Source organism: Hermetia illucens, chromosome 6, assembly GCF_905115235.1.
Source record: "Hermetia illucens chromosome 6, iHerIll2.2.curated.20191125, whole genome shotgun sequence".
Taxonomy (NCBI): domain Eukaryota; kingdom Metazoa; phylum Arthropoda; class Insecta; order Diptera; family Stratiomyidae; genus Hermetia; species Hermetia illucens.
The window spans coordinates 14,128,712-14,258,687 of NC_051854.1; the positions used below are offsets into that span (position 1 = coordinate 14,128,712).

Genomic DNA, 129,976 nt, shown 5'->3' on the forward strand with positions numbered 1-129,976 from the left:
TTAGACTTCGGCGGACTGCTCAGCGCAAGATACCAAGACGAGGCTACGCTTAGATCCACAAAGTGTAAAAGTGAGAAAAAGGAACTCCATCATTAAATCAGCATGCACGGCACGCTGCTAGCAGGAGCTAATCAACGACGTAAACAGAGAGCCATGAGGCCTTGGGTATAAGCTGGTTACGAAAAAACTCGGTGCCCATCCATCACCCTGTCCTATGTAGCGAAGATGGCAGAAATCGTGTAGACACTTTTTTTATTCCACCCGATCCGAACTAGCACTGTCGATGAAGGAGGGAGCGCTGAGAAATGCCCACTCTTCACTGCAAAGGAATTACAGCAGGCGGTCCTGCCCAGGTATTCCCAGCGAAGTGTTGAAACTCTTATGTAAATACAAACCGAACTTGCCACCCGTCATTCAACGTATCTTTGACAGCTGGCGTTTTTTCTCTATCACAGAAAGATTGTGAGACTTCTGCTGATAAGCAAGGGCAAAGGCTATCCCGAAGTGCCGTCAATGTATCGTCCGCTAAGTACATTGGACACAATGGGGAAGGTGCTTGAGATGCTGATCAAGCCACGGCTGACTGACACATTCCGTGCTGCGGGAGACTGGAAAATCGTTTCCACACTCCAGGTTACCTATTTCTGATGTTGAGAGACTATTTAAAGGACCGTGTCCTGCTCTACAAGACCCGGGAAGCGTCGAATGAGGGTGACATCGGGTTCGGCTTAGGGATCTATCCTTGGTCCGAACCTTTGAAACGCCTTACATAATATCTTTTACTACTCGAGATGCCTGATAAATCGCATCTGGTCGCACAATGGAAATCGTGATGCGGCGAATAAGCAGATGGATAGCTTAGCATGGATTCTCCCTAGCTCTGGAGAAAACCAAAGTTGTTGTCTTGACCAAAGAGAGAGTTCCCACAGTCCTCTCTATACAGGTGGATCGAAGCCGGTGGCGAAATACGTTTGCATCATGATAGACACGCAGATTATCTTCTTCGAGCAGATTCGCAACACAGACCAGGCTGCGGCTAGAATGTTTGCGATCTGCCGACTGATGTCCAATATCGGAAGTCCCTTATCCTGAAGGCGTCGCTTGCTGATAAGTGCGGTTCTGTCCGTCCTCTTTTATGGTTCCGGTTGCTGTCTTGGAGCCAGATGTAATGGCAATAGGGGGAGTTATTCCAAACGCTCTCCATGCTGCCGAGCGGAGGTTTATATACCTCAGGAAAGGCAAGGGAAATAAGAAAGCTGCCGTCTGTGAGGGGAAAGCCCGTACTTTCTATGCATGGCAGCAATCTTGGGAAACAGAATCAAGAGGTAGATGAACCGCGCACCTCATAAAAGACGTGCGGCCGTGCTTCAATCGAAAGCACGGTGAGGTTGGCTATTACCTAATCCAGCTGCTCAGAGGATGCACACATTCGGAAAATCACAGTCGTCCGACTGCAATTATTGAAAAGACTTGGTGGATGATGACTGCGCCATTGCCATTACTTTTAGGTGGATGAGTGCCTTGCGTCTCCGAACACCATAATTGAGGGCACGCTGAAGAGCGAGGACGCGTAAAACTGAGCAGCACGTTACACTGAAGGCATTTTTAAGGCGAAAAAGAGGGAAATGGATAGGAGAGATACCAAGTAGCTGAGGCTCCCTGAATCCACGGGGTTTTGCTCTTATACCTTATAGGCCTGGCCTGAGGTAATGTGTCAAACGGTTCCGGTTCAGAGTACAAGCCGCTTGGGGGTGAAGGGAGGGGCTGGGATATTTTAGCCGGTAGTCCGGCGTTTTCTACGTAAATGCATTTCACCTTCCTACCAAAAAAATACCACTTGACCCAGTTTCTAACCGGGCATGGCATCGCCGGTATTTAAATCGTTTTGGTGAATGAAAACTCGGAAGACGTTCTGCTCGTATGGCTGAGATTTGTAAATGGGAGGGAACAGGTGGAACTTCACTTGAGAAGTGTGCTTGCAAGTGGGGAACCCCAACAAGTATCGAATGCAGTTAATGGCAGCATAAGCTGTATTCAGGACGAGCTTCAAAGGTTTGAGCGCTTACAAAGAAGCGGCAGGGAGAGAACAATTCTTACAATAGGAGTAAGCCAGTAGGACTTCAACACCCGCCCCACGATGTAACGTCTACAGATTCTTCTATGAGGCATAGCAGGTAGGGAGAAGTGGTTTTAGTGGATTGGTTAGGTGGCACTGTGACTTTTGATGCTTTCCTCCTCTATAAACAGATAGACAGACAGGCAGCCAGGCAGAGATTAAACCGATTTTAGTAAGGTTTTGTTTTACACAGAACCTTAGAAGTCAAGGTGAGGAGGAGGAGTATAGTAGTGTGTTTTATCCTAGTCATTACTGAGGGTGAAAAGGATACTTAAGGACGTTCTTGCTCTCACAAGTCTTCTATCGTAAAAATGGTAAACTTAACTGAGTGGGGACCGAAACTTTCATAGATTGTGCTGTGTCTCTTTTAGGTATCTAAAATGCATTATTATTTTCCAAGGATCTGAAAGTAGCACTCCTAGAAACATGTCAAAATGGGTAAAAAGTATCTTTCAAGATTAATTCGAATTTATAGTCCATGGACCCAATTAAAGTGGATGAAGATGGGAGGATCCCAGACCAAGGAAACTTAAAGGGGCGCAACATATTTTCGACCCCATTCTCGTCTCAGATTCCTTCTCACGGAAAGCAACACTTGAAGTTACCACTGAAGGTTTGTATACATGAATCAGTTTCAAACTGTTTTCGAAAAATTTAAATAATTTTTTTATGTTTTAGTCGCTAAAATACCGACATCGAAAAACATCGTTAAATTTAACGTTGTTTACATCATTTTCGACGAATTTTACGATTGGCATTTTATTCCGTCCACCACCCGCAGTAATCTACTCGGGGCATAAAAAAACTTTGTGATAAACACGTCATACAGACAATTCTGGGGGATGTAAATATTGCATCTGATATCTTTTATCTATTTTGCTCCAAAGCTCGTATCACGCTCCACGGCAACCCCACTTCGACTCTTACAATTACGATACAGACTACGATACCAGGCGTGAGAAACATTCGGAAGCATGAGGTGTCCGGGGGGTTGTCCGGGCTGGAGAATGGGAAGCTTGGGAATCATGGGATCGTTGGTTGATGGAACAGCAGAACCATTTTATGTATAAATTGCGCGCACCTACAGAAGACCCACTCGACTTTATGTTATCGATAAAGAGAATTATTTACGAGATAGTGGTAGCTTTTGTATACGGATTCTGCGTTGAGTGCGTGCATGGCAGGACCAAGAAAACTTTCGCTCGTTCGTTAGCCCTAGGTGAATGATAAACGAGGCATCCTGTAGATTTACGGACGTCGACGAGCGCTTCGGTAAGGACACGGATGCACGGCGCTACGTGGTTCACTCCAGTCCCAGTTCGTTCAGTTGGACCAACTCAGTGATAGTGTGAATCTCTCGTGCAATAGACGCTGTCCGGACAATTGGGCTTTTCGCTTGCTCGCGTTGTGTTCGATTCGTTTTAGTTTAGTGCAAGTGCTGGGTACTGTTCCCGTGTTTTCAGTTCCCCCTTCACGTGATAGTTTCCGATAGCCTTCCGACCATGGCCAGCGATAGTGAGTCCAAGGAAATTATCGAGCTCAATGTCGGCGGCGTGCACTACACGACCACCTTCGCCACGCTCCTCACTGATAAGAACTCGCTCCTCTACGAAATATTTTCCGATGCAAAATCGAACGGAATTAAGGATAGCAAAGGAAGGTACTTCCTCGACCGGGACGGGGTGCTTTTTCGATACATATTGGACTTCCTGCGAGATAAACAAATTCACCTTCCGGAAGGATTTCGGGAGCGCGCACGTTTGAGGAAGGAAGCAGAACATTTCCGTCTGGACTCGATGGTCGAGTGCATGCAACAAGAGCGTGATGCTAGGCCGAGTGGATCAATTACGATCGGATATCGGGGGAGCTTCCAGTTCGGCAAGGACGGTCTGGCGGACGTGAAATTCCGAAAACTCTCCAGACTCCTGGTCTGCGGAAGAGTGGCTCTGTGCCGTGATGTGTTCGGCGACACCTTGAATGAATCCCGAGATCCTGACCACGGCGGTCCGGATCGCTACACGTCCCGCTTCTTCCTCAAGCACTGCTTCATCGAGCAGGCATTCGACATGCTGCACGAGCAAGGATTTCGTATGGCCGGAAGCTGTGGCTCAGGAACAGCTGGGTCAGTGGCCGAACCCAAGCCTGGTGTCGATGCTGAGGAGAATCGCTGGAATCATTACAATGAATTCGTTTTCGTCCGCGACTAAAGTTGAGAAAGTATTCGTTGTTATGGGCAGAATTCGCGTAGAGCAAACCCTGTGGGTAAATAAATTTTTGAATTTCTCCTTTTTATTTTCTGTTTTGCCACCATCGAACCACCGCCACAGCTGGTTGTGTATTCCGTGGGACAACTTTCCAGATAGCGTGAACAACTGCTACAGCAACAAAATACTATGAATTTCTAGTCATAATTGGATAAATCAATGAGCATGAATGGAGGGTATTGAAGTTTTTCAAGTTGTGTTTGCTGAGTGGAAAAGTGGAACTGGTCTAATTAGTTTGTTGATGGGGCGGCCGGGAGCAGACTCGAAAAGTTTGTCGTTGAATAGTGGTGAGTATTGTTCGGAACTTGCTGGGGCTGCTCCGAATTGTTTACCTTATGCACTATTTAATTGCCCCCACAAATTCAACGCAACAGTTTAAGGGTAGTCAGATGAAGGAGGAAGAGCGTCAAATTTCCGGGTTATATGGACAAACGCAAATCTCCTTGAATTTTGGATTGGACCAGGCGAAATTATTGCTTCAAATTATTTGACTAAATTCCAATATGTATCCAAAACAAATATAAGCATGTTGTGCTCTGACTTCCGAGAACGTTGCAAACTTTTAAACATATTAACTGGCAAAAATAGAACGAACATCGGACTCTCGACTCCCACAATGGAGACTGAAAACAAGACTAAACTTTGCCGGAGGCTCTGTTTGTTTTTTGTTGAACGGAAACTCAGAAAAATGAAAGGAATATAATGGCGAAGCAAAAAGTTGAATAGAAATCTTGAGGATCTATTGATATAAATCATGCAAATAAGAGAGAAATGTTTATTTTGATTTATCGCTAACTGGAAACAATGGGGCTCTCATAGGAACCAATTTGGAATATGTTTGCATTTTGTATAGATTGGCCCCAATATATTGCTTTGAGGCGTGTGTTCCTTTCCGTTTTTTTTTTGTTTCTTTAACTACGCCCGCTGACCAATTTGGCTATTCGAGATTCCCGACAAGAGGGGTCGAAATAAAAATTGAAATCGAACACAGCAAATAGGACCATATGGGGTGATTCCATTTAGAATTCAAATAATATATTTTTCTGTCAGTTACCCCGCGGGTCTCTTGAGGATCCTTCCATACCAATTTTCGCTTGCTCCATAAAATTTTTTATAGAAGTTGAATGGTATGTTGTCCTTAAATTCACCGAAAACCCCAAGGATCTTCTGAACTTTCTATTGGGCATAACCCTGGAGAATTTGGTCCATCTATATTAACACATGGGCCAATTGGTAGGATAATTGGGTTAAATTACTGAGTCCTTCAATTCTTTGATTTCTATGCTTCAATACTATGAGTATGTTACCCGCTCTATGGTTATTCATGCTTTCTTGTTCCTACCAAATACCATCAGTAAAGTCTGATTTTTTAAACAGTTCAAGATAGAACAATAGCGCTCGGCGTTTATAGAAATAATCCCTCCGCCGTATGTCTGAATAACTATTAGCCCCAGATGAATATATCAGAACCAATTTAGGGCCCTATCTGCTTCGACAGTGATAACTTTGTTGATTTTTTTGACCTGATTACATCACACACAAAACTATTGACGATTGGCTCTCTTCCAGCACAGTGAGTTCAACCCCTTCATTGCTACCGAACCTTGGTCCTCCTAAAGTTACCTACATCGGTATAGACAGTTTTATTTGAATTAGAACACTGTTGATGCGGTGTATTACTCTAAAGGATCTTTCTGACTGGGAAGCACCCTCTTCTATTTCCTTTTGTCGAACAATTGTTTCAGTTGGAGTTCACCCAACAGTGACCGTGCAGCAACTCGACCAAAAAAATGCCTTTCCCTTAGAAATCGCATTTGGATCCTTCTAAGTACAGCCTGATTTGTTAATGGCCGCTAGTTACTCGACTGTTTCAATTCAGTCTGTATTGACTAAAGTGTAGTGTAGTAAAGTACCCATAAAAATAGCAACTCTGTTAAGGGAAGTTGCACTACGTCCTAATGCGCCCATTTTACTATTTATAGTGTACCTATTAACTGTAGTATGCAAAACAAGCCTATAACCAATAGTAGCTTGCCTACTTCCTACTTCCAAGTATTTCAACTGGGCATCTGGTATTAGGTGTTCTCCCAGGTGGCTCAGCCTACTTTAAACAAGTGGCAGACACTGTCCCAGAACATGCATAGAAAGTGAGGATTCCCACTATAATGCGGAAACTCTTCTTGGTTTAGGCAGTCATTTGAACGCTTGTTGAAAACAAAACCTTATTGAAAATCGGTTCACTGGCTGTCTGACTTCTTAACTTTTTAATGGATGGATGTGAAAATCTTTCAAAGACACTACCGCATGAGGTTGCAACAGTAAGTGGAATCCTCATCCACCAAAACCATCCCCATTTTCTTCTTGTTCCTTCCCCGCGGAATCGCTGCAAATCGTTCGTACTTTAAGCGTCCAAACCTTCCGCTCTTCGCGCCCACCTTGTGTACTTCGCTTCTCTAAGTTCGGCCTGAATCTTTTTCATGACAGAGTTGACCGCCCATCAGCTTGCCTCTAACTTCAGCATTTCCCTGACAATGTTCTAAGGGGTTATGCTGATTCCAAGAAAGTCTTCCAGGTTCCTCCTCTCTGAACAAAATCGCGGCCAGTAGAGCAGCACATGCTCCAGGTTCTTAGGCCTCCAACCACATTCAGGGCAAAATAGTGAGTTATCCAACCTGAATACAGATCTTCCTGTAACCACCATGACCTGACAGAAAATGAATTAGGTGGTAGTTAGTCTCGCCGTATCATCGTTGAATCCACACCTCAATACGGGAAATCAGAGTGTGGTCTAGCGACCTCTCTGTCAGTTATCCTACTGTTCTTGCCAACTTTCAGCGATTCTCACCTTGCTATCTTTCGGCATTTTGTATCCTTTTTGGATAAATTCATTCTCCTTTTCTCATACAGACAGGGTGTCCCACTTGCCAGAATGTCCATCGAGCTCATTCCCACAATGACATACTTTGCGTCGGCTGAGATTGTCCTGAAAGCGCCGTAAACCCTTAGCGCCACTAAGCAGTCAATTATATTTACCTTCCTTCGATTGCTCTCACACGCTAGTGCTTCGCCCCAGACCGGTGCCGCATATAACAGGGTAGAGCGAACTACTCCGGCCACAAGTAGTCTACGACTGTATCTTAGGCCTCCAATGTTAGATATCATCCACGCTACCGATACGCAGGCATTTGCAGCTTTTTGACAAGCATAGTCCAAGTGTCCCTTGAAATTGATCTTCGCGTTAATCATTGCTTTGAAGTGATTACGTAGCCAACAACACGAACACTAATAGTATTCTTTTTCCTACCGTTGGTAATCAACACGGCCTCCGTTTGTTGTTCCTCAAGGGCAGCCCCACTTTAATAACGCTGATGGTTTCGCATAGCATACACTTCAACATATTCAGATTGTTTTCCCGACGACAACTACAGCGCGGCTTCCTTTGGCACAGGAAGGAGAAGGACTCCGTTGTACATCACGTTCACAGGATCCAACACTGAGCTCTCTGTTACTCCGGCTGTGTCGATGTACTATTTGAGTCCCCTAACCGTATCGCACAAAAGAATCCTTCCCCAGAGGTAACTTTCGAGGAGTTTAGTCAAATAGGAAAGGAAACTCGTTTTAGCCAATAAGCTTTTTATTCCCAGCTGACTCAATTGAACACATTGAGAGGCAATCGCGTCCCGACCGAACTTCAAAACTAAACAACGTCTACGGCGTCGATCTTTGAACGAGCTTGACGAAAACCAAACTGTCGCCACGATAGACTGTCCCTATATTCTACGATAGGCAGAACTCTATTGTAGATAACCCTTCCAAGCATCTTTCCTACTGTGTCGATAAAACAAACCGCGCGGTGTGATAATAAATGTCCTAGTGGATTATTGGACTTCGAGAGCAAAACTAGTTTTTTTACTTCTACCGAGCGGGGAAAACTCCTTCTACCATATATGTCTCAAATATGCTGAGACGAGTCGAGTCTTGCCTTAAAAGTGAGTTTAAAGGCTCTATTAGAAATAGCACCCAAACCAGGACCTTTGTTATCACCGATTTTCCGCCAAATCTCTGCAAGTTCCTCCTCGGTTACCGCAGATATGGTAAAGACGTCCAGCACTTGATCACATTTTCTTGAGGTCCCCTTTATGCGGCAGGAAGAGCGCCATCACTACATCAAGAAGACGATGTGAGCGGGTCAGTTATGGTGTTCGCTCTGTACGCTGTTCCCCAGGGGTTTTGCTCTGCCTCCGTGCAACGTTCCTTAAAGCATTCTCGCTTACTGTTCCATATAGCCTGTTTAAACCTACCTCAAAGGTTCGCATCTTCGTTTCCCGTCGCAGATCCTTCTTCCTGGAAAGCAAGCAGCCTGCAATTCCACGATTTCTTTGTTTTATCAATCGTTTGACCGCCTATTGGTAAGGATTGTCGCCCCGTCATGGCAGCATCGCATGCCCTCGTTATGCGCCACATTATCTGTGCTACCTTTTTGAAGCCATTCCATTAGGATCATGACTCCTCAATAATAGTAATAATCGTTGGCGCAATAATCCATATTGGATAAGGGCCTTGAAGTGTATTAGAGCACTTCATTCAAGACACTAACGGTACACTGCAGTACACTGTAAGAGGCAATGTGGTCAGCATTGCGCTCACCCAAGTTTATTACCCTGATTTGACTCAGGTGCTCATTCGCAGCTGAATCGACTGGTATCTGATATCCAGTCACGATAACAAATCCTTCTGCCACCAATAAGATTTGAAACGCGACCTTCTGCTACGACAGCTCAGCGCTCTAACGACTTGAGCCATTGGAACACTTGCGGCTCCTCAATAGCATGTCTGTAAATGCATTTCCTTCAAAGAATTTCACGGACGAGCCCTGATATTTAACTCCATTACGTGGCGCTTTTTCGATCTGGAGAAAAATTGCCTGATGTGTGACTATCAGTATGGTGCTCACTAACGACCCAGACTATTCTCCTTGCTAATGTAATACTCACATTTGCCACATCAACTATTGAACCTGAGCCTGTCCTTTGAAAAGTGGCCACATTAACGGTTTTGCAAGCACCCAGCATTCCAGCTGCGCAAAATCCTCGAGCAAAATAGGGCCAATGGTGTAGTTCGACCGTCCTAATCCAGAACCACTCTTTGAAATTTCGCGCTATGATTTTAAGGTTTCAACTACTTGCATCCGAGGCCAACATACCTGGCATTTCCTCTATTCTACTATCGTCGCGCTTGGTGGAGCACAACAGCTGTTTATGTAAATGTCAGCTATTTTTGTCCTGACAAATCAAGCTTGTGAACTTTATCAATACTTTTACCTTGTATCACAATCTTCTACCTTTTAGCCCCTAATTATTCCTCTTCCCTTAAACCTTGCCGATGAAATTTTGAACCACTTTACCCGGAGACTTTTCCGGTTCCACCATCAAATCTCCTTGTTGGAAACGTCTAATCCGGCTGGCGCTTTCTCAAAGGTTCATCAGTTCCGAATCGATTTGACCTTGCTTCCCTGATTTCTCTTTGGAGCTTTACCTCCCTTAGGGTCATTGAAACCAGCCCCGCTATTTCCACGATTTTTATTACTGCGAAGACTCGTTCGCTCTATATCTCTCTCCTTTGAATTTTGAGGAACCGTCACTTCGACTTAGTCTGAAGGGTCTCCAGGAATGCCCCTGGGCATGTCCCCATTGCCCCACTGATACTCACGCTAACCAATCTTTAGAATTTATGTAAGCTGAGTTCAGTTCTTTCTGCGCAGATTACCGCCCCACAGGTAATCATTGGTTTCCAACATACGTCTCGCAGCGTAATTTACTACTACTACGGTGGCTTTGGCTGCATTGTTGCGCAGCCTCACCTTCCTGCACCAGGTCCTAGTGATTCTTAGTCCAGTTTGGATTCTATCACGTAGCGTATTCGCATATTAGTCCCTACAAATTAAAACAATGTCGTCAGCGTAACCCTGGACTTGTATTCCAGTATTTCCTAGCTCTCCTAAAATTTCACCACCTACCATATTCCACATAAGCAGTGATAATACCCTGCCCTGCGGACAACTTTGAACAGTATTCATGACAATAGAATTTGTACCTGTCGATACTTCAGTCTGCCTACCCTCTACCATTCTACCCATTCAGAAAGCCAGAAAGGTTGTGTGCGATGTGTTATTGAACGCCCCTTCGATGTCCAAATACGCACAGTGCTATTTTCTTTTGATTCAATGCCATCCCTTAATACACCCGTCAGCTGGTATAATACAGTTTCAATTGAACGTCCTGCCCAGTAAGCTTGTTGGCACCTATGTAGGGAACTGGGCTTTAGAACGTTAGTTTTACTATAGTCGACTTTCTCCACACTTTTTAGTATGGAAGATGTTAGGTAAATTGGTCTGACAGACTTAGGGTGAAAAAGGTTCTTTTTCCTCGCTTTTAGTATGAAAGATGTTAGGTAAATTGGTCTTACAGACTTAGGGTGAAAAAGGTCCTTTTTCCCCGCTTTCGGAAAGAAGACCACTTTTACCCGCCTTCATGCCCTTGGCATATATTGTAAGGCTAAATCAGGTGATTTCAGTGGTTTAAAGGTCCCCACTGCCCACCTTACCCTAGCTTCTGAACATACCTCTTTTGCTAGTTTAAAGTTCTGCGTTTTTCTCCTTCTGTTTGTTGCTGGGGTGTCAGGCAAAATGTTGTCGCCTTTCGGCGGTAAAGTAAAACTGCGGGAAATGAGTTCTGAGAAGCAGATGTACTCTGTCTTCCTCATTCCCGGTAAATGACCAATCTCCCTTCTTTAGAAAGACAGAAGATTTTGCCTTATCTCTGGCTATAGCTTGGTATAGACTGTTCTGTTCTGTAGTTTGTCGATCCCTTCAAAGAATTCCCTGAAGCTGTTCCGTTTTGCTTCCCTAATCGCGTTCCTACACGCAGTCACTGCGTTTTTGTACCTCGGCCGGTCACCGGATTGTTTTGTCTAGTTAAAGAGTTTTCGGACCCATTTCCTCATTCTGATTAAGTTCCTGTTCCACCGGGATACATCCCTTGATGGCTTCATGATCTTAACCAGACAGCTGACCTCCTACGCACAATGATGACTTTAGTAAAGTATTCCACCGCTATTTCCAGTTCGCTCCTGATATCAGCACCCCTTTGAGATAAAAGTCCCAATCCATTCTCCTGAAATTCTTACTATTCTAAGTTGCCCTTCATGTCGAATCCGATTATTCTGTGATCTAACATAGAGGGCTCATCCCACACCCTCCACTTCTTCACCATCCCGTTCATATGAGTACTCCCTGGAGCTATATCTACTACTTCTTGTCTAGTACTGGTCACGAATTTTGGATTGTTCCCTATGTTACATATTTCAACTTATTGCTTAGAATACATTTTAAAATGTACTCACCTCTTCAATTAGTGCCGCTGCTTCTACAAACTTCGTGATGGGCGTTGACATCGCAGCCGCGGAGAAGTAGTAGCATCTTCTTCTCCCAGAACTTCAGCAGTCTAGTGGCTGACTCCGGTGATATCCCGGTGTCGTTTTTTGGAAACCAGACCGATGCCATTTGCCTCCCGAGTTCTCCCTCCGGCTTCCAATGAAACTTGGCCAGCCAAAAGGACTCCATTCAGGAACTCTGAAAGACATACGTACATATTTTAAATTACGTTTAGGAATGAAATTTGTCTTAAGCGGAGTCACCCTGGATACTTCCTCCTTCCAGACCACAAATTTGCCCTTGGTACACCCATTACTCTTGAGCCAGCTACACCAGTGTTTTCCATGGAGATTTCCCTTGCCATCATTGCAGATACAGCTCTTGCATGGTGCAGGTTTACCTGGGTGTTTGAAACTCTTCTCCTTATCGACTCTTCCGACAGTGTGCCTTCCTGCTTGTCACTGCCCACCTTAAGCCCTAAAAGATCTAGGTCGTCCAACTTCTTCTTCTCGTTGGACGACAGATCTACTCCCCTACTTGATCCTACCCTCTTCAGCCTCTATGGCTTCCGCGATTCCACCCGATGTCTATTCCGGATTATCCTTCCCCAGCTTCTCCTTGTGGATATACTCAGGTATGTTGCCAAATGTATCCCACAAAGAAAAAGCGAAAACCGAACCTTTGCCAGTCTAATGGGACAACATCTCGGAAGTAACCTCAAACCGAACACCTTTTTGAATAAGAATAAGCCAAAGAACTGTCACTAGGTCTGTTGAAAGGCTAAGTTATTCCCTCATTTTTTTTCCCATTCTTGCGAATTTAGAGAGATTTTAAGCGAATTAAAATTTCTGGTAATTTCGCTACTTTTTGAAAACTTTATAAAGATTCTTTGCTCGACAGAAATTTAAATATTTGCTTTCCCATTGTCCCAATATCGCCTTAATAGGATTGAAATTAAAATAGGAATTTATGAGGAATGCTAAGTCTGAGGCCAACTGCTGTGGCAAAACGGGTATACTTTTCAGGTGCTAATTTCCCATTGTACTGCGAGTAGGACAATGACAGCCAGTCAGGAGGCTTCCATTTGACTTATCTAATTCACAAAAGATACCACGGATACTTATACAAGAGGACCATATATTTGTATGGCGTAACTGAATGGTAAATTTAAATAGAAAATTCGTGGAAGTCACCTAATGACTGACTGCGATCTAGCTACTCACAACGTAACAGGGGCAGCACCTAGAAACCATACCTATCAAAAGGGATATTTTTGGTACCCAAAATCAGTTTTTTAAAAAAGCTCGTAAGTGGAAAGGCTAGAGTTTCATAGCTTTTTCCACTTGGCATGTTTAGTGTATTAATGTGGACTAGATTTCACTCCCATATATTGCAGGTTGAAAAATTCCACTGGCGTCAATGGTTTAAAGGAATAATTTATTATGTGCTCGGCATCATCTTGTGAGGCAGTCTCGTCCAATTGGCAAATCTACAAAAATGCTAAGCGAGAAGCAAAGAAAACGATCGCTGTTACCCGAACGGTCCATCACAAAGATCTTTACGATAAACTGCACACTAAAAATGACAAGAGAGGCCTTTGTCGTGCTTCTGAAGTCACCAGAGAAGGAAGAGAGTAATCCTCGGTGGTACAGTACCTTATCCAATATCTTTTCTCTCGGCCCTTGGCAAGGTCCTGGAGAAGATTATGGTCCAGCGACTTGGGTTAAAAACATTTCATATGGTGTCTGACACATAGTATGGCTTCCGTACTGGCAGGTCCACCGACGACGCCTTAATGTATGAGAAGAACTTTGTTGTCCGTTGTGATAGCAGGTACGTCTTTGGAATTCTTGTTGAGGGGAACAGTCGACTTGAGCTCCAGCAGCTGGATACTAAGTAAATGCGCGTCGTTAACGCGTAGTTTCAACGGATGAAACCGTCGCGATGATGCTGAAAGGCTGCCTACGTCGTCCGCCCTTGGTTAAACTGAATGACATTTTATTGAAATACCGGTAGAAATTGACTTACTTGGGAGTCACGATCGCGGAACGCATGTCCTTCGGTCCGCACCTGCGCAAGCTCAAACCACGGTTAATTAAATTGATGTGTATGTTGAAGCATGTAATGAGGTATCAATGGGGTCTAAACAGCAGAGCTGCTAGATCCATTTACGTGGGACTCTTCCTGGCATATGCTACGTACGGGTCTCCTATGTTGTATGATTTTGCGATGACGCCACAGGGAACTATTCTACGCTTGTCAGCGAGTGGCGTTGTAAGCATGTCTTCCTGTTTGTCGTACGGTCTCAACCGACGCCATGCAGGTCTTGTTGGATGTTCCTTCTCTTGATCTAGAGATAGTCCGGCGTACCACGGCCTACAGGATCAGGAGGGGTGTACCTTTGCCGGAAACAGGCTTAGTAAGTGTGGATCAAGTGGCGGGTCTAGGACCACTAGCGGTCAAAAGGGTGTTAGATGAGAGCATAAATCTAAGTGGCAGCTTAGATGGAACGAATGTGGAAAGGTCGGATCACGTATAAGTACGTCAGATATGTGTCTGCCAGAGAAAGTTCCGTCGTGGACCTCGGGCATGAGATGGGCTTCATCCTGATGGGGCATGAAAGCTTGAAAGAGTCAGAGCTGACTCAGAGGAATGGTTCCATGTCCTCTGTGTCTGCCCAGTCTACTGTGACATCCGTAATCTATTCGACATGGGCGTTCACATGATGAACAGTATCTTTGATTTTAACCAGTGCCTTGGTAGCAGTGATATACTTCAATGCGCTAATTTATTCGCGTGTGCTGCCTACCGACGAAGGAGGGAGTTCGTCGACGTTGCTTCACCTGCAGTATAATGGGCGAATGACCATAGTGGCGTGGTGGATAGCTACCAGTCTTCTGTGTTTTATGCTAGGGTTATCTTGTGACGTCTTTAGTGTTGTATTGTACACAGAGCGTTTGTTGACTGGTGAAAAGGTTTCGATGCGGTTCCCCCCTTCGAGCTAATTCCAGTTAACTCGTTGCCGTCCCCACGGGGGGCGATCAGACCCGAGTTTGCAAGGGACTCATCTTAAGTGGCTCTTGCCACGAATCCTCACCGGAGGTTATTTGGTACCATTGAAACCGGGATAACCCTCTGAGAGGATATGCTCCAGGACAATTCCTGGAGGGTGTGTTCTCGGCCTGGTTATTTGCGGTTGGCCGCCTTGTGGGAGTTCATGGTGGTTGTGGTTACGCCTACATCGTGGCAGAGTTCCTTAGGGCTCAATCGTGGAGTTGTGTTGAACAACTCGAGTACCGTACTTAGTTGCAGCAGAGATGTTAGATAGGCTTTGCATCCACTGATATGCATGCTGAGCCTGCACTCTGTATAAACCAGTACCGCCATGCCAGTCACGGTGGGGCTCTGATTGTGATCTCGAAATAAATCCATGTCGGAAGAGGACCATGGGATTATGTCTACACGGAAGGTATTCACGTTAAGCGCCCAGGACCTTCATGTCAGCGCCACTGAAGCCGAGGAAGCAATAAAACGAATAAATTCAAGGAAAGCAACAGGACCTGACGACATCAAATCTGAGGTCTGGAAAGCGAAGAAGATCCAACACTGTCGCTCAGTGAATCCTTCAATCGGGTTATCCAGGAAGGTAAAGTACCACGCGACTGCCACAACCGTTCGTGGAAAAATTGTGGGAGAGGCATCTTCGAGAATTAACTTGCTAAGATTTGTCTGAACATCGAAGCCAGTCATCCTCATGGAGGGCAGGTGGAGTCAGGGGAATAGTATATAAACGTGTTAACGACGGGAGTTCTTCACGCAACCGACACAATAGAACCAAAACAGGAATTTCACATTAATTATTTCTGATTGCACAGGGAATTCGCATTCATTCACGAGTCAATAAAGAATATGAATTGAGTAGAGATGCTTTTGGTCAGAATTAAGATGAAGTATTTCGTCTTATAAAGATTAGTCTTGGGACCATATATAATGAAGACCTTCACTCTGGCAATAAAACATTCAATTGCAAGGTTGTGTGGGATATAAAAGAATATAGCTTAGGAGCATCCTTTGTCTCGACATCCTCATCAATGAGGAATTTCCATTTGTCATCGGCACCATAAAAATACGCATCGAAGCCAAAGATGTAGCATCAGGACCATCTGTTGATTCGTTCACCATGACCTTTCACTCCTCCGTGAGCTTTCGAATACAATTTGTTCCTCTAATAATGATATGCGACTTCCAACTCATGATAGTATCTCAACAAACTTTTCAGACACATAGAAATGCACATTAGTGTTGGTATTTTCCTTTAGAAAGTTGCCAAACGGTTATTGAATGTTTTAGGACGTTTCCAAGATTTTCAGCCCAGCTCCAGTGGGTGACGGAGTTTGAAAGTCACATTAGACAAATTGATTTTTGGCACTTTTTCCAGTAAATTTTGTTTGTTATTGCAAATTATGGAATTAAATGGAAACTAATTGAGGAAATTATCTAATTTTTTTTTTCAGGCCCGGTCCACTTCTCCACTCAACATCGCCTTATACAGAAGACACGAGAACTCAAAACCAACACCTTTAGTAATAATACTTGGTCAAACACATAATAGACATCCTAGAAGCTTATGACTATGTATGTATGTATAATATCAGATTCATGTTCACAAGCCAAGTTGAAGAAAAAAGTTAAATTTTTGAAAAACAACACTAAAAGGACGAAACAAAAAAGCAAATCAAACAACAATCATCCTCCAATCGAGTTGAAAATCTTTTGGGAGAATTTTAGACCATATCTTTTGTAGTGAATCAAAAATGAATAATAAAGTAAATATGTAACAAAAATAGAAAACATTTGTGAGATAGTAACAACAGAAAACCATTCATTCTCGGCATCATTTAGTAGTTAAAATACAATACTTTGTAGATTAGGTTCGTCGACTAAGATACAAAAAAGGATAAAAAGATGGAATCAGATTAAGTGAAAAAAAAATTGCTGCAAAATAGTTATAAATACAATGATTATTTCGATGCATTGAAAAAGGGTATTAGAATAAATTATATTGAAAATCTATTGCGGAGAAGAGTAACGGAAAACCTACATACAATATATACACACATATATAGAGCAGCAGCAACTAAGCAACTACTAATTACTCTAAGTTCAATACATGCAATAATAACAACAATAAGCAAATGATGATAGTAATATATCAAACCTTCATACATATGCATACAAATATATCTATTTTCGTAGATCTTCTGCTATGTTTTGTTATCTATAGATACTTACGAGTATATCTGATGCATTTGATTTAGTTGTGATAGTAGCTTTCATTTTCTTTAGAACAAAATGGAGTAATACGGATCCAATACGCTATTTTAACTTAGTACGAGTATATTTCAATGTGTGATTCAAAATAAATAGGAAAAAGATACTGAAAGTGGTTAAAACAAAAGATACAAGCCAATAAACTTAACTCTTCCTGTCTATACATTTGTTTTAGAAATTGAAATTTATATTTACAAAATTTACAAAATTATTATTATTGTTATATACCTATCTTAAATAAAAATATATTATAAAAACATAGTTTTGAATTATTAAATATTATCTTCCATTTACTGACTATTTGATTACGCTCCTTACCGAGTCTGTTAGTCGATTGAAATGCCACTTGAACCTCCACTGCCAATAGTTTGAGCATGGGCTTAATTACTTGATAACTCAGAAGATATAAAACGTTACAAAGAACTTTAAATATTCGGAATTTGGAGATCTATATAATATTATTATTATTCTGTTAAGGGAAAGTCACACCGCGTCCTTAAAAACTATTATGCCCCTTTTGCTGGTTATAGGATACCTATTAATCATAGTATCTCAAGCAAGCCTATAACCATTAGGAACTTTAGTATATTCCCTACTTCCAGATCTTTCAGCTTTGCATCTGGTATTAAGTGTTCTCCCAGATGCCTCGACCTACTTTGCACAAGTGCCGGACACTGCTCCAGGACGTGTATAGAGGTTTCGTCCTCCTCCTCACAAAACCTGCAGGCAGTGTCCGTAGATATACCTAGCTTCCCTAGGTGATAGACAGTGACCAGTGAGAATTCCCACTATGATTCGGAGGTTCTTTTTGTAAAGTTTAAGCAATCCTCTGTGCGCATGGGTTCGTATCCCCGAATAAGCACCCTGGACTGCTCCATTCCTGGTAAGCTCGCCCAGTATAGTTCCCTCAACCGTTTCTCTTCTTTTTTTAATGTCATAGCCATGAAATCTGTTTCCGATTCCACAGAAGGGTTTTGTCCCATGTAAAGGGGTTCCTGTCCCCTCCTTCGCTAGTGCGTCCGCTGCCTCGTCGCCTTCCAACCCAGCACGGCCTGGAACCCAGAGTATCCAGACCTTGTTGGACAAGCCAAGTGTATACAGTCTTTCAAAGCGTTCCCATACCAGTGTAGAGTTCACTTGGATGGACTAGATCTTGGACTTGGATCGCTGCCTGGCTGTTGGTGAGAATAGCAATGTTCTGCCTCCTATAGTTCCTTTGCAGATTAAAGGAGGCACATTTGTCTATGGCGTCTATTTCCGTCTGGAATATGCTAGTGTACCCGGCATCCGCTCTCTCCGCTGTGAGAGATCAGTCAGTGAACCAAGTAACCAGTTGCTGGTTCAAGCCGTATGTCCCAGCCACGCTCTCCCAGTTTGCCTTGTTACACCAACGTGTTTCAAACTTCTTATCAAGGTGAAACCTCGTTCTCATGTTATCCCTTGGTATCAGTAATTCGGGATACCGCCTAGACAGAATATCAATCTTCCTTCGGTTTCCTTGTCTGCATCTATATGTGTAGGTGGAGAGGATTTAATCCCAGAAGGACCTCCAAGGATGTCGTTGGGTATGTCCTCATTGCCCCACTGATACACACGCAAGCCAGTCTTTGGAGTTTGTGTAATTCCCTGACTTTTGTGCTGAATTCGGTTCTTTCCGCCCAGATTACCGCCCAAGGCAATCATTGGCCTTACTATTGCAGTATATATCAAAGTAGTGTCTTCGGGCTGCAACCCCATGTTTTCCTGATATGGACCTACAAGTCATCAGAGCTTTCCAATAAATGTTTCCGACATGTGTCTTCTGGAGTAATTTTTGGCCTAACGTAATTCCAAGCATTTGACCTTTTTATTCTGCGAGGCAGCTGGGTAGAGTTACGGTCGGCTTAGAGCTGTTGAAGTCCCTTTGGTCGCAGCAGCTTCCGGAGAGCACCCACGCCATCTTGGCCTACGTGGACTCGGTCCTCCCCATACCCTGTCCAAACACTTTGACTCCGCAGAACTTGCGACTGACTACCGCGTACTCCTCTCCCATCAGCACTTACGGCTACAGGCAGATGGACGTGAATCTCGGGCTGCGCCGAACGTTTTCGTGGCGATTCGTATTAGCGGACATTAATACCCCCACTTTAGGTGCAGACTTCCTGTATCACTATGGGCTGTTGGTGAACTTGCAGAACAAGGTCTTAATAAACCGGGCAACCTCTTGAAAGTCGTCAGGAAAGATTTACACCTGCCGCTTACGAACGGCCGTATTTTTACGACCTTGGATCTAGCCCAAGCATATCACCGAATCCCTGTCGCTCCCAAAGACTTTCTAGAGGTTCATCCACTCTATCTTGCGAAACTTGAACTTTTGTTTCGTCTACAAGGATGATGTTTTGGTCGCTTCTTAATCCGAATCTGAGTACATGGACCATCTCAAGTACATTTTTCAATGTCTCCCTGAAAAACGCTTATTCCTACAGAAGCAATTGAAATCTGTCGTCCACATAATTGCCACTGACGGAATCCAGCCTGATCCAGACAAGACTGAAGCGGTTAAGAATCTTCCCCTGCCAACCACAGGGAAGGATTTGTGAAGGTTCTTGAGCATGTTAAATTCCTACCGTCGTTTCTTGTCCAAGGCCGCCAAAAACCAAAGGCTCTCGCGAGGTTGCGTGGTCTATTGAGGCCATCCAGCCGTTTAAAACACCAATAGGCTTCTTTTCTAAACAACTCAACCCAGTTCAACGTAACTACAACACCTAGGATCGTGAGCTACTTCCCGCGTACCTCTCCATTAAACACTCCCGTTTTTGCCTTGAGGACAGGCCGTTCACAGTGTTCACGGACCACATCAAACATCTTCTCGCCAACACGTGTCTGGAGAACACAACGTCGTTGTGAACGCTTAGTCTCGAATCTCAGAGATCACACTCCTCGCCGCGGTTGATTATACAAGAATCGCCGAGACGCAGAAAAACGACGCACAGCCTGAAGGAAAACTTCAAATACAAGTTCAAGGAGTTTCCTATCTTCGGTTCCAACTCCTACTCACTATTCGAAACCTCAGACGGTGGATTTTCGCAATACACGAAGTACTTCACGCAATACACGATCTTGCGCACCTAGGCACCAGGACGAAGAACTGGTTAGTCACCGGAACATACTTCTGGCTGTCCATGAACAAGGACGTATACTCTTGGGCCACACAGTGGCTGGGAGAACCTCCATAGTGGTGGCACCCGGAGACGCTATATCACATGGGTTTGCGGGCCGCGATGCAGTAGGCGAATGCTCCAAAGACCTAATTAGGACGATCAGACCCAAGTCTGCACGGAGACTCATCTGAAATAGCAATAGGTCATGAAACCTTACCAGGGGTATACTGGAACCATGGGAATCGGGATAGCCCCTGAATTCGTTTCATGGGGATTATTGGTTACGTTCAAGCGAACAGAGACCTTCGGGCCTCGGCGTGGTGTTGCGTTTCAATACGGGTGCCGTTTTCCTTATTTCGGTAGAGATTTAGGTAGGTCTTGCATCCACCAGTATGAATGCTAAGCCATGCACTCGGTATAGACTGGTACCGTTGCAGCTTGCTGAAGCGTGACAGTCATGGATGCAGAAGCAATCTTCAAGGATGTTTTTGACAAGGGAGTTGAAAAGTGTTAAAGAAGGCTGAATTGAGATAAAGTCGGAGGAGGAACGTAGGATAAAACCAGATATTTTGAATATTTTTGCTATTGTTCATAGCAACGAAAAGGGAATTGAAACGAAGTTTCTCGTCGAATATTACGCTCAGGCCTTGTAGGTGGGTTTATACGAATAGCACATCCAGTGGCATTTTCTGTCATTCAGTGTCAGCTTATGGACCGAACACCAATGAAACAGGTTATCAAGTTTCGACTTCAAGGGAGCTCAGTCGGTTGAAACAGATGAACCGGTGGCAAATAATTTAAGGTCGTCTGCGTAAGGTAAACATAAGCTGGTGAGGATGGAAGCGAGGTCATTGATAAAAAACAGGAAGAGTAGTGGGCTAAGTATAGAGCCTTGGGTAACACCAGAGGAAAGAGAGAATAGAAACGGAATGAAAAGAAACTGCATTAACGCTGTGAGAGATACGATGAAAGCCAGGGGATGAATGAGGGAAGGAAGTAGAGTGGAGAGAGGTTTAAGAGGAGAATATTATGGTCAACGGTACCAAAGGCTTTTGAGAATCAGATATTACGTTGGACTAGTGTCGTGACACACTTTGATCGATATGAGGTTGCACCGATTATGGAAAAATTGAGAGAGAGGCGTCTTCAATGGAATGCTCGCGTAACTCGCCAAGATTGGTCTGAACATCGAAGTCGATGGGAAGCGACCAAATGGCCGGTCAAAACTGGATGGGATTACATCCAAATTAGGCTTTTGGTAAAACAAAATAGCGCAGCCGATGACGAGGAGCCGTCCCCGCTTCTGAACGGGATAAAGACTGAAGAAAATGAAGAAGAAGATGCTCTTTCTGCTTCCCGCTTCTCTACTCTCTGTCTTAAGAAAATCTCTAAAAGTAACCTTGACAACCTGGCCGAGACGGATGACAGGATCTTCCAACTCCTCACTTAACAGGGCTGAAAATCACTCTACCACGATGCCATGGAGATTGCTGCAGTAAAGGATTTTTCCAAGATCAAGGACCAATTTACTTATCTATTCCATAAAACTTTCAGCGACGAGTATATAATTGAAACCATCAAAATTATGACCCGCAAGCCAATTCAATGCCGCACTTCATAACCGGTTAATGCCCGTGCATAAACTACAACAGCTTTTTCAGGTCATTGCAAATTCAACCCCACTCTGCGTGCATATAAACCCATTCCTGTTCATTATTATATTAAACTTTAATGAATTTTCCCTTTTAAACCCTTTCCCACGACAGCTCGTTCCCATGCTTTCGCTGGTAATCGCTTTAGAACAACATTAATAACTTTCAGCACTAAATCTGACTTCCCGTTGCCAACTTTTATCAGTTTTTCCATCCACCCAACCTCGACAGTTCCACCAGTTCCAATCCCATCTGAACAGGCTGCAAACTGCACAATAACAGGAAGCCTCGTCAGAGAGAAAGTCTAATCCATGATGCGTAATGAAATCATCTGAACAATTCAATTACTTCACTCCAGCAATCTGCCAGCTCCCCGGCCTGGTACGCTGCGCTTTGACGTCGGGAACGGATAATTTGTTCATGTCCTAATTAAACCCGGAGCCTAATAATGGAGTCTACGAAAATTGATATGAAGCTTTTCGCTAAATCCAAATGCCATTTCTAATCCCTTCCAACGAGTGCGTATGTGGAAGGGATTAGGTGACTAAACCAAGTGGAAGGAGGGATTTGTTGTACCTGAAAATTGGATACTGTGATTAGAGAGCCCAGGGAGTTGTGCTGGGGTCGATATTCTTGTTTACGTTGAACGGAATGTAATTAAATGATATGTGGGGGTTGTTATGGCAGTTCAGTGGCCGTGAACGCTTTGGCTTGACCAATTGTGGTATGTACAACTCGGGGATCTAATTGATTGTGGTATGCATCTGCAGTTGAAACAATGGAAACACCACTAATGCCAAATTACACAAAGATTTAGGTCCCTGAAATTCGAGCGCGTATTTAATGAAAAGTGGTATTCCAACGCCAGAGCCCGGAGAATTGCAATTAACGATGACGGAGCATGTACTCCTATAGTAGCACTCAATGCGGAATCGGTGCCCTGTGGTGCCCTGATCCTAAAAACAATTAGGTGATATGCAAAAAACTAGGACACATTTATGGCGATATAACACGAAAATTTCCCACAAGTGTTCAACTTCATTAGGCAATAAGAAATTGGGCCCGGAATCTCTGTTATATTCAATGATACCACGAGATAAGGAAAATAGATGAAGGAAAGTCATCACAGTTACACAAATCTTTTGTATTAGGACATGACTTGCATTCATTATGGAATTCTTGCTCATAATATGGAAAAGGTCAGGCCATGGATCGAAAAGTTTTTGCGTAACTTTCTCATTTTCTTCACTACTCTGCCTTGGGTCCATTAATTTGGTTATAATTTATATAGTTGTCCTGGCAGGACCAGACAGGGGAGGATTAAGAGGTTTATTGGCCTTTTTATCGCAAATATGAGGCATGTCCAGAATGAAAGATTATTCAATTTTCCTAAAACAAATTTAAAACAAAATTACAGGATTCTGTTGAAAATATGTCAGTTATTTCCCCCAGTAATTGCCTCCTCGTTCTATTCAGGTTGCGAGCAGTATCAAAAGACTTTTCCCATCCAAACCGAGTGGTCTCAACTTTTTTGCCTGAAATTGTGGAATTGGCAGGACTCCACTGCTCTGACTGCTTTTTTGTCTCAGTAGTGTCGTGTTCAAAGATGGCGAAGAGGCAGACAGTGCAGCAAACCTACCGGCTGAATTAACAACAAATATCCAAAGGAGAACCAACAAATAGTGGAACCGGGGAACACTGCATTCACATCGATTTGCTGGTCATCATGCATTAGGCGAATGCTCAAATCTAGTAGGACGATAAGAGTCGATTCTCGGATGGAACTTGTCTAAAGCGCTGAAGCTTCACCAGGGTGTATCTGGTTCACGTTAACCAGGATAGACCTCTGAGATGATTGATAAAACTCAGGATAATTTCTGGTGGTGTGATCTCGGCACGGTTATTCGCGGTGGTCCCCTTGTGGAAAGTTCATGATGGTTGTGACCATATCGAGGACAGAGCTCCTTGTAGGTTCAAGCGAGGAATTATGCTGTAAAACTCGGCTGCAGCAGAGATGTTAAGTAAGCCTCGCATCCACTGGTATGATTGTGGTCCCCAAATCAATCCGTAAAAAAAGATCACGAGGTTAACCACCCCACAGTTCCTCAAGTTAAACCACCAAGTACTATAAACTCCTTTTACCCCTCTCCCCGTTTATCAACGAAAAAAGGCCAACCCAGAGACAAACTTAGCTTCGACAGATCGGATGGCAAGGTTTTGGAAAAGATCTGTTGACAATACCTGCGCTATCATCGCAAAAAAAAACCAAGTAAAAAAAATGCTTAACTGCTTCAATCAATGGTACCTAAGTATCGAGTCCTTTGGAGATGGAAAAGAAAGGACATGCTCACCAGCACAAAGTCGCCTATTTCAACAACATGATCCACCGGATTTTAACTCTTCTAATTTCCTCGGAGAAAGTAATCGAAGAGACGAAGCATATTTTTGAGGTCGGCAGACAAATAGAAGAAAGAGGATCCTTCAACGGCAAGCACTCACCAAGTTGACTCCGGGTCAATATCCCAGGCGGAGTATAGCTTTGGAACTCAACGAAATATTTCCTACGTTTAAATGAAAATTGGGGAAATGGTTTGGACGTCGTCTTCGGGAGCAGGAGCAACCAACTCAAAACCTTTCTAGGATAGACCAAGGGTCCAATCGATCAGATGGCCAAGTTCGCAATAAGCAAAATTTTCTGCGCAGATTGCAGAAAAGTATACATAGGACAAACTAAAAGGAACGTGGAAACATGTTTTGGAGAATACCTGACGGAAGCAACGTTGGAAGAAAAAATTGTGCAACAGTCTTCAGATCAAACGTAGAGGAACATATTGTCCTAAACAAGCATATGATTTCCAAAAAAAATGTAAGGTTGGTGAAGCACGTAAAAGATACAAGGAAATTAAACGCGGGCAAAAGTCTAGAAATTTATAGAGCGCCGAAAGAAAGAAGGTTTGCAATTTTTCTCCCTAAGGACCCAAGCCTCCAAGGAATACATGAGGATTAGCTGCAGGAGTAGGTCTTCCCAGTTTCGAGTTTTGGTGCCCAACCCAAATTCACTATTGTAGACGCTGAGCTGACCCTCGAAGTCACTAACTGGACATATCTATGTTCAGAATAGGAGCTTTATAAAGTACATATACCTCCGGAATCGATGGAGCATTTTCTATGTGCATGGCCTGCATATGGACACATCTGGTGCTGATGTGCTCTAGGCAACGGATAGGATCTACTAACGGAAATCCTGCAATACCTAAACAAGTCTGGGATATTCCGTTCGACGAGGGAGTCAGGTACAATGGGCCACCACGGTTTGATATTCCTCTGTATTATCAGTTTAACAGTCTTTTGCTCCGCGATGGGATAGGTGATACACGTTGTTGGAAACGATTTTCCTGAATCGGTGAATAATATAACAGCAATTGTAACTGGCACCCGGAACCTGGAATTGCTTCAGTAAAAACGCTGGGTCCCGTTGTTGGAGTATTGTGGACTCTTCGTCAGCTGCAAACATTCCGGTGCGCTGAATCTACAACTATACGTCCACGGCAACGTCGCCACAATCAGTTACATACTGAATATTAGTGACAAACCACCCGATATAATTTAGATGATGAAATTAACGTGAAGGACATTCGTTTCCTATGAAAGACGAAAATCAACGGTTTGTGATCCGTACATATGGCGAACGCTATTGCTTCAACCACATGAAGAAACGATTTTACCACCTGATACTTAGCCTGTAATTTCCAGTCCAGTTTGAGTAGTGTGTATACTTCTCCTGGTGTGGATATAAACTTACTTTATAAATTTAGTAATTTAATAGGATCAGGGGGTTGCTTACGTTACTTAACATTGATTGGCTGCAGGCTAGAATAAATCACTTTGACTTTGACTAGCAAAGGGATGTGTTCTGTTCTGTTCTGATCTTTGGAACCAACTAGCCCATATAACAGACTTTTTGCTGACCTGCGATATTGGTACTCAGAGGTGGCGGTGAAGAAGACGTGGCAGCAATTCTGTCAGCCTAACCAAAACCATTGGTTTACTAGCCGCGATGCAGTAGGGGAATGCTCCAACGAACTAACCAGCGTCATAAAGTCCGAACTGTCAAGTTCAAGGAACACCCTGCCATCCGGCCCCTCCACCACTCAAGCTATACCTCTTTGCAACGAGAAGAACCCGAACACGGCAACACGGCTCCACCTGTCAGTGCTTCTCAACATCTCCTGAACAATGTTGTCTGGAGAGAAATCCCCTGTGTTTAAATAGAGCTGCTAACGGAGGAAGAAAAAAGGTGTGATGGGTGTCATCCACAACTCCATTGCAAAACACACAATCCGGAGATCGTGCCTTTTCAAGCTTGTGTAGGTAAGACTAAAAACCTCCATGCCCATCAACTGGGTAAGAAAATAGTCAGTCTCCCCATGCTTCCGATTCAGCCACGCACCTAAGTTGCCAATAAGCCACGCAGTCCATCTGCCTCTAGAATCATTTTGCCAAAAGAGTTGCCACTCTTCTGTAGTGCGCTGCTGTCCTTCACGAGCAAACACCTCCCTTGCGCTTGTATATGACCTTACGCTCCTTAGCAAGAAGGGCAACAGAGATCACTCCCGTGATCACCGTCAAGGTCGGTTCATACGCAGTGCGGTGCTCAGACGCCTCCCGCCTAGCTCCCCTCCTTGCCAAGCGTGGTGCGCTGTAGAGCAAGACAGACTGCATAAAACTCATCAAGAGACGTCGCTTGCTAGGCATAGAGCCCCCAATATTTGCCATTTGCATACTGAAGGCCGCAACTCCAGCTGCAGCCTTGTTTGCTGCTACTTTGATTTGCTCAAAAAAGCTCATCTTTGAGTCAGGAGTCGGTCCAAGGTACTTTACTGTTAGTTTTCACTCGATTATGGACTTGCCGAACGATACGGGACCCAGGGTCGGTATTCTCTTTTTATTCAGAATGACTACTTTAGTTTTTTCCAGTGCAAGTATGAAACCATGAGCAGTCATCCGCTTACCCGTCGCATCAATATACCAAATCTGCTGTGAGTCTGATCAACAGTGCTTCCAGCAACCAGCGCCGCGACATCATCGATCTTCCACATGTCGAGTTTAAGTAGACTATCATCAAATAGTCCCGCAATATCCGTAAGAGATAGTTCGGCACGTGGAAATAATTGTCTAGTATACCTAGAATGTCTTTCAAATTTGCGGAATTAATGGTGTTTCTGACGTTAAGCATTAAGCAGAAGGTTTGCCAAGTCCCGATGCCTTCCTGGGCATGGAAACTCCGCTTGCCGTTGTTATCAGGTTCATAACCGAATTTACGATAGTGTCAGTTACAGTGCCAGCACCCCCGAGAGTACCCTCCAGCGCGGACCCACTTGTTCGAAGAGTTTCGTTGATCACCTTCGTGACCTTCCATGCGCAGAAAGAGCACCGAGAGTTTGTGTCAACCACTTCGAAGGCAATATATTAATGGTCGCTTGTAGAGAAGTCTTCCAGAACTCGCCACCCGTCCATCAGCAACACCAATGACTCCGACGCGAAGGTTAGGCCTAGAATGCTACCTTCGCAGCCTGGGTGTCGGAAAGTTGGGTTATTTAAAACTAAAGGCCCTGTTCTCGTCTGGAGTCTGAGGAGGCAAGCCAGGCACTTAAATGGGCCCTGGCAATGAAGTCACCCCCGACCAAAATTCGCCCCTCTGTGCATAAGATAGTGTCCTCCAGAGCATTAATCCTACATCGAAATTCCAACATCATCTCATTCGGTGTTAGATAAACACTAAAAAAATGTTCCCCTTAACACCGAATGCAGACAAAGCCGTCCCTTCGGCCTTGGCCTTGGGCAAGACCCTTAAAGTGGATGGCCCCCAAACCCATATGGCAGCGGTAGCTCATGTGTCAGGGTGCCATGGAACTAAGTCCTTCTTTCGGTACTACTTACTAATGAACACACTCGTGAGCGGTAACACTCCAGTGCATATTGATTTGTAGGATGTGTATCACGTTCACAGCGTCCTAGCTCTGTGCGCAAAATGCCTCTCAGACGCGCCACGGTCCATGCATAGGACGCAACTGTTCTTTTCGTTGCAGTGGTTCGCTTTATGGCCTGTCTGATCGCATTTGCGGCATGTTGCTATTCTGTCAGGTCCCCGACAGATTGCAGACGTGTGCCAATAATCCAAACATCTGTAACATGTACTCGTAGTTGAGGCGGCCTGGATTGGTATCCTACACACTACCCAAGTAAATCTGATTTTCCCGCTGTTTAGAAACTTCGTCGAGTATTAGTTCGCAACTTCCACCACAGCGAGTTTTTGGCCTCGGGAGTTCTCAGAGGTAATACCAATCCAGCCATTGGTTATCTCCGGGCATTAGCATTTGGTGGCCTCTTCTACCTCGTTCGTCAAAGTCTCGGATTTCCAGAGAGCATGGATTTTGAAACCAAAGCTTTCTCTGCCAGAAGCCCCTCGGCTGCATCACAGAACGAACCTACATTTGTTGTCCCCGGGCCTAATTCGACTAGGACTTCACCGCCCTTCGTTTTTCGAATAGAAGACACTTCGGCTACGCTATCTTCGGGCTTGACGGATTTTACGGTTTAATCAGCATACCTGACGGTCAACTCCTTCTTCATCTCCCCGCCTTTTCTCTTGATGCTCCATCCTTCGTTCCCGCCTTAATTTTAAGCAGAGATTTCTCTGATGATGAGGCGTGTTGTTGGCCCTCTTCGCCTTCTCCTTTCCAGCCCTAGAGTGAAATCTCCTTCAGATGCCCCTCCATTCTTTTGTTTTTTCCTAGATCGCAATCCGTTTAGCATTTAGCGGAAGGTGCGGTTGTTTCTGCTTTCCGCTGACATTTTTCAGGAAGAATGTCGCTTATCGCATGTGCTCAACTGTCGCGCATTTCACAATAATTATTTGTTCGTATTTTTTGTATTCGCCATTTAAGTTTTCTTCAGTGCATCGTGTGCAAGGGAGTGGGGCGAATAGTCAGGAACGGGTATACCCTCGGTGATAAAGCCCCTACCCCTGTTTTCTGAGGCCTGACCGACGATTAACTGATCCCGGAACTCACGGACGGATTAACGCTCGCTTAGGGCAACGCGGTCTACTAATACCGGTCGGTCATTAGCAGTTCGCTTTCCACCGAGAAACTTTCTCGAGGCTACTGCCTAGGATGCAGAAATTACGCCAGCTAGGGGGTCAGAACTACTTGCTGGGACACCTCGGAGACGCCAGTTCCCGTATCGTAAGTGACTGGTTAAGGATCGTTGACAACCCCTGAGGGCAGCTTAGGCAATAGATCGCATGGAACGTTTACGCTGGATTCTATAGACCAAGTGTCATAAATCTGAACTCACGGTTTCGATATGGTCGCTTCAGCTCTTATAAGGCATTTTGCCGGAAAAACAGTTTTCCTCTAAAGCGCTTAGATTTTTCGAAGTGAATACTTGCAGCACGGATCTGCCTGTTTAGGTGCCACATTTGCAATCGAAAGACTGTTTGACGACGCACTAATCCCATTTGGATCCTGACAGTGAATTCCTTTTGCGTCATGTTCAACTTGTGCGATCGGTAGTTGCTAGAATTTTTATAGATATCCAAATGCAAAAAGGATTCTTAGTGACAAACAAGAAAACTGAGACAACATGCACAATATGTATGTTGTAATAAAACGAAACCACGCCAATAACCCCCAATTCCAACATGAGCCAAATGGTTTGGAAAAACTACTCATCAGTGCAGCCTGCAATCCAGCATGATCCAAGGTAGTGAGAACTTCTGAAACAATAAAAACACCATCCATCCATCTCTTACTAGTCGTCACACGTTTCCGCTCCCAGAGACGGCATTATCCCAAGTATTATTATCCCAAAGGTCCTAGAAAAGAGCAAAATTCCCATCGAAATACGTAGTTTGAATTGGCTTTTTATTTTAGCCTTTATGCACTTTGCTATTAAACTTTACTCCTTCAGCACAATAATAGCTGGGAAGTCCTTAGTCGTAGTATTCTTACGACAATATTCTCTTAAACTTTTATGGTCCGGATCGTACGGGCACTACGAAACTGAGAAGACCAGACACTCTCCCACACATCCAGGCACTATCTGCAGAGGAAGTAGTGAAAATAATCTCCACATCATCGTATCTTACATAATACCATAACCGCAGCCATAAAGAAAAATACAGGGAAACCTGACCATTGAACACACACTATCCGGAGAATGTTGAATGTCAGGTCCTTGGGGGATGTGACGATGTAACCCAACAAATTGTTTTCTTATTAAATAGTGAGCGCGTCGCACCGCAAAGCAAAAAATGTCATGTCCTGTTCTCATCATTTTCCACATTTTCTCCTGGAACTCGTGATAATAAATCTTCATTTCTGTCATAAAAATGTCTTTATTATATTAAACAATCTTCGGTTAAGTTGACTGGCTGCCGCCTCTTTCAATCATTTTCCTGAAGAGAAATGCGGAGGAAGAAAATTTCAATATAGTCGAACTGAGTCCGACTCGTGTATAATTTTATAACATGCTTTCTCCCATCGAACTGTCGTTTCCTCGCCCACTTCCACTGTAACCGGCCATAAACGCTAAGAGCAATGTACTCCGTGAAAAGGTGATTGGGAATATGATTACGATCCATGTCCTTCGGTGGACAATGTTCCTTCAGTAAATGAAAATGTCATGAAGGACTCGCCTCCGAATTTATTAGCCTTGTCCTCTCGATTTTCAGTTTCAAATGGACTTATTGAAACTGTTTTGAATTCGTCTCTCCAGATGCTCCCTCGTCTACTTGAAATCTTTTCTTGAATATCCAACGTAAGATTGTTTTCTCCAAGGATACATATTCCACTACAAATGATTCTCACGTGTTTCAGATGCTATTGTTTAGAGCGCTTGAGAGCTTCTAAAAGATAATGCGGCGATTCCAGTCCAAAGAATCGGAAGACATTAAATGAGTCAGTAACGCTAATGAGACGATTAATGAGGATAATGAGCCTAATAGCGAGATGTAATTACTGATAAAGTGGGATACTTTCGATCAATGAAAACTGAAGATGGTATTTTATAATCAAATTTTCCTTGACTGAACTAGGGGATGCTTCAAGTCAGTGCAAACACGTGGGCCTAAAATGGACCTAAAATTAACTCAGAAAGGTAAATTTGGATCTTGGTTAGTTATTGCTTCCCTTTTGAAAAAAAAAAATAGAATAAGGACCTTCGATGGAACTAGAAATATATTTGAGGGATTAATAAGGATCAAACAGTAGCCGGTCGTTAGAGTCAAATGGCGAAACCGATCACGACGAGGCAACCCCGCTTCTGAACGGGAAAAAGGCTGATGGAAAAGAAGAAGAAACAGTAACCGGTCATGCATGAGTTAATAAAAATAACTGGTTGGATACCGTTATGTCTTCCAATTACTTTTGGTTTCACTGCCGAGGTAATGTTTTAAGGGCCACAGCTCGAGGACCGTCGCTGCGCTAGAAAAGGTGGCCCTAAGTCAAAGGGGAATAGCATACGCCGAGTGCTGCGTGACCAATCGGGAGCTACGTCTCTAATAGTTTCAAGTAAGACCCTTGGAGTTGGGGCTAGCCAAAGTGGGCAGTTTTCCAGATTACTCACGGAACCAAGTCATGGATACAACAAACCAATATAAGAAAAAGCAACGACCGAGGAGACCGTATCCATCGAAGGCAGTAGATTCGGTACCAGCCATAGCACCACTATGCTGAAACAACAGGGACCATCGGGAGCGAGACGGCAGAGGGACAAGCGGTTTCCAGCTTGGATTCCGCTGTCGTCGAGCTGAGTCTTATCCGAAACGTCGACGTCGGGGGTCCCCGATAAAAGTAAGCGCAAACAAGAATGTCGGATACCAAAAATCAGCGAAAAAGCGAAGCTCCGCTTAATCCCTGCTTTAAAACCAGTACCAGAGGGCATACATATTCTGAGCAAAATTGGAAAAAATAAGGAAGCGACTGTAATGGAATACAACAACAAATACCTGACAATTCGGCAGGAGGCAAAATCTACCGCCTTCACGCACAATCGATCTCACAGTGAATTCGAACAACAAATTAAAAGGGACTGAATGTGCAAAGGCCCATACGCCATACACCCTCCACAAACAGTGAAACAATAGCGGCCGGGCAACTAGGTACGGACTGCAGAACCTGGGCATCCATCCCTTAAGCGGCTACGAAAGATAATTCCGCCAGTGGCAGACTGGCGCCGGAGATGTGGTCATGTCTAAGACGATAAAGGGGAACGAGGGATGTGTCCCTTGCTTTGATTCCTACCAACCAGTCCGTAGGTTCCACGTGATAGCGATACGGGGAATTATTCTCTAGGGAATTTCTCGGTTCTTGCGTAGAGCTGAAAGTCTTCCCATACGACGAAATCCCAGGAGACCGATCGCTTGTAGCTAGTTGCCGAAGATGCGCATGGATAAAAACAAACTCATCAAATTCTTGCGTCTTCAAAATCCCAGGGCCTCTATGGATGACCGGGTGGAGGACGAACCCCAGGTGAACAGCCATTTTTTTCCACTCCGCATAAAAGGATAGTACCTGCAAGCGCAGGACAAAGCAGACTCAGAGTCAAGAGCGTAAAGGTGAAAGTGTTCCGCTCCCGAAAACCGGCAACAACCTAGATCTAGTCAACACCGCCAATGAGCTGTTGAACGAGAACTGAGAGACCCTCTCCACAAGCAGATCCTGCGGAGGATAACGCAAATAACTTTGCAGTGCTAAAAGTGTCCCATAGCTAATCTGCTGGTCTCGACGTGGCACTAATGTAGGAGCTCTAGATTGGAAGAGGCCGAATCATTAAAGGGCAAATATTTTAATGTATTCCACAGCACAACACAGCTTATGAGAAAGAATCTGCACACTTTTCTGTGTTCGGAGTTCCAGCGACTTGCAGCAGGCAGGAATGGACAACGTGTATATTTCCTCGCCTTACAGGACTCATGACCAATCAGCACTGCCAAGACAAATATAATGCACCATTGCAGCAATGATTTCCAACCTGTTGATAGGCTATGACGCCAATGCAAGGAATATCCTTAAAGACAGCTCGAAAATCAACGGCGGACTTAAGTCAACCTTTGATTTTTTTAAATCTATCGGTATGTAACAGAGGTAGTCCACCAATCTTCCATTTCCCAGTTCGAAGAACTGTGACGGTTGAGAAGAGGTCCTTAATATCACCCTACCAATCGACGCATCCTTTCGAAAACCATAGGGGAATCGACTGGAGCAAGTTGTCAAGAACAAACTCTCTAGTGCGCAAATCGGTAACATAGGCACGACACACGAACTGGAGTCGAAGGTCATGATTCTGGGAAAAGCATTAGAAACTACCTTCATAGTATAATACTTTGCAAAATACAGCAAGAAGACATTTCCACCATGGTAGAGTAGAGATCGGTCCTACCTTAGGAAGCTAACCAGGGAGTCTACAAGATCGACTGCCTGAAAAGGTACAAGTTGGTCATCAACACTGCAAGGAACTATTGTTAAAATATTGAAAGCGAGCCTGCAAGGAGCTGCGGTAGACCATCCTTTTTTAAAAAGTCAAAAGGCTCCTGAACGGGATCTGCTGGTGAGACCCAATAGCTACTGGCACGTACGCGCTTCCCCACCAGCCAGGAGGACTGTAAGTTAGAATCTTGCCTGGAGCCATACCCTCCATTTTGTGAGATTAACAAATCTGTGATTGCCAAGAGTAGACTCTTTTAGGCTATAAGCAAAAGTACGAAACGGTTGTGCCGTCACTTGTAGAAATTTAACGGAATTACATTTATTTCAGATATGCACGGCGCTCCTGGAGATGCACGCACGTTGTTTTCACATCGAAATCAGGCAGTCGCGGCCATGAATCTGCTAAAAGGACTATCGGGCAAACAACCTCACCCCTTTCGTGATGAAGATCCTAGAACGCATCCCAGGCTTCTGTTTAGGGGCGATAACAGACAGGACGCCCATCTCGAAATCCTTGCACATATACCTTAAAGGTAAAGCGACAGACACCACTCTTCACTAGATAAAAAGCGGAATTCAGCGGTCGCTACAATCCAACCAATATAGCCTAGAGTCGGTGCAGCAGTATTCTCGGATACGCACAGTTTAACCGAGTCAAACGGTCTTTCCAGGATTTTACCAGTGCATTCTAGGCCAAAATCCTAATAGTACTGGGAGTCTGTGTTTGGCTGGGACATGATTGGAGTCTCAAGAGTAGCATGGCCATTCTGCCAAGATGAGCAGTCCTTGGGGGACTTCCAAGAGACCTATAGTTGCAAGGAAGGGGAGTTCCTATCCTTGATAAATGCTATAGACTGTCTCTGAAAATCTGAGCTAACTGGACTCTGCTCCCTTGGTCTTCCCACAACAGTTGTGGCCTTTGAACTCCTGGAGTGGCTAATGATATCCAGCCTCCTATAGCACTTGGAAAACTATACATTATCACGCGCGTTTGCGACAATTTTATCCTACGGTACAACGGGCAAATTCTAAATCCACTCTCAACTTGAATAAAAGCACTTTGCAGATAAACGAAGAGATCTATAAATGGTGCTTTCAACCCCCAAAACACTACAGTGTGTCCTTTTAACCCATTTGTTAATTTTAATATTTAATTTATCTGACACTAACCACATACCGTCCCTGCCAGGACTCATTACTCTGCGTTTCTCTGACACTATCTATCCCATCTGTTTGTTTTGGAAGTGAGATTCTTTCGAAGGCAATTATCGAGGTACGCGTCACAGAATACTTCACCCTCGTTGTAGAACCATAATGAAGTACTATATCACGAATAGATTTCGATGACTCTAGAAAGGTCTTCTTTTCTCATTGATGGCACTCGTGACTGTTCCTTCTCGATCTCCTTCGCTTTTCTTGGCCTATGATGGGTGGTCCTGATATAGAACTGATCACATCCCAACCATGCAAAAATTCTTCTCCCTAGCTTGCTGTTTCTGGATCCTTCTCTAAATTTCTCCGCCATCTCTGTCGTCATTTCATCTCATCATTCATTTGGTATGATTCCTATAATAATGCAAACTACGCTCCTCAAACAGTGTTTAAGGACCCTCCGTTCTCTAAGCCGGACATATTTCCTTTAATCCCCTTCCCAACATAGCTGTGGTATAAAACAAGGCGTAGTCGATAGCCTACATAAGGTCGAAAGCTATGAGCAATACCACGCCTCTTTAGTTGTGGGTAAAATCCAGCTATCATAGTTTGCGGGGGACGGGTCATTTAATTCATATGACTGAGGATGATCCAGCCCAAAAAGCCTATAAGGGCAATATCTATGGCTGAAAATGAAGACGTGGCAGACCCTGAAAGATGGGAAGGCCAAGTCACCAGACAGCTTTTAGGGATATCAAATTGGTAGACCTCAGCACAAAACCGGGATGTCTGCAATTCCTTACTAAGGGAGGCCTACCAACAACTCGTTGGCGGCGTCAACTGAAATCAGGTCGTCGTCTGGTTTCACGGAGTGGAACACTTTCGCCTTTGCGTTCCTGACTCCGAACCGCTCTTTGCAGTGTGGCTTTTCCAATGCCTCCAGGCCGAGTGGAAAAGGTTGGCTGTCCGCCTAGAGTTCCTTCTCCTTAATAACTATCCAGTCGTCCATGGAAGTTCTGGGGAACGGTCGAGTTTGAGTCAGCTCGGTTAAAGTCTAGTCCCAAATATAACAAACAATTTACTCCCAATGTTAGACTACCTAACAAAAATCTAAGATGCTTAATGCTTTATGTGGCCACCGTTCAATCTTTGGTTAATTACCACAGGTTGTAATTCTAGATATTTTGTGCCGTAAACATAATTAATACAAAATCCAACAAATGATGGCAGAAACCACAAATATGTAGGTCCCCTCTTCGACCTAATTTCTGGTTGTAATAAGAGATGATAAGATAATAATCAAGATCGAGATACAATTACACAAAAACAAGATAGAAATGTTCCCAGTCATCTTCATTTGTACAGTCAACATTTCAGTTATTTCTCTTATTTCAGTTATTAACCACTAATTGGGTTTCATTCATTTGGACGTAGGGTGAGCATTTCCCTCCAACAAGGATAATGACCAACTAGAACAAGCCGCTGATCAAATCATAAGAAAAACTGCTTCGTCCTCACTTCGCTTTCGGCAACAATTTGTATTGCATCATCAAGGATAAGGATACTCGTAAACAAGCACATCTATAAACTTTTTTCACCATTCCCAAACTTGAATGAAATAGCTCCCAATACATCCTTTTCCAGCTTCCCCCAAACATCCCTTGCTGCTTTGAATGTAAAATCGTTTCCGAGTTATGTTATCTTATGACAGATTCTCTAAAAGATTGATTGTGCCCGGAAGGCATCCATAGAATATTATGGTTCGGGTTTCATTCTGAATAATTTAATTTACTTTTGTTTGTGAGATACACAATTATATTGAACAGATATTTGATACACGCGCCACTAAGCTTTCGTGGTTCGTTGTGGCTCCTTTGGGATAGAAGGGATCCAATTCACTTTATTTGCTGCTCCAGACACTATGCGAATTGAATTGGATTGGACACGGTAAATGACTGAAATGAACTGCTTTTCACAATTTCGTAGTCAATATGAAAATCCTATTAGAGCCATTTCAATGCCTGTCCATCTGCGTCCTAGCTCAAAAATAACAAGAACTATAGCAGCTCGAATGGATTCTAACCTGGTACAGATTTAGAGATTCCTTTCTTGGAAGATTTTATTTTTGGATTTTTAGCATCCGTAGATCATTCGCATACAAAGAGGGAGCGCTAACTGAAAATAAATGCTTCTCTACCGGGTGAAAAGGGAAAACCCTAGCGAAATACAGGATCAGTCCTGTTGCTACGCTACAGAGACCCTTGAGATAAAAAGTCAACAAAGCTTTCTTGAAGCTCATTTCCCAGGCTATGAAATGAAGACGAGTGACAAAATCCGGTTAGACAAATCAGTCCTGTATGAAATAAGAAACAAACACTACAAAAAATTAGCGAAGGTAGCTGTCCTGAACCTCAGACAGAATCTACCCTTAACAGAGCAGAGCTACTAATGCTACTAGTGAACATATAAAGAGCCAGTGTTACCTGGCTATATACCGACGGCATGGAAGCAGGTTAAAGTGGCCTTCCTAGCAAAACTAAGATGGGGCCAAAGCCCAGTTCAGGGACTTTTCTTCTTGTCAAAAGTGTATTGAGGAAGACATTTAAGGGAGCCTCATATCCTATTTCCTATCCCTCAACCGGAACGCTTAAAAGCCTCTTTGCGTCAGCTGGGATCAAGAATTGATACGGTTTATAATAAAAAAAAGATGGCATTCGTAGTCCTAATGAATATAAAAGGGAATTTTTGATACCTCTATTAAGTCTATGATATCAGTCCCCAGAAGTTACGGGGAAGGGAGCACTATATATATATATGTAGATTACTACGACCACTGCTAGAAGTCAAACTGACTCAAACGTGCTACCGCACTTAGGGGCCTCCTAGTAGAGGAACTCCCGATCTTACTAAACGGCAAGATATTACGCCCATAGAAACCTTTATGGTTATTATGGCAAAATTCATAGAAACTATCTCAGAAGTTGTTTACTGAACTCAATAAAATCCGTCTCCTAGGCTATACTAGCCTATACCAAAATAACTGTCTAATAAAACCAATTATCTGAGAGGGATATTGGATGCAAAACTCAATTGAAACAAAAGTTTTCACCATGTAATACCATGTGTAGATGGTCCCTCTATACGAAAAGAAGTAAAATATGGGAATTAATAGGGCACGGGGTATACTGGGTATATCGAACAAGAATTATCTGTAGTATGGCGGTCTAAGGTAGAATAAAGGAAAGCTTCAGAAGACTTATGCTTCGAACCTGCTGGACCTCACCAAATTCGTTACCTAATTTCACGGCAGGAGGCACACCCTATTTGCACCAATTTTTCAAAAAGCCTTTGATCCGGTTGCCCACAATATTCCCTACCCAAACATGTCCTCCTACCTATCAAACCGTTCCTGCTGAGTTGCTTTTCACAGTTACTTATCCCTTCCCTTCTCTCCTTCCTCGTTTGTTCCCCCAAGGCTCTATACTTGACCCCTACTGTTCCTATTTTTTATTGATAACCGTGTTTGCTCTACGTTGGGCTGTCCCCGTAGCATACGTAGTGCAAACACTTTTGAAGTCCCTTTCGCGGAGCTCGGCAGCTACTTTCACTCTCCGATTCCAAGGTTGCGCCGCGCGCCGGTCTTAGATAAATATACAACACCAGAATATGGGCACTTCACCAAATGAAAACTAATCCTAAAGTTCCTACTTCCTCCATAAAAAAAATATTTTTCGAAGGTCAGCAAAGATCGGAACACTGTAAACGGTATCAACTTCAAGAGCCTGTCTTACAGAAGCTATGCTACTTCCATCCCTTGCAATGAACCAATTTGTCTACCTTGACGTAACTATTTGGCAAACTTTTCCAACATCAAGTAGACACTAAACCTCGCAAAAGCTGCCTTGAACTCACTCCAACCTCATTCTAACAAGAGTCAAGATTTTCTGCTACGCGTAAGTAAAGCAACCACTAATTAGCTTTGGTTTCATCTTCTAGGGCGATGTATCGAAAGACAAATGGAAAGGTTGCACAACAGACAAATCCGAGACTTACTCCACAAATCCTCGAAAATACAATAATAATAATCCAACAAAAAATGGCATTGGCGCAGTATTGGCAAGATATTCAGTAGAGTTCCTTGAAAGGTATCAGGTATCAAAACCCCAATTCCCTCATGAACTCGCCATGTCGTGCTGATTTCGCCAATGATCTTCCAATTGGTAATGACCTCTTTTTACATAATTTCCCAAGTTCTCCTACTTACTTTTGAGAAGTTTACATCATTTGTTGGCACGCTCTTCTCCCTCGTCGTTTTTGAGTCGTGTTCTAAGAACATCCTGTCCACCGTCCATTTCAAGTTTCTTTTCTAATAAAATTTCTAGCTATTCTGCGTATACTGTTTTACTAAAACTTTTCATCGATATTCTTATTTTTTCTTCCAAAGTTCCCTACCGCCGAATGAAGGTCCTGGTGTTTAACGTGAGTCCTTCCTGTGTAGATATAATCCCACTGTCCTCTTCAGTGGCTGCGAGACCTATCTTACACCTCTGCCACCATTAAGGGGTGCGGCGCGCGGTTTGCGCAACGCAACCCAATACTTGAGCCCGAGACGAGAACTGCCGCGGTATGGGCACCACCACAACCCCCATGAAACTCTCGCAACCGCAATTAACAGAGAAGAGGGCATATCTGTCAGGAATTTTCTTGGAATATATGCGCTCGAATGCACAAGAGCCGCTTCAGAATCCCTTCCAGATTCGGGTCTATCAGCCTTCCTCCAGCATGTGGGGACAGCACTCCCCAACAGGTTGACAGGAATCAGCTCGGTGCGGAGAATTGCAACGAAAGGCTTTCACCAACCAGCTACTACTCTGCATGCAGTCACAGGCCAACTCTAACACAAAACACACGAGACCATTCACCCATTATTCAGCAGATGAAGCAGCATCGTGGAACTCCCTTCTTCATCGAAAAGCAGCACGCCCATATGCATTAGCGCATCCAAGCGTATCACTGCAGATAAGGCATTGGCTTAATTTGTGGATATCGTGTGAAAGGTGTGAAGGTGAATGCTCATTTGCTCTAAATTTCGGATGTCCAATTACGCTGGCCGAACACAGAGGACATGAGACCAGTCCTAGGAATCTGCCTCCACCAAAATATATCCCTGATTCAAGACGAGCTTCCGCGAGAAGGGAAACTCATTCAAGCTACTGTTGCCCGCCAGTAGAAAGCTCATCTCAAGCCCAAATTCCATGACAGAACTTCCTCTGGCAGGAACATTTTTGACTTTCTCATATGTGATCCGTCTGTTAGCACATTCTTTCCATCTAAGCAGGCATACAATCCTATCCAACCACAAGCATTCTTAATCCCTTTGTCTAATCTGCACTGACTAAATCAGTTTGCATCAAAGGTACGGCCCTCCTAATCCTGTAGACCGTGGCACGTGGGACTACTCAACAAAACCTGCATGTCGTCGGTCGAAAACATGCGTCATACAAGGATACACGCTAACAACGCCACTCGTAGACAAGCGGAGAGCAGTTTCCGACCCCGCGGCGACATCACAAACTCACTCAACAAAGGATACCCGTACGTAGAACATATAGAACATATATAGAGTCCCACATATATGAATCTAGTAGCTCTTCTGCTTAGATCCCCCCTCCTCTTTCACACCTCATCACACGCTTCAACATACACACTAATTTGGTTAAACGCTTCCTGAGCTCGATCAGGTGTGGACGAAAGCGTATACGTACCAAGATTGTCACTCCCAAGTATGGTAATTCTCCCGGTATTGCAAGTTTAATCCGTTTGACGCAGACGACTTAGATTGCTTGTCAGCAATATCGCGACGGTTTTCACCGTTGAAAATGCGATTTCTGCTTTAAAAACAACGCGAAGCAAATCCTGCTTCAACAACATTCCAAACATTACTTCACCCTTACGTATAGGACGGTGCCAAGATATGCGCTGAACAATCTTCCTGTGCTACATAGTGGAGACAGCGTTCGCATCCATGCTTAGGAAGAAAGGTGTTCCACGAAGATGTGGACTACCTCATCCAGGTACTCAATATACTGCTCCAAGTCATCCGGAAGTCATGCTTACACAAAACCGCCATCACAAAAGTCCCAATGTGAGCGACATAGGGCTTAGTAGTGAGCATTAACGCTACCCACCCTTACGGCGTAGATAGGGCACAACATCGACCCGAGTATATGTCGGCCGGAAGTCCCGGAACCCAGAATGCACCTCGTTGCTGCAGTAGGAGGCCACGTGGTCACTGCAAGAGCAAAGATAGTCCGCAAACATAGTCCTTAACAAGGCAGCCAGTCACCCGGTGATCAAACTCAAGCCACATGAAAAAAAGCGAGGAGCAGCAGGCATTTGATCTACCGCCACCCACTACTTGAGTCACAAATGAAGGAACGGATCGGCTACCCTTCGCAGCCACTAATCTCTCCACCTTCCCTTTATATAGAGCCAGCTTCTCGATCATCCTTATCAGCAAATTTCTATACACCAGGATAATCTTCGGCTTCACTTCACCCACCGTCTTAGACGAAGCGTCACTTCTCCGTAAGATGCGACTAACCTCTTCGTCTATCCTCTTCTTTGCAGCTCCCCACCATCACCGTATCTTCGTATGTGACCCGGATCATTGGGCATCAGAATCATGTCTTTTCCGCTATATTTCACGACCCAACTCCCTCCGTTTTGGTGTATAACTTCTCGCCATGACCGTCTTTTATTGACGTTGAAAGATTCAATGCCAACTCTTTCAAATGCCTTCAAAGCCTCACAGTGGAAGCTGTTGCTTACCCAGCTAATCCAAGGTTAGTTGATTTTCCTTAGAACACTTTCTATAGCTTTTCGTCCCTGCTATTCCTACGATTTTATATTCAAATTAAGCGTCACAAATTCAAACATTTTAATTAACTAAATTAACATTTTGAAATAGAAATCTGTTTTGTATCTTTGACGACATAATTCAGTCAATCCTGTCAGTATCTGATCCTGGTAATAACTCAAACTGCCTGAAAGCTTATGATTTTGTATTTAAGCTACCCTTGATACTCTCAAAGCAGTGATTTTTAACACCCCGTTGATGGTTTGCTTCCTGTTAAAACGTCCCCCCCCCTCCCCCGCACTGCATGACTTCCGTCATTTTCAAGGATAATAAATTCTGGTTCAACGTTTCCCTGCTGCTTCATCTCATCCTGAAAATGTAGTTGACTGTTTCGATTAAGTTACTTTTGAAAACCATATAATGACGCGATAATGTCCTGCCGGCCTGTTGTCCGCCATAATGTTATAATTAAATTTATATGCGCATACTTCCCGTTGAAGCCGAGGTAATATCCGGTCACCAGCTGAAAAATGAGCCGTTTTCCTTTAATTTTCACTTCATTATGCCAGTTGGCTAGGCTGCATTTAATAATTTCGTTCCTGCGAATTTGTTCGAGGTTTGCTTATGTTAATTTTATATTTTAACGAACACACTCTGTTCCTGTCCCTGTGTCCTTGTGCATATGAAACCTGTGTCAACGGAAAGCTGATACAATTATAATTCCTGGAAAGCGGAGAATTACAACGGCACCAGTGCCATTTAATTGCTCATGTGACAGATGAAATGTGTGCAAACATTATTTATAAAAGGACATGGCTCGACAACGTGGGCGGTAGTGTTCTCTTCGAAGTATTTTAATTAATGATGGTACTTAGCAGGATGACCGCCTGCCTGGTGCTGTATTTGACATTGTCGACATAGTTGTCGGGTTCCTACCGTGAACATTAAACCACTCGTGACGGTATCAAAATGGATATCAAACGCAGGACAGCAACATGGACGACAGCCTTTTTTGGTGAGCACACATAGACAATGTAATGCGCCTCGTAAGCAAACAATGCGCCATGTATTGGGTTTCGGCACTGTTTGATGTAGGAACATCCGATCTGGTCATTTTTCTCTGTGTCCGTCATCAGGAGTGGATTTAATGTTTCATGATAAAAACAGGACATGTCAATATTGCAAACTTTTATGCAGTGTGGAGTGCATCAGATTAGGTTGTGGGCCAGAGGCTTTTTGAATAATTACATTGTATGGCGATCAGCTTTTATCCTTTCAATTGACCTTGCTGGTAATCTTTCTCCTACGTTGTTTCCATGGAATGTACTTCATTAAAAAATATTAACATTTTAGTTGATGAAAAATTTGCCCTGCCACAGGTACACCAAGGACCTTCCCTACACTTCCTTGTTCAACTCCAAATTTCAATTAGAAAAGAAAATATTTTCCTAGCATTCTTCGAGTTGCAGCTGAGACCACCAGTGAACCGGTACTTGTGGTGTCCTCCATATCTCGTAAAGGGGTCGAAATTGTCCTTTTTTGCTTCGACGTCTTCTTTGTCATGATAGAGCTAGGCGCCAACGTCTATCATCCCTTCGCCGAGAGATCTCATCGTTGTAAACTGAAAACGTAAGCCTTCCTTCATAGACATGAGGGGACTGACGTTTACTCTGATATAATTCACCACCCATGTTACCCTTATTATAAGCTGATCCCGTCTTTCAATCACAATATATCCATAGAATGGTAATATCGCCCCCACCATAATGTGCCGGATGGCATGGTACACTGCTATGAAAATGTGGGAAATACCTTCTGGTTTACCACCTGCAGCTCTGCTACCGAACCCTGCTCTCACCTAACCTAAGCGAAGGGCAATATACCCGCAGCCAACGAGAGAGGGTGAGAGGCGGTTCCTTTGTTATGCCATACCATGCTGAACTCAATCTTAAACGTAAACGAAAAGTGACACTAAAGCCGAAAATGATTCCAGCAAAAATTGCAAATAAGCTTGCAAGCAGGATGTTACCTCCTGGTGGTCTAACGTCAGTACGCTCCGATAAGGACAAACCCCACGGTCCTTCTAAAACGCGGACAGATTTTGTGGCCACAATTAGGGCCCCGCTATGACAAGCAACAACGGTACCAGTCTATACTGAATGCAGGACTCAACACTCATACTCATGGATGCACGACATAGCTAAATCTCTAACGAACTATGAAATACGGCACCCTCAGCCACTTGGTTTTGATTCTGACTACAGGGTTATTGCCTCTTCTGCCTCTTCGTCACCTGAGACATATATGTTGAGCTGTTTGTCATATCCGTGAATAGGCAATGATTATAAAGTTCTGCAAATGAAGTTTAGGCACTTGGCCAAAACTGTAACAATGAGGGGGATTATTCCGGAATATATAGAAGATCAAAAATTCAACGCCTGATAGCAAAGAGCTCCGACAAGAACCCATCGTGTATGCTCGGCAGAAAGAACCAGAGAGTCTGGCAGTAAGCAATATCCAGTATTCAAGAAGGTCTTGGCTACTACGAAATCATCATACAAATAATACAAATAACCCCCAAACACTGTAAGATAGCCCAGGATCTCCTAGCACAAACTGGAATAGGCAAGGACGCAAGCGAGCCATATAAGGTTTCCGAGAGTAGCACATGGCTTTACGGTAAGAGTAAAAAGCTTAAGAAGTTTAAAATCGAAGGGTTCTATCATTGACATAAAGGTCACCATCTGTTCCCTTTTGGCTAAGACAAGATAGTAGCGATCATCAGGCGGTAATGTTCAAAAGCAAATAGCGCAGAAAGACTCAGGATCCCAAACTAACAGGTCCAAAATAGAAAGGAAGGTTCTTCGATAAAGATGGGTTTGACTGATGAATTCCGTCAGAATAAATCAATGATCAGCAGAAAAGTTGTCCAAATAAAGTACCCAGCAAGAGACTCACGTTGATACTCGTTTAACGAAGAAATAAAGAAATTCCCGGCAAAAGGCCTCCATGCTCGAAGAATCGTTCAACGATCGAGGGAAAGACTGGGCTTCCAAGACCAGCCACCTATATTTAGACAATTGGAACTTTACCTGCAGAAAGCGCCCAAAGGAAGTAAAGGCGGGAGCGTTGAAGACCAAAGAAGCTCACGTTAACCCATGAGCCACAGCCTACAGAGTGGTAATGTCTAAAATAAACGGGATGAAGAATATTGGAATAAATTGTGCAGGCAGTGTTCCCGCAAAAATCAAACACTCTTATTGAAGCAATGGGAATAACCAATTTAGAGATCATTCCTCGTATCACCAAAAATAAATTGCTCAAAGTGTATAAAAAGAATGGGCGGCTAGGAAGCGCAGGGAGCTAATGGCTTTTCGAACAAAGCAATGGGCAGGAGACAAGACATATTTATACAAACCACGCAAAAATGCTTTGACGGAGGGATGTTCCTTAAAAAATGGAAGCAACAACCTTTGGCTAGGAGATCCCTTCTGATGTATTCAAGTATGCCTTTTGGATACGATGGAAAAAATTTTAAAGAGAATAATTGCTAATAGATTGGTAGAGGCAACTTAAAATGAAAGAACTCTACCGGATATGAAGTTTGATTTCAATGGCGACCATCGCAGCTGGTGCCATAGAAGACGTTGGTGACCAAAAAATATTATGCATTGGTCACATGGGTCGTCCATCAAATGATAGCTCAGAGGGTGAATGTTCTGCACTATCTGAGAAACATAGCAGCTAACTACTTCATCGACAGGAAACTAAAGAGCGAAGAAATTGGTACCGTGTGTCAGCAGTTATTTTTTAGGGATCGATGACGGGTCAACTCTTGCCCTTACCGGAAGGAGTAAAAGTGGTTGGTTTCGTCGACTACGATGCTGTAATTGTGATATGATAAAATTCAACCGTCCTTTCTTGTCCAAAGCCACTCACCACTAGACCTTAGTTAAAGGCTCCCTGTCTGGTCCAAAGACCAAAGAATCGTGGGAGATTGTGTGGTCTCCACAAGCCTTCCACGCGATTGAAACCACCAAGCAACAGCTGGCAGACGCTACATTTTGGCATTACCTCAGCAAGATACACTCTCACCCGTGTTCGTTGATGCATCAAACATCGCAATAGGTGCTGCTCTTCATCATATGGTGGACATAAGCGAGAAACCGTTGGGTTTGTTTTCAAAATAGTTGAATCCCGCTCAACAGAACTACAGTCCATAAGATCTTTACACCTCCGTGTAAATGTACGAAGGATAATTGCAATGTTGTCTCCATAGCAAACGGTATTCACACTTGTAAGATCACATACTTCAGAAAACGTTGCGACTATTACTGCAGATCAGGTTATTGTTGTTTGTATAATATTAAAAAGCCTATGTATGTATGCCTATGTACTATGTAACCGGCATCATCTCCTTTAGATTTATTCTACAATTATAGTGTAAGTAAAGTTTCATTATACTCAATAAATGAAGGATGCCATCAAATTTGTGAACCTAACATAACAGAGGTGTAATTCCAGGCATAAGGCGAAAAACTGTACAAACAAATACTGCGCTATCGTTATCCCTGATATACTCCTCCAACTAGGCAACGGGCCTTTCGATCTTGAACGAGTCGCTCATAATATATCAAGTGACGTCCCCGAGGTACCCTAGTAAATAATTCCGAAACCCTAGCTGGCAGTACATCTGCGTCCAGTGAAGAGCAAACCGCGAATAACCGCTTCAGGCCGGAGCACACTGGGAGTCCTCGGAGCCATTGACAGCTCTCTGCCGACGTGGACGAGGTGATGTGAGCGTAGCTCTACCAGGGTAGTAATTGTGACATATATCAGGAGTCAGCCCCTCCGAAATCTTGATCAGGTAGTGTGCAATGAACTGGTATTAGCAGATAGGGTTGCCCTGACCGAGTGCTGATCCATCCGTGAGTTCCGGCATCAGTCAAGCGTAAATCATGCCTTAGGGAACTGGATTGGAGGTTCGTCTCTGAGAGTACACCAGATCCTGGCTATTGCAGTCCGCTCCCTTGCTCCCAATACGCTGGTAATATTTCCATGAAGAATAGAAAGATTAAAATTCATAAAATCGACAAAGTAACAGCAAAGGAGGAAAAATTTGCTGAGTTCGGGCACAGCACGAATTGCGACAATGATCGTAGAGCCCAGCAAAAGAGGCAATAAAGGCAGTTGAGTTCATGTCCAAGGCCGAGGGGATTGCCTTGTGTGAATTCGGTGTTTAGAGATAAAGTTTTTTAGCGTTTACCTAACACCGAACGAGATGATCCCCGACTTTCTACGCAGGCTTGATTCTTTGGAGAACATCGTTTTAGGCAAGTAGGAACGAATCGTGATAGGGAGCGACTTCAGTGCTTTGGTTCTTGAATTTGGCATGCCAAGATCCGATCTGCAGTGAGAATCGGGTTTTGTTGTTTTTAACACCCCATCCACGCCATCATTCCGCGTCTTCGAACGGGTGGCGATTTCTAGAACACTTCTCGGTAAGTGACCACCAGTACCTCGTATTCAAAGTGGTTAACACCACTTCCCGGTGTGGACCAACCCGAACAATCTCAACTTGATCTTAGTGTTGAGATAACTGTATTTCCAGATTTTAGACAGGGCAGCGAAAGCGAATCTAACGCTGTTAATGCGTCGAGCAACATCTAGTTCGGTGCCACCGTCGGCAGAAACCACATTTCCTAGATATACAACCTGATCGACGTCTTCGATGCTCTGCCCATTAATACAGTAGCGAGGGTGCGATGACCCGTCAGACCGAGAACCTTGGTTTTATTGGTGTTTGTTCAACTCTACTTGCCTCTCTTTCCCAATCAAGAGTCATTTGGCTAAGGTCATGACCCGATGAGAGAGCAAACAAATGCCATCAAAATAGTCGATGTGTTTGAAGAATGATATCATCGATTTTCTCCACGTCCTCCGGACGGCATGAAGAATATTACCGATAACAGCAGGATGGAACCCTGGCTGACTCCGTTTTCGAACTCAAAATCCTCCGAAATTGTCCCTCGGTTCAGCATGCAACATCATATGTCGGTCTGGTAATAGCTATTGGTTTCTCCGAAGTGCCCCTCCTATGTAGAGCACTCCAAACATACTCCCTGTACACGCTATCGAAAGCTTTCTCCAAATAGATAAAGAGAAACCAGTTTGTTATCTGTCAATCCAGTTTTCAAGATGTTCTTTGGTGGGCTCCAAGATTATTTTAGCGATTATCTATGCGACGGCAGTGAGCACGCAGATAGCCCTGCATCCCCTTCTTCCACAAATTTCGCAGGGAAGGCTTTGACTGTGTTCTTAAGCCCCAACTCGCAGGGTTTAACCGACGGAAAGGGTGTCATAAACCTCGTCAATTGACGGAGCAGTGCCTAGTCAATGAGATTCTGTAGATACTCGGTTGTAAACTTCTGACCCGAGAAATCGAAGCTTTGCCTACAAGATGGACGGGCATTATTCCCCTGACATCCCGTACGGGTTGATGGCATCGAGCGCGGATGGCATCGAGGACTAGCGACTTTTCACCATGAACGAATTTGGAGAGGTAGCACCCAGACTTGTTGCTCGGCACGTTCTACGCTTGCCTGAAGGAGGGCATTTTTCCTCGACGCTGGAAGGTGGCGAGGCAGGCGCGGCCCAACAAAGGGGACTTATTCACAAGGCAGTTCGCGTTCAGAGTATTGAGATGCACGGTGTATGCTGTTGAGAAGGTCATGGATTGGGTTTATCCAGCTGAGGTACAGAGCCGATCTCGGATGCCTTCAATTCTAAGCACATTAGAGTCTCATGCTGGTTCTTCGGATACTGAAGTAATATCTGAAAGACCCCTTTATGTTGTATAAGACGCTAAAAGGCCAGAGAACTATGAAGACCACGCCGGTGCTAGCCCAGGGATCCAATCTATGGCCGACCCATCTACTAAAATTCAGATGCTATTGTGACATTTATTGCTGGACGAACTATTGAATAGCCGTAAAACAGACTTGTTGTATTGATGCGACGGGTAATCGAGTGCACTAGAAAAACTGGCCAGGAAGAGAATCTCGACCCTTCTCCCCATATCGACCGAGCTATAGAGTCAAAACCAACGTTTAAATACCTTGGTTTAACGCCCGACTTGGCAATAAGTTTCGAGCTAATCAAAGGAGCGCCGGACAAAGCTACAATTGGAAAAAATGTCAGGCGATGATGGTTTTACGGTTTCTTACCAGAACAGAGGCAAATCGTCAGACACTGCAATTGGAGTCACCTTGTACTGGCTAACGGCTAAAGGCTAATAGGGGCAACTATACCTGGAGGCATCTTTTTCTGGGAGCAACGCAGTTTGTTCTACTCTACGTCGCGAAGGTATGGGCTGATGCTAGTGATGCATGGAGATGTATTGTAAGCGCCTTGCCCAGCTGCAGAGACAGCGAGCTTTTCGAGTGTCATCTGTCTATCACACTATCTCAGAATCGGTTATGGTGGTGATCAAAGAAACGTAAAGCCATCTACAGCCGTAAGGGAAAAGACTTAAGAAAGGTGATTGCCTTCACAGCTGAGTCAGAACTGACTATTTCCTTACCCAACTTATATGTGGACGTGGAAATTTTCAGCTTATCTGCATAAGATTGGGAAGCACGATCTCCTGAGTGTGTCTTCTGCAATGGAGTAGTGGACGACGTTGAATAAATCTTTTTGTCTTGTGAAAGGTTGGATGGGTTTGGTCAGCAGCTTTATGCAGACACAAGAGAGCTCTTTCCAGACAAAGTTGTCAGAGTGATGCCGAGGAACGCTTACAGATGAAGCCGTATTTGCGCATTACATTTAGGTCCTTCTTGTTGCGAAAAAGTTTGAGCTCGAACAGAGAAGAAACCAAATGGCAAGAGGCTTCTTGAATAGACTTTAGTGAAAGGAATTGTCTGATTTGAAGGCTCCCTAAGTCGAAAAAGTGGGAGGGCTAGCCAAATGGTTCCAAGCTAGTTCTCTGATGACAGAAGTACTTAGCTGCTAGTCCGAAGACGTATCGTTGCGGCAGTCTAACACTCTGTGCGGAAACACATAAGCTCTCTAAAGGAATTGAATATCCCCGAGTGTATACGCTTAACTATGAGTAGCTATTTCATAACCTGGAAGTCCGCCCAACTAAGCGAAAGATTTCGAGGTATACTGCACTTATTGGCTATGCAGATGGCATCACGGTAGTGTCTCATAGCAGCACTCATTGATGCTACCATGCTTCCATTTAGTATCTTATTAAAGGAGTGGCCCCGAATTTACGGTTGCAAAGTCGCTCTAAGCTTTACAGTAGAGATGAAGAACAACAACGAAAGAAAAGAACGTACATCACCAGCTAATGACAACAAATTTGAGATAGTTCTCATAAAGGTAGATCTTGAAAGAGTTAGCAGAGTTAGTGCAATACCCTCCTACCCAACATTGGATTATAGTTAAACCTCTGGCAATGAGGGCATTTTTGGTAGATCAGCAACTTAGACGAGAAGGTGCAGCCTCTTCTCTAACATCAGTAAAAATATATCTTTTTGAAATAAAAAAACTGGGTCTACCCAAAAACTTCTTCAACTTTTCCAACTCTTTGTAGATTATTGAAAAACTCATCCCGAAATAATTTTTTACAGATATTAAAATTCAAATCTACTCTGCGTATATGTCTCTCCCCGTCTTCTCTACCAAAGTCAAAGAAAGCTTACAATACAGCTGCTCTTAGCAGCCCCATTAAAACCTCTTACCACTTTTTGGCAAGTACTTATCCACCGAATAAGATAAGAACCTTCTAAGTCCTGTATGCTCGTCTGATGTTAAGTATGTACTCTCTGCCTCCGTCATTTATCTAGAAATTCTTTAGCTTTAATTTTCTTTCACCAAAAAGAAGAGCAAGATAATCTGATAAGTGAAAGCCAATGGAACAAATTTCATTCAAGTTGTACCCTGGACTCGTATGTACATGCATACATGCGAAATCCGACTTCCAAATAATCCTTAGCAAATTCTTGAATCCTTGAAAAGAATCTGATCAAGGACCTGCTAAGTAGTTGAATTTTTCTTAAAACCGACTGCTACTCAGACATCAAGTACTGCTGAAGTTCGATAAGAGTGCAGCGTCAATTTCAGGCCATAAGTAGGGCTTTAATCTGGCATTAAAGCTAGAACCTGTTATAGAAATCTCACCCATCTCATCAGCGGCATGAAATGCTTTATAAAATTATCAACACTTTGGCTGACCACAATTACGATATAGTCTCAGAATAATGCCAAGCAGCCTGGATATCATACCAGGTCACCAGGTCAAGGTCATAGCATGATGAAGTAGAGCATAGCCCCCATCAAGGTGCACAAGTGTTTTTCATTGCCCAGCTTCCTGTTGTGCCCCATCCTTTCATAACAAGTTCAGAAAATAATTCATAGACTTCCTTCTTACTATTTCACCATGCAATCTTTCACGCTCGAAGAATCCCAACGTTTCGCATCACTCCCTCAATTCATATCCTTTTTCATCTTTTGATCCTTTCGTCAATATTCCGTTGTAGTAAATTTCGCGCACTGCCAACACAAAACCAACTGTAATGAGAATCCCTCGTACCATTCAGGTAACTTTCGCCTCCGCTCTCTAAAGTAAGAGTGAACTTTTTTGATGTATCCTGACACGAGGCTACCACTCTCATGAGTTTCCCCAGTCACCAGGAGTGACCCCCCGCAAACTTGTCACAAGTTAAGATGTAATTTGTTGCTTTCATTTCCATATCTTGATTAAACCTTTCACCTGTTTGGCCCCTACCGGAAAGTCAAACCCGCATTCGGACTTCAGATTATGAAGTAGTCAAGGAAGGAAAACTAACTTAGCCATAACTCTGACCCAAAAGGAAATAGGAAGATTTCAGAGAATCAATTTCAGATAAGTTTTGACAATATTTATCCTGGAGTTTATATCTCCGGCAGGCTATTTGCTAGACATTGACAGGAGCGCTAGCCACTTTTTCCTTGGGAGATGAAGATTTCAGACGTATCATCACATCCTTAAAAGGATTTCTGTTAACTTTAAGTTAAAGAGCAAATTTAATCGATTAAATCCTGCGTCCTCTCGTTGAGCTACTGTGAAGACATATAACTGTGAGAACATAACACCAAGGATTTTTCGTATCCTTTTCGGGGTTTTCCACTCTGTGAAATCAACCAGGTAGAAAAGCTTACTACTCATACTTATCCTTGAGCGGATACAGTGTCACAGCGACAGCCAAGCTTACATTGATTCAGGGCTACACCTATGGATGTATATGCGAGCTCAACAGAACCCCTGCTTAGTCACCCCAGAACATTTTTCTCTCTCAGGCTTATTTTTCATCCGGACAACCACCACTCATCTTGACAGTAATCCCCTTGGGGGATGTACTACAAAGCTATGGAAACGAACTATCGAAAATACAACACTCAACCTAATCTTTAAACAGAGTCCTGCAGAACTTGACTCCTTTAATGTTTAAAACGAAGAATCATTAAGCACTCAGGCATATACACGTACTACACTATCAGCGGCAGATGTAGTTCAGCACTTAGGGACCCGTATCCTTTTTCCAAACCAGAAATGGAAGTCTCTATCCTCCCATCTAGAACACCATTAACTAATTTTTCACTGAAGCAAATGAGCAGACTTCTTTCTCGCCTCCCATCCCCCGCCTGGCCCCATCCTCCCCATCAAGGAACGGCTCGTTTTAAAAATCTCAAAGCAACAAATGACTTTCATTACAGTCCCACCCCGTCAATCGCCCCATTCAGCCAGCACGTTTCCATATTCCAGTTTTATATATTGACCTTGTTAATTATTTCGAAATTACATACCATCTAATTAGCTCCGATGACTTTGAAATATACAATAAAATTGCCTACGGCCATGGAAGTGAGTAAACGTCATTATTTCTGGGCCAGGGATGGGGAGTTGAAGGTGATCCGCTGGAAGTACCCACATGATCTGGAGCCCCGAATACAATACAAATCGCGGTACAGCTCACCACAAGTGAGCGGTTTTTCAATCAGGGATTCTCCCCGAATTGGATTATTAATAAGGTTGATGAATGCACAGGCATGTCGCGAGTTTTCCACCCTACAACTGTGGGGGAGTGCAAATATTTACAGGTGTACATATGCCCGTTGGCAATCATGGCGAAGGTGGTACAGTGCGCGTGATGCGGGCGAAAATCATATTTGCGCTGGAGACACAGCTACTCCGCGACGTGCATTTTAATTTAATTGTTTCTAATTTGGCGACGTACTCAGAGCAAATGATGTTAGCATGTCAAAGACACAGCGTGCGGAGAAGATGCTACGAAAAACGGGAGGAGGATGCTCATCTCATTTGCTGGAGGCATGCGCCTTTCTTGGGTCATGAGTTTGCAGATGGTGGTAGGGGGCCATGGTTGAGCTTTTGTACATTGTTGTACTGATATTGGAAATGGCAAAAAATTAATGATTTGAAGTCTACGCCAAGTTGGCAAAATCCGGCCCTGAGTTACCCTTATCATCAGAGCGGTGCCCCCTTATCTCAAACTGATAGAACAGGACGAATCACTAGGAAGGTTGATTGTAAACAATCCATCGCGCTTTCCGACTCAATTGAAAGCCTGCACTTAGTGCCTACGGCGAAGGCAGGAGATCACGGTAACTCCCAAGTTGGGAGAAACTCCAAAGTCCAAATCTACCAGCAAACGGAAGAAGAAGGCTTGGCAGAAGGAAACTTCAGCCACTAAGAAGGAGGGGACTAGAGACTGAATCCTGCCTGTCAGAACCTTCACCTTCACCCTTACCGAGAGGAGCAGAAAGGGAAGCTGGTGAGGTGGGCACTGCTAGTTTCACACCGGTATGTGGGAATGGACCCAAGCTGCCCTCACACCGTGAACCTGGGAAGGCTCTAAGCCGGGGCAGAAGAAAAATTACGAACCTTGGGAATTGAGGACATGGACTTGGCTATACCACTAGGTGCGGTTATATCCAGAGAAATCAGACGCAGAGAAGCGGAATCTTCAGCGGAAGGGAGATAAACTGGTAACCCCGCTGAATCCGACACTGGACATACCAGACTCTTCTGTCAGCGGCAATGCACGCAATTAAGACTTTGGAATATTTACTGTTTCATTTAAATAAAATATGAGTTTTTTACTGTTTTGTCGTTTATTCGTTCAAGTTTAATTAAAATACACTTTTTAAATCCACATTACAGCTGGGTCTCACTGTTAATGTACTTCAGGCAAAATTAAAATTTTACGTAGCTATTTAATTATTTTTCAACCCAAAAATGAATGTTGCCGCGCCGGTGATCATATTGAGAGCCTTTTCAATCCGTTGACATTTCTCGCCCCCAGCCTCCTGGCAGGTCGCCAGCTGTGTCTATGGCCCGACAGGAGCGTCAGCAGACCGAACTCACTCGCTGCTCGCTGCCCGGCTTCCTCAGATCTCAGACGAAGACACCTTGGTAAGGTTTTGTTCAATGGAGAATCTGCCCACTCTCTACCTTTGAGGAATGTTCTCAGATTCGTTAAACCCAAAGAATGCCGTAGGTGGAAAGCCATTGAATAGGCGATTTACGGGGATAGTACAATGGAGTTAACAATGGGCTGAGTTCTCGGAGCTGCGGTTCTCCCCAGTAAACTAAACTAAAACTTCGGATGTGCCGCCACATCACTCCGCCCCCTGTTAATACCGTGCAGGTCCAGGGGAGCAACCCGACCACGTGATCCCGCCAACAGGGTTACTTGGCGAACCTGACGCTTTGAAACATCCGTCGGGTCCTCGAAAGGTTTCAATGTCAAGAAAAAGACCCACTTGGGCTCGCCTCGAACGTCGAAAGGGGCCTTCGTATGGTGGTTGCAGCGGCCTCCGAGAAGCGACCACCCGAATAACAACCTGTGAGAACATCTCGAGGTTCCTGGGGGTGTCGACTTCCGTTGCCGTGTGTCGAGAAGGTGGAGTTGACCGCAGCTTCGAAACCACGTCTCTGAATTAATGCAGCACGCCGGAGTTGCTTAACCCTACTCTGATGTCCAGCACAGAGTGGGCGGGGAGGCGCAGAATCTCTCTGTGCACCATCTCCGCGAGGATAACCTTTAATTTCTCTCGGTAGTCTATTCAAATTCCGAGAAAAGAGATTCGAACTGCATTCCCTGGTCCGTGATAATTACGGCTGCCGGTGAATGTGAGGCAATACTTGTGTTAAGGTGAACGGATTTCCACCTTAAGGTAAAAGGGCCCTGATAGACGTCTCCTCTTTCCTAGACTAGAGAGATCTAGAGAACTAGAGCATCCTCTCTGCGCCCCCAAAGTTTACCTTCGTGTCTTCTATCCCATGGGACCCTTTAAAGAATTGCTTCGAGGTTAGCGTTCTTACTTCAATCATACATAGTGGTTGCTCTACAATGATTAAAATGTATCGAAGATAGGATTAAAAACCTCTCAATCTACCAGGAAAAATTTTGCATTTTAATAAATACGTCTTTTTAAGCCAAGTGTAGTATAGATGCAGTGTAACTCCCTGGGAAACGCCAGCTAAACCAACCCCGATAGCTCCGGTACCAAATGCTATCTCCACCGCCACATAGTGATCGCCAGGGGTTCTTTTTTTGACGAAAAACTTCAGTAGTAGTAGGATGAAGACAAGCCTCTCACCAAAGGTCCATGACTCAAGGGTATAGCAGCGCCGTCAATGAGGAGTCAACCGTTAACGTCCTTCACCAGACCCTTAGTGCAGTATATAGCAGCAAAGTCACTATTTTGTTTGGCATGCCTTCCTGACTAACGCAATAATAAACCCACTTTTGTCATGGTGCAGACTATGCCATAATTCACGAGATTTGCTATGGTGCCGAAATTTAAGCCCATCACGTTCGCCCCAATTCATAGCGTCATGAAGAGCTCTCAGTAATTTGTGCTCATCGATCCCCTTGGAAGTTTCGGCAAGGACATGGCCAACAACTTCACTTGCCCCAGAGAAAAATTACTTTGCATGACGACCCGTCCTCCCCCCTCCCCCCTCCCCCTCTTTGTTTTCCCACTGCTAACTTAGGAATCCGACATTAAATTTATAACAAATTCCGTAGCAAAGTAAGTTATGATAACACAACTGGTATTCTTAATTGCTCCATTCTAATTGAAATCCAAAATGACGCAGTTACACATAAAAACACCCCAGTGAAATTGCAATCCAGATTACAAATTACAATTTCAATCTGTGGGATGGGTTTTTCACGGGGGGGAAGTTAACACACATTTTCCATAATCCAAATGCAAACGTAACATCAATCATCATCATTGTAAATTGAACTCGGCAATTAGGTAGTACTCATATCTGCACATCTGTTACTTTTGAATTCGATTAATTGCACTTTCCTTGCATGAATTACACCTTTCGTCGAAAAATAGATAAGTGTGAGCAATTAACGATAACGATTCTTGTCACTATCTGGAATTAATAAACGTATACTGTTGTCCTCCTTCGTGTAGATATTACATATACGATCGAAAGTTAAATCAGGTGAAAATTGACTTTGCCATTATTTTGGATAGAAGAGCCGAAGGCCGAGTCCAAAATATCTCGAGATTCACCTACATCTTCGTATACATGGATACCCTCTCTGATTATCTACGATCTAGGAGTCTTTTCCAAAAATCGGTTCTCACACTATCAGGTTATTTTCGGCTCTGGTTGACACCCACCTCAATAACCGTAGTGGTGCTTCCTAATTAGAAGAGCTCAACTCTCAATTCGAGTGAAGGTGAAGACGGACATGGGAGTTCTCTCTTTTTAACGACCACTAATTAAGGCAACCAAGGAAGCTGAAAGGTCAATATAGCCCTTCCATTTACTTGCATACAGTTCTCATTGCAGTTGGATTGTAATATCCTATTTATATTTGAACTCATATATTAGATGGAGAGCCTGCTCTCCGTCATGTTATTTATACAAGCTCAAATAAAGGAGGAGGATTTGAGGCAACTCTGGTAGATCCTAGCTGATCTTTCTTGGTGACAGTTCCCGCGACTGGCCAACAAAGAAAACGCATTAAATGTCGTTAAAAAGAAAAATTGAAATATCCAAAGCCTCTGAAAAATGTTAGGGCGCTCGCTTCAGCCGACGCTTCAAAACGGGCGCCGGTTCTGTCGAGAAATAGACAAGGATTCTACACGCATGGACGGTGCCAGAATGTAAATAAATCAGTCCGAACAAAGGGCATACATGTCTGCACACTAAATGTTGATACCCTCGCTGGAAACACCGAGGAACTCGCATGAACCCTTCGGAAAAAGCGCATGAGCCCTTCGGAAAAGGCGCATTAATATTTGCGCTCTACAAGAAAGCTACAACAGCTAATCACACGATTCACTTCTTCACCGCATATGTGCCACAAGCAAGTCCATCCTATGCGGAAAAAGATGCCTTCTGGCAACTTATCGATGCAAAAACCTGTAACGTACCTGATGATGACTACGTCATTATTGCGGGCGATCTCAACGGTCATATGGATAAAAAGGCAGACGGCTACAGGTGACATGGGGAAAAAGGGCTCGGAACACCTAATAACGGTGACGAACGTATAGTCGATGACACACTCACGACCTAGTACTTGTCAAAATATGGTTCATCAAACGATTGTCTCATCTTCCTACACTTTATAGTGAAAACAGTCAAACGTAAATCGACCTTATCCTCATAAGACACCGACATTTTATCATCCTTTCCGATGAGACCATTGGCCGTCAGCATCAACCGTTGGTTGCTGTCTTGCAAATCAAACCACCGATAAAGCAGCATGAGGAACGCACTGGCCCGCCGAGCATTAAATGGTGGCGCTTTCATGAGAAAAAAGAAGAAATGGTCTCACTTACGCGTTTAGCAACCATTATGAACATCGAAGAATCGTTGAACCAAGCTAAAGACACGATACACAAAGCCGTCTATGCAGGCGCCAGGGTAACCAAGCTAGGTAAGCGATTCATCAGCCGAGATACTGATTCAGATGAAAAAAAACATTTCTGCTATCAGCTTCCCGAAAATAAGTTTACAAGAATGACAATCTTGAAGCAAAGAAAGCGATCGCTGGTACCCGAGGAGCCCATTACAAAGATTTTTACGATAAGCTGGGCATTCGGAACGGTGAGAGAGATCTGTACAGACTTGTCAAAAGCTGACACCAATGCATCCAGGATATTGAACACTTCAGTTGCGTTGATGATACGAAAGGTACTTTGCTTACCGCGACGGATAAATGTCGGGAATATATCGATCAAATTTCAATGGAAGAATTTGTTAATCCTCCACTTCGTCAAGCCTTCCCGACATTTAAAGCAATTCCATCTGTCAACACCACAGGTGTTCTGAGGTGGCGACGAGGAAGACAGAGCAGCAACCCTATCGTCCGGACCAAAACCAAATGGTCGAGAAGAACCTCCACGTATTGGCACCGGTATACACTGTACTTACTATGGTTTACTGGCCGCGATGCAGAAGGGGGATCTTTCAAAGCCTAATCAGGGCGATCAGACCCGAGTCTGAGTAAACTCATTTGAAGTGGCTTTGGGTCGCGAAACCTTCTCAGGGGTATACTGATACTATGGGGATCGGGCTAGCCCCTTAATTCACATGTCTCGAAAGAATTCCTGTCTCATGTGCGTTCAGCTCGGTTATAGGGTTAGTTCCTTAGTGAAAGTTTCATGGAAGTTGCGGTAATGTTCAAGCGAACAGAGACCTTTGGGGCTTCTTACTTTGGTAGAGATTTAGGTAGGACTTGCATCGACCAGTATGAATCAACTAAGCCATGTACTCAGCATAGACTGGTACCTTTGTGCTTGTCTCAAAGGAGTTCTGATTGTGATCACAAAATCAATCTGTGTCTTAAGAAGACCGTGGGGTTAAGTCAACTTGACAGGTACTTGCATAGAGACGTAACGTAGCGCTACTGAAGTTGAGGAAGGAATTAAACCCAACACTGTGGCTGAGTGAATTATTCATTCGGTTTATTAAGGAAGGTAGCATACATCTGACTGGTAAGAAAGCACCACCGTTCCAATATAGAAAAAGATCCGAATACTGTCCCATATGAAGATTTTTGAACGTATTTTTGACAACCGTATTCGCAACATCATTCCAATAACCATGCATCAAGCCGGATTTGTCAGGAACTGCAGAAGTACTAACGTAATACACGCAGCGCGGTTACTCATGGACAAACACCGATGCTTCATCGCCCTCTTTACATTGGTTTTTTGGATCAAGACCATGTGGCACACGAACTCATCTGGTATGCTCGACGGCAACCCTTAATGCCAGAAGAACTCGTACGCTGAGTTAAATTGCTCTAGCACGATCCGAAAATTGGCGGGTAAATCAAAACCGCTTCGTGTACCTGTTGGTGTTCACCAAGGAAGCGCTCTTTCACCACTCCTCTTCGTTCTTGTTATGAATACTATAACACAGGACATTCAACGCTCAGCGTCCTATACACTACTTGGTGCAGATGACATTTTTCTAGCGTCTCATAGCAAAAATGATCTCAAGCAACTTGTTCAAAAATGGAATTATCGCCTGATGAAACATGGTCTCAGATTGAATCAGAATAAAACAGAATTTTTGTCGGCCGATCCCCATGATACAGGCACTATCACTGTCAACAGCAGTAACGTGCCTAGAACTGAGCGATTGGGGTCAATGCTATCTACGAATGAAGAACTGCGTTATGAAATTACTTCACGCTTTAGCGCAACTTGAATGAAGTGGCGTTCCATAACTGGTGTTCTTTGCAGTTTCGTCCACCGCAGCTTCTATAATTCTGAGTGTTAACCGACAATAAAAGACAATGACCGCATCCTGCGGTAATGGCGACGGGTTGAACCGATCGTTAAAAAAAATAGAAATGGTCTTCGACGGTATGGTCATATATCTCACGCTAAAGAGAATTGAGAATGGTGGCTATCTGAAAACCTCGCGACCGCGTCCAGATCAGGCCCTTGACAGAACAAAATGAACTGGTGAAGCAGACCCCCAGCCAGGGACCAACATGGGCCGGGGCACCTTTAATAACGATGATAAATCCCTGATAAGGATATACAAGAAGCTAACGAAATTATAAAAACAATTCTAATTAGGAAAGGACCCAAAAAAATAATAATATTTGTATTTAGCAATGTAATAATACAGAGAAATTCCTCAGAAAAACAACATACTCGTATATGATCTTCTCCTTCTTTTTCTTCAGACTTGGTCCCGTTCACTCGGGGGGTCGGCTCGTTGTGATCGGTTTCGCCATTTGGTTCAATCAAATGCCTGATGTGGAGGCAGCCGAAGCCGTTGTTTTGGCTGGCCTTTTGGTCACGTACCATCGACTTCGATGTTCGGACCAATTTTTTCAAGTGAATTCTCATTAGCACGAATTACGTGACCATACCATCGAAAACGACTCTCTCGCAATTTTTCTAGTATCGGTGCAGCTCCATATCGATCGCAAATATCCTTATTTCAGATGTGATCAGAAGCTGTCACGCAACTAATCTAACGCAACATCTTCGTCTCCATTACCGCAAGACGCCGTTCATTGTCTTTTATAGTCGGCCAACACTCAGAACCACAGAGAGCTATAGAACGAGCAAGATTGCGTTAAATTTTTGATTTGAAACGTTTGTTGATACGTCAATCACAAAGTTTATTTAATGGTATATTCTCAATCGAGTGGTCCAATAGGAGCCGAGGCATTAAAGGCAGCTAATCTCAGAGCTTTGCATTAAACGACATTGTATTTTACAGTGGCTGATAATGGGCAAGGGTTTCCAGTTCTTGAATACTTTGGAATTTCTAGCCATGCCACTGACAACAGAGATCTGTGGGTAACAAAATCGAGAATTCCACATTTCAGGAAAATTTGGAAGGAGAAAAAATTAATTGCAAATTTTAATTTTATCATTTTGTCATAAATAGAATAATTATTTTGTAATATCTTTTAAAAATATGTTTCTTCAGAATTACCTTCTGGCAGTTCAATAATACTTTCTTCAGACTCCCACACGATATTTAAAGAAAGTTGTAAGCAATGCTATAGAAAATGTAGGGGGAGAAAAGTCGTATAGCCTTGCGTACGTACTGAAAGATGGGCTCAGCTTTTGGACCCTCGAATTCTCGTGATACCCTTGTGCCGGCACATCGGAGGTGCGAACCCTGAACGCAGTCGAAAATTCGCCTCTCAGCTGACGGCCTGGTAAGGGGCTGGGGAAAATGTCAAGAATGACTCTCTGGACAAGCCTGTCGACGCGGGAACAACATATTCGTTGCCAAAAAGTATAATCTAGGCCAGTAGTTGGGTGGATTTGAAGAGGATCGTGCTTCTTGTATTTACCTCAGCATCACGGATCCCTTTCTCAAGGGTCAGGTTAACGCAGACGCATGATAGGGCATCCCCTTGTCGTAGACAGTTGTTGATAACGAATGGTCTTGAAAATGATCCTGCTGCTTTTATCTGGCCTCGCACATTGGTCAGGGTCAGCCTAGTCAGTCTTATTAATTTCGTCGGAATACCGAATTCTCTCATGGCCGTGTACAATTTTACCCTGGCTATGTTATCATAGGCGGCTTTAAAGTCGATGAACAGATGGTGCAATTGTTGTCCATATTCCAACAGGTTTCCATCGCTTGCCGCAGAGAGAAAATCTGTTCTATCCATGAAGGAGATAAATGCGAATTGTCAGCAGTACTTCTTACTATACAAATCATAAGGGTTTCTTGCAGCCTTGCGCCTTCTGACAACCCTTCATCTTCCACCAGACCTTCTGGAAATGTTTGTCCTGTATCTGCGGACCACGCAGGCCTTCAAACTGTCCGGCTGTTCCTTGACCGACAATCCAACCATTTCCATCTAAAATGACTTGTACAACAAGCCATGTAAATTTTAATGCAGCCACCTCTTAGACTATATGGGATATGTCGACCCATATTATCATCTTTTACGCTTTACCTGAGATCCTAAGTCCTTTTCGACAATTCACTCATAAACTGAAGTAATACTGAATTATTACAAAATCTTCCAACAACCAAACTCAACGGTACAATTTACGTATTCACTACACATAGTCCACCCGATTTCAACCCCGCAGGGAGTAACGTACCCAGCGAAATCTTCCCCACCTCATTCAACCCCAAACCTTATCTCTCAATACATAAACTACGGAGCTTTTGCAAGCTTCAGCATCCACGCTATCATTCTTAATTCGGTACTAGTGCTGGTACCGATTCTGGGGGATTTATGTGTTGCTGCAGACTCCCTCAGTGATGTTTGTTAGAACCGACGTCGCGCTCTAGTCCAGATAGTTTTCAACCCCCCGGAAAAACTAGAAATGCATTTTCGACTATTTGTGGTATTTACTGTATTCCAGCAAACTTTCGATATTTGTTTTGGTCTACCGGATACCATCAAAATAGGTAAATATCCCGAGAAATTGAGTGAAGTGCATACAAGAAGGATTCCCTCGCTTGGAAGTAGTACGGCGGTGAGATGTGGACGGTTGTGTGAACATTTGCGCCCCCCAAAAACTTGAGATACCATTCAGCCCTGTATCCTGTATCCTATCCTCGCACATCTGGCCATTGCACCGTGATATTGATTTTTCCGTTTGTATGGATTTTCAAGGAGGCTGAAAAGTTCAATTACATTTTTTTTAAAAGAGAAAGGTTTAATGATACTTCACGTATCCTTTTCAGGCGGACTATTTCACACTGCCGGCGATCCTCAGGAAGTTGCTTTTCGCCAAGCTGTCGAGAAAATCAATGCGGACCGTTTGATATTGCCCGGTTTAAAGTTGGTACCCGAAATTGAAATTATCTCCCCCCACGACAGCTTTCACGCATCAAAACGAGGTAATTGAGCTTGAATTTGTTTCTTGTTGGTTAGTTTGTTCAATATTTACATGTGGATCGGTTTGTTTGGAAATGTGATAAAAAGATATCCGTTAAAGGAGGAGAAAGTTCTGAGTTGAGTTGTATCTTTGATAGTTGGAGTATTTAATGAAAGTTTTAAGTTAATCTGTTTGCTCCTGTCTGAACTAAGTGGACTTTTTGCGAGAGTTTAATTGTAACAAACATTTGGATAACTGCGACAGGTGAAGGGGTTTATCATTCTGAGAACATGATACCCCCATGAAAGTGTGAAATCATAATTTTTTTAATCAAATTTCATTATCCTCATTCGCTCTCCATAGCGTCTTTCCTCCATTTTCTTTATAACGACATTGTTTACATTTCCTAGAAGAGGCAAATTTCTTGAAACCATTTGTGTCCAGGTAATACTTACCATTTTTCATAAGAAAAGAAAGAAAATAAGAGGAAAATTCAAACGCACACAGAATAACCGAAAATAAGTAAGAAAGACTGCACTGATTTTTGTACAATCAAGGTGGGCCTATTTCATACGAGTGATAACCATAACCTTGCCCCCCACCACTTTCCCTTTCGAGCTTTAACGTCAGCCATATATACCCTAGCCTTTTTACCAATATACCATGATAGGATGCACGTAGGCCCCCCCCCCCCCCCATTGCAGGCACAAAACCCTTCATCGAAAATAGCGCCCAATGTGGGGCAAATTTGGTTAAATAAACCTTTGAATTCCAGCTAAGGACATTTTCCCTTTTCTCCGACATCAATGGATTTTAATCATAATTATGTCCTGGTGGTTATTTAATGTTTCGCTAATAATTCTTCCAAATTGTGATAAGTTTAATATACCTTATTTCATGAAATGAGCTCTGAATTTAAAAAAACAAATTGGGAAGGGACTCAGAGATCCCAAGAAGTAGGTTCAGGATAATGTGGCTAACATCAGGTAACAAAACCCATATCAGGGTTTGAGGATTAAATCAGAAAAGTTTATAATTGCCTCTACGAAAAAAAATGTCCAAATGGTTAACAAACTAACTTTGCTAAGATTCATGGAATGGTTGGAGTGAAATAGGATTTACAGAAGAAAAAAAATCTTGAAAAATGGAAGAAGAGAATATTTACCAGAAAAAGACTTAAACAATTAAGAAATAAGAGTCCCTAAATTTTTTAAGACGAAAAGTAAAAAATAAAAAATAAACTACACAAAACAGATCAGATGCACCCCATCACAGGTCCTATTTTAGCCCACATTGGGCGCCGATTTTATATAGCTTATTTATTGAATCTTTGTTTTTTAGCCTTTATCCCGTTGGGTTGCAAGATCGACTCATCTGAATCGATTTGATGCCCCCTTCATCTAGTTGAAATCTAAGGATTATCAAATCTCCACCATCGCTGTTTCGATCAGCATCTGATTCATTTGCCAAAGACTGATGGTCAGACAAATTTTGGTCAGCAAGTTATCATCTGCGTAGATGGCATGGTTATATCTTCCAAAGCTCTTCTCTCGTAACTTTTCCACAATGTGTGCAGAGCCAAACCTATCATGAATGCCGTTATTTCAATTTCTTGGCTTACTATCACGTTCAAAGTTATTATTGTCTTCTCCTCTGATGGCTCAACAAACCAAATTAATCCTTATCCTTAAAAAAAATTCTGCTCCAGGCTTCTAAATTCAATGACCACGTCTACAAATTCCACATCGACGGTTTGCGACCTGCAAATTTTGAAACTACTTCTACCGCTTCCAAAACGTCAACAACGCCTCGGATAGGTCCTGACCTCACAACTACGAAAATTGGCTATCAAAAATGGGCTATGATTAGTTTCTGGAATGTTTGCACTCTCTCTCTTGCTCCCCGACAATTGTAGCGAGTGAGGATTCCAACGATATAAGCTCGATATTCTGAGTCTAAGGGAAGTAAGGTGGTGGAACTCTGGGGACCCCAGTGATAGTAATGTACTTTTGTACTCTAGAGGCCCAAGTGGTGACGACCGGAATCTGGTGTTGGATTTTTCTAACGAGAAGCCAATTTCTGACAGACTTCCAAATATAAGATTCTCGTTCAGTTTAAGGAGCATCTCACTTGTATAGTGCTATGAATCAACGGAAACTTCCGATATAGTGGTGAGAGATGCTTTCCATCAACAATCACCCGTAGTTCAGGGGGAGGATGTGACAACACCTCGCTCAGACACGTGATGCGAAAATACGGTCTAGAGGACCATAACGATAATGGTAGGAGGTTTGCGAATCTCTGCAGCGTCCATCTCCTCGTCATTGGTGGTAGATTGTTCGAGCACAAAGCTTTCCAAAAGGGTAGTACTGTTTGAACTGGTTAACACCGAACGAGCAATCATTTCGACCATCAGCAGTAGATTTAAGGGTTGTCCCCTGAGTGTGCGTAACAAAAGAGTCGCTGATATCTGTCTCGAAAGGGATCACCATCTGATGGTCGCTTACCTTCTCTTGAGTCTTGCGTCCACCACTTCTCTCAGATTTAAAGAATTGATGATCCAGCTGTCGTTCGTCAATTGGAGAAATATCTTGTTGATCAGAGGACGGATGCACTGCGAAGCCCGCCAGATAATATCGATAAGCGTTGGGTCACCGTCAAAAAGGCTCTTTTCTCGGGTGCTACGCAGATCAACAGCCACATTCCGAAGGAACGTCATAAGATCGATAACTGCGGAATCATAGAAGCAGAAAAAGTTGAAGGCCCTATTAACCGTTGTGAGTAATGACGGGCGTGACATATTCAAACTCCGATGCCGAGCGAAAACCCGAGAAGTTCAGCGTGGGGTGAGCCGTGAAAACAACAACAACGTGGTCAGAGAAGCGGAAACCACCGCTAAACGCAATGATTTCAGAAGCGTATACCGCATCACGAAACAAATTGCTTGTGGTTGCAAATCTTTCGATGGCCTTGGAAAGACCTTAACGATCGACTTCTCATCCACGATGACAAGCACCTGAAGAAGTAGCAAGAATACCTCTCTACATCAAGTAAAGTTCCTGCTCTCTTGGCTGAAATGGCTAGTCACCGTAACGTGCGGATATGGACAGTTTCTCCAAACAAAGGAGAAATCATTTCGGTTATCGATACACTCAGACGGAGTAATGCCGCTGGACTAGACGGTTTCTCCGCAGAGTAATTTAGCTTGATCGACTGAGAGCATGATCGTCCACAGCAATACAGTGCGCGGAATTTAGATCTTCGTTTCACTTGCTCTTTATCGATTTCCACAAAGCTTTTGCTAGGATGAACTAGAAGTATATCTGGAGTACTCTACGAAAGAGGGGCATGCCAGAAAAACTAATAGCTGTTACTCGAGCGGCAAATAATGTGCTAGGGTTCTTTCTGTATTGCTAACATATATAAGAGTAGCGCATGGAAAGTGACCCTCGTCGTCACTCAAAAACTCCAAGCGTTCTTCAACACCTGTCTTCGAATTATCATCGAGGTACGCTGGACTGGTACTATTTCAAACGAAGAAGTTGATCGCGCGTACAGGCCTGGCAACTGTACACACTGTGCTCGGAAGGTGGAACTGGGAGCCATACGTTAGGGATAGGCTACAATTGCATTGCTGGCTACACCATGCGGTGAAGCCCACTCTCCCAAAATGGCTGACGAGTGGGTCCAGGCGTCTCGGGAAATCATGCATGTAATACATTTCAGATATCCGCGAACGATGGTGCGTAAATATAGTTGACGCGCTAAATCCCACCAAAGGGGGTATTTAGGTCACCTCCAGCACTTCTGGATGGTATGGAATAGTATGGAAGCCTCCTGGAATTGATGTTGTTTTCATATTTTTCAGTAGGGTAATTTCTGACAGTAGGTCCTTGAATTGAGTGACTCTCGCACTTTTCCGCCCCATAACCTATATCAAAGCCAAAACTTGCTTCGAGGAGCCTTATCAACAACAAGAAGCAAATATTTGTTTCCGAAATACGTAAACGGTTAAAGAAAAAAGTCCCGAAATTTCATAAAAATTTAATTAAATATAAACTGATCTCCCAAACATCGCCTGGGAAAATAGCCCACCTTGGGCGCTGTTTTTAAAATGACATTCAATGAATTATTAACGCTGGAATTGAGCTTAATTTAATTGCATTCTTTTGTATACATAGTAGAAATTATCTTGGCTTATATTGGAGAACAAAAAGGTTTAGTTCATAGAATGGAGAATATCTCCATTCTGCGGTTTTCGTCCTTTGACTCGTTTGAGCACTTCAATTGATATTCCTAAATATAATCGGCACCGACACCCATTTTAATAATTTCAGTTAAAAAATAAATAATTGGAGAAATTTTCTTTCTGTTATTAAGAGTGACGCTGCCTGGAGCCAAGGCTCAATTTAGTCTGCCGCGCCATCCATTAGAATAAGGACATTCTCGGCACAAAACAAAAAAAACAATCATGAAAAAAGCATCAGTTACAGAATATCCACTTTTCGTCTCAAATTTCCATGCCATTGTGGGCATTTTTAATTTCCAGGGGAGAGCTCTCCTGCGCTAAGGCTCCGTATGGATTCTATGGAACGCTTTCAACGGCATCAATACCGGTGGAATCAGATAATGCTAGGATCTAAACTTTTTCGGCGAGCGGAGGCACAGAGCCGCCGAACATCCATGACTTGCATGACTGTATCAACTGTGGATCTCCCTCCCCTAAAACAGAACTGCCATGGGGATAAGTTTCCAGCAACACTTATCGCTTTAGCGAGATTACTTCTGTTGAGCTTCCCGAGGAGTTTGCCGGCAGTATCAAGCATACAAAATGGGTGCTATGAAGATGGTAACTCAGGGTCGCCTTTCCCTTTGCTGATCAACGCAAACCTCGTCACGTTCCGACGAAAAGAGTCATTTTCTCTTCTCTGACAGGCAAACACTGAATGCGCCAAGCGAGGTCGATATTGTATACCTCTGTTGAGATAACATGTGATCCTGGCCCTTCTTCTTTTTTATAGAGAAAAGTGGACAGTCCTCGACGCTCGCACCGCTTATCATCCCGTACGGGGTGCGCGGGGAATAGTGCATGCGGCCCATCTGCTTGACCTTTAGCGAACAGGGTTTTCGCAGAGCCCCGTTTTTTCGGGTTACCAGTTTCTAACCGAGTTCCCATTCACCTCGACTGCCAGATCCTGCCAGTAGCGAGCTTTGCTCCTGTTTATCGCGCTGCGGACCCTCATTTTGGCTGATCTGTACTCTACCATTATGGGACTTACCTTCTCCCGGTCGTTTAGGTGTTGTGCCACGCGCGAAATTTGCGACACTTCTTCCGAAGCTCTCCAATTTCCGCAGTCCACCAATGCATAGAAGGTTTGCCACGTCTTGATGACCTCCTAGGAATAGAAAATCCGTAGTCTGTTGTTATCAGGTCCATAACTGAATTTACGACAGTGTCAGCTGCAGCCCCACCACCCTCAGAAATACCCTCCAGTGCGTCCCCACCTGCTTCAAGAGTTCCGACAAACCTCGCGGTATTCATCTTCGCGACTTATATTCGAATCCATCTGATTATTTTCAGCAGCTTCCACTGTGCGTCCTTCCGCAACAACAAAACTGCAGGGTACTGCACGGGTTGTCGTCTACATCGCATTTGCGGCATCACTTTGCTAGTCCTCTTCTCTGTTTGCGCATCCCGATTTTTGGTTGGGTATTTCAAAGGGTTATTAAGATACTTCAGGAACTCTAGTGTGTCCCGGCGTATATCCGTCATTAGCAGTTCGCTCTGCACCGAGAAACTTTACCATGGCTACTACCTAGGACGCAGGTATCTTACAAGCATGGGGGTCAGAATTACTGCTGCCTCGTAGACACCACTCCCCCCATATATAATTCGGCCGTTTAAGGGTATATTATAGGACCCTGAATGAAACTACAGATTGGGACTTCTCCAAACCCGTGTGGGAATTACTGGAGGTTCTTTCTTAAAGAAAAACTATAGACGAAGTCGCATTTTCTCATTAAACAATACAAAACGACAGTTATCATCAAACAACTAACTGACACTCTGTCCCAATATACAAATGATACCACCTCGCTACAAGAAAAGTACTAGGCAAGGGCCGGTTTTTCAGAGATATAAATTTTAGCTGCCCTCCGGCGAGCCATGTGCTAGGAATATGTGTTCTAGTTATTTAAAAAATATGATTATCGGCGTTAAAATTATACGCGAATGGTTAGGCACAAATTCCAAAGCTTCAGTCTCATAGATGTTCGTGCCTCTGCAAGGAAATTACAGCGTTGACAAAAGGATACCTTCAACGGTTCAATAAACGGTGGAGGCCCAGCCCAGTATGACATAAAAATCAGACGGGGAGTAGAGCGAAGGCCAACTCCTCAATCTGTAATGTAATCGATCTGGAACATAAATTGGATTAAGAAATTGTTAAATTCAAGTTGTATAAACTGCTCTCCAGCTCCTGCCTTCGTCATTTGGGAACTGAATACATATTCTTTCTACTTACATTGCATCGGGAAACGAACGTGTTTCAGTTACACCAACTTTCAGATAATATCATAATTTATCTACTTACGTAATTTATGCTTATTTATGCAACAATATTTACAAATGCACATAGTAGTATTGAAGCTGCTTCCTTTCTTCCTTTACAGTATGTTACCTTCTCAAATTAGGAGTAGCTGCAATTTTCGGGCCACAGTCATCCCACACAGCTGGTCATGTACAAAGTATATGTGATACAATGGAGGTACGAAACTCCTAGAAAAACTACTTAACTGACTAATCCTTTGATCTTTTCCTCTGCAAACACCCTCACCAGGTCCCCCATTTAGAGAATAGATGGGACTATAGATTGCGACGAGAAAGCTGTTTAGTAAATTTATACCCCCATCCCAGCACACTCTCTAGGGTAAGGTTGATACTTATCATAAGCTGTGAAGTTTCCGTATGTGGTGAACTTACATGAAAGAATCCTTTTTAATTTCAACAGGCCTACGTAGATATTGTTAAAGCTTGGGGCTGGAAATCTTTCACCATAATCTATGAGAACAATGATGGGCTAGTTCGATTGCAGGAGCTGCTGAAAGCACATGGACCTTCTTCATTTCCGATTACAGTGAGGCAGTTGAGTGATACTGGCGATTACAGGTAAGGATTGAATGTGTGGCTTTGTTATTGGAGAATATTATTCAAGGATTCAAATCTTATTTAAGAAACGACTGATGGGGATGCTCTTTGAAGATGAGTACCTAATAGCCAAGCTCATACAGCAAGAATCTTGGTCCATTGAAGCTAACATTTTTCATATTCTCATGTTTTCTGCTTCCAGGTTACTTCTAAAGCAAATTAAAAACTCAGCGGAGGCACATATCGTTTTGGACTGTTCAACAGATAAAATCTACGAAGTCCTGAAACAAGCCCAACAAATCGGGATGATGAGCGACTACCACAGTTACTTGATAACATCATTAGACCTGCACACTCTAAACCTAGAAGACTTCAAATACGGTGGAACTAATATAACTGCATTTCGATTAATCAATGCCAAGACAGTCCAGGATACAATAAAAAATTGGGGATCTGGAAACATAACATCTGTGAGAGTAGGTTCCTAGCAATTCACTATAAAGTTTACTTTACGCTCCGGTCGGCACCATTTTGGAACCAAAAAAAAGGATATATGACAAAGGATGAATATAATTAGACTCCTTCATTCCAGGCCGAAACCGCCCTAATGTATGACGCAGTACATCTTTTCGCGAAAGCTCTCCATGATTTAGATACAAGTCAGCAAATCGACATTCACCCCTTATCGTGTGATGGTCAAGATACTTGGCCCCATGGGTACAGCCTAATTAATTATATGAAAATAGTAGAAATGAAAGGCCTAACAAATGTGATAAAATTCGATCATCAAGGATTTCGTACTGACTTCATTTTAGACATAGTAGACTTAGGACCCAACGGCCTCAGAAAAATCGGCACATGGAATTCATCGCTTCCGAATGGCGTGAATTTCACTAGAACTTTCCGGGATCAGCAACGAGAAATCGAGGAGAATTTGAGGAATAAGACATTGGTGGTGACGACGATATTGGTAAAGTGGTCATGGAAAGTAAATTTTGATTTAATCTGATACGACAAATGCTTTTCAGAGTGCTCCCTACTGCATGAGAAAAGATTCGTCCGACAAACTCAGTGGTAACGATCAATTCGAAGGATATGCAATCGACCTAATTCATGAGATATCCAGAATATTGGGATTCAGTTATACATTCCGTTTGGTTCCTGATGGTCGCTATGGTAGCTACAACAAGCAAATAGGGTATAATATTATATACATCCAAAAAATAAGAGAGTATCCAAAATCAAAGTTGTATCTTTTCAGTGAATGGGATGGGATGGTTCGCGAATTGCTGGAGCAGCGAGCAGATCTAGCTATTGCTGATCTAACAATAACCTTTGACAGGGAGCAGGTTGGTTTTATATTAAAAATGATGTACCTTAAGCATTATAATATTCGTACTTCGAATCTTTAGGTCGTAGATTTTACTATGCCCTTCATGAATCTCGGAATCACGGTGTTATACAGGAAACCAGTTAAGCAGCCTCCAAATTTATTCTCATTTCTATCGCCACTTTCATTAGACGTCTGGATTTACATGGCGACTGCATATTTGGGAGTGTCCGTTTTACTTTTCATTCTGGCAAGGTAAATATTAGCATGATAATCTCTAATCATTTTCATTGTAGAACTTATGTCAGCACAAAACAACGCAGAGAACTTGTACTGTAGTCCCTCTTCCCTGCTATTTGACTACCTTTTCAAAGGACACTGACTGTCAATTGATTCGGAGTGGTGGGAGTCCAATATAACAACTTTATGAGTAGTCACGCTGGCTGGGACTCAAAAATCTTTTAGAGTATAGTGGTAGAAAGACGCCGCAAGAGTCACTTGTGTGGGCTACTAGGACCACTGACCTCTGGGAGGATAAACCAAGATTAAGCGTAACCCTAGTAGTTCACTGCCATTTATAAAAAGGTTGCTTCTCGCATAGCTCCTAAGGCATCAAGCCTGTAGATGATACTTCACAGGGGCGTGAACCGAGATAAAAAAAAACCCTGGGAATGTAGTGCGAATTCCTAACTATTTTGAAGCCTCCTCAGCGTTGATCAACTTTTAGAAAGGACCACCGATTAGATCAATCAGGTTATATTAAAAATACATTAGCTACCGATTCAGAATCACAAAACTGCATCTTCAGAGCATATCACATCCCCTCTCAAATAATAAAGAATGCATAACCATAAGTTTCTACCTCCTGCCAGCAGCTGAAATTAGCGGCAGCAGGATAGACTTCACAACCTCTCTTAAGGCGTCAAGGAAAATTTCAACCAACACAAACAACACTGTTTCCATCATTTTCAAGGACATTGCCGTTCCACGCATTCTCGCACTCCTCCAAAAATATCGCAACATTACTACCGAATGTAGTATATCACAGCCAGTTAAGGACATCAACACTACTGGCTCCCTATTCTTCTCAAAGATCCATCCTTTACTACCCCAGAAGCTCCCTGTTGCGTGGAAAGAGTTTCAACAACTACTTATGCAGGGTATATGCAGACCCTCCAACAGCATTTGGTCATCTCCACTCCACCTGATACCGAAGCTCAATATCGAATGGCGACTTTGTGGAAATTATATATAGATGTCTAAATGCCTAGACGATTGCGGACCGGTACCCCATTCCAATCATCCAGGATTTAGCACATTATTTACCAAACTATCGTGTTTTCTCGACCTTGGTTCTTGCCAGCAGTTACCACCAAATCCCTGTAGCTCCCAAAGAAATTTCAAAGACAGCAATTTGCACACCTTTCGGACTCTTCAAAATCACATGGACGACACGACTTTTGGCCTGTGCAATGCGAAAAAAACCCTTTCAGAGATTCTTCCACTCTGTACTGCCTACCGTCTACTTTGATAACATCTCAAGTGCGTTTTTCAGCGCCTCCTTCTACCGTTCTTTAATATCTAAAGCCCCTCAGTACTAGGCTCTACTTAGTACTTTCCTGTCTGGTCCTAAGACTAAAGAATCGCGAGAGATTGTGTGGTCTTCAGAAGCCATCCAACCGCTTGAAGCAACAAGGCAACAGCTGGTAGACGCTAAATTTTTGGCACTCCTCAGCAGGATCCACCCCTAGCCGTGTTCGTGGATGCCTCAGATACGGCAATAGGCGCTGTTCATCACCAGATATTGAAACAAACCTAGCAACCGTTGGCTGGGCATTGATACAAAGTTAGCAGCCGTTCCTGCCCAATGGAATTAAAGCGCCTACGTATCATCATATTCACGGACTAACTGTTGCCTTAAGGCAGAAGTCCAGCAAAGCGTCTCCTCGCAAGTTTCGGCAATTAGTTTACATCAACCAATTTATCGGACATTCAACATGTGTTCATTAAAGACAACTCGCTGACGCTTTATTTTGAAATTCCAAAATCAACATCACAGCCACAGTCGATTTTTCGCAATCTCTGTAGCACAGAATGATGATGCAGTGCAACTCCAGATACAAGTTTAAAGAGTTCCCCATCCTCGGCTGATTTGAGGTTTCCGAAAAGGGATCTGGACCGTATATTCCGGCTGCTTTCCGTAAAGAAGTGTTTCGCTTGCCGCATGATCTTGCGCACACTGGCATTTGGACAATGAACCGGTAAGTCTCTAACAAATATTTCTGGCCGCCAAAAAATAAGGACGCGAAGTCTTAGGCCAGAAAATGCATTGCAGGCCAAAAATGTGGGGATGCTTGGAAGGAAGTGGGTGTATTCCAAACAAAGCGCTTCCACACCATACACCTAGACATTGGAGCCCATTCACGCTGCAAATATTGCGTTACGATCATTGATCGGTTTACGCAGTACCCTGAGGCATACTTCTGAAGGATATTACACATGCTGTGACCTTCTGTCGAGAATGGATTCCGCGCTTTGTCGTTCCTGCCGTAATCATCATCACAGAATGCAATTCGGAAAACTCGCCAACGAACAACCGCATACCATCCGTAGTGCAATAAAATGCTAGAACATTGGCATCAGGCGCTAAAGATACCTATTAAGGCGCGCAACGAGCCGTTCTGGTCACATGTCTTGCCTTTCGTTCTGCTTGGCCTCCGTACAGTAGGAAGAGCGTCTAGTGTACAGGGAAAAGCGAGCCCTCGAATTTTTGCCCTTTCCCGGGAGGCCATTTGCAAGTTGAAACATCCTCCGCTATCTCGTCACGCGCAACTTTAGGACCACCCAGATGCCGCTGCAACCACCATATGAGGGTACCTATAAGGTCCTCGTGGAAACTACGCGTTCAGTCTGGGCGTCAGTGCAGCCCAAGACCCTTCTTCCAGGAGGCAGACAGCGCGGCGTACGTTTTGACATCCGCCAATCGTCTGCGGTCGAATGACCCCACCAAAGGTTCTCTGGTGGAAATCGAACGACGACTGAGAGAATATACAGACATCATCGGGGAATACCAAGGTGGCTTCCGATCTAGACGACCGACAACGGAGCAGGTGTTTGCAGTTAAGCAGGTGCTTAAAAAGTGCTGGGAATATGACATCGATATGCACCAACTATTCATTGACTTGCGTCGGGCGTACGATAGTGTAAATCTGTACAGAATAATAGTCGAGCTAAAAGGGGCGAGGGACAGGTAAAAATCCAAAATGAACTGACAGAAAGCTTTCCTATAGTGTCGGGACTTAGGCAAGAGCCCCCCCCCCCCCCCCCCTTCTTTAACTTGGTGCTCAGGAAGACGGCCTCGTATTTTATGCGGTCCTCCAAGAGGGATAAGATCCCGAAAAGTGTACAGACGCAATAAACTACGAATCTACAAGATATTAATTCATCCCCTGCTACTATATGGATGTGAGGCGTGAACCTTGACGCTAATGTCGGAAAAACAGATCGATATCCTCGAGAGATTCTCGGAGCCGTAAAGGGAAGAGATGCCTGGAGAATTAAATACAATCAGCAGCATTGAAATTTGTCAAAATCGGGAAATTGCAATGGGCTGGCTACATCGAACGAATACACGAAAGAAGGATTCCGAAACAACTGCTGAAAGGCAAAGCCGATGGTAGCCGACCAAAAGAGAAGCCAAGAAAAGGTTGGGAGGACTCAGTGGACGCAGTTTGCAAATCAGTTCAAGGATTTTCTAACTGGTGCACGCGGTCGTTGGATCGAGATAATTGGAGTCGATGCAATGATGATGATGATAAACATTACCCATGTAAAGATTATGACCGACAACGCTACACGAGCTTATATTCGTTTCAAGACACAATTTCCTATAGCAATCCCAGCTGCTACTCCGTGTAGCTTGTTTAAAGTTATTTCGGAAATCGTGATGTACTTACTTCAGTTTTTGGTGATCGGACCTCGTTCTTGCCCTATGCTCTTCTCGCTCGGCAGGAAAACCTGGTAAATATTATAGTTTCCAGCTGAGAAGCAAACATCATCCCAGCATAGTAACCTCAGATACCTTCTTCACTGTTAATAGTAGGGACTAGTAACCGGTACTCCAAATACCCCACTAAGATAAGGACTCTCATTTAAGTTTGTTGTTGTAAAAAGCGATTAAAAGGGATATAGGTTTGTGGGCAAGCAACCCAGAAATTTCAAAAATCGAAGAGATGTAGATTTCCCAGGGAGTCATGTTAGGAGCTGAGATACGTTACTAAAGACCGGCAACGCGTTGATGTTATAAGGTTATAAGAGCTACTCCTCCTACACCTAAGTAAAGCAAGTCCTATATCGAAAGTGTTCATTCCCTATATGGAACGGAACTCATAATCCATTGTATGTCCCTCCCTTATAATTGACTCTAATTGCAAAACTTTTTATTTGCAGATTCACCCCATACGAATGGCCCTCATATGGAAACAACAATTCAGAGAAGGTCGAAACCCAGTTCACTTTGCTGAATTGCTTATGGTTTGCAATTGGCTCACTGATGCAACAAGGTTGTGACTTTCTGCCAAGGTATCCTCTTTTTACAAATCATTAGTTATATGCGCCTTACCTTTCGGATATTCAGGGCTCTGTCAACACGAATGGTAGCCGGTATGTGGTGGTTTTTCACTTTAATCATGATCTCCTCATACACTGCCAACCTAGCTGCATTTTTAACCGTCGAACGAATGGATTCACCAATTGAAAGTGCCGATGACTTGGCGAAACAAACAAAAATCAAATATGGTGCCCTAAGGGGCGGCAGTACTGCTGCTTTCTTTCGAGTAAGCTATTAAAACTGCTATATCCAAGAAAATCTTGTAACTTACTTTCGTATTACATGCAGGATTCTAAAATATCAACATATCAAAGGATGTGGTCTTTCATGGAATCAGCGAGACCCTCTGTTTTCACGTCCAGCAATCAAGAAGGTGTTGAACGGGTTATTAAGGGAAAAGGTAAGGAACTTTGACTCCTCTTTTAAAGTCACAGCAATTTTATTGACTTACTTTTATTTATTAACTATTTTCAGGCAGCTACGCCTTTTTAATGGAATCAACATCTATTGAGTATGTAACAGAAAGAAATTGTGATCTTACACAAGTAGGAGGAATGCTAGATACTAAAGGCTATGGGATCGCAACCCCGCCAAGTAAGTCTGACGATTTTTCCTTATTAAACTAAAGTAGCATGTCATGGACGACAGATTCTAGATAGAGAAAAACAAGCAATTGAAAAGTTAGACTCAATTCCCAGATCGACTTGCAAATCAAACACATCTGCCCAGCTGCCTATCCCTTTTTCCCCGGGGCGGAAATCTGCAGAAAATACTAGCCCATATCAGAACACCGTGTGGAAGATCTACTCGATGAATATGCAGGTCCTCAAACAGGCACTGCGCAGAATAGTATGAAGCCCATCACTCTGGCTATAACCAATCTACGAGTACATGGCTGGCTTCCGACATTTTGGCGCAAGTATACTAAGCTTCTTATGAATAGGTGCTATTACCTTTTCGACTTTAGCCCATATCGCCTTCAACTTCAACATATAATGCATTATGTTTTCGGCTTTTAGGTGCTGCTCTGTTGTAGCCTCCATTGCAACCATCTGAACTGCCAATCTCGGGCAGTGAAATAAAATGTATACTCCGTTCTCCACAATATTCGGGCGCTTTAGACAATATCGCAAATCGTCATGTCCTAATCGATTGAGATACGTTCGGTAACCTCCATGGCCCCTCAAAAGCTGTGTGGAGTCGAAACCTACTTCGCCGTGTGGTCGCTTCATTCATTTCCAAATATCGGATATGATTCTGTTGGTCCAGCGGCCTTTTTCGTCGATCATTTGCCAACGGGCAGGGGTTTCTCCGATGAGATACACTCGATCATAAAGACGTTATCTTTCTCTAGCCAGAATATCAATTGGGATCATTCCTGCTGTTACGCAGGCTCCTTTCTCGGAAATTGTTCTGTAAGCGCAACAGTGCAATTTCTCCCTTATTTTCGACAATGACAATTTTAGTGCTCTGCCCACAATGGGACTACATATAATAGGATCGAACTGAAAACCCTCGAGTCGGCCTTGGGCCACCTACATTTGGCATCATTCTCACAATCAATGCTCCGGTGTTGTATGCTTTCGTTTCTGCACGCTCCACATGTGGTTTAAAATTCAGCCTCTAGTCACTCATTACACCTAAGTACTTGTAACCTTGGAATGTATTTTTTGTGTTCTAACTTTGATTTTCTTACGTGTACTTTCTCCGCCTAGTAATAAGTACTACTTGCGTCTTATGTTCTGCGAGCAATAGACCAGTATTTTCCAACCAAGACTCAATATCATAGACCGCTTCATTCGTATAAAGCTCGATTTTTTCGAGTAGGCGTACAACAACCGTCACCATAATATCATCCGCGAAACCAATGGAGGCCACACTAGTAGGAAGTCACATTTCGTGAAATTCAATCAATTCCTCTGACCTTCACCCGGCCTATTTGTCTATGCATCCTACCCTAAAGGCTGAGTTTCTCCACCGTATAGCTCATTTTTCTCCATTTTTTCCAAGTGTCTTTCAAATGATACCCATGTGTACTCTAAAGAGAAGTCTAGGAACCTATATTTAATCATCGACCTATCCGTCATTTGGCGATGCACTTGATAAGAGCCCTGGCCACCCTTCATTGGTTTACCTCTTCGTGTGTTACAACCAAGCTACTCAACATTCATTGCTTTTGATAGTCAGCTGGTGCTCGGAACCATAGAGAGTGACAGGATGCATGACTTTGCGGTAATAATGACCATTCATTAAAAACGACATAAATTGGCCTAACATTCATGACACTTCTAAAATTTAGCATTCCTAACTAAAAAATCATCGACCCATATTGGACAGTCGATAATCCAGCCAAAGCCAACGATTAAATACCGCGCGGAGGTATGAGCTAATTGTCCTGATAAAGAGGCATATCGTAAACGCTTTGCGCAAATAAAAAGACGGGAGGCTTTGCCGGTGGTGTCTGCCTATCGCCGTGATAGTAATTGCGGGGGGGATTTCCGTTGGCTTTCTTGCTAAGGGTAGTGGTCCCTCGTGAAGAAATGAGACAAGATGCAGATAAACTGTGCAGCTCATTGGCAATATAGGTGCACGACTGAATCGAAAGCATGATAAGACTAACTATTTCCTCACCCAGCTTGGGGTGAGCACAGAAGTTTTCAGTCCTTCTTGCACAAGATTGGGGAGGTACGACGATTACGGTCCTTTCTTGTAGAAAGTGACATGAGATTCGTTAATAACTTTATACAGACATAGAGAAGCTCTCTCCACACAACATTGTCAGAGAGATGCTGAAGAGCGCTGACAGATGGAGCCGTGCTGCGCATTATGTTCGGGTTCTTCTTTTTGGAAAGAAAGTTCGACCGGTAAAGGGGCGGGGTGTTGACAAATCAAGTTTTAACATTAAGATGTCAAAATACTCCTTATTTAAAACGCTGTAACTTTTTAAGGCAAGGGCCGTGCCTATTTTGAATACCCTCCTTTCCTCCTTCTGATTTTTTAAGGAGCGAGGAGGTGGCCGCCGCAATTAGAAAGGTGGAAGCCTCCGCTTCCTTCCTACATGTCCTCCTCATGCTTTCCCCCTCACGGAGTAGGATTAAAAATTCAAACCTTACAATGATGATATCAAAAGGAATCGAAAGCCATAGCTTTTTAAGGGAATAACCGCCGGGGGTTTTTATCGACGTTAAACAGGACTTCCCACTTTCTCCAAAAAAACCCTCCACCCCCTCTGGAGACAGGGTTGAAAATTTAACCTTGACCACAGTTTGTACGCCGATTTCATTTTAATAAGATTCAGACAAGATGCAAAGTATACGCACTTTCATCAAATACACAGCGATTTCTTAATAAAGCAAATAATTTTCCACAACATAAATCCTACATATTCCCTTTTCTTAGATTCTCCTTACAGGACAGCAATAAATGGGGCCGTTCTCAAATTACAAGAGGAAGGAAAACTGCATATACTTAAAACTCGATGGTGGAAAGAAAAACGAGGTGGAGGAGCGTGTAGGGTGAGTATAAGTAACATTAAAATTTTCAAAAATATTTTCAAGGACATCCAACCTAAAGTTTTTCAATTATCTCTTTAGCCTTCAATCTTTTATCTGTTGAATAACTACTAAGGACATCTTTTTTCTCCATTTTCAGACAGAACCATCGAAATCAACATCAGCTGCCAATGAATTGGGTCTAGCGAATGTTGGTGGAGTGTTTGTTGTCCTCATGGGAGGAATGGGAGTCGCTTGTGTCATAGCTGTTTGTGAATTTGTCTGGAAATCTCGAAAAGTAGCCGTTGAGGAACGTCTTAGTGCCATCCTGCATGACTGAGAATTAACCGAATTGTAGCCTAATCTCTATATCATCTCATAAAACCGATCGATTGCAACGGATCCTGTATTATTTGGTTTTTACTGTAAGTAGAGGTCATAAGAAATCATACTTTTCCTGAAAATACGTTATCTTGGGACTTTTTTTAAAGCAACTAACAAACTGTGCTTTAATTCTGTAAATTTTAGAATTTGTAAAAATTTGAAATGAATTAATTATATATTAAAATGAAATCAATGATTCGTTTCCATTACAATAAAGAATGCATTGAATTCAAGATGTACAACGTGTTATTAATCTTTAAGATGTAAGAAATGATCAAGTTAAACTATTATTATTAAAAAAAACTTGTGTAGGTGCATAATTCAGATAAAAGTCTCCATTTTAATTTATCTTAAACTACATTGAATTTAGGGAAAGCATCATAAGAAACATAAACTTTAAAGTCAGCTTAAGTCTATCCTAGGGAAACACTGTACAATATTTAAGACACTGTTCGTAACCCCGTAATTGTATTATATTTTTTAATACAGTTTGGAGTATATAATATTTATAACGATAATAAACAAGATTAATTAAAAAAATTGCCTTTCAATGGGTGAAAAAAGCCAAATTACAAGATTTAGTTCCTTTCAAGAGTTGACATCTGTAAAATTCAGTCACGCGTTTGGAAAGCCTAACGATTGATAATCGATTAATTATTAGTTTGTAATTGAATAAAAAGGTCAAGCTTCGTCTAGGGTAGCGACCATTCATTAGATGTTGCCTTACTTCATATCTGGAAAAGAGCGTAACCGAATGTGGCTCTCAGATATTTATCATTTATTTAGAAGGGTCCTGAGTCCCCTTCCACTTGGTGGCGGACCAGGCCATTTGGAAAGAAAAGAAACTTTCTGCACTTCCCTCCTAAAAAAACCTATTGTGGGCCTTTTACTGTTTCTTTTATAGGTGGAGGTGGAAATCTTAAAAGAAAGCTGCTACGTCAGGTTGTAGCAGTATATGGGATTCTCACCCGCCTAAACCACTCCATCCTCTACGCCCATATTCCAGCAAAACCACCGTACAGTATTACTTCGTAAGAATGGCTCTGGTTTACACCAGCGCAACTAAGTCGTGCGTCCGTCGCACTCTTCGGACTTGACCCAGCTCCTGGAGCTTTTCTTGTATCGCAGTTACTGTTGCGTTCATCATCTCTTTGCATCTCCTCCACAAAACTGTGGGGTCCGATAACTATGTTGAGAACATTCATTCGCGAATCTCGGACAATGAAGTATAACATGCTTGGGGTCCTCGGACGTAGCGGTGCATTCGGGTCACTCAGAAACTCATCTAATCCGAAGCAATGTAAGTACTTCTTGTATCCACCGTGACCCGTAAGGGCGGTAATTCAACTTTCCATGCTTCCGCTCGACCCATCTCTCAATACGCGGGATCAGTGTATGGGTCCAGCGGCCTTTCTCGGAATTATTCCACCATTGCTGCCATCTTCTTCCTAATGGCTTTCTGGAAGCCCGCAGTCGCTTCGGCCAGATTCGCCCTCCTTCTCCGATTCGCCTCATTCGCTAGAAGATCAAAGGGAATCATCCCCGCGATGGCACACATTGCCTTACCGGATACTGTCCTACTGCCCTACCCTCTCCTGGTTCATTATGTTATGCAGGACACACGCCCAGACAAGAGCCGCATATAGCAAAATGGATTTCACCATTCCAGCGATAAACAGCCGATGACTAGATTATGGTCCTCTAAGATTAGGCGTAAACCTTGCTAGGGATGAACTAGCCTTCGCTGCCTTTTCACGCGCATAATCTAGGTGCCCCTTGAAGCCCCAGCCTCCAGGTATCTAATAATCAATTTTGAAAAGACCTCATGATTACCAATCTGAATTGTGACTGTATTGCTTTTCCTGCCAGTTTCCAGTTTCACCGTTTGGAACCATACTTTGATGGCATAAATAGTTTCACTTCCATACAGTTCCAAGTCCTGGAGGTTTTTCGCAACTGGTACCACCGCCAGGCCGTCTGCAAAACCAATCAACGTTGCCCCCACACCCTGGGGATTGTGAAAACGTCTTGTTGAACCAATCCTGTTGGGAGAAAAGGATTCCGATTATTTTGAACAGGAGTCGTGGGTACGTCACTTGGGGTGATTTTTGCCCACGAGTCTTGTTCATGGTTTCCTTTGAGAAGAGTCGCTACACCATATATTATAGTGGCCATCCAGTAAACCATGTACTCGGAGTACGTTTCTTAGTCAGCCAAAAAATGAAAGCTACTGTTATCGGTTTTGAAAACATAAGCGAACGGCTATGCACTCTGCACTTGCGAGGCAAGTTTTGAAATATAAGCCTCATTTACGTTCACGCCCCTACAGAGGGGGGGCCAATATAGACTCGGATCACTATCTCGTTGGCATGGTGCTCCGAGCTCGAATAACAACACCACCCAGAATCCCCTCTGACAATCAGGTGAGAGTTAACACTGACGCCATCCACAACACAGCCCTCCGTAACACCTATAAGGGGGAAATGGATGCCGCAATAACCACAGTTACCACAGATCCTGGATATGAAGTACCAACAAACGATTTTCACAATCACCTGAAGAACGTTATCATGGATACGGCCGCAAACATACTTGGCCCCAGGCACAAAAAGAGTCGGAACGGCTGGTTTGACGATGAATGTAAGCTAGCAACGGAACGGAAGCATACTGCATACCGAGTAATGTTGCATTCTAAAAGGACGCGGTCACGCGCGGAGACTTATCACGAACTGCGGCGAACGAAGAAACAACTTCTGTTAACTCGAAAAGTACAGGGAACAAAAGCACCAGGCGCAGAAGTTTTACCGACAAGTCAGCTGAATAGAGCCTTACACACTTTGATGTTCATTCTGCCGAGACAAAAAGGGAAATCTGATTTCCAATGGAATGGGCATATTGGAGCGGATTGATGAACTACTAAAGAAACTAGAACATCGGCGAGTTGGAAGTCCCACCAACTGAAGACAACTGACAAATACTGCCACCACCAAGTATAAAAGAAACAGTCTGTGCAATTCATCGGCTTAGAAATCACAAGTCGCCAGGAGCCGATGGAATTACAGCCGAATTGGTTAAATATTGAGGCGACCAATTACACCAAGTAGTTCATCAACTTAGGCCCAAGGTGTGGGACAGCGAATCAATTCCTGACGACTGGGAAAGAGGCATTATCTGTCTCATACATAAAAAGGGAGATATCACACAGTGCAGCAATTATAGAGATATCATTTTGCTGAGTACCATCTATAAGATATTCTCCGCTATCTTGCTAGGCCGGACAGCCCCATATGCCCGGAGGATCATTGGCCCATACCAAAGAGGCTTCACTCCAGGCAAATCAGCAACAGATCAGATTTTCTCTCTGCGGCAAGCGATGGAAAAACTGTTGGAATGTGGACATCAGGTGCACCATCGACATCGACTTTAAAGCCGCCCATGATAGCATAGCCGGGGTAAAACTGTACACGGTCATGAAAGAATTCGGTATCCCGACGAAATTGATAAGAATGACTAGGCTGACCCTGACCAATGTGCGAGGCCAGATAAAAGCAGCAGGATCACTCTCAAAACCATTCAACATCAACAACGGTTTATGACAAGGGGATGCCCTATCATGCGTCCTCTTTAACCTGACCCTCGAGAAAGTGATCCGTGATGCTGAGGTAAATGCAAGAGGTACGATCCTCTTTAAGTCCACCCAACTACTGGCCTATGCTGACGATATCGACATCATGGGAAGAACCACCCGAGATGTACAAACTGCCTTCATCCAGATCGAGCAGGCGGCTATCAGGGCGAGATCTTGGGCTGCACATCAATGAAGGCAAGACAAAATATATGGTGGCAACGTCAGCACCGAAGACGAACCAACAAACAACATCAAACCGCACTGGTCAAACAGGAAGAATAAGGATAGGAAAATACAACTTTGAGACCGTTCTCCTATCTAGGGTCGAAAATCACAACCGATAAGAGCTACGATGATGAAATCCGCGCATGGTTGTTGTCAGCCAACAGAGCCTATTTCAGTTTACAAAATCTGTTCCGCTCGAAACGTCTCACCATAGGGTCAAAGCTCTTACTGTACAAGACTATGATCTTGCCAGTCCTCATGTATTCCTCGGAGACTTGGGTTCTTAGCAAGAAGAATTGCGAACTCTTGGCCGCGTTCGAGAGAAGAATCCTCCGAAGAATTTTGGCCACCTACATGAGGATGGACGATTCCGTAACCTACATAATGACGAAATCTTTGAGCGATACCGTGACGTCAGGTTGTGGATAAAATCTGGCTTAATAGGTTACGGTGGGCGAGTCACTTAATCCGTATGGATGAGGATGATCGCACCCGGTAAGTCTATAAGGGCAATATCTATGGTAGAAAAAGCAGACGAGGCAGACCCTGCCTGAGATGGAGCGATGGCGTAGGTCAGGACGCCAGACAGCTTTTAGGGATATCGAATTGGTGGACCTCGGCGCAAAACCGGGAAGTCTAGAGTTCCTTATTAAGGCAGGCCTGGACTGATAACCGGTTGTTGCGCCGTTGCTGATGACTTCCTTATACAACAGTTTATAACAATCACAGCGTTTCATCCAGAAAGAAAGTCACAAGAGATGAGGAAATGTATACAATAAATACTGATTGGCCTTGTTAAGAATCTTTCCAAAACTGGAAAATATATCAATTTCAGCAAAGACCTCACAACTGAAATTTCGCTTCAGAAAGGATCCAGAGCGTGCGTCTAAACCTTACGGAATAATGAAGAACTCAGAAAATTTTTAAAGTAAAAAGATACTTCCCAAAATTATGCTTAAGATTCATAAAACAGTCGACTAATCCACTAGTGAGACAAAATAAGTTAAATTGAACCATTAAGAAACTTACAAGGTGTAGAGCTTACGTGCAATTCCGGAAAATATAGGATACAACTCTTACTATTACTTCAAACTAGTCACGTACGTATCTGTCTTCCACGACCTGCTTTCATTTTCCAAATATAGAATTTTGCTTTATGAAAACGCAACCTAAATCCAAGAACCGCATTCGTGATATAATATCCAATTAAAGTTTTCATATAAAATTCTCGATAAACTAATCAATTTTGATTGAATCCAAATGCCAACCGTCAATCTTTTTCCCAATTAGATACTTGAAGGAGTCTTCAACATGAAGAAGGAAACTGAAATTTAGTCAGTTGTGTACGGTTTAACGTAGGGCAAACATGCTGAAAGGATTTTGTTTGGTTTTGCTGCTGCAGACACTTTACTGTTCAGTATCCTGCAACGATTTTTCATCCTTTTTGAGTGCAAATGCATCGCTAGGTAAGCATTTTATACGTTTAAAGATTTTCCACCGTTATCTACCAAAAGATATTTGGTAATAATTGAACACCGAAAACGATATACTTTGAAGGACTAAATCATGGGGTTGAATTATACTACAATACTACATGCTTCTACTTTAAAATGGTTTTTTTTTTCTTTTCCAGCGGTCGTCCTAGATGAGGATTATTTACGTAAACGAGATGAAAATATCTTTGATCAAGTGAAAAAAACTATAGACGATGTGATTCGTGAGAATTTGAAAAATGGAGGATTGGCTGTTCGATATTTTAGCTGGAGCTCAGTTCGACTTAAGAAAGGTAAATTTCGACTAAATCTGGATAGACAAACAATGAAACTAATCAAGAGGCAGAAATGTGTTGACAATAATTACATAGAGTCCTTGCTAAGGCTTCAATCTAGTAAACATTTCCTTAAACTAATTTTATTAAAGTCGTTTGAAACAGTTACAGCGGTGAGTGAAATATCTATTTAAATTAGCGTTTCCAGTTGATACAGACAGTTATTGCTAAGAGTGAAGGTTTACTCTTTTTTGAAGTCCTTAAATACATGTTAAGGTAACTTCGCACTCAAAATTGACAACAGATACAATATCCAAACGGTGCCAAAATTCTTAAGTGAAAGAAAATGAAACTCACAAAATGAGGACTAAGGAAAATGATATGAAACTAATAATTATTTCTTCTTTTCAATATATTCTCTCCTGATCCCAATTTGGCATATCTCTCTGGTCTTTCAATTCAGAAAAAGATACTTTCACTTTGTTTCTGTTCGTGTCCTTCATTTGATCGTCGCTTAGAAATTTCTTTCCCCAAAACTTTCTTTTCATTTTCGAAAATAAATGATAATCTGACTGACACTAAAGCCCAAAAAAGTTCAAGGCTTCATAATGATAAACACCAATTTAATATCCAGTAATAATTCGGTTCAAAATGCTTCTCTGCTCTCGATACAGAGATTCAAAAAGTCACAGCAATACCAAATTTTCTGATGCGGTGTTTGGTACCCATCCAGATCTTAGACATACCACAGGATTCACTCATTTCTGCAAACTTTTCCTTCATTAAACGGGCATTTTCCATTATTAAGTTTTCAACCTTTTCGATATGAACGGCGGTGGCAGGTTCCACCGGGCACCCCGGAATGGGGTCATCTCTCAACGAATCCCTGCCCAGCATGAAAATATTGTGCCACTAGTAAACCATGGTTACCCCTGGCAAAAGCCCCAGTCAAGAAATCGCTTTCCATCCACAATGTACTTGAAAAAAAACTTAATCATCCAGCCAGGCTTACCAATAGGGAACATATCCGTCATTGTCAGAGAGTATTTGTATCCCTGTGATTTATTGAGGGACCGCACTCTATCCACGTGGACGCTTTTAAATCTCACATTCCTATGAAACTTTTGCTCACCCTGGTCCACATAAGTCTTTTCCCGAATACCTTCTAGATACGTTACTCGTTCACTGGGGGTGACAACTTGTGAACAAAATTTCGAAACTTGCCTGCGCAACGATTATAAAATGAAGGGCTGGACAACTTTTTTAGAAGCATCTCAGATAATATTCTTTGCTTCATTTAGACGAATTGGATACATCTTTAGTGACGTATCCGCAGCAGTTGACCAAGCTCTGAATGACATACTGTTGTTCCCAGGACAAATTTTCATCATCAACGGCACAACAACCGAAATCCGGTCTAGGCCTGCCTTAATAAGGAACTCCAGACATCCCGATGTTGCGCCGAAGTCCAACAATTCGATATCCCTAAAAGCTGTCTGACGTCGTGACCTACGCCATCGCTCCATCTCAGGAAGGGTCTGCCGCGTCTTTCTTTTCTACCATAGATATTGCCCTTATAGACTTTCCGGGCTGGATCATCCTCATCTATACGGATTAAGTGACCTCCCCACCGTAACCTATTGAGCCGGATTTTATCCACAACCGGACGGTCATGGTATCGCTAGATTTCGTCATTATGTAGGCTATGGAATCATCCATCCTCATGTGGGAGGCCAAAAATTCTTCGGAGGCTTCTTTTCTCGAACGCAGCGAAGAGTTCGCAATTTTTCTTGCTAAGAACCCAAGTTTCCGAGGAATACATGGGGACTGGCAAGATCATAGTCTTGTACAGTAAGAGCTTTGACCCTATGGTGAGACGTTTCGAGCGAAACAGATTTTGTAAGCTGAAATAGGCTCTGTTGGCTGACAACAACCGTGGCCGGATTTCATCATCGTAGCTGTTATCGGTTGTGATTTTCGACCCTAGGTAGGAAAAATTGTCAACGGTCTCAAAGTTGTAGCCTCCTATCTTTATTCTTCTTCGTGTTTGACCAGTGCGGTATGATGTTGTTGGTTGATTCGTCTTCGGTGCTGACGTTGCCACCATATATTTTGTCTTGCCTTCATTGATGTGCAGCCCAAGATCTCGCGCCAATCACCGCCTGCTCGATCTGGATGAGGGCAGTTTGTACGTCACGGGTGGTTCTTTCCATGATGTTGATATCGTCAGCATAGGCCAGTAGTTGGGTGAACTTGAAGAGGATCGTACCTCTTGCATTTACCTCAGCATCACGGATCACTTTCTCGAGGGCCAGGTTAAAGAGAACGCATGATAGGGCATCCCCTTGTCGTAGACCGTTGTTGATGTCGAATGGTCTTGAGAGTGATCTTGCTGCTTTTATCTGGCCTCGCACATTGTTCAGGGTCAGCCAAGCCAGTCTTATCAATTTCGTCGGGATACTGAATTCTCATGATAAATCCGATTTTTAAATACACTACGGTATGTCAATGGTTTCGATGCGTGACTAAGCATTTGCTATGTCGTTACAATTTCTAGCAAAGTGTCTGATCTTTACCGAGAATCATGAAATGTAGTAGATTGCCGAAGAAGTGCTTTATCGACCTTATCCCTTGTGGTCCTTGAAAATCATACAGTTTGATCCCGTAAAAAAATGCTGTGGTTAAGATTAGTGGAAACTGCTAGTAGTTCTCTATTATAGATGCTACACCACCTATCCGGAGATAGTTGACGAAGCCAGTTTCACGATCTCGACGTCCTGCCCCGCGTTCCAATCCCGGCTATAGTCATGGATATTCGTGATTATCTAAAGGATTTAGTACAATAGACCTACTGAAGGCCTGAATTCTGAACCTACAGTTCCCCCTTTCTAAAAATGCTTGCATCCTCTGAAGACCTCAGTCATTAAACCGCTAAAACGTTTGTGTTACATTTTTTATCTCGGAAATCACAACTGTAAATTCCCATAAACCAAACGGCGTGATTACCGCCGTCTTTGGATGTCCTCTTCCACCATGGAGAGCTAAGGGAAAACCTGACTGATGGCCCTCTTTACGCATGTAATCCCCCGATGATATCCTGAATATTACAGGACGGGTAACAATTAGGCCAAATGACGGTAGTCCCCATCAATCCCAATCAAACTCGCCCCCCGTTTCCAATGACACTCTTGCCCACCCTGTCCACATAAATCTTCTTCCGATTACCTTCTATGTACGTTGCCCCCCCCCCACACTTGGTTATGAGGTGAGGGGAGATACGGGCCTCTATGCACTTAGACTCCAAGTGAACACTTCAAAATGTCGACATGACATGACTTGGCAAGTGATTGTACAATGGTCAAAAAACAATCCTAGGTGGCCGAAGTTGTCCTAAAAGTCAAATCGGATTCCTCAAAGATGATCAAATCAAATGAGAGTGAATGAAGATTGATGTTCGGACAGCTGATGGAACGAACCATGTATGAGCTGATATCATGTGAAACCCTCCTTCTCATAACGTCTTTCATCTAAAACTTGCACTAAGAATGGGGTGGGCAGGACTTGACTTATTTATGTGCATCTAGCTATCTCACAAGGTTGATAGCGTCACTGTGGAAGATGCTGACCCTCCTTCTACCTTTAATCGAAGGGATTTTCAGTCATTTCCTGAAGGCTAGATTCATTGTGTGTTTAGAAGCAAAGGGCGCACTCGGGGGGATGCATTTGGACGTTGCGTCAGAGGACAATGCTACCTTCACAGTTCCAGGACGACCGTTCTATCAATTCGTAACCATGCCGTTTGGACTGCACTGCACCCCAGACTATATAATGACAGATGGGATGACTGTAATCTCCGTTCATTTACTACTGACTACATGACAACCTGCTGCTAATAACCCAGACGTATGATCTGCACTTGCTGTTGTTGAGTGAATTCCCACTCTGTATGACAGGGATTGGTTTGACATAACACCTGCAAAAGAGCAAATTAGGTATACTTAGGTCATATCATTGGACTATTGGTACAGATCCGGATAAGATACAAGCTATTACTGATGTCCTGGGACCGAAGGTAGTCTGGTAGCTCCAGCGATTTCCCGGAATGTGTGATTAATACCAACAGCGTGTGGTCAATTACGTAAGATTATCTGCAGATATTCTATAGAAGAAAAGTCAACTTTGTTGGAATGAGGAGAGCAATCTCGGCATTTGATCCATTGAAGAAGAGGAAGTTCCAGTTACCTAAGTGTCGAGAAACTGGACTTGCCTTTGTGGAACTATACAATGATGGAACAGGAGTATCTGGCTGCGGTGAAGGCAATTAAGAAGGTTCAAGCGTTTATCCAAGGTACCAAGTCTGAGGTTGTGACAGAAGTTGCCGGCCGTTTAGCCAGATGGGGTCAAATGCATGTTTTTATTAAATGAAGTACATGCTTTGGAACGAAAAGGGAAAAATATAATGGGCTTAGACTCTCCACGATGGGTTCGTGAACAGACGGACTAACTTTTCCTCAAGGGACGAGCTGTAAAAATAAGAGGTCTAGAAGCTTTGAATTCTGACGACCAAGCCTCACCCTTTGAGTGCAATATGAGAAAGCTTTGGGGCATTTGCGATATGGGTTTTGCTGGACTGTTACTGTTCCCCATATTAGGAACTACATGGCTAGTTGTAACTAGTGGAAGCCATCGGAAGCTTCTAGCCAAAAGCACCAGTCATCAATACAAATAGCTGTCGTTTCTGATAGGGTCTTTCAATGATAACATATTGAGCAATGGCCCGTAGTTGTGGTTGAGGGACTATACCCCCAAAGAGGTAGGGGAGGCAGCGTCTGATGACTTGCCGCTGCCCTGGTACGAAACCGTAGCCGTCTTCGTCCTTCTTTTACTTTTTGAACCTTGGGTGTTATACTCAAAAAGAGGAGTCCGTGGACCATAAAGGGTGGGAGCAAGTTAGTCTTCATTTTGTCCGGTCCGGAATCAACCGGAGTTGGACTTAGGACTCTCTGATTCCTAAAAAAAAATAATCTGCAGGTCTTTTGGTCCTTTATTGTCAAAGCAACCCCTTCCTTACAAGTGGAACATGATGGTAGAATGTAATGCAAGAAAGAAATCTGAGAGCCTTTGACTGCTTTGAGAATACTGAGGTGCGCGGAACGAGGCAACTTGATAACTTCCATGCTGTTTTCCTTGATAGTTATCGCACCGTTAATCTCAGAAGGTGGCTTAAAAAGCGATTTACGTGTATACAACATATAATATGAAAAACTAAGGTTGGTTTTTCTCAGAAAGTACGAGTGAATTAGGTGTTATTTACTCTGTCAAAGCAACAGATAGAAAGTTGTCCTCCTTGCAACGTAAAGCTGACTCGAGCCAAGCATGAATAGCGTGCTTCAAGAGTCCCTTGACGAAAGGGGAACTGGGCCATGAGTATAAGGATTCCAAATACGTTAGGCACTTTCGGTTCATTCGAAGCCTTTGGTGGACTAGTTTGCCAGAGTTGAATTGTATCCAGGAAAACTCGCTGGAAGAAATATGGAAAATATTTTTGAATCAATAACAACATTTCCAATTTTTTTAGGTGATTCTCGATATTTTCCCATGCTCATGCACCGCTCAGATCAGCGACGCCTAGGATACCTATCGCTCACAACTGGCCTCGGAACGTTCGAATTAACAATCGTTGAAGGCTGAATTTTCAACCCCATCTTCGGAGAACGTGGAAAATTTATGGGGGCGGAAAGGGTAGTCCGCCCTCTTCAAACGAAAACTGATGGCGGCCATCACCCCTAAGAAAGTGATAGCACCCCAAAGTGGGACTATTTTCTTATCATCACGGTGGAATTTAACTTTGAACCCACTCGCCACAAAGTAGAGAAAGTAAAAGTATAAAGGTGAAAACAGAAGTTTCTTTTCCTCTAACCCCGTTGGAAAATTGAAGTGGTCACCCCCTTAAAAAGTTATGGCGTATGGCACAAACGGGGAATATTTTAATATAATCATGGCAAATTTCATTTACCTGTCCCTGGAAAGTTGAGGCGGTAAAGAGGACCAACCTCATCAAAAACCCATAACGATCACTACTTCTTAAAAAGTTAATTCGAAAAGAAAAGTGGTTCCCGCATCTGCGCGGTTGAGGATGGAGGGCAAGGGCGCAGCCCACCTCTAAAACTCCTTTACATTTCGCGACGATGATTGCCCTACCAAGATACGAAAATAGCCAGTTTTCAGGCCACCATAACTTTTCAAGGGGCGATGACCAGCACAATTCTTCAAAGATTCCCCTCTCCCTCCGAAGTTGCCGTTGACAAATCACACTTTATCATGGTGATATCAAAATACCCCCGAAGCGCCTTAACTTCTTAAGGATGGTGACGGGTGGGATTTTTCAACGAACTTTAAGAGAGAAGATCTCCCGTTTCTCCCTCCTCTCTGCCCGTAGAGATAAAGCTCCAAGTTTTTCCCCACTGTAATGACATGAAAATAATTCCATAGTTTGATAGGGTTAGAGAGGGAGAACCTTCCCCTTACTCTTGCATGCCCTCTTAATCCTTTCTTCTTAGTGGGGCAGGGTTGAAAAATCTAACTACACCATAACTATATAAAAAAACACTTTAAGGGACCACAACAATTCGAGGAAGGAGGAGGGGTAACCACCACGAGTTTTTTCCGGGTTTAAAGAGAGAAGCCGAAGCCCTTACCGCCCACCCCCCACCCATAAGCTTCTAATCCGCTACGGGGTGCCGAATGTCTTCCATTTTAAACTACGAAAACATATCTCCCGCGAAAACTCTTATCGTCTCAATTTCTCGGTTTTGACAGTTAAGGTAGGAATTCCATTCTTCCTTTTTGTATTTCTCTTTGTTTCTCAAGCTTCGACTGACTTTACTGACCCAAAACATGCAGGGTTCAAGCATCATTATCCTTCCCATTACCATTGCAAACAATCTGTTTTTTGACAAGGTATGGTTTATAGGGGAACTGTCAATCGACACTTTTTTTCAGATTTCGTTGCAGCTATAACAGTAGCAGACTGCGCCAGAACCTGGAAATTCTTTGAAGATGCCGAAGAAACGGCGATTTTACTTCTTGCTATTACCGAACCAGATTGTCCTAGGCTACCATTAGACCAAGCTGTTATGGTAGACTGTCTTGTTTTTAATTTTAAAAAAATCCTAAAGTACTCCATTCTCAGATCCCCATTATCGACAGAGGAGAAGAAATACCGCAACTCATACTGGATATCAAAGTGCAAAAGATCCTTAACTGGAGAACAAGCGTGTTGCTATTTGACTCCTCCATAGGTTTGCCAATATATTGAAGAGCAAGCCAAGTCTAGACTTAAATAACTACTTCCCATTTCAGAGGCTAAAACAACTCAAATCATCGCATCCTTAGCGCACGAAGGACCGAAAAACATGTTCAACCCAATTTCGGTTTACCTCTATAAGATTGATGAGAGCTTAAGGAATCAACAGAAAAAAACTGCTATCAAGAAGGCGCTACTACAGTTCGCCAATAGGCCCCATAATCAGTTCATTGTCTTCTCCTCATCTATAGAGGATGTCGTTGAATTAGCTGCCAGCTTGAATATGTTCCATGTTTTCAACCAGTGGCTATTCTTCCTGCCTGTGACAACAGATCGTGTCAACACCTATTCCCTAACTCAAAACTTAAATGAAGGAGCCAATATTGCATTTGCCGTTAACGACACAGTTGTAGGGTGTCAAGTTAGTATGATTTCAGGATTAATCTAGATAAAATTTGAAAGTCCCTTTTCGTTTAATAGGAAACTCTTTTGTGCAGCATAGCTGAACTTGTTCATGGATTTGTGGACGGTCTTTCAAAAGTTATTGAAGAAGAAGGATCGCTTTATGGTCAAATTTCCGATGAGGAGTGGGAAGCCATACGATTGACAAAGAAGGAACGTCAAAATGAAATATTGGAATACGTTAAGGTAAGGATTGTCTCTGGTGGTCATATACTAATCAATATCTATGGGAACCATTAAAAGACCCTGCACGTATATTTCCATACGCGATTGCGTTAGACCGGAATCGTAAACGTAATCGTAGGGATTTCAGAGGACAGAAAACGAGGGTTACTGATTGTAACAGCGGTGCTACTTTCGCGTTCTTTCTCTTTAAAGGATTTGATTGCCTCCTTCTTAGTCATGAACTGGACGGTTTGGACGGCGAAAATATTTTGGAAGATTATTATGTTAGCAAAAGAAAGTCAAAAAAGTGACGGACGGTCACCTCTGGCCTGGGAGCAGCGTGACCGAAAGTATCGAAAGGTGGTAATCACTCCATTTATATATAATCGCAAACACGACATGAAATTCGTCGTTAATTCAGATCCCAACCCGGCCGAAGTAAATTTTTTGTAGAGGATGCTGGGAGTCCTGAGTTGGATGCGGACCTGACCATTTGGGAAGCAACTTACTTTCTCTCTTGTGGTCCACGGACTCCTCTTTTTGCGTTTAACATCCAAGTTTTGGGACTGACGGTTTCATTCAGGGCAGAAGCAACTCATCAGACGCTACTTCACCTCTACCCTGGGAGCAGCATGAAAAAGAGAAGAACTCTTTCAGCACTCTAACACTGTAATATTGAAGTACCAGTCTATATCAACTGCAGGTGAACTTCTCCATGTTATATAAATATCATGCTGGCCCCAAGCCCAAGTAAAGGAGGAGGGTTTGGGGCAACGTATCTAGTATAATCTTCATTAAAAGAATCAATGATCGGGGAAAGTAAAAAAAGTAGAGCAATTGAGTAGAACAACTTCATAATACTGCATTCAACCTGATCACATCCCTTCGTCTAGGGGTTCTAATTCAATTGACATGGTCCTCCAGGATGGGGATTCTGAGCGATGGACCCAAAACCCGTCATCCATCAAAAAACGAAACATCATGTATAGAAACAGGATGGAAAGCCTCAAAAGACAAACCACGGAAACCACAGTTTGGAGTCGCTTTCATCGTGGATAGGGACTTTAAAGCAAATGTCTTCGACTTCAAATAAAAGAGCAATTTTAGGATAGCCTAGAAGGACTATACGAGCCATTGCATCCGAATGACTTCAAGATATTGCTCGAGAATTTCAACGTAAGGTTGGGAAATAGGAGGCATATCGAGGGACGGTCGGAAGACTGTTCCTTCATGATATATCAAATGACAGTGGCTAACGCCTATTTGACTTTGCAAGTAACTAACAAACAATAGATAGAACGAAACGCAAGGACGAAGAGGGAAAAAAATTGACGACACCATCCGCGAGCAACAACAGAAGGTAAGCCAAGAAAATAGTGAAGAACTTGTGGCGTCTATATCAGTTTGAAACCACCCTTTACAAAAACAAAAATTGAACAATCATCGGGGACGAAAGTGAATCACATAAGAGATTGGCGTCTCACTCCACAACCTCCTCAACCTGTCACATACAACTCCATCACGAAAACTCACAAAAATTATCATCATCATCATCATGCCTTAATAAGGAACTCCAGACATCCCGGTTTTGCGCCGAGGTCCACCAATTCGATATCCCTAAAAGCTGTCTGGCGTCCTGGCCCACGCCATCGCTCCATCTTAGGCAGGGTCTGCCTCGTCTTCTTTTCGACCATAATGAGAATATTGAATCGAACATGGAAGAAATAAAGTCAACAATCAAATGTCGAAAAATAATCATGTCGCTGGACATAGATGACATCCCCGCTGAACTCCTCGAATTAGACGAGACATGGACCTTGGAAGCTACCCATAATTGTGTTCACTCCCTCAGAAATCAGGAGCAGATCCCCCAAGAGTGGTACAAAAGTGTACAAAACTGGGAAGCCTTACCAGGACGGCAATGTCGGCATCCCGACGAAATTAATAAGACTGACTAGGCTGACCCTGACCAATGTGCGAGGCCAGATAAAAGCAGCAGGATCACTCTCAAAACCATTCAACATCAACAACGGTTTATGGCAAGGGGATGCCCTATCATGCGTCCTCTTTAACCTGACCCTCGAGAAAGTGATCCGTGATGCTGAGGTAAATGCAAGAGGTACGATCCTCTTTAAGTCCACCCAAGTACTGGCCTATGCTAGCGATATCGACATCATGGGAAGAACCCGAGATGTACAAACTGCCTTCATCCAGATCGAGCAGGTGGCTATCAGGGCGAGAACTTGGGCTGCCCATCAATGAAGGCAAGACAAAATATATGGTGGCAACGTCAGCACCGAAGACGAACCAACCAACAACATCAAACCGCACTGGTCAAACGGGAAGAATAAAAATAGGAGACTAAAACTTTGAGACCGTTAATAATTTCTCCTATCTAGGGTCGAAACTCACAACCGATAACAGCTACGATGATGAAATCCGCGCACCGTTGTTGTCAGCCAACAGAGCCTATTTCAGCTTACAAAGACTGTTCCGCTCGAAACGTCTCACCATAGGATCAAAGCTCTTACTGTACAAGACTATGATCTTGGAAGTCCTCATGTATCCTTCGGAAACTTGGGTTCTTAGCAAGAAAAATTGCGAACTCTTGGCCGCGTTCGAGAGAAGAATCCTCTGAAGAATTTTTGGCCCCCTACATGAGGATGGACGATTCCGTAGCCTACACAATGACGAAATCTATGAGCGATACCATGACCGTCCGGTTGTGGATAAAATCCGGCTCAATAGGTTACGGTGGGCGGGTCACTTAATCCCATCCGGAAAGTCTATAAGGGCAACATCTATGGTAGAAGACGAGGTCGACCCTGCCTAAGATGAAGCGATGGCGTAGGTCAGGACACCAGACAGCTTCTAAGGATATCGAATTGGTGGATCTCGGCTCAAAACCGGGATGTCTGGACTTCCTTATTAAGGCAGGCCTAGACCGGATACCGGTTGTTGCGCCGTTGATGATGATGAATGTCTCACCCAACAGGGCAGGTCAGAGTCGATAATAGCCTGACAGATGTGTTTGAGACAAAAGTCGAATTAAAACAAGGAGATGAGTTGGCAGTTATACTGTTTTATCTGGCATTGGAGTAGGCTATATACAAATTACCTGTGAACACAAAGGGCAGGTTGCTCCATAAATCCTCCCAAATTGTCGCATATGCGGACGATAAAAATATCATGGCGCGAACCTGAATGTAATTACGCGGTATTTCTAGCGATTGAAATAACTTGTTTTTCCTATTAGCTAGTGATAATTTATTGGTCTTGCAAATACCTATATTTCGGGAACCAGTTGTTCCCTTCATCAGTGCTAACAAGTCCTCATGTCAACTTTCACATGAGCAAAGGAGATTTTTATAAGCCTCGATAAAACAGCATACGAAGTTGGTCTACACATTAACGAAAGCAACACGAAAATTATGATGCAAAATGACGCCCACTAGACAATATATAGCGATTGACGAGTAGTGCTTAAAAAATGTAGACAACTTCATACTTTTAGGCTTACAATCGACGAAAAATGATATGAACTGGACGAAACAAAACGCCGAATTCGGCTGGCGAACAGAGTCTTCTACTCGGTCCTGGCGAATTTAAAAGACAGCTGCATACACAGGAAACCAAAACTCCGAATGTACAAAAAGATAATAAAACCGGCGCTACGAAAATAAAACATGGACCCTAACACAAACTTCCGGAAAACTGCTCAATATCTCCGAGAGAAGGGTCCTGAGGATATTCTCCCAGAAACTAAACAAGAAAACGACCAATGGCGAATCAGATGCAACCATGAGTTCTGCCAAATATTTAACGACCTTGAAGTCTCCAAATAAAATTTCGGGAGTTACGGGTTATGGGCTGGCCACGTATGGACGACACTCGGATACCTAGAAGGCATTCCAAGGAAGGGCAGAACGGCGAAGACCAGTATGAAAACCCTGAAAGCGCTGGGCAGATTCAGTTGACAAAGACAGTGCATAACTACTCGAATTTCAACTAGACGCGATAGATGGGTCGAAATGGTTGGAGGAAAGACATCCTGAAGACGAATATCTGCGTTCTTTTGACAAACATTTCACCTGTAGGTAGTTATCTCATTTAAAAAATGGAAAAAAAAGTCGGACAAAATAGTAGTGGCAAAAACCAAATGGTGACATGATGGAGTTCAACAATCAAAAACTTAAAGTTTAAAGTTCTAATTAAAAAAAACCTCCCCTAAATCAATTAGTTTGGGTTCATTAGTATTTAATCCCTTATCCCTACTTTTTTTTATTAGGAATACTTGAGAAAGAACAATCAATGCTCTGGATGCTCTCAGTGGTCCTTCAAATCAATGGAATCCTGGGGACGAAGTCGACGTTATACAAAAACTGTTCAGCGAATTGGTAGGTATAACTTAGAAGAAATTGAAGTCCTTATTATCGGATATACTCGTATCATTCCCTCTACAGATTTATCCAGTTCCTTCGATTACGACTACGTCGACGTAGGATATTGGAGTCCTCTTTTTGGATTTGTCAGCAAAGATGTTCTCTTCCCTCATATCAGTCATAAATTTCGGAATATATCGCTAAATGTTATTACGTATCATGTAAATAAGCTCCCATGAAATCCTAAGGTTTGCACTTATAGATTTAAATCATAATTTTGCAGAATCCCCCATGGCAAATATTGTCTTACAATCAAAGAGGCGAAATTGAAGAGTCTTCAGGGATTGTTATTGAACTTCTCAAAGAGCTGAGCAACAAATTAAATTTCACGTAAGCCAAAATGCGGAAGATATAGTTTTTCGATTATAAAAGCTCTCGCAGATAAATATATCAAGATTTCCCTTAACCCTTAACCTTAACCCCCTTATGAGAACCAGTATTTGATCCCTCACCTTTCTTGCAGATACAAACTTCAAGGATCATATGAGGATATACTGAAAATCGAACAAGAGAATGTGAGTTTCAATAAAACGGATATGTGTCCTTTAATGTTTGATTGCTTCTTCCCCAGACTACAGCGCTATCGGGAAGCTTAACCAACACCGTACCCCAAAGGATCGTTAATGCAATGATGAATCGGAATGTAAGCTATTGTTCTCTCCACTCTTTAACTTTAACTCTTCCTAGGAAAGCACTTGGGATCCCCAGTTTTCAACTAGCTGCCTCAGGAATTCAAGAGACTTCCTGGAGTTCAACTTTATTGTTGACCAAAAAGGTGGAACTGTATCTCACAGTTGAAAATAAGCTCAGCATCTAGGCATATTATTTGGCCTGGATTCTGGGATATTCATTGGTATTCATGGGATGGGATCTCACCTTCCTATCCAGCGGCAACAGAAATTTGAATAGTCGTTGCATCAAGTCCTTGTATTAATGCTGAGCCTGCAATTCCTTATGCAGCAGAATCATTGTGGCTTTACAGATTTAATCCACCGATGACCTCAAAGCCTATGAGAAAACCTTAGCCCTCAATCAGTCAATAAATAGAATCCATGACCTGCGTCCCTTGGATGTGGAGAAGACCCCTATGAAAATATTTACAGAGAATTTAGATAGGACTAATCTCCATTCCCCAATGAAAGTCAGAATGAATTCCTGTTAGAAGCAAGAAAGTAAAAAAAAACATGCCTTCAGGATACGTCTAGTCTAGATCCCTGCAATCGGATCTACTACCACTAAATAGCATAGTAGGGCTATTCTTTAACTCTGACTTATTTTTTGTGGATAGAAATGAAGCTCTTAAAAGGATGCTTCTGTAACAGGTTGCAACAGTATGTGAAATCCCTACGTTCTAAAACCGCTATTTCGGTCTTACCAGCAGAAAATATTACTTCATGGGGAGGGATCTAGCCTACACCAGCACAGTCATTTCACACTTCCATCATACTTTCCTAGGTCAATCTAGTTCATGAAGCTTTGTTTCTATCACGGTCGTTGGGATGTTTACCGTCATCTTAGCATCTCTTCCATAACATTTTCGGACACGATATTTACATTCAAAGGATCATTCAACCCCCTCTCCTCCTTCATAAACCTTGGGCAATAAAACAGGCGGTGATTTAACTCTCTGTACCGTCGCTCGACCCATTTCTCAATGAACCCAACAACGCTTTTCGGAATTTTCCCATCCACACTATCATCCCCTATACAATCGCTTCCTTATGATTGATAATAAATAAAATTCACAATCATCTCTTCGTTCGCCAGGGCTCACTTCCATATAGTTTCCTGTCCTCGGAGTGCTTTGCAACTATAAACTCCGCCAGGTAGTGACGACACATTACAACCACCTCTGAATGTGACGGAAATCCCGCCAGTCACCAGAGATGAGCTGCTGGAGATCTGAAGCAGAATAGGAGACAATAAAGCGCCGGGCCTGGACGGAGTACCGAATAAGGCCCTTAAGCTTGCCGTGAAATCCAGGCCGGACATATTCGTTGAGTTATTCGAAGCGTGCATGTCCGAAGGAATATTTCCAGCGGCTTGGAAGCGACAGAAGTGGGTACTTCTGCCTAAGCCTGGTAAACCTCCAGGTGAACCATCGTCATATCTACCCATATATCTTTTGGACACGATGGGGAAAATGTTAGAGCGGGTAATCTATAATAGATTGCTCCCGGTTGTTGAGAGCCAAGGCGGCTTTTCAGATCGGCAGTATGGGTTCCGAAAAGCCAGATCAACCATTGATGCCATCAAATTGGTTACTGGCTTGGCCGAAGATCCAATTCACGGAAAGGGTAGTACCAGGAAATATTGCGCGGTAGTAACCCTGGACGTGAAAAATGCATTCAATTCGGCCAATTGGAATCTAATACGCAAATCCCTAGCGAAGGTTAACATTCCCGCCTATCTCGCTACTATCGTCGATAGTTACTTTACTGAAAGGAGGCTCTGGTATGACACTGATGACGGACCCCAGTAGTATGTTGTTTCCACGGGTGTCCCACAGGGCTCCGTATTGGGCCCACTACTGTGGAACATCATGTACAACGATCTACTTAATCTTCCCCTTCCGGAGGAAGTCACAGTGATGGGTTACGCTGACGACATAGCACTGGTTGTTGTCGCAAAGCATCTCGAAGATGCTGAGTTCTACTCAAGCGAGGCAATCAGTGCTGTCAAATGCTGGTTGGAAAGCTCTGGTCTAACGCTTGCGAAGCAAAAAACAGAAGCGTTCCTCATCACAAAGCGCCGGAAGAGAAATTACGCCTGTGTTAGAATCGGGAATCATATCATCACTTCCAAGCCGACCATCAAGTACTTGGGGGTGGTGATAGACAGGAAGCTCAGCTATAAGCAACACGTACAGTATATTGGTGATAAATCATCCACTGCCAGTATGGCTCTAGCGAGGATGATGCCAAACGTGGGAGGGTCACGGCATACCTCTAGGTTGCTTATAGCGAGAGTAGTAACCTCAATCAGGCTCTATGCCACCCCAGTTTGGAGCGAGGCATTGCGAATGTCAGTTAACACTAGCAAACTGAATGCAGTCTACAGGAGGACAGCTCTGAAGGTATGTTCTGCCTTCAGGACTGTCTCAGATGTGCAGCATTCATCATCTCTGGAATGATGCCGATTGACATCTTGGCAGATGAGATGGCGAATATATACCATGCGAAGCCAATCTCTCCCTTATTGCAGACGAGGAACGCTGAGAGGGAGAGATCTATAAATAGATAGCAAGAGCGGTGAGAACGCTCGGGAAAGGGTCGGTGGACTCACAAACTCATTCCTGCCATCAAAGAGTGATTGGAGAGACGACACGGTGTGATTAATTATAATCTCACCCAGTTTCTCACAGGACATGGAGGATATCTCCAATACCTTCACAGGTTTAAATTAGAGACCTCACCGGACTGTCCAAATTGTGAGGGAGTCCCAGAGGACCCACAGCATGTATTCTTCCACGGTCCGAGATTTGTGGAAGAAAGGAGGAATCTAGAGGAGACTCTAGGAGAGGTGCTGGTACCAGAAAATCTGGTGCCGAAAATGGTAGCACATCAAGAGAATTGGGATGCGGTCAACTGCATGATCGCATCTATTTAAGATAAATTGCGAAAGGCAGAGGGAAGGAGAAAAGCGCGGTCACGTACCCCGCGTATTGAAGAAATGGGATTAAGCTAGAGTGAGCTGACTCCGCCCCGCGATGTAATACCTAATGGTTGTTCCGCGGGCAGGGAAGGAGTCGGGGGTGGTTTTAGTGGGTAAAAATCCCACACGCTGGTGTGTCCACACCAGTGTCTTTTGAAGATTTCCACCTACTCAAACAAAAAAAAAAGGTAGTGACGACGAGTTACGGTCTACCAAGTCTCCGACCCTATCTCGCACCACTTCACCTTCAACCGGACAATATCCGCAGCCTCCATAGTAAGTCACGTATGGGAGCACATCACACATCGTTCCCGTCATCAACGAAGCTCCACTTTCCACCGCTGCTATACCCTAGTACTGCCAGGGACCACAGATTAAAGGTGGCCTACCCAGTTATTTATCTCCGGATTAGCATTCCGCACATCTACGGCCGAAGTACTGGAGTATATTAAGAGCAAAGCTGGCTCACTTTCACCGTTGTCCTGCTTTAAGCTGATAAAAGACTGCAACCCCGACCGAGGAATAGCTTCTTTCAAAGTCACTTATCCCCACGAATTATTATTAATCAGCAATCCTTTTTTCGGGCCTGACAAACACGCCTCGCAAGTAAATTTCAGGACAGCCCGCCTGCGACACCAATCAATATAACTGGTTCCGTGTTTATGTCCGGCTGTTCTTTCAAAATTTTAGGGTTTTAAGATAATAATATTTTTGAAGTTTGAGTGCTAAACTCTAAACGAGCGGTCCGTGAACCAAAAAACGAGGGGTCCGGTCAAGTAGCTGCGGACTTAGGACACCTCACTCCTTAAACAAAATTTGTTCAGTTCTGACCAAGCGTTGGCTCAAAGTGTCTATAATTAATAAGGAGCATTCAACATTTGTGAGACGCTTTGGTCACGCTGCTCCCAAGGCAGGGGTGAGGCAGCATCTGACGATCTGCCTCTGCCCTGGTAAGAAACCGTAAAGCTGTCTTCGCTTGTCATTCCCTACCTAGGTTTATTAGGAAACAAAAACCTTAATAAACTAAAAAAAATTGTGCAACCTAAAGATATACATTATATTTTTCAGGTTTTCATGGGAGCAATGGGGGTAACAGTCCATGATCCATCGAAGGTCCCTTATAACTATACGGACCCTATCAGCATCCAAAAGTACACCTTAATTTCCAAGAGACCTGATGAAGTCAACCGAATCTATTTGTTTACAGCTCCATTTACAATATTGGTATGATCTACCCTGAATTTGGAAAATTATAAGATAAAAAAATCAACAAACTTTTTTATATAGACATGGGCATGCCTAGCAGCAGCCGTGATCCTAACCGCGCCTGCTTTATACTTGATCAACAAATACAGCCCACTAGATATCTTAAGGACTGAGGGCCTAAATAAAATGAAAAATTGCTTTTGGTACGTTTATGGAGCGCTACTTCAACAAGGTAGGTTTTCATTCTAAGCAAATCAAAAAGGACTCTGTCTGTCCGTGGGTATGTATTCTACCTCCCTAAGTACATCAAAGAGCAAAGATCATCACCTTAGCCCCTCCTGACGCTCTCAATCCTTAGGACTGGATATGTATACTCACCAATCCTACTTAGAAATAAGGTTTGGTATCATATCACGCACATTGTAAAATTTAGGACCAAGCCATGTGTTTACATCCCTCCTCTTTCTGATGCCATCCGAAGAGAATAATGCATCAAAATTCAATCCTATTATTCTAGGTGGTATGTATCTCCCTAAAGCAGATAGTGGAAGAGTCATTATAGGCATCTGGTGGATCGTTGTGATCGTCCTTGTGACAACCTACTGCGGCAACTTGGTAGCCTTTCTGACTTTCCCAAAGTTCCAACGAGGCATTGATTATCTATTCGAAACATTCTCGCATAAAGAGGTCACCACTTATGGACTACGGAATGGAACCTTCTTTCAGATTTATGCTCAAGTAAGAGCTGAAGACCCTCTTCATAGTCCTCTTCCTTGAAAATGTAAGCCTTCTTTTCATTACAGCAATCAACACGGAAGGACTTCAAAAAATTCCTAGAACATGCCGTACTGTATGATGATGTAATCACAGAGGACATCGCTTCAGTACAGAAAGGACTAAGGGTCAACGTTGATTGGCGAATTAACCTGCAAATGTCCATTCAAAAGCACTTTGAGGAGAGCAAAGTTTGTGAATTTCTCCTAGGTAACAGAACCCTAGGATTAGAGGACCTTTTTCAATGACTCAGTTATTTTCCAGGCAAAGAAGATTTCGTTGATGAACAAATAGCCTTGGTCCTGCCTGGAGGAAGCCCATACCTTGGCATTGTCAACAACGAAATCAAACGACTGCATCAAATGGGTTTCATTGAAAGATGGCACCAATTATATCTGCCTGGGACTAACAAATGCAACGCCAAGAGTAAATCCAGGCAGATTACGAATCACATGGTGAATCTGAATGACATGCAAGGATGCTTCTTGGTTCTATTTTTTGGTAATTTTAAAGAACAACCGAGGAAAGGATTGGCTCATTATTTAATATCTTCTTTCAGGATTCAGTCTAAGCGCTTTTTTGATAATTGGCGAGTTCATATTCCACAGATTCATTCTTTCTAGAGAGAAAAAGCTGGGAACTTACACTAACTAGTTTGTGGAGCCTCAAAAATGAAATTCACCAGTAAGACTTGGGGTCGGACGTGGTAACCGCCTCCTTCATAGTTACTCCCTTTTGGATTTATACTAAGTGCACCTTCAGCTATTGATGTTGTTGTTGATGTCCAGTTTTGAAGTGGAGAGATAAACACGATTTGAATTTCTGCAAAATGGCTTTCTTTATGTCTAAATAAGGTTCTAGTAAAAAGCTTCCTGTTTAAGCGATCCAATGAGAGAGTATGTTTGGTGAGGAAAGGATCACTTGGAAATTTGTTCCTGCAAGTACGCCTCACCTCGGAAATCTCTAAGAGGCCACAGTAAGACCAACTAAACAACATTTGAAATAGGTACTCGATGAAGCGAAAATTATTACGTGAACTCCAGACCTCTTGTTCCAATCTTGAGTAATCCAGATAATCTTGGAACATTGACCCCAGAGCATTTTATGCTGTTAATTCCAACTCCTAGAATTGATAGGACTCAACGAAATCCGTAAGAACGCTGATGGAATTGTAAGCCCTTATCCGCTTGTTTATCTGCAGATTCTGTTGGGTGATAATCTGCCGGAAGATGTCGATGGCTCCATAAATTCCACCAGTAACGCCAGATAAAGTAGTCAGTATCGTCCGAGGAACCCTCTGAACATCCGCCGATAAACTTAACTATACTCAAAGGCTCATCGATAACGCGTGAAAGATTTTTATGTATAAAAGATGATGGGATGATGGGAAGATGCCTCATGGAGCTAATCCTGACGGTACTCCATAAAGTTGACCTACATCCTCCAACTACATCGAATGACTCTAGTTTGACCCATCTTTTCGGCTTGGTATCCAACTTCAGGTCTTCATATTTGATACTTGTAGATAAATCTTGCACAAATATCTTCTCGATCCACAAGGGCAGGCTTTCCAAATTTAGCAAGGGTCGTAACCAGGTTCACGTTCCTACCCATACCTTCTTCAGATGTTTCGCTATACTATCACTCGTATTGCCTCAGGGGTCGCCAATGATCCTTAACGGAGCGTTTACAATACGGGGAGTTACGACCCCGAGGTGACCTACCTCCAAGGTAGTAGCCACGAAAAAGTTTCTCCGTGAAGAGGGTACTGCTAATGACCGATGCACGTCGGGACACACCAAGAGTCCCAGAGCCATCAACAACTCTTTACTGACGGCACAGCTCTGCCAAACCGGTAGATGTGGCATGTTTCAGGAGCCAACTCCTTCAGGACCATGGCCGGGTAGTGTGCATTGAACACGTATTAGTAGTTGAGTTCCGGAATCAGCTAAGCCTAGGTCAGGCCTTCAGAGAACTCTAGTAGGGCTTTGTATCCAGCTCCCTTGCACACGATGCGTTGATAAAATTTCTATGAAGAAAAAATTACCAAACTAAAGGGATAGGAATGAAGAATCAGTTGGCTAGGTTTCTCGCAGCACGAAAATGAGTCGCTCGCGGCAGTGCATAGAGAAAGAGGGAACAAGGGCTGAAATACCCGATAAGACACCAGGATACGAAAAACCAAAAAAAAACTCGCAAAGTAATGCGACACCCAAGCAGGGACTTCAGCCAGAATTCCATGCAATGCTGCTATTGCGGAAAAAGGCACAGAGGAAACCGATGAAATTAGGCAGATTGCTTCGAATATAGGCCAAGTGGTAGCGCAGTCGACTGTCGTTGTGACTGCCGAAAACGAAAGGCTTTTCAGGAAATGCGTGGCAATTGTGAAATGCATACGATCTGCAACATTTCTACAGAAAAATGAGAGTAAAGACGCGAAAAAACGGGCTTATGAAACATAGCCCCAATCCGGTGGGGAACTCTGAGGACGCTCTTAACAGTCCCTCGCTGGGTGAAGACTACTCACGCTAATTAACAAAAACTGACTTCAATGGCGGAGCTTTTGGACCAGACACATGGAATAACGTACAGGGTTATGAATGTTGGCACGGGGCACTGGCCTATAGGGAACCGTGCCCCCAGACTCAACATATCCTACAGGAGAAACCTTAGGTCGAGCCTCACTGCGGACACAAAGTAATCAATTTTTTGGTGAATTCAAAAAGATATTTGGTTGCAGGTGAGGTAGCCGTTATCCTCGATAAACACTACGAGCAGGCTATCCCCCTTGCCCTTTCCACAGCCGAAGTTTGTACCATCAAAACAGCCAACCCCAGCTAAGCGGGCTTAACGAAGCGACCGTTGATATCTGCTATACCTATCGGGGTCCCGCCTCTCAACAACTTTAGTTTGTATTCATTACAATTGAATTGATCCACCACGGTGGCTGTGTCTTCTTGCTGTACTTAGTATGGCACGAGCCTTTAAAGGCGGAATCGAATGCTTTTTCAAGAGTCCCGACCTTTGACTCCAGTTCGTCTGTTGTAGCAATCTTGCCAATTTACGCATCGGAGAGTTTGTTCTTAATTACTTGACCAAAAGGAAATATACACTTTCTCTGCCCCCGGTTGCTCCAAGTTGATCACGTTTGCTAGAACTCGGGTCTGGATACAGAAAAGCGTGCGAACTCTAGTTCCGAAGGATACATGCCCTAGGTCCCTCCTGATAAGCGTCTGTGTGCTGTGAAATAAATTAAAGTATTTGTTTTGGAGCCCTTTCAACCCAAGATTCCTGTATTAGTGCGATGTCTTCCTGTAGGAGAAAGACAAGCAGATTACCCGAGGCGCACTTCGAGTGCTGTAGATTTATCTGCGTTATCCTCAACATGACCTGCTTGCGTCGAGGGTTCGTCGGTCCCCGTTGGACCGCCGATCCTCATCTCCTCCAACAGCTCGTTGGCGGGGTCGATTGGATTCAGGTCGTCGTCCGGTTTTGCGGAGGGAAACACTTTTACCTTTGCGTTCCTGATCCCGAACCACAGTTTATAGTCGAGCTTTTCCAGTGCATGTATGAGAATATGCATGGTCTTCTGGTACTGGCTCTTAAATAGGAGACCAGCGGACCTTCGCTTCTTAGCCGATTTCCGGTGACCGGTGTTCTTGTCAGTCTTTGCTTTTGAGGGATTCCTCGAGATCAAAATTTTCGGGTTAGGAGCACTGTGTCTGGTACTCGCTACACCCAGCTTGACGGCAGTGGATTCCAGGCGGCAGACGAGCTAGTGTCTGTCGCCGCGCTCTGGGGACGTCCCTGCTTTTGGTTTCAGCACAGCAGTGCAACGGTTGGCACCGAGTGTGCTGCTCTCGACGGCTACTGTCTCCTGGCTCCGATGATGTGTCTGGCATCACCTACTCTTCTTCTATCATCGGATTATTTTTTTTTTTAAAAGGGATGGGGTGAAGGTCTTATTTGAAACCAAAAGTGCCCAAGGTATTCAGAATTCACATCACAGAGGTGAGGCAACAATTCTTAAACAAAATTTACTTTAAGGGTTTTCTCCTAGGGTAACTAGCTAAACTTTTACCTCAAGATTTTGGGAAATATCCATATATCTTCACTCTTCTCACCCAAGGCTAATCCTTTTCTTGACCTCCCCTTTTCTCAGGCATCCATATTCAGTTTAATTATTTTGCCACCAAGTGAAATGAAAGCGCATCCATGCCCCACCATCGACTGTACAGACATCATCCTTCCGAATGTTTTCTGCTGTCTTGCCTCCAACGCTCCAATGTTCAGGACCCCATTAAGATTTTTCGACGACACAGAAATAGATCAACTAAATGGCAAAATAGTGACAACTTCCTTATTTATCAAACAAGTCCTTTCCTAGGTAAGAAAAATAAGGACCTAAATATTGGTATGTGATGGCGGTTAAATATTGATGTCCTCAAAGAGCTAAGGAGGAGGATGAGGTGGTTTACCCGGCGATGCACCAAGAGCAAAGAACTCTGTGTAAGACTGAATCCCGCTTTCTCCAGAAATACTATGCGCTGTCGTCAGTAGATACCACCTTGCCTGGGACTACGCCCTTTATAAGCTACATCTCTTTCCACCGCTGGAACTAGAAACATCTTCCAAAAATGGGGAGTAAAGTAAAAAAACATATTTTGTTTTTATGGAAAAAAAGTTTTTTTTTATTTTATTTTGCAAATTATTCACATTTTAAGCGGAATTAGCATTTGGACCACGACGACGACCGAAGGCTTGGACAACATTAACAAATCGTCGGTTGTATTGGATTCGTCGCTTGGCACGTCCGGTCTTCTTCTTTTTCTTCTCCTGCTTCTCTACTTTGGGTGTTTGTCCCTTCACTTTGCCGGCACGAGCCAGGGAACCGTGCACTTTACCACCCAACAATGGAACGGTCACGTCCAATTCGAAGCTGGACAAGCTGCTCACGGTGGCGTCGTCGGCTAACACAATACCAGCATTGTTTAGCACGATGTCTTCGCACTCGAATCCCTTGCGGATGGAGATTTCATTCTGAAATGGAAAGAAAGATTAGTAAATTCAGTAAATTTTTGTACAAGTCTGCGAGAGAGATGGGCTGGTCGTTGTAAGGCGAGCGCATATATTGGAATAGGGTTCGGCGGTTGGAAAGAAGTGTTGCAATCGGGAGTGGTCAACCGGTTGAGGAAGAAATAGTCCCTCGGACTTGATTTTCAGCAAAAACAAGTACTTCCGTTCTTTGGTGAATTTTAAGACACTAGAATGCTTCTAGTATCAACATTTTGATGAGCAAATCTGGATATGAAGTATCTAAAATCGCATCGAAAGTGAAGAACTTCTCAATGAAAGCCGAGGGACGTTGAGTTACGTTTTGAATACCAAACATCGTCCGCGAACAATTGTCAGTTAAGAGGGATGGATCGAGGCTTTTAGAAATTATTCCTAGCCATCACCAGTCCGCACCAGATTTGTACATTCCTCCTTTGGAAGTTGATTCCGTAACCATCCTAATATGCTTCGGCATAAAAATGGTCAGATGCGTCTCGCTTGACTCCGCCTCAAAGCATTTTATCATCCACAGCACTTTCTGATCAAATCAATTAAAGTCGAGGTTGACTGGAGACTTTGCTCACGCTATCATTGCGTGAAATAATGCAATACACAACACAATCCGCCAACCTGGCTATGACAGAGGCAAACGCCGCACCGCCACAACCACTGAACTCCCAATGGTCGCAGTTAACCAACAAAATGCCGCTTTCCCAGTCATGTTTACTCGATCTTACCTTAATATCCTTAATGGTAGCATCCCCCTGGACTTCCAAGGATTCAACTTCATCGAAACCGCGTACAAAGATCTGCATTTTGATTGCTGAAATGACGGAAGAAAAATTGCAAATGTCAAATACACGTGCGAACAAATTAAAGCTCGAATTTTCTAGTAGTAAATGCCACAACGTTCACAAATCGAGTATGAGGATAAAACTCAAAACACGCCCTTTAATAGGACCTTACGTTAAAAGTTAATTAGGACTATTTACGGAGAAATTTACAAAAATAATTTCAATCACCTCTACACGTTTCTCTGTGTAATTACGAAAAGAAAGATGTCCGGCGGCGAGTCTCGAACACTTGAAGTTTCGAACGAGTCTCGAGATATTTTTCGAAAGTTAATTGCGATGTGAAGTTGGTAGGGGGAAAAAAACAGAAATCGGAACTGCTTTTTATAACTTTTCTCGCTAAAAATAGGCAGAAGTCAGTCCAGACTGTTTCCTAAAACAAGATTAGAACCACGGATGTTATAATTTTACCTAAAAGTTGGTGGAAAACGTAAGCTACTATCATTAATCAAACTGAAATTCAAAATAGGTGAGCGTATATGCTTTTGAATATCGAACAATTTCCGGCTGCACACCCCCACACATGATTCGAATTCTCGCATCAATCTTAGCTAACTTCAGATGCGGATAAAGAAACGTCATACTTTGACATTTCATTTCACGTGTATTTAGCATCTTGTTTTGAAATGATTGAAGACATGAGAAATATGAATTTTTCTGTTGTTTACGTTGGATAAATAGTTCATAATTTGTGAAAAATACGCGTTTACGTTATATAGTATATAAATCCACAAGAAGTGACTAGTGATTTTGGGAATTAAGCGCATAAAACCGAGTTTGTAAGTCTTTCCCCCGATTCTATATGATTGCATGAATGAAGCTAAGACAGTTGCAGATATTTGTATTCGAACACCTTCAACTATGGACATCTAGAAGTGCCTTATGTAGTCTCATTTGCCTTATGAAATATTAGAGAAGCCAATATGTGGCTTTGATGTTGAACTTATGTACAAATCCCTTTTAATAGCAAAGCGAAATTAATTTTTTCTGTAAAAAATGTCGCGCCAAATCTCCATTAATCTCTATTAATTGTGGTTTCCTGATAACATTAAGTTCTGTTGGCTTAACGTTAGCACCTGCCGTGTAGTCATAATTTTACGGTCCTCTGCGGACACAGATTGATATGGAGAGCACACTCAGAACCCCACCGTGACCGGCATAGTTAGTGGCATTAGTTTGTACCCAATGCAGGCTCAGCATTCATACCAGTGGATACGAGGCGCGGGTGTTGTACAACACAACTCCAAACTCGAGCCTACAAGGAGCTCTGCCAAACCTACAGCCACCATAAAACTCCAACGAGGGGGCCAACCGCAAATACCCGGGCTAAGAACACATCCCTAACTCTTGACCGTGTTCGAGATAAGAATCCTCCGAAGAATTTTTGGCTCCCTATATGAGGATGGACGATTCCATAGCTTCCATAACGAAAAGCCTATGAGTGATACCATGGTCATCAGGTTGTGGATGAGACATTTAATCCATATGGAAGAGGATGAAATCTATAAGGACATTATCCATGATAGAAAAAGGAAACGGGGCAGACTCTGTCTGAGATAGAGCTATGGCTTAGATCAGGGCGCTAGACAGCTTTTAGGGATATCGAATTGGTGAATCTCGACGCAAAACCGCGTTGACGATGATGATGAGAACGCTTCCCCATGAATTCTTCTGGGAGATATGCCCTCGGAGCCCCCACAGTTAACCTACGGTAAGGCCTTGTGCTCGGAGCTACTTCAGATGAGTCCCGTGCAAACTCGGGGCTGATTACCCTAATAAGCTTAAGAGTTTTCGCCTATTGCATCATGACTAACAAGTCAATGTGAATACAGTGTTTCCTGGTGCCATCACTTAGACGTTCTCCTTTAGCGATTTGGTGTTGACTCAGACGACAAGGTTCTTCCTCTAGGATTTTACTGTGGCCATAGGGCTTCGTTGTCCAGCATCCGGACTCACGTAGTCTGACGGCATTGCACGCTTCGTTCTATTGTACTCTTTGCTGAAAGCCTGCCACTATACAATATAGTCATACAACAACCCACACCTTTCGGAACGCTCCTTCCATGATGCCACTTATAATGGATGGAAACATCCCTGACACTAACATCACCAAGTCATCGGAATACGCCACTACCTTCACCCCCGCCAAATTTCATCCATCACTATTAACCAGAGCACCAGAGCATCCAATACTGGTCAAGGCTTCCTTGATGGCGTTCGTACTAACGTTTTTGAATGCTCGCTCTATATCCACGAGCGCAGCTAGCGTATACTGTTTGTACTGCAATGACCGCAAAACCGTGTCAGTTACTTCCTGGAGAGCAGTTTCTGTGAATTTACCTTTGAGGTAGGCATGCTGGGACTTAGAGAAAGGCGCTATCTCCATAATCGTCCTTAAGTGGATATCCAGGACGCGCCTTACAATCTTCAACACGAAAAAGGTGAGGCTGGTTGGTCGAAAGTCCTCCGCGATCTCATAGCCGCGCCTGCTCGCTTTCGATATGAAAACCACTCGTGTGCGTCTCTAGGATTTTTGGGACGTATCCCCACAAAATACAGCTCCAGTAAATCTCGAAAAGCCATGGCACAACTCTTTCCTGCTGGACCCGGAGATTTATGTGCGGAAAAGATAACCCAACCTATCTTACCCATTTCCAGGGATTTAACAATCTCGCACGGGTGGGGTGGCCGCAAACCCTCCATACAAGGCTGTAACTCACAGTCCTCCTCGCTGGCGGGAAAGTGCGTCTGAATCAGCAGCTCCAAGGTTTCACCAGAAGAATGTTCCTTGGACAGAATCTTACTGAGCCTCGGGGATTTGCTGGTGCTTTCGATGTTCTGAAAATAATCCAACCAAGACCGCCAAGAGGCGGCCGGCTTGGTACTTCTTCAAGCAGTCTTTTTATAGCTGCAAATATTTATGCCTGTAGCAGATGTTGAAGATTTCCCTGGTCAGCTTTCTGAGGCTGGAGTGATCTTCATTCCACGACGGTAGCAGTGTCTTCTTGCTGTATTTAGCAAGGCACAAGTCTTTGAAGGCGATATCGAATGGCTTTTCCAGATCCCCGACCTTTGATTCCACTTCGTCTGCCGTATCAATTTTACCAATTTGCGTACCGGACAGTTTGTTCTTAATTACTTGACCAAACTTTCCCCAGTCGATCCCCCTGTGGTTCTGAGACCTCTGCGACAAGATCTAGACTGAAAAAAATCCAACTGTGATCTGATAAGGATCTCTGGTCAGGCACTCTCCAGTTCTTCACACTAAGAATCCCATTGTCGGTTAATAGGGTAATATCAAGAACCTCCTCTAACCGTCACAGTTCTCCGAGCTGGAGAAATGGAAAGTTTGGTTTTTAGTAATAAAAGTAGTAGTAAAATAACGAAAGAATGACTCCCCTCTTTCGTTTATTTCCGAGCTGTCCCAAAGCGTATGCCTTGCATTGGCGTCGCAGCCTACCAACATGTTGGCCTTCTTCGTTGCTATGGCGCTCGTCAAATGTTGTAATTCTTCTTATACACGTTCTCTGCCCCCGCCTGCTCCAGTTTGACCACGACTAGGTCGCTGGAATTCAAGTCCGGATACAGAAAAGCGTGCAGCCTCTTCCTCGTGAGGATATATGCTCTACATCTGTCCTGATCAGCGTCTCGTGTGCTGTGAAAGAACTTATAATATTTGCTTTGGAGCCCTTTGATGGTTCGATCGCCTCCGACCCAAGACTCCTGTATTAGGGCGATGTCGATGTTTTCCTTTAGGAAGACAAGCAGATTAGCCGAGGCGCACTTCGAGTGCTGTAGATTTAATTGCGTTACCCTCAGCATGACCTACTCGCGTAGGGGTTTCGTCGGACCGTCGACCTTTATCTCCTCCAACAGCTCGTTGGCGGCGTCGATTGGATCCAGGTCGTCGTCCGATTCTGCAGAGCGGAACACTTTCACCTTTGCATTCCTGACTCCGAACTGCACTTTATAGTCTACCTTTCCCAGTGCCTCCAGGCATTCTCCGTTTATACGGAGCAGAAAAGGTTGGCTGTTTGTCTGGGGTTCCTCCTCCTTGATGACCACCAAGTCGATATCCCTAAAAGCTGTCTAGCGTCCTGGCTTACACCATCGCTCCATCTTAGGCAGGGTCCATCGGATGCGCTTCTTCAAAATCTCAATGATCATTCCCTTTTTCCATTCACTGGAAAAGATTGGAAGAATGTTTGATTCCCAGGATTTACGAAGGAATGGAAGTAGCAATTCTGCAGGAATTGCATTAAAAAGTTCCGCTGGAGAACCATGAAAGCCGGTGATTCCACTTCGCTTGAGTGCGTTGATAGCAACGGTAATTTCGGTATCTGCACATTATGGTGTCTTGCTATATCTATCATCCACAAGACCTGGAACTTCATGGAATGCTTATCATTCAAAATCATTGGAAAGGGCTCCTTCTACCTCTGCAACTGCTCATCATCGTGGATAAAAAATATATCGTATCGTTCTTTATGATTGGGTTGTTATTTATGTTGTAAGTGTGGAGTTCACTTTTTTTTCTCCTTTAGCTTTTGTCCTGTTCAGTGGCAGAATCGGTTCTTCTGAATCGAATTCCCAATATTTGTCGGTCAGAGGCTTGATCTAGGTGAAGTCGATGAAGTAATTTACCATCTAGCGTAACATGCCACCGTAGTTTAGCCTTTTGGTTTTTGTCCATTGACTCCTATGTGCAGACCGATCTTAGCTAGTGAACGTGATTAGCATAACTATACTATCTAAGGTGCCTCTCTCATAATTGTTCCACGGTCGGTGCAATGCGTAAGGCGCTGGAGATTGCAGTGTCCACGGCAAAAACATAGAATATGGTTTCCTGATGAAGACCGACAGACCAGAAAGCGGTTATGATATACTCCGGCTTTACTCATTGAATTGCGTGGGGAGCAATTTAACGCAGAGCACGAGTTCTTCTAACATTAGATGTTGCCACAATGCATACCAGATGAATTCATGTGGCACGCGACTTCTCTAGATCTAAAAATACAGTATGGAGAGGGTGTGTATCGCGTCAGAAGTTCCACAATTCCTGGCAAACCTGACTTGATCCACGATGATCAATAGTGCTTGCGTGTCTTGTCTTGTCCGTCGCGACTCGTCGATCGGTAGGCAAAGTAACGTCTTTGTGTCCGGCTTTCGACAAGTCGGCTGCCTGGATAACAACGTTCGCATTCTTTGCTTCCCAGTTACTATTCTCGTAAATCTGCTTATTTGCCTTCCGTGCTCCTTAAGTGCGGCAAAGCTGCCACCGTTATGAATACAAAGCCTGCATCCATCGTGAATACTAAGCTTGGACTCTATCGAATTCTTCTGCTTCAATATAAATAGGTGCTGCTCTTGTAATCACGGGAAGCATCTGATTCTGTTTCCAAATAGAATCTATAATCAAAATGGGTCGTTAGTTTACGTTTGTATGATAGGTCCTGACGTAAATCCCTCGAACCTTCATTGTCACTTGTTGCCTAAACAGTTCATTATTGTAGATAAATTTAGGGCTCCAGTTTTAAACTGAAAACTAAGAAATAGTTTACCAATTGTAATCCCGAGCATACTAAGTTTCGTACCCAAAAATCTCTTCTCTCTCTGTTTCTAGCACTTTTGACCCCTCAATATCAACCAATCCATATCAGTCATACTGTCGGTGAATGCGTAAGGATACACCTCTTTGGGTATTATCTAAACAAACCTCTTGATATCACCGAAAAGCTTACATATATTATTACATTGTTGAGTACAGTATTTGCTTCTCTTATGAAGCGACTAAAAAACGAGATATCCCGTCCCAAAATGTCCAACGATTATCCTCAAACCAACTCATTTCATCAATTTTCCTTACAGATAATCCACAATGTCAACGTCTTTAGCAGAACAATTGCGCCGCCTGGCCGCACCCCAAACGTCGATTCTATTCGACAGCAAAAAGCGACCATCGATCCTCTTCGACCCTAAAGAAGCAGCCGAAAAAGATCGCTCGACAATTTTTGAAATTGGCTACAATGGCCTCATGGAACTCGCCGCCCTGAATCCAGTCTTTTTACAATTCGAGCAGACTCTTTTTGATCGCACCACAATGACCTTCGAACGTTCCGTAGAGAGTCAAGAAGTAAATAAGCAATTGAACCAGACGATAAAACGTTTCTTCTACTGCTTGTCGCCGTATTTCATGCTGCAACCAGCTCACATGTGTCTCGAATGGCTCATTCGTCGCTACCATATCCATCGATTTAATAGGAGCGAACTTCTGCAGCTAATCTTTCCGTATCACGAAACGAAGATGTTTATTCGATGCCTGCAAGTCCTGACATTCAAGAATACCAACGATGACTGGAGTTGGCTGTTGCCCGTTCAAGGTCCTGGGGTGCCACTTTCGCGATCAGCCGTTTTGAATCGAGCCGCATCCGATCCAGCTTTTTTGAAATTCATTTGTAAGTCGACAGTCGATGCCGTGAAAGAACTCGACACGAAAGCACACACTTTGCAGGCTCAGTTTGCATTCTATTGCACGTCTGTCATTGGCGCTCTTGAGTACGCCTCTGAAATAGCAGAATGGCATGTTTCAACGCTCCTTTCATCTGTCCTAAAGGGGATGAGCTCAAAAGTGCTGGATTTTTGTGCCGCCGCATATATGATTGCAGCTCAACTGGTTGCGAAGACTCAGCTTTCATCTAAATTGCTGCAGGCGCTGATATCGAAAGTGAGTCAAGTGGAACATGCAAGGCTACATCGAGGTGCTCTCTCGCTGCTTATACTGATTTTCCAAAATCAATCCGCGAATGTGCAGCAACTTTCACTGGATGCATTGAAAAAGCTGATTTCGCATGAATGGATTCCCGCGTCGATTGACACACTCGCGAAACAAGGAGCAGTGGTTAGTTCACTGTGTGAGCCACTTGTCGGCGGGTGCTTGCAGGTAGTTCAGACGAAGGGAGACGACTGGCAAAAGTGTCAATCGTTTTTGGAAAACTTTCTTATGATTGTGCACCTCAAAGGTGGTGAGGCGATTAATTTGATCAGGTCCGTATCATGATTTTTCATTATTTTGACAATAATTTTACCAGTGTGCCCTGGCCCCCAGATGCGTTCTTGATAACTATCGCAATCAGAAGCATAACGATCATCACCAAGACGATGGAGTCATTGAAATCGACTCAGATGATGAGGATGTTCTGATGGTCGGAGTAGACGTCCAAGGCTGGTATTCTGGAATTCTGCAACGACTGGAAAACCAATACCCGGAGGAATTTGAGTTTGTATTGAAAGAGACAATGCAAGGACGAGAAAATATTTCAGAGTCAAGACGTGAAGTTTTGAAATCAGCTCTAGGTAGGTTTGGAAAGGACAACGCGCAGTCTAATTATATCTTTTTGATGTGATACATGTCTCTTTACAGCTTTCCACTTGAAGTCGCTCTATTCCGAGGACAATGCCGAAATTTACGCAAACCTTTATCATTATCAGGCACGGAATCGGGTCGAAGCGGTCAAGTTTCTGGTAGACAACATTGAGAAGCTTTCACTATCGAAAGACGATGCAGTTCTGAAGGATTGTCTTCTAGATCGATTGAGTGACGACGAACCGAAAGTTTTGCTGGAAATTTTGAATTTACCTACAGCCAGGATGGTCGCTTTGCTTGGATTAGAGACTACTGCTCTGAAATTAATTGAAATTCTGTATAAAAGGAAGCCTAAGAGCGAGAGATGGACGAAGGTACTGGTCGAAACTGTGAAACATCTTGCGCGCAAGTCAGTCTGGAAAGACGGCCCCGTACACAGGATTATATTAGCCATTGTCCCATTTCTCTTCCCTATGTCGGAACATGAACGTCTGATCCTGAAGGAAGTTGTCGTGAGCGACTTGGCTGACATTCATCCATTATTTAAAAAAATTGCAAACCAGGCTTTGAAATTAAAGAATATTGAAGAGGTTTGTGCGCGAAATGAAGAGCTCTTGAAGTCTCAGAAAAGATTATTGGAGGTTGAAAATCTTTTGTCAGCGTTCACTGATCCTCGCGACAGTCTTGGCTTTTTGATTATTATTTTCTCGTACAAGGATCAATCAAATGTGACACTAAGCGTACAATTTGTGCAACATGTCCTGGAGATAAGCAGTAAATATAGATTAGTGACTCTTGGTGAAGGCATGCGATGGTACGGAGCAATCAAAAAGAATGAAATTCCACTTCCGCTTTTCCTTGACTGTCTACAAACTATAGCTGAGAAGGCTGAGATAACTAAATCCCATTCAGAATCAACAACTAATCCTGTGTTCGTGAAGATATTTGAGATTTTACTGATTAAATCTTTCGAAAGTTCACCTGAAAAGGGAAAGAAAGAGTACTCTGGCGCGCTGAGCTCAATTCTAGCCACATCATTCCCCACGCTTACAGAGAAACTCGAGTTTTTGTCCACTTACTTCTTACAAGATTGCGTTGATGAGTCGGAGAAAAATCTTGAAATACAAATTCGTGCGATTCGTTTGTTTGGAATTGCAGTGAAGAGCGCTGACAACACGACACGACTTACAAACGAGTCTTGTGCGAAAGTTCTGGTCGCTCTCTGTAACAAAACCGAATTTGTTCGGGAATGCGCATTGGAGGCTTTGAAAATGATATATGAGAGCCCATTGACCAGTCTCTATTCCACGTATCCTCAGCTCGTACGGGCGATTCTGGAAAGATCTGATGAGATTATTATGGATCACGAACAGTTTCCACTCATCTTGTTCTCATTAGTGAAAGATAAGAAGATTAAAGATGCGCTCGGCCAACTTATTGACGTTATTGAGAAACCAGCGACCAGTAACACTCTCAAAGCGGAAGTTCTGAATATGCTAATTCATGTGAACGACAATCGCGTATTTAAAAAACTGGTAGGCATCGGCCTGAAGACTTTAGAATATGTTGAGCAACTGGACGAGAACACTCCCATTCTGGATAGAGTACGATCGCGTATTTTGTATTTAATCATAAGAAAGATCGATGGGTTCACGATAAAACTAGTCAACGAAGAGCCGAACGCTTCAATTTTCATCCGGAAAATTTTCAAATGCCATCGCGTGAAGTCAAGTCACGACGCTAAACCAGTCTCAATCGCTGTGGCTTTACTAGAAAACTTCGACACAGAACTTTACGACAAACTCACTCCGAAATTGAGATCTGAATTCCTGGAAGAAGTGGTTACGGCGCTTACTTTCAACGAAGACGCTGCACTAGTTTCTGCTGGCAATAAGTTTGTGAAACGCATCACGCTGAACACTGACTTCATCGGGCCCATTCTGAAGGGTATGCAGAAGGCTTGCAGCTCAACGTCACCGGAAAAAACCAAACGAAATAAGCCGGTCGCACACAACCCCGAGGTTTTCAATAATCCACAATGGAAAAAGGGGATAACTTTGCTGGAACTCATACAAAACAAAAAGAAAATGGCTGGACACAAATCCATCATTGTTCCGCTGGCAGAGATCCTTGAACAATGTTTGAAATTCGAGGAACAGTCCAACTTCGAGTACGCCAAACAACTCGTTCTTTCTGCTTTACTTCAATGCCTGCAAGATCCGACTGTTTGTTCGAATCTAAAGGGGGAGGTGCTTCGTGTAAATCTGGTCGTTCAATGTATCCGAGACACACAGAACCCCCAAACCCATCATCACGCCCTGCTACTCCTCGCCAAATGTGCCACGCTATTTCCATCACAAGTGCTGGATAATATCATGGTTATTTTCACATTCATGGGATCATCTGTAGTCCGTCATGACGATGCGTTCAGTTTCCAGATAATCACACGAATCATTGAATCAATCGTGCCAACCTTGGCAGGAATAGACTCCGATCAGGATCGTGACAAACGAGTCATACACTTACTAAGGGAGTTCTCTGTTATCGCGCTTGATGTGCCAGAGCATCGCAGGCTTCCGTTATATACGAAATTAATACGGACGTTAGGGCCAGAAAAACATCTTTGGATCTTCCTTTGTCTTCTCATGGTAAAGCACGTAACGCATGATGACAAGAGTAAAACTCCACAGCCCCATCGGTTCTCTAAAGGTGACGTTCCCAAGAGAGTTGAATTCGCGCTATCATTGATCAAGGACTTTGATGTAAAAGTAGGCTTAGACACTTGCATGGCCTTATTCGATTATATCTGCAAGCTACCAACGGACACCGATGAAGCCATGGAAACTGATGATGACGAAACTGTCCTGCTCGATATGAAAACATGCAAACCAAAAGAACTGCGACATTTCAAATATGTTCTCGTTCAGATAATGAGTGCTTTCACATCATCGACCGAATTCCTCAATCAAATCGCAGCCTTGAGTGGCGAGGAGACAAAAGCAATGAAACCATACTACCAAGAGTTCATCATCAAAATCCTGTGCTATGTTCCTCGAGTTACAGGAGCAATGGAACAAAATTCAGATACGAATCAGCTCCAATATTGGAAAGTTATGCTGCATCACTGTTACGATGTATTGGAAAACGCCATCTCCCTCCTCTCCCCTGAGATGTTGCTAATCGTGGTCCAAGGCCTCATGCAGCACAGGCTCCTAAGTGTTCGAAAGAAAGTCATTGAAATCTTGATCGCAAAACTGCAATACAAAACCGATTTCTTCATCAATTGCAACGATGAGCACTTGATCAATTTGCTTCAATCTCTGAACGATTTCCTGGAGACAATTTTCAACAAAGACCAATCAGCGCCGAATGACATGCTTTACATTCAACAAAGCGCTCTAATCGCCATCAAATTACTCTCTCGGTTCCTGGCTGAAAAACACACCGACGTCTTCAAGGAAATTTTGATAAAGTTAACCAAAATCCTGAAAAAACACGATTCAGTGCCAAGAATTGTTTTAGCTGCGGTCCTTCTTGCTACTACGGAAATTTGCTCCAATTTAAAAGCGCATGCAATCTCCCATCTCTCGAAGTTCATGCCGTACATTATCGAAGTTTTGCAGGAACAAGCAGACATTCTAGCCGAGCAACCATGCGATAATATTTCCATTGCAATCGTAACTTCCGTTCAAAAACTTTTCGATACTCTCCCACTTTTCCTGGGACCGTACATGGTAGACATATTGAGCGCGTTGGTAACAGTTTGGGTTCGTCTGGAGAAGTACCCAAATGAGCCACGAACAAATATTATAATCACTAAATTGACAGCAATCTGGGGAAAAATAGCTGGAACTATCCCTCTACGAGTCATCATACCTGCCTGCGAGAAGACCTACACCAAACTTACCGACGCCCAGCAATACGTAGAAATCAAGTACCTCATGAAGTTGCTGAATGAATGCTTCGCGAACGCTTCTAGTGACGACATCCAAAGCTTGCAAGTGGATGTCGCTGATTTTTACATTAGCGTTCTGGACTTCCGAGTGAAAAATGCGAAAATCGTGGGAGAAGAAAATGTCCAGAATACAGAGGAGTCAATTTTGGACTCATTCGTTTCGCTTGTTTTGAAATTATCGGAAAGCTCCTTCCGTCCTCTGTACCAAAAAGTCTATGACTGGGCCATGCGGAAAAATGAAGAAAAGGATCGAGTTATAACTTACTTTGTACTTTCTGCGAAAATCGCAGAAGCCCTCAAATCACTATTCGTCCTATTCGCAAGTGATATCATCAAAGACGCTGCAGAACTGCTGGACCAATGCAATTCATCCAAAACTGAATCGGATCTATACTTCCCTGGCTCAAATCAGAAGAACAAATTGTTGATCAAGAACATCCTGAAAACCTTACATAAAATATTCCTACATGACAGCAAGGACTTCATCAATGAACATCGTTTCGACATCTTAATGCAACCCTTGGTCGATCAGCTTCAGAATCCCCTTATCATCGAGGATGAATCACTGACAGGGTCGTTACAATCCTGTCTATCACAATTGGCGCTTGTTACCCACAACGACACACTCTGGAAACGACTCAACTATCAAATCCTTTTGAAGACACGCAATAACAATCCGGAAATTCGAATTGCCGCAATAAATTGTTGCGTTCAAATGGCTCAAAAACTAGGAGAACAGTTTATTCCATTGTTACCGGAAACAGTGCCATTTATCGCTGAGTTGTTTGAAGATGAGGTGGAGAGGGTCGAGAAATCGTGCAGGCGTGGAACACAAGAAATGGAAAAATCGCTTGGTATATCACTTCAAGAGTATTTTTAAGGATGTTGTAACTGGAAATATGAAGTTTTGATAACTTTAATTGACAATTGTTTTATGAATAAATGATATAGAAAGTTAGATATATGTTTTGCTTCTGGGTGAGGTATGTAAAATGCTTTGCCGTTTTAGCCCATGACTGAGCCTCCCGTCTTTTCCCACGCTTTCATAGTCTTCACTCTATGGCGTGCGCTGCCGTGTTTGGTTTTCAGTTGCTTGAAGTTTCCGAATTTCTTCAGACATCATCACTTGCCTTTCCGTTTTGGACCTTTCTGTTCTCCATCTTTCTGCGTCATCATACACACTAGGTTCACGTTAGTTTGTCTATTTTTCCCTTCTTATATGTTTCGCAAACAGACTTTTCAAGACTTCTATAATACTCATCAGTGAGCAGTACCAAAACAAGGACCCAGTTTCATGGCACCCTGACATATCAGGTACAGCTGCTATCTGGGTTCGAGACGGCACCCTCCTTAGGGTTCTTAGTCAAGGCCGAAGATGCGGCTTTGTCTGGATTCGGTGTTCAGGAATAACATTTTTTAGTGTGTCTCTTACGCCGAATGAGACGGTGCCGGACTTTCGACGCAGGCTTGATGCTTTGGAGGCACAGGATTCTGGTCGGGAGTGACTTCAATGGGGTGACTTGATTCAAACATGATCTTTTTTGAGCAAATCAAAGCAGCAGCAAACAAGGCTGCAGTTGGAGTTTCGGCGCTAAGTAGGCTAATGGGAAATATAGGGAGTCCTACGTCTAGCAGGCGACATCTCCTGATGAGCTCAACGCAGTCTGTCTTGCTCTAGAGCGCAGAGGTATGGGTTGACGCTCTTGGCAACGAGGTATATCGTAAGCGTGTCGCGGGAAGCTTTGCGGGTGGCGTATGCGTACTGGACTGTCTCTGAACTGGCCGTGATGGTGATCGCGGGAGTGATCCCCATTGCCCTTCTTGCTAAGGAGCGTCAAGCCATATACAAGCGCAAGGGAGGTGGTTGCTCGTAAAGAACGGCAACGCACTCTAGACGAGGGGCAAGTCTCTAGGCGAAATGAAACTAGAGACAGATGGACTGCGCGGCTCATCGGCAACTTAGGTGTGCGGCTGAATCGGAAGCATGGTGAGACTAACTTACCTGCACAAGGCACGATCTTCGGATTGTGTTTTGCAGTGGAGTTGTGGACGACGCCCATCACACTTTTTTTTGTTGTAGAAGGTGGGATGGGATTCGTCAGCAGCTCTATTTAAACATAGCGGATCTCTCTCCAAACTTCTGTGGCCGCTCCGAGAAGCTCAATTAGCGCTGTGGTGCGCCGTTTTCATGCCACAAACTTATAAGACCAAGACTATTGTGGCGAGAGGGAGAGAGAGGGGACGGTCAGAGTCCAGCCGACTCAGTATTCTTTGAGATCCTCAAAGAATGATTTACCTAATGTCCATAGCTTCATTTTAGCTAAATCTGTTCATTCGCAAAAGAAGTATCTGAGGACTTCTGACTTCTCTCTGTAACTTCGGTAGTCTGGCGGCTTGGTCTCCTGTAGGCCAGTACCTGTCTGGCACAAGAGCTCTTGCTGATTGGGCCTTGTTATAGGCAGGCCAAATCGTCCTTAACTTGGCACAGATGGTGAACATTCGAAGTCAGCCGCTGCTAAGTAGTGCGAATAGATTCCGGTCCTGACAGTCGCCAGTGGGATGCAGACTCTTCCCATCGAGAGACTCCCAAGACAGAGCCCCACACGGCCAGTCCATCAGCCCACTCATTCCTCTCCATATTCTTATGACCTGGAACCCCAAAGAGGGTGATTTTGAGCGCTTTGAGCGGGGCTTCTCCCATAGTTCCTGGCATGTAGTTCCTGTAAAGACGCCCCCTACATTCTTTTTGTATTTACGAGTCATTCCAACACTCTAATAACATCATATAACTTGAAGTGACCCAGAAAAAAATGGAGAAAAAAGAGTGGTATCTCCCACCCAGAATGGGCATATTGCAATGATGGGTTGAGTATTTTGGTAAACTACTCAACAACCAAAATATCGTCGAGTTGGAGGTCCCGACAACTGAAGACGAACAACAAATGCTGCCACCATCAAGCATAGAAGAAACAGTACGCCCAAGCCATCGGCTTAAAAACCACAAGTCGCCAGGAGCCGATGGAATTACAGCCGAATTGGTTAAATATAGAAGCGACCAATTACACCAAGTGGTTCATCAACTTGTGCTCAAGGTGTGGGACAGCGAATCAATGCCTAACGACTGGCAGCGAGGCATTATCTTTCTCTTTATACATAAAGAGAGAAATATCACGCACTGCAGCAATTATACAGGTATCACGTTGCTGAGTACCACCTATAAGATATTCTCCGCCGTCTTGCTAGACCAGATAGCCCCATACGCCCAGAACATCATTGGCTCATACCAAAGAGGCTTCACTCCAGGCAAATCAGCAATGCGACATGCGATGGAAACACTGTTGGAATATGGACATCAGTTGCACCATCTTTTCATCGACTTTAAAGCCACATATGATAGTATAGCGAGGGTAAAACTGTACATGGCCATGAGAGAATTCGGTACCCCGTCGAAATTCATAAGACCGACTAGGCTGACCCTGACCAACGTGCGAGACCAGATAAAAACAGCATTATCACTCTCGAGACCATTCGACATCAACAACGGTTTAAGACAAGGGGATGCCCTATCATGCATCCTCTTTAACCTGGCCCTGGAGAAAGTGATTCGCCATGCAGATGTGAGAGGCACCATCCTCCACCCAGCTGCTGGCCTACGCTGACGATATTGACATCATAGGAGGAACAACCCTATACCTTCATACAGATCGAGGAGGCGGCGCGAGATCTTGAGCTGGCCATTATTTACACAGCGTTACAAGATTACGGAAGACATAAAGCGACTCCCTCCTGAACGTTCGAACCTGATTCTGTACCCGAGAGTCGCTCCGCTCTACGCTCATCAAATCTAAAAGAATATGAGTTTTACTTTGAAATTTTTCCAGCGTATTCTTGGATAGCTAACTTAACGATTCATGCAATAAAAAAATCAATTGTGAAAACCTCCAAATGTCCCCTTAAATCGAAACGACCAGTATATGACAAGCGCTCATGTTAGCAACGAACATTTCAAATTTTAAACGGCTTTGGGAAGGGCCGTGGATAGAAGCCACCCCAAGCGGATCTCCGAAATTGTACAATTGATCCAATTTCGTTAACCTGCCTGTATTCCAGGCCCCTAAAAGAAGTCCGGAGTCAAAGGAAATGAATTGAATGAATTTGTCTTTAGATATTCGGTACCCAAGTGTAGTTCGAAAGCCGTTCTCCGTAATTTATGGTGTTAACCACTGCCAGGACACAATATCCAAAAAAAATGTAATGCAATTGTGAGGTGTCCCTGCACAAAAGTTTATTGGATATCTTCTCTCCAATGAGATGTAATCCGCCGTCAGATGGATGCGAGGGCAGAGCTCTCCAAACATCAGAAAGAGAAAAAAATCTCACAAATATCTTCGACAGTATGTAGATGAGTGTTAGGCCGTAACAATGCCTTCAAATCATTATTTGTATAAAAAGTCAACTTTTCAGTTCAATTATATTCAAAATGAATGCATCCATAAATACACATTCATGTTTGACTTCACCAGCTACTGGTTTTCAAGACGCACAAAAAGCGCATCTACGCACTATCTATAAACATAAACACATAAATACGTAGCCGCACATAAATACACACCGATCGACACCTCAGAACGAGTTACAGGACCCCATTCCGGAAAAGAATAATCAATAAAAGTCACGTTCCATTCGAAATCACGTTTTCAAATTCAACAGACCCAACTCACCTTGAGTCCACAAATGCACGCACAAACGCACACACATGTCTACAAACAACAAACCGAAAAAGGACCCGACTAGACAAAAGAACAACACCGGGAAATTTATGCATCTTCCAACGGATCTATTTCCCGCTCGCTCCCCGCCGCATTCAAAAAGGCAAACAAAGCAATTGAAAATCGAGTTCCCCACTTGAAACTGAAGCTGGAAAAGTGAAACTCTTCATGTCGTCGACAAATGGCCACGGGAACGGCCGAGTAGCCAATAGAGCGCGCATGCACCCTACTCGCACTCAACTCCCGTCGTTCAGATCTACTTGAGTGGAGGAGAGAAAGAGATGGAGTAAACAAGCCTCATTGGGTTGGCGTTATATATGCTAAGCATATGCAGTGGAAGGTGCTTGGCCACGCCTACCTTGTGGTTTGAATATGGACTCCCTTTCATTATGCTTCTGTTTGGCTTGTTATTTTGGGAACAATGAGTGACGCGTTAGAGGTAATTAGAGGTGTTGCGTGTAAATTATTGTTGTTGTTATTGTACCTTGAACGGAATCAAATTTGTTTAGGTTGGGCAAGGAGTTTTCAGTAAATTAGTTTTCGTGTGATTCTAATTTGTCACTCTAAATCACGTGAACGATAATGGGAGCTGGATAGGCGCAAATAAATCTTTGGAAGTGCCGAAGGTTGGGTAAACGTAAATAGATGACGAAAATGATAAATAAACAAAAAATAGCGATGGCGGAATGTTGTGTATGGATTTCTTCCAACAATTTTATAATTTTTGTTGATAATTCATGTTCAACTGAACGAGAAAAAAATCACATCAGCGTATCTAGTGAGAATGTTACTTGGACAGTATTTGTTGATTTTTGGCGAAAAAGTAACTTGTGAATAGCAATCTTTATTAACTGATCCTCCTCAGGGCCATAGAGAGAAAATTCGGGCCTGGAATGAAGTTTATAAGCATCTGGAGTGGTATCCGGACACCCTTATTATCTTCCTTTTCCATAGAAATGTTTATTCCCGGCCCGGACGGAATCTTCTTATTTCCACCCTCTTCTCGTTAGACCTGTGCCTCCTTAAAGGGGTTTACAAAATGCAATGACCATGACTAGAAACCATTTTTAACTGCCCCGCGATTTACAGTAGTTTGGGTAGGGAAGATGGATCGTACGAAAAGACACGAAAGTTTCGAGCTAAAGGTTCCGCTATAATTCGGTAACGTCCAGGACTAAGCAGGAATTTCAGGAATGAATCAAACAATAAAGGAAATTAGAGCTAGCTTCTGTCGTAACCCTTGGCTTTCAATACATATATGTAAAAATCTTTTGGGGATCAAGATTGTTTCCCCACTGATACAAAAATTTAGAGCAAGCTTTAAAGCGTAACCTGAAATTTCATGCCTATAATCAGATAGCAGCCAACTATGAAGAAACTAAACCTAAAAAGCAAAAGAAATCAACAGCACTTTGATCATGACGATCCAACCCTGAGCGAAGGGGTAACCCGGAGCTTTTCGATGGAGAACCCGAGTCTAGACTCAGATTTGCCATTGTTCAAGTGGGAGCCAATCATATTGGGATCCAGTCCTTAACGAACGAGCCGAAGCAGTCCCTTTCTATCAACACTTCTGATCGTGGCCCCAATCGGCGCCACCTGCTGAAGCTAAGCATATGTCTTCGGACAGCAAGAAACCTCCAGGCAGAGTTCGAGCAAAGCAATGCCCCCCGGCAAAAAGCCTTTCGGACAAGCTGTCTCCTGCAAATCGCCTTTGGACAAACCGCCCCCAATGTTGAAGGGAAAGGATCGTCTGGGGCATCTGCGGCTAAGGGCAAACCAAAGCGGCAGCGGTCTCCTGACGAACCCAACTTTTCGACTCAAATGACTGCAAAGAAGTCCCGGCCAGCAACGGCTATGTCTTAATTTGCAGCCAAGGCTATCGAAACTGATGGATGGATCTTGGATGACGACACCAATCCTTCCGGTTACGATACAGAGCAGTATGAGCAGGTTAGGAGGCAACTCCTCCTAGCTGTAAGGACTGTATCCTTTCAAGGGATTACACTACGCTTTGAATCGGTAGGTGTATACCGTATAATGTTATTGATAAACTTTCCCGACGAAAGCACGAACAAGGGGCTCAGATAGTACTGCTCCTCTCTCAACAATGTGTGGGAGGGTGCGCGACTGACACTGAAGAGGGTTTCCGAGCTACCATCGTTTAAAAAGTACTTTCTCTGGCTTCCAGAAGAGGAACGTAATGGTGCTGAGGTCCTTGAACAACTTGAAGTCTAGAATAACCTTAACACCTTCCCCTAGATGCTACTAGGTACCAAAGCAGGAGGAAGAGCCGATAGGCCGGAAACTTTTCTCACTATCGTCGTTCCTGAACCGGATATAAGGAAGATTCGGAAACAAACGGACTACCGGTTTTACTGCGGGCTTGGGACCGTCACATTACAAGTAGCGGTTCCTAAAAAGAATCGAAGGGGACGTGCAGCTCACGGCATCTTCTTCTGAATCGTAGACGTGGTGCCGTATCTCTCAGATAAATTTGCAACATTGCAAAGCGGCGACTGCGCTTATCAGTCATCGGATCAATTGCTGCAAGACATGTATATACATCATACAAGAACCATGGGTTGTTGGTGGGGAAATTTCGAGCTCAAACTTCCGATATGCTAACTTATTGTATGTCAATAAAAGTGGTAGACCCTGCTCCTGCATGGTGGTTTCAAAAATCCCCAAGTTATCTTGGTTAACGACCTGTGATGGCGACACCACAACAATCAAATTGACCATGAAAAGCCAACAAGGAGATAAGGAGATTCGATGGTGCTCTAATTATTTCCCTTATCACCTCGGCGAAGTTCCCAGTGGAACATTCATTAGAGCTAACCAATATGCCAAAAGTAAAAGCATAGAAGTAATAGCAGGATGTGATGTTAACGTCCACTCTATATGCAGGGCAAGTTCCATCATCAATGCGAAAGAATCGAGACTACTGGAGTATCTGGTACGAGCCGAATTGAAGAACCTCAATTTGGATAATGCACCCACTTTCTTCCATGTGGTCAGGCAAGAGGTAATCGACATCACGGTGGTATCCCCTGACATTGCGGCTCTTGTCAGAGAGTATAGAGTATCAAACGATATCACACTCTCGGATCACAGGCGCATTGATTTCGTAATGGGTATGGATCCACCTCCACCCACTCCATTTCGGAATCCACATAAGACAGAGTGGACCACGCACACAACAGAACTGAGCGTCCGAATTACGATCCCTGGGAGACGCATTAATATTAACGGAGATATAAGCGTTTAAAGTTTTTCCCAAGATTCCTCCAAAAATCAGAAATTTTCCCCATTGCTGGAACTGAGAAAGCAACTTAGGTGCTCACAACCAGCATGAGAGAACCTTTCGAAGAGAGCTGTCCACTCATGATGTCAAAGAAGCGTAAAACACCATGATGGAACTCAGATTTGGCGAAACAGAGGAGAACGACAAGGATGTTCCCCAATCGCGCTCTGAAGTGTGATTCAGCCACTGGCCCGAATCGCGCTATAAAGAGGCACAGAAGGCTCTAAAGAAGAGCATAAAATCGGCTAAACAATCATCATGAAGACGCTTTTGCGAAGAGACTAACTCTCTTGAGGCAAATTCAAAGCTGAAGCGGATTCTTGTTAAAGAACGTAGTCAGAAGCTGGATTATTTACGTTTACAGAACGGGAGCTACACAGAAGGCGATGAAGAAACGACGAACCATTTGCTTGAAGTGCACTTCCCAGGCAGCGTCAAAAATCTAATCTCGGGCCCGACAGTTGCATACAGCCCTGAACCAAGAGACTAGAATCTGGTGTGCAAACTAGTATCACTGGAGCGAGTAAAATGGCCATTTAACTCATTCCATAGATACAAGTCTGGAAGTCCGGATGGCATCATTCTTGCGCTAGTAATAGAGGGAATGGATGCCCTGGGTCTACATATTCGGAATATATATTGTCCATGCCTGGCACACGGTGAAGGTGATATTTATTCCCAAACCAGGAACGGAAAAAGCTTCCGACCGATCAGTCTCACGTCCTTTTTACCTGAAAGGAATAGGAATAATAGTAGATCGGTTCATAAGCGATACACACATCCCTAAGTGGCCACTTCACCACAGGCAATACACCTACCAAAAAGGCAAATGCACGAAGACAGTACACCATGAACTCACGGCAAAAATTGAAAAGGCAATATTCGAAAAAAATATGCCTTAGGCGCATTTGTGGACATCGAAGGTGCCTTCAATTATGCCGCATTCGCGGTAATTTGAGATGCGGCAAGACAGCAGGGAATCGAACCGCTGTTATTCAGTTAGATCCTTCACAGGATAGGGTGGAGAAAAATCCACATATTGGTCTGCCAGAACTCTATTGGGGCAGGATGTCTTAGAGGCTATCCACAGGAAGCGGTTCTCTCTCCGTTGTTATGGCCCCTGGTAATGGAGACCTTGCTGTGGCTACTAGAGAACAAAAGCATTTGCAAACGATCTAGAATCACGGTGAACGCTATGAAGACTGGACTAGCATTGTTCACTAGGAACGTCACCTTAGCAGGGGCGGAAATCCAGCTGGTACAAACAGTTAAATATTTAGGAGTACATTCCGGCTCCAAGTTAACGTGGAAGCATCATATCCAGGAACAATACCAGAAATCTTGCAGATTGCTCTAGTGCTGTAGGACTGCGGTAGGTAAGACTTGAGGACTTTCACCTTATTACATTGGATGAATACATCTATAATAAAACCTATCTATAATCCGATTATAGAACTGGCCCGACCCCTCGCAAAAATTATGACCATATTCCAGGCGGAGATATTTGCCATAGCACTCATACATTGCTCGTAATGAGGAGGCTGACAGACTGGCTCGCCGCGGGTCGAGTTCCACAATGGTGGGGCCAGAATCAGCTTTTGGAATCCAGCCATCCACTGTCAAGTCTATTTATTCTGAAGGGTGAAATTGCAAGGATTCACGCATCCGAGTGGAGAAATTTGAACTCTTGCCGGCAAGCGAAAATCCTGGTGAAAGAACCTGGAGTCGCCAGAACGGCATTTTTGTTGTCCCTTAAGAAGTGGGACTTGAAAA

General features: G+C 43.4%; 5 protein-coding genes across 6 annotated transcripts; 4 read left to right on the plus strand and 1 right to left on the minus strand.

Annotated features, from left to right (window-relative positions):
* Positions 1 to 3,207: 3,207 nt before the first annotated feature.
* Positions 3,208 to 16,819, plus strand: LOC119659985 (BTB/POZ domain-containing protein KCTD12). 2 transcript variants are annotated; one of them, XM_038068357.1, is made up of 2 exons: positions 3,208 to 4,374; positions 16,327 to 16,819. In XM_038068357.1, exon 1 carries the CDS (start codon positions 3,619 to 3,621, stop codon positions 4,321 to 4,323), a length of 705 nt encoding a protein of 234 aa, XP_037924285.1. In that variant the 5' UTR covers positions 3,208 to 3,618; the 3' UTR covers positions 4,324 to 4,374; positions 16,327 to 16,819. The 2 variants fall into 2 exon arrangements, with proteins under 2 accessions (XP_037924285.1, XP_037924284.1); XM_038068356.1 differs by having other exon boundaries at positions 3,210 to 4,378.
* Positions 16,820 to 61,708: 44,889 nt separating this feature from the next.
* LOC119660418 (glutamate receptor ionotropic, kainate 2) lies at positions 61,709 to 79,805 on the plus strand. Its single transcript, XM_038068965.1, has 16 exons — positions 61,709 to 61,899; positions 62,179 to 62,334; positions 68,985 to 69,079; positions 69,152 to 69,241; positions 69,323 to 69,480; positions 69,662 to 69,935; positions 70,052 to 70,429; positions 70,488 to 70,657; positions 70,721 to 70,808; positions 70,872 to 71,044; positions 75,239 to 75,370; positions 75,426 to 75,624; positions 75,687 to 75,798; positions 75,873 to 75,992; positions 78,798 to 78,913; positions 79,050 to 79,805. The coding sequence occupies exons 1-16, from the start codon at positions 61,815 to 61,817 to the stop codon at positions 79,227 to 79,229; spliced, it is 2,526 nt and encodes an 841-aa protein (XP_037924893.1). The 5' UTR covers positions 61,709 to 61,814; the 3' UTR covers positions 79,230 to 79,805.
* Positions 79,806 to 84,469: 4,664 nt separating this feature from the next.
* LOC119659432 (ionotropic receptor 93a) lies at positions 84,470 to 103,722 on the plus strand. Its single transcript, XM_038067515.1, has 17 exons — positions 84,470 to 84,592; positions 84,760 to 84,912; positions 91,897 to 92,033; positions 92,087 to 92,195; positions 92,257 to 92,621; positions 92,681 to 92,848; positions 97,116 to 97,224; positions 97,291 to 97,430; positions 97,493 to 97,599; positions 97,733 to 97,784; positions 97,841 to 97,912; positions 101,992 to 102,147; positions 102,211 to 102,361; positions 102,647 to 102,867; positions 102,933 to 103,113; positions 103,168 to 103,404; positions 103,463 to 103,722. The coding sequence occupies exons 1-17, from the start codon at positions 84,493 to 84,495 to the stop codon at positions 103,555 to 103,557; spliced, it is 2,553 nt and encodes an 850-aa protein (XP_037923443.1). The 5' UTR covers positions 84,470 to 84,492; the 3' UTR covers positions 103,558 to 103,722.
* A 3,843-nt stretch (positions 103,723 to 107,565) lies between these two features.
* LOC119659035 lies at positions 107,566 to 109,052 on the minus strand. The gene is made up of 3 exons (XM_038066930.1): positions 108,981 to 109,052; positions 108,696 to 108,781; positions 107,566 to 107,943 (listed from the first exon to the last, which is right to left on the minus strand). The coding sequence occupies exons 2-3, from the start codon at positions 108,771 to 108,773 to the stop codon at positions 107,623 to 107,625; spliced, it is 399 nt and encodes a 132-aa protein (XP_037922858.1). The 5' UTR covers positions 108,774 to 108,781; positions 108,981 to 109,052; the 3' UTR covers positions 107,566 to 107,622.
* Positions 109,053 to 109,231: 179 nt separating this feature from the next.
* Positions 109,232 to 121,085, plus strand: LOC119659034 (HEAT repeat-containing protein 1 homolog). Its single transcript, XM_038066928.1, has 4 exons — positions 109,232 to 109,588; positions 114,678 to 115,853; positions 115,915 to 116,162; positions 116,230 to 121,085. Exons 2-4 carry the CDS (start codon positions 114,688 to 114,690, stop codon positions 121,005 to 121,007), a joined length of 6,192 nt encoding a protein of 2,063 aa, XP_037922856.1. The 5' UTR covers positions 109,232 to 109,588; positions 114,678 to 114,687; the 3' UTR covers positions 121,008 to 121,085.
* The last annotated feature ends 8,891 nt before the right edge of the window (positions 121,086 to 129,976 follow it).

What these genes read in the sequence shown, in the direction of transcription:
- LOC119659985 (XM_038068357.1), top strand. Translation starts at nt 3,619, where the DNA reads ATGGCCAGCGATAGTGAGTCCAAGGAAATTATCGAGCTCAATGTCGGC.
- LOC119660418 (XM_038068965.1), top strand. Translation starts at nt 61,815, where the DNA reads ATGCATTTTCGACTATTTGTGGTATTTACTGTATTCCAGCAAACTTTC. An exon ending in GAAACATAACATCTGTGAGA is followed by an intron (nt 69,936 to 70,051) that starts GTAGGTTCCTAG and finishes CCTTCATTCCAG; the next exon opens with GCCGAAACCGCCCTAATGTA. An exon ending in TAACCTTTGACAGGGAGCAG is followed by an intron (nt 70,809 to 70,871) that starts GTTGGTTTTATA and finishes TCGAATCTTTAG; the next exon opens with GTCGTAGATTTTACTATGCC.
- LOC119659432 (XM_038067515.1), top strand. Translation starts at nt 84,493, where the DNA reads ATGCTGAAAGGATTTTGTTTGGTTTTGCTGCTGCAGACACTTTACTGT. An exon ending in GAGTGCAAATGCATCGCTAG is followed by an intron (nt 84,593 to 84,759) that starts GTAAGCATTTTA and finishes TTTCTTTTCCAG; the next exon opens with CGGTCGTCCTAGATGAGGAT. An exon ending in CATTAGACCAAGCTGTTATG is followed by an intron (nt 92,034 to 92,086) that starts GTAGACTGTCTT and finishes CTCCATTCTCAG; the next exon opens with ATCCCCATTATCGACAGAGG.
- LOC119659035 (XM_038066930.1), bottom strand. Translation starts at nt 108,773, where the DNA reads ATGCAGATCTTTGTACGCGGTTTCGATGAAGTTGAATCCTTGGAAGTC. An exon ending in CTACCATTAAGGATATTAAG is followed by an intron (nt 107,944 to 108,695) that starts GTAAGATCGAGT and finishes TTTCCATTTCAG; the next exon opens with AATGAAATCTCCATCCGCAA.
- LOC119659034 (XM_038066928.1), top strand. Translation starts at nt 114,688, where the DNA reads ATGTCAACGTCTTTAGCAGAACAATTGCGCCGCCTGGCCGCACCCCAA. An exon ending in GAGGCGATTAATTTGATCAG is followed by an intron (nt 115,854 to 115,914) that starts GTCCGTATCATG and finishes CCTGGCCCCCAG; the next exon opens with ATGCGTTCTTGATAACTATC. An exon ending in AGTTTTGAAATCAGCTCTAG is followed by an intron (nt 116,163 to 116,229) that starts GTAGGTTTGGAA and finishes GTCTCTTTACAG; the next exon opens with CTTTCCACTTGAAGTCGCTC.